Raw genomic sequence first — 105870 nt, 5'->3', positions numbered from 1 at the left:
GTACATCGTCCATTTAGACTCGTTTAACGAGGGGTAAGCTCATGTTGGCTCCCGTGCAACCAGTTAGTACATATTGAAGAGCCATTTCTGTTAGCACCAACAGGGCTGGTGCACTTCAGTGGTTTTGTGTGTGGATTCCGGCTCAACTACGGCCAAACAGAATTGATCTAACAGGCATCATAACTCAAGGGCATGTGGCTGTTTGAAGCTAGTAGTGATCGGTAGGGTGCTTTGTGGTTAGCCTCTACGGAACACCAGATTGGTCAAATATTTACGAGCCGTTAATGATAGGTGTAACGTTTTGACAAAATCACGACTGTCAATGACAGAAACGTTAGCATTATTTGACGTAAGAACTAAAAATACTGAAGAGCATTACACCAAACAGCTTTCCGACTGAGAGATTTGATATGACTGATGTTCCATGCTTTCACACAACCCACATCGTAATAGAGCCGTTTTTAAATGCTCTCGGGTCAATCCAGAAAATATGCCAGAAAACCCCATAACTTCCTGAAGTTTCCAATGCCAAGAAAATTTTTTGGAGTTTTCACGATTTTGTTGTTTTTTGTTAAGCCGCACGTAAGAGATATATGTATATATCCTGTAAAAGCTGCTATATTTGAACGTGAATTTCAACAATCTGTGCGTATTGAAATACGGTTATATTTAACAACAGGGCCTTGGGACCGGGTTGGTTCAGCTTGAGTAAGCACGGGTGTTACGAAAAGACGGATGCGGAGCTATGTGCGGTTGGTACTGTCTAAGCGTAGATATGAGATCATAACTGAGCGGAAACGCCCTTCGGCTCTGGACTTGATGCTTCAAAAGGACGCGCAAGTGTGCAGCAAAGAGGCGGCGTGACGAATCTCCGCTGTACAGGGTATGAACGCCGGCTTACTGACGCTCTATTTACCGAGGCTCCCTCTATTACTGGTATATAACGGTTGCCTGAAGGTGGAATGAACAAATAGCTAGTACTCTCTCGTGAGATCCGACCTACCTCACAAGTCCTAGTTAAGAGCTTATTACAACCCGAGGGTAATCATATGTATATAGCTTTGGTGTGGTGTTGCACAGCTATTTATATACAGATTTACAGAATCGGATTCTACTTGAAAGCTGATCGCAATTTGTCGTCTTTATGCAATGCTAAGAGAATATCAGCGCTTAACATTGTGAATGTGCACAATCGAAACGATGTCTAAGTTTAGAAACCTTCTCGGAGGTGGTTGTAGCAGGATTTTGGTGATTGTAGGACTGGTGTTATTAAGGGTACCTGAAGCACTGCTGGAGAATCAATGCGTGCTGTCAGATGGCCGATGTACATATAACGTCCAGTTATCTCTGGCAGGTGGCAAGTGTAATTCAGGACCAGAGCCACCTGTCGAATTTCTCACAGGCACGCAAAATGACAATTCCAAGAAAATGACGGACATGGAAAAAGATTTCCAGGACATCAAGGATGACCATGAAAGCCGCCTGAAACGCCTGGAAAACACTGTGCAGAAAGTGGTTTTGGGATCGCGGGATACGAGTTCCAAGAGCCCTGCAAAGGCTCCGTTTTTGCTGGGCAGCAAATACGCGGAAAGCAATATGGAGACGGAGGAACAACTGCTAACATCTTTGCACAAAGAATTCACGAACATTAGGGACAGACTGAGAATAAAATCGGATCTTTTGGTGGTGTCTGAGAAAAAGCTCAACGAAACTTTGAAAGCTCTGGAAATGTCTCAAAAGAGCTTCCTGGAAACAAGCAAAGACTTGCTGGAAGCCGAGGACAAGGTCGGCTCTTTGCAGGCTGAAAACTTCGTGCTGAAAACAAACCTGGATGAGAAAACGATTAAACTCGAACATACTAGTGAGATATTAAACGAGACGGACACAACTCTGAAAATTTTGCAAGAGAATTACAACGTTACTTCTATTTCAGAGAGCAAACTAAAAGAAGAATTGGCCAATCACAAAACAGCTCTAAACGAAACGACTGTCCTCTTGGACAAAACATTAACGGAATACACGACTCTCATGACAAAACACGCCAAAGCCGTGGATACGTTACATAGGCGGGAGCGAGAACTTATTGATTGTTACACAGGTGAGTCCAGGTGTTCTTACGCTAAATCTTGACAAATAGCTTACGTTGTTCGCAATCAAATAAAATATTCAGTTGATTTCGGGATGCTCGTGGCTAGAACAAAGAGTACTGACACGTCAAAGTGTCACGTTGAATAAATTATTCGTATGTTGCATTTGATAACTATTAATCGTACGACCACTTTCAAAAACCACAGTTACCAAATAAAGTATGGATGATTTATCATGGAAGCCCTCTTTTAACATTTAATTATCAAGTTCTAGACATAAAATCAGCCATAGATGGTGTGTATGGTTGTATTCGCCTTGAATGGAGATATACTAGTAGGTGTCTTGGTCACGATCTTTCTTAAAGTTGGTCCATGCACGGATACCGTGTCTAAATTGATAGTAATGTACTGTGAATAGTCAGTGAAAAGAGATCACTGTGTTGGTTGGCAAGAGTAGATTGTCACTTATGGGAAATTGTCAAAGAGCAGTTTTGAAATCGTGCCAGACTTTTGTAGAAAAAAAATAAGCGTATGCATTCAGTACACTAGCCGGATACAAAAATAACTGTATTAGAAACGTTTGTTTCGCTTATAAATCAGCAACACCGGTGTACGACACAATTATATGGCAAATGTGGAAAGGCATACTCTTATCGGAGAGACTAATGGTACGGGGCAAGCTATGCTCGGCGACCAAGTTGTGCTCGTTTACTTAAGTTAGTTTGTCATACTTCTGTTCAGATTCACAAGGATGTGCTTTCATATTCAGCATAATTCCGTTTGTGAAAAAAAAGTATGGTTTTTTTTTTATGAAATAAAGTTTAGGCAAACAACCCATCTTTCGGCCAAGTCAATATTCTGTCGCGTTTCCCTCCTCTTCAGTTTACAACAAGCACATCAATTTCCCTTCTTTCTCATAATCCTTCCATAGAGCGATACCTTTTTCCTTACCGATAAACCTTATACAGCGAGAAAAAAATCATCATCAACCATTATATTCATCATCCATTTTGAGTAATTCTGAATTTGTTTTTACCTAATTCTGCTTAAGCTATGGTGCTAAAGGGTGTGTAAATTGCTACTATTTATGCATTTATATGAACAGTTAGAATAAAACCCTAAACGGAGGTAAATTGACATGAGACCGTATTTCACTGGTTGCATGTGAGCATTAGCAAGCTGTCACACCGTCGTCGCTGCTCTGGTCTTACTCTCTATGCTGTACGTCTTCAATTATATTCATCTTTTCAGAGAGAATATCTTCTCTTCTTATAAGTACTATGCATGGTGGATGACATTTTTCTTTACCCTTATTCACTCCGATAGAACATATTCTCTTCCCATGTGCCATCGTGTTCGCGAAGGACTTCCTATGGAATGTACTTAAAATTACTGGGCATCTGCATCCTTGTTCTCGGGATATCTTCTCCATGCAGACCGTATACTTCCAGTGTATGCAGACTGCATATTCCGTGGTACCTTCTCTATACCAGACCGTGCATTCCGGGATAGTTTCTTCATGTCCAAGGTAACTTTTCCTGGAGTGTCTTCTCCATGCAGACCGTATACTTCCAGTGTATGCAGACTGCATATTCCGTGGTACCCTCTCTATACCAGACCGTGCATTCCGGGATAGTTTCTTCATGTCCAAGGTAACTTTTCCTGGAGTGTCTTCTCCATGCAGACCGTATACTTCCAGTGTATGCAGACTGCATATTCCGTGGTACCTTCTCTATACCAGACCGTGCATTCCGGGATAGTTTCTTCATGTCCAAGGTAACTTCTCCTGGAGTGTCTTCTCCATGCAGACCTTATATTCTGGAGCATCTCTGCACGTACGCTCGGGGTATATCTTTTCCATGTATAGCGTATATTCCGGAGTATCTTCTTCATGCAGACTGTTTTTTTTCCCGAGCTAGCATCCCCGTGTAGATCGCATATTCCAGGCTATCTTCTCCTTGAAGACCATATATTCAGTAGTATCGTCTACATTTCAGACATTGCATTCCGGAATATTTTTTTATGCCGATCATATATTTAGGGGTAACTTCTCTGTGCAGACCGGATATTTCAGGATATCTTCTACATGCAGACTCAGGATTCCCTGATTGTCTTCTCCACGCAGACTGTATATTCCGGGGTATCTTCTCAGTGTAGACTGTGTTTTGTATTCCAGAATACATTCTCTTCATGCAGACTTTATATTCCGTGACACCTTCTCCATATCAGACAGTGCTTCCAGTATATTGCGAGGTAACTTCTCCTGGAGTATCTTCTCCATGCAACCCTTACATTCCGGAACATTTTCTACATACAGACTCAGGGTATATCTTCTCCATGCAGACCTCATATTCCGGGGGTATCATCCCTGGTAGATCGTATATTCCAGATAATCTTCTCCATGAAGACTCCATCTCCTATATTCCATCATCTCATCTCCATACAGACTGTATATCCCGGGGTATCTTCTCCATTCAAGCCGTATATTCCGCAATATCTTCTACATGCAGACTCTGGATTTCAGGGTATCTTATTTGTAAAGACCGTATGTTCCGGCATATCTTCTCCATCCAGACCGTGTATTCCGTGGTATCTTCTCCATGCAGACTGTACATTCCGTGGTATCTTCTCCATGTAAGCCGTATATTCCATCATCTCATCTCCATACAAACTGTATATTACGGGGTATCTTCTCCATGCAGGCCGTATATCCCCAAATATCTTCTCCATGCAGACTCTGGATTCCAGGGTATCTTATTGGTGAAGACCGTATGTTCCGGGATATCTTCTCCGTGCAGACCGTATATTCCATCATCCCATCTCCATACAGACTGTATATTCCGGGGTATCTTCTCCATGTAGGCCGTATATTCCGGGGTATCTTCTCCGTGCAGACCGTATATTCCATCATCCCATCTCCATACAGACTGTATATTCCGGGGTATCTTCTCCATGTAGGCCGTATATTCCGTGGTATCTTCTCCGTGCAGACCGTATATTCCATCATCCCATCTCCATACAGACTGTATATTCCGGGGTATCTTCTCCATGTAGGCCGTATATTCCGTGGTATCTTCTCCGTGCAGATTGTATATTTCGAGGTAGTTTCTTCATGAAGGCAGTATATTCCGTGGTACTTGTATTTTCTCATTGCAGACTGTACATTCCAGGGTATCTACTCGGGATTATCTGGAAATTTCCAGGGTTTCTTCTCCAGACCGTAGGAATATTTTTGCCGGGTATATGCATGTACCTTCATTTGGGTATACATGTGTTTTTTCCACAGTGGGAATATATTCTCAGGGTCATATTTGTTGCGTTATATTCTCCAGTAAGGAGGTTTATTTGCCATGTATGTTAATGCTCCTGACTGCAGGGATATTTTTACAATAAACCCTGTCATCCTTCACATCTAACAGTCTGTTAAGCCCTGTAAAAGCTCTCATTTCTCAAGTCACTTTCAGTTGTCGTCTCAACAGCTGCGCTCTTTCCCACCAAGACGTTGTGATATGTATGCCCGTGTCACTTTCTCCTGTGTCTACCTAGCTAGCGTTTTACAGATTTACACCCGTGTACAAACCACTTAACTGTTCAAATATTTAACTTTGTTTCATGTATATATTATATTAACCTACATTGACCACTTCATGAAGTTTTCAGGGTAAAGCAAATAACTTTAGGAATTTGCATTATGTAAATGTTATGCAATGTGTTAAATGCATGAGATGTTTGAAATACTAGTATGTCGAGAAAAGTTCTGACAAGCAAGTATAATGATGTAGTAAATTGTAGGTGTGTCGACAAAAGGTCGTGTTATAGTCTGTAGCAGTATGAAGCAGTGTACTCACTTCCGATATTTGCATTCTATCGTCAGTCGCGAAAGCAACTTTTGTTGTGTGTTATTTAGTATCGACTGCAGTTTATAAGGTGCACTTTACTGGCAAACATTGTCTTGATAAGTATGTTAATTTTGTAACGATGTTTGAATCTTAGTTTAATCCGTTTCACATAATAATGCTATCGCTCTTTGTGGTGTTAAGTTTTGTCACAAAAGCTGTGCCAATGACATAATAAAAATACAATTGTATAGTTCATCTGTTCGCCAAGAAAAGACAAAATAAAGCCACATATGTACAACTGAATCATGCAGTCAGTTCATTGAACTTAATTGTGTAAAATCATGAGCGATGAGTGCACAAGCTCTCACAATCGTCGTAAAATTGAGGGAAAAAAGACTTTCGTCGAGACGACGTTCTGTGTATTCTAGAGACACCTGTACACTTCAAGTAATAATATCTCTGGGTGCATGCCTGCTATCATGTTACAGTTTTTTTTTCCTTTTCGCGATGACAATAAGTCCCGTGAACAGGGCTATGACTAATCTCTGTTGTCTTGGTTTTGCACCCAGTGTTTTTCACAGCATAAACTGCAGGTTGATTTTTCCTATTTGTCTGTTTCAGGGAAGGAATGTGAATCAAAGCTTCAAACAAATTTTTAAAGTTATAATTTTTTTCTGAAACGCTTTAGCTTCGTTTACACGCAAATCTCTAGAATTTCGCAACTTTTAGCAAGGGTGTTTTTTTATGTGTGTATACAGTGAGTAGGCGGATGTTAACGTCAGCATTGTCGGTACATGTGTAAATCACTGCTAAGTTTCACCATCTCTTTCAGGATGGTTGGAGACAGATATAATGACATCATTGTTACCGTACAAATAAATGACTCGTTTCTTCATCTCTTTTAACCGATGGGTATTTACAGATTGCCGTGTATATGCATATCAAAGTAATGCCTGCGAAGTCCTAAAACAAAGCCGGACAAAATGTTAATCGTAGAGCCTAGCGAGATATTCATACGGGTCTGTGTGCTAGATCATGGCTGTTCTTCAGCACGATACAAATATTTGGAAATGATGTGACATTCAACATTTAACAAAAGGTAGAAACTATCCTAGCAAATCTGAAATCGAACTTTCAACCTTATTAGAACAAGACAGGTAAAGGCCACAGGTGGGTTTATACAAGACCATATCCATTTTTAATACCTATATCGTTTAAAGGGTTTTAAGAGTGGCTGATACTTTTTGCATTAAATAAGACTGAAATGGCCTGAAATCAGAAAAGTCTCGACAGAAGGATTTCACAAAGTTAACAAAGGTGTTTGGATTATGAGAAATCAGTTAGGATTAACCATGAAATTTACCATTATACAACGCACATTTGACGAGGTATATCTAACTCATACGAATTTGTTCTATGCTTGTGCTCTCAGACTGGATCAATGACGAGATCAAAGCTCAAAGCCATTAGGAAGTACTCAAGCCAATTAAATGTCCAGTAATAAATTACTTACCCGACTAAATGAAACTGCAAATAGTGTTGTGGTAAAATGGTTAAGAGGGAACCATAAAATTGACGGGTTAAGGGGTACAGGTCGATTTATTGTACATTTGAAATGGCTGAACCTAGAATAACAAACTCACACTGTTATACATTGCAAGTTCCTTCATGTTAATGATGGACTCGTTTTAAACAATACACGCTATTGCCAAAGACATGCGATATATATGCATAAAAATACAATACCAGTTGGGGTGCAACAAGGTGGCTACATTTCCCCGTCGTTTTTCATTCTCTTTTTTATTTTTATCCTTTTTTTTCTTGTTAAAGTGGGTCATCCGCTGACGCGTGTCAAAATTAATCATTATTACAACAGATTTATGTTGCTCAGTCCAATATAGCTAAAGATTAATATTTACTTCTAATTAAATTTCATTTTTCTGCTGTCCTAAGCAAAAACCAATGGTATCTATTCCCCATTGCTAGGAGAAAACCTTTGTCTTGAATTTCTTCATGTTGCCATGTTTTACAGCTTGTCTCTATTTCTCAACTTTCACATGGCTTTGATCGATAAGCTGAACACTTGAAAATTTATATCACACCACTAAGTTTGAGAAAATCCATTTGATAGGTCCATCAGGCAGGTCTATTCATGAAATTATTCCCTATAGTTACTGTTTCGTGCTTTGGAAAGTTTTATCTTTCTCGGCGAATGGTAGTGTTAGAGTCGCTATTGTAAGCGATAGAGCTGAATAAACCTGACCTTTAACTTATTAAACATCAAATATCGGTTACACAGACAGTTCAGATAATTTTATTACCTTGATGACGTGTATTCTGCACAAAGGTCTGTAGTCAGGGACATTGAGCAAACAGTCTTTACCTTTTCACCTTTTCTAAGGATGTTAGACTTTCTTGGAGATATACGCATTTGTGATCCTTCTTCAACACCGTGAATACAGTTGATCAGACTACAGATCACCTTAAGATTATCAAAGAATATCCCAAAAAGAATATACATGTAAAAGACATGGTTGAGGCTTAAATTCCTATTTCATAGGAATTTAGTGAGAGAAAAAAAATAGACGACTTAGTTGAGACAGACTCCACTGTGAGCCTTATTGCATCTTACCCTGCACATTGACGCAAGCTAAAGAGGCTCGCCATGCAATAACTGTTGAAACCCGTTAACTTATTATGGTCAGTTGTTCTAAATAGTGAATAAGCTATACCATGTGTTTACTGTGTGACATATTTTCAACTATTTTTAATGACCCCCTAGGCTATAAGTTACAAAATTTTAAAAGCCTTGCATATTATTTGTACATACTTTCCACCGTATCGTCACGTGTAGCAATATCAGACAATTATATACAAATGAATTATTCGACGCATCAAATAAATTTTCATCTACCACAATGCTTTCCTTTCCATAGAACTCGATGTCGAATGAGCAGATTATAATATGTAAAATTCTGCGGATGGTTTGTATAATAAATGATGAGAAATCATAGAAAACATGCAAACTCCATTTGCGAGGCTTTGTAAAGTTTGTAAACCTGAGGCATGTAACGGCACTCTCTTGAAAAAATTTTTCAAACTTCGTGTCTCACTTACATTTTACATCTGTTCGCCATGTGTCTTAATTCATTCCTTATGCGATGGATATTGAAACACACTTAAAACAACAAACAAAATTTTATTCCAAAAACTGGAAAACGCCTGGAAAGTAAATCCCGTAAGGTTTTTTTCTTCCATGCAAAAACATAATGAAATATGATTATTAAATGGGAATGCCTTTCATTATTCCCACGCCATATTTGAAGTTAGCAAGGCGTTCCTCCAAATTAGTATCAGGTAACATTTTTTTGTACCAGACTTTATATAACCACGATAAGTGATTAAGCAGTGATGCTTAGCCCTGTTATTAACTGACCTGTGTGTCATCCGCCTGACGTGACGGAAATGGGGCGAATCATATTCGTACAGAATGCGTATTGCCTTATAAGACCATGTCACTTTGCATCTGCGTGGTGACATCTGCACTGATTACCTTTGTTGTACGTTTTGATATTTGGCATTACCTGGTCTCACCTGTCTTATTTCAGACCCCCCAAAATAATACACATTCTTCGTCATTTTTCACAAGACGCTTGCAACGTTTTACACCAACAATCATAGATGAGTCATATTACGCAGCAAGATTTATCAAGAACGCGTCAGAAGTCGACGTTTTTTCTTGACAAACTATTTTTGTTTCTTTTTATGTTCACCTGTTGACAAAGGACCACTCGTCTGTCGAATTTATAATTTTGTCATTTTAAACAGCACGCTGTTCTGCTCCTGTCTAGGACCTATTAGCACAAGTTAATAAGCCAGTTCATGTGTACATAACTTAATATGCTTATCCAACGACCGGGTGACACTTAAGACAGCTTGCATAATTTATCAGGGCTATTTTCTATAATTAAAAGAAACTTAAAAGGCCTCATGCGTTCTTGCGTTTTATAAGAATTCCCTAGTGTGTTACATGCCTGACACATATACGGAGTGGCAAAATGAATTAAAACCATGTCAGCAATGCCGTGTTATAATCACTAAAATAACGACGGTTATTTACTAAACTTATTTATGCGGTTCCCAGTGCTTGGACTGCATAAATATACAATAACAGATGTGTGTGGTAAATAGTGCCTGTCCAGGTGGTAAAATTGCATACTCTGTCTGGTAAACGGCGCCTGTAAGGATTGTACAATAAGTGGGCAAGCACCTCTCCAAGCTAACACACATTATCTGGTAAACAGCGCCTGTCTGAGTTGTAACATGAGTGGACATTCATCTCTGTGAGCTAACACACTCTGTGTGGTAAACAGCACCTGTCTGAGTGGTAAAATGAGCTCACAGACTGTCTAGTAAACAGACTGTATGAGTGGTAACATGAGTGGACAATCACCTTTCCAGGCTAACACACACTGTCTGGAAAACACCGCCTGTCTTAGTGGTAACATGAGTGGACAATCACCTTTCCAGGTTCACACACATTGTCTGGTAAACAGCGTCGGTCTGAGTGGTAACATGAGTGGACAATCACCTTTCTAGGTTCACACACATTGTCTGGTAAACAGCGTCGGTCTGAGTGATAACATGAGTGAACAATCACCTTTCTAGGTTAAAACACATTGTCTGGTAAACAGAGTCGGTCTGAGTGGTAACATGACTGGACAATCACCTTTCTAGGTTAAAACACATTGTCTGGTAAACAGCGTCAGTCTGAGTGGTAACATGTGTGGGCAATCACCTTTCTAGGCTAACACATACTGTCTGGTAAACAGCGCCTGTCTGAATGCTGACATGAGTGGCCAATCATCTCTCTGAGCTAAAACACACTGTCTGGTAAACAGCGCCTGTCTGAGTGGTAACACAAGCGGCCAATCATCTCTCAAAGCTAACGCACTCTGCCTGGTAAACAAACGGCTATACGCACTGCTTAGGTACCCGTCTGGGTGGCAACAAGAGTGGACAATCATCTCTCTGAGCTAACACACACCGTCAGGTAAAAAGCGCCTGTCTGAGTGCTGACATGAGTGGCAAATCATCTCTCTGAGCTAAAACTCACTGTCTGGTAAACAGCGCCTGTCTGAGTTGTAACATGAGTGGACATTCATCTCTGTGAGCTAACACACTCTGTGTGGTAAACAGCACCTGTCTGAGTGGTAAAATGAGCTCACAGACTGTCTAGTAAACAGACTGTATGAGTGGTAACATGAGTGGACAATCACCTTTCCAGGCTAACACACACTGTCTGGAAAACACCGCCTGTCTTAGTGGTAACATGAGTGGACAATCACCTTTCCAGGTTCACACACATTGTCTGGTAAACAGCGTCGGTCTGAGTGGTAACATGAGTGGACAATCACCTTTCTAGGTTCACACACATTGTCTGGTAAACAGCGTCGGTCTGAGTGATAACATGAGTGAACAATCACCTTTCTAGGTTAAAACACATTGTCTGGTAAACAGAGTCGGTCTGAGTGGTAACATGACTGGACAATCACCTTTCTAGGTTAAAACACATTGTCTGGTAAACAGCGTCAGTCTGAGTGGTAACATGTGTGGGCAATCACCTTTCTAGGCTAACACATACTGTCTGGTAAACAGCGCCTGTCTGAATGCTGACATGAGTGGCCAATCATCTCTCTGAGCTAAAACACACTGTCTGGTAAACAGCGCCTGTCTGAGTGGTAACACAAGCGGCCAATCATCTCTCAAAGCTAACGCACTCTGCCTGGTAAACAAACGGCTATACGCACTGCTTAGGTACCCGTCTGGGTGGCAACAAGAGTGGACAATCATCTCTCTGAGCTAACACACACCGTCAGGTAAAAAGCGCCTGTCTGAGTGCTGACATGAGTGGCAAATCATCTCTCTGAGCTAAAACTCACTGTCTGGTAAACAGCGCCTGTCTGAGTGGTAACACAAGTGGTCAATCATCTCTCTGAGCTAACACACAATGTCTGGTAAACAGCGCCTGTGTGAGTGGTAGCATGAGTAGCCAATGATCTCTCTGAGGTAACACACACTGTCTGGTAAACAGCGCCTGTCTGAGTGGTAGCATGAGTGGCCAATGATCTCTCTGAGCTAAAACTCACTGTCCGGTAAACAGCGCCTGTCTGAGTGGTAACACAAGTGGTCAATCATCTCTCTGTAGCCAATGATCTCTCTGAGCTAACACACAATGTCTGGTAAACAGCGCCTGTGTGAGTGGTAACATGAGTGACCAATGATCTCTCTGAGCTAAAACACACTGTCTGGTAAACAGCGCCTGTCTGAGTGGTAACACAAGTGGTCAATGATCTCTCTGAGCCAGCACACACTGTCTGGTAAACAGTGCCTGTGTGAGCGGTAACACAAGTGGACAATCATCTCTCTAAGCTAACACACTCCGCCTGGTAAAAATCACTCTGAGCGATCACAATTTTAGTTAACTACGGTTGTCTGAGTGCTAAGGTGAGAGTAACGTCATCGCTGTAAGCCATGTTATTAGATTTATAATGTTCTTGCTGACATTATGTCATTGTCTGTGAACCCAAACGACGCCCTGTTAGCTCAGGCGAGTCTAGAATAGCCTTCATAAAGCTGACAAAACTCGTTATAGATATAGGACTATTTTGCGGTGTTGTTATCTCAACAAGGTCAAGAGGTGTATGAAAAAAGACGACCTTATAACTGAACAGAAGTCGAGCGCTACCTCCACAGATAACATTCTCTGTTTTACTCAGTAATTATCTGGCTCTCTGTCGAAGAGGCAACCATCCTGAACATTCCACGTTGTTGTCTCATCACTCTTGGAATCTTCTTTGTCAATGCTTTCGGAGTTTTAGCAAGTAGGCTAATTTAGACAAAACTGTTAGCGCAGCTAACTGCGAATAGGGATACCGCCCCCCTCCTTTTCCGAAGTAAACCTCTCAGAGAAAAAAGTATGCAAATGAAGGCGGTTTTGATCAGCGATCTGAAGCAATGTTCCTCTTGCCTCCAGTGGACTGAGGTAACCTTGGAATTGCTCAGATCAGCCTAGCCCAAGCACCAGACGTTCCCTTCAAGGAATACCAGACCAAACTCCGTCTTTGGGCAAACTGAGTTGAACTCTATAGATCATATAACAAATAAAAAGCATACCTTAAACGCCACTTCAGCACTTGAAACAAGCCCACGAAGTTAAAGGGAAGTGGTAAGAGACGCCTCAGAATGTATCCTGCATGGTTGGTCGTATCTATACATATATTCGTATGTATGTTTTACGACGTACTTAACAGTTTTTCAGTCATATGACCACGACAAGTCATTAGGGGGTGTGTATATAGACCGTGACTTCTTGTGGCAGGGTCCATGCCGCCAAAGTGCTACCGCCATTGAAGTATCATGCCCAAGACACCAGGCATAACACCCCATCCAATCACATTATACCGATACTGGGCAAACCATTCCGTTTCATTGCTCAGTGCTGAGCTCTAAACAAGCAACAAGCACTATTTTTCAAGTCTTTGGTATGATCCGACCCGGGTTTGATCCTAGGTCTCCATACTTCGAAGTGGACGCTCTTCTACCCGAAGTAGACTGCATGGTTAACAAATTCCCTTTACTATCATGCAAACTTATAGCATATCCTGTATAATGAGCTACAAATCAAAGAAGCAATTTTTCCCAAGTATTTTTTTCTGATAGACTGCCATTTGATGCACTTTTTAAAATTGGGTTACAGCAAAAACGGCAACATTCTGTGGATTTGAGGACTTCAACATTTGTGGATTTACACAAGAGAACGCAACTGATTTCTTCAATTGGACCCGAGCTAAAGGAAGGACCCCGTCAAGTAACACCGGCCCTGAACAAGATCACACCTGTGAGGGGCCCAATGGTAAGGTCTATAAAATACTTGCACCCGTGGCGGGCCCAGTGGTAAAGTGTATATAACATACTTGGCACAAGCCTAAATGGTATGGTCTATACATGTGGCGGGCATATTGATAAGGTCTATAACATACTTGGGACGGACCCAATGGTGAGATGTATAACACCCTTGGGCGGGCTCAATGGGAAGGTCAGTAACATACATGTGAAGTCTGAGGGATAGTAGAAGGCGAGTGGTGAAGAAGTTTCTCTTTGGTATCATGGAAGCATTTCATAACTGTCTATCATAAGGCTAATTAGAACACTCTAAAGTTTGAACAGTGGGTTTGTTTTCATCATTAATCTATATTTTAACGTCATCTCCGGTCACCTGAGTATAGTTTCATCAAGACCAGTCAGGTACTTAGACATTTAGTCCACCCAAAAACCTTGCTACCGTCATATAGGATAAAATTTCTTGGTTATGGCATCACACACCAATCAAATCAGTTAGTCGATCGTTCTACAATACAGCAATATTGAATGTTTTCGTCTTCAGTGTATAACCTCGTATTGTTATTCAAGATTCAGTTGTTTCGTTAAACAATAAACTAATTTCATTGCAGGACACTTCATGTTCATTGAGGCTTCCTCCCGTGGCAAGGGGCAGAACGCCATCCTCTACTCCCCCAAATACCGCAGTCTGAGTGAGCAGTGTCTGGAGTTCCACTACCACATGTACGGCCGGAATGTGGGCACGCTGAACGTGTACACCCGGGTAAAGACGGTTTCATAACCAGCGCAGTACTAAGACTAAACCTCCGTGTAACAGACCAAAACCACTTATTCAATTGCCAGTGCTGTTCTTCGTTAAAATACGCGTAAAATCATCACACCCTCTTCATAACCGCACCGCTGAGTGAGCCAGGCTGTCTAAATGTTGTTGCATTCTAAAGCGTCAATTATTGTCTAAGTTCTTCTAAAATAAAGGGCACCTGAAATTCTCATCCTTTCATTTTGGCGGAATTAGTGTAAAAAAAAAATTAGAAAAGGTCCTAATACATAATCGCCGAGTGACCAAATACAAAAGCAATTAATGTCTTCCATGTTTTGGTAAATATATTCATCTGAATGTTCCTTTTGATGGGTTCCATGTCAATCATTGATCTGCACTTTTGAAGGTACCGGTACGGTTTGGTGCAAATTGTGTGCCACTGTCTTGTGAGTCTTCTACATTTATCGGTTAAAATCTAAATAGGTCAAAAAATTTCGAATGATTAAAAATGAATGATGATGGCTCATCGCCACAATGGCAATATTTCAGCCATATTAAGCCGACAATTTTCGACTAACCAGCAGTTTTTACACAGCAAGTTGTCCATCTTTCCAAAGTTATGACCAATGCAGTCTTTGATTGAAATAACAACACGCAACAGAAGTAGCTGATAAAGTTTTCTTCCACAATTGACACCAACAGTCTGTAAATGTCATTTTCTCTGTCCACAGGCATTCGGGAATGAGGTTGCATCAGTATGGCGGGCTTACGGTAACCAAGGGAATTTCTGGATTGTCTCCCGGCTGTACATCCCAGAAAATCTGGCTCGAGTTGGATATCAGGTATTAACGTCTTCACTCATGTAATAAGATATCATTAGACTGCAGTTTTCCTACCCTATTTCCTTTTAACTCCCTCAAATTATTTGATTTTAATGTGGTTTCATGTGTATGACAACATAGCATTTTGAGCAATTCTTAACGGGAGGCGTCTAAAAAATTGCAACTAACATCTTTGTATTCTTTTTATTTAATTCTGCTTAATCCTTGGTGTTAGCGGGAATGTAATTTGCTACTACTTAAGAGTTTCATGAACAATTACAATAAAACCGTGTCTGAGGTAAATTGACCATTGAATCCATATGTCGCCGGTTACTTGTGACCATTTGACAAGCATTACATTGTCGACGTTGCTCTGGTTTTACTCTCTGTGTTGTAAGTTTCTTCTACTGAATGTACATGGATACCAATCCATGCCTTTCAGTTATCTTTGTTCTCCATGTGAAACCTATGGAATCTCGGATGAACCTGTACACTTTTCCTTCATTCACGCATTACCACCTTGGGTATACGACCATCTAGCAGCGTGCAAATTATTCCCACTAATATCAGAACACGTTCTATTTTCAAGCGACAGATGTGAGTCTGCAAAATGCATTGTGTAACAGCAGTTTAGAACATTATTCAGCTAACGTTTTCACAAGTGGCTTTTTCTGTTTAGCATTTTAGACAAGTGATTCCTTATCTGATAAGCGCACTTGGTACCATCTAGTTATAAGGAAATTTAAAAGTGCTAGCCCTACGATAATTTCGCTTTATGAAATGACCATGCCATTGTCCTTTCCAGATTGGGTTTGAGGCCATCACAGAAACTGGTTTCCAAGGAGACATAGCCATCGATGACATCCGTGTGAACGACGGTCCTTGCCCCAGCGATTCTAACGCTCGCCCCGTGGTTGTGAACGTGCCCATCACACCTAACCCGGACACGGAAACCACGACCAAGGAGCAACTGACACGCGCGGAGCGTAAACGCCGTCGGCGTCTTCGTAAACTTCGACAAAGAATAGCGGACCATCTGAACACATCTTGATCTACTGGCTGATCATAGCAGGGTCGGTTATTGTGAACAAAGAAAATCCCTTAGCCTTTGACCAGAGAAGCATTGGACATTTATTACGTTGGAGCAGACCCAGTTTAATTCGGGTTAAAAAAAATATCATCCAAGAGCTTTGCTCCGTCAAACCCTCAAAACCTGGAAAAAACATTTTGTTTAAAGATCGTCAGACTTTCTTTAAATTGATCGACTGTGATGTAAATAAGAACACTGCCTTCTAGGGCATAGATTTGTTTGGTAAAACAAATTCACTTCTTGCTCTGTTTTTGAGCTACATGCATAAGAAAGAACTGTGGTTTAATGGTTTAGATCTGCGAACACATACACGGACATACATGAGAGAATGTTCTGTTCATTGTAACGGGCATTTTCTATCAAATAATCGAGAAATGTTAAATAACCAATCAGAATTGCTGTGTTAAATGCGTTAATTACAGTTACTTGATCACTTAAAAGCTGCTTGACAACGCCCTGCTTTGTATACAGGCGTGTTTACAACGAATTCCGTACAGATGCGAGTCAGAAGTTCCTTTGTATACCTTTGCCGAGTCAACAAGTAAAAAGAAGAAAAGTAATACCTTCACGACTTTAAAAAGAACATCTTTGCCAAGGTGCATTATTAACTTGGGAGAAAATATAATAACCTTAAAGTTGTCTGTCGAAAAGAAACAATGCTAACTATGTGGTAAGGTTAGGTATTTTCTCGAGGGTGATAAAGAGAACATTCGTCACTGTAGATTTCACAAGAGAAAGTAATTTGTATATAATGGGGTCATGATATAGCTAAGTGCACCGGAACCGTAAACTACATTTATTACGCTAGTTACGAATGTTTCGATTTGGAAAGGTTTCAATTAGAGTCATTACATAAAGATGGACTCCAAGATCAAGGCCGTCATGCCTGCGTGTTACTGAACACCGGCGTCTTTTTGTCAATTTCACCCAGCTTTCGGGATAGTAGATTAGGACATTTGCGGGGGTTTATACAGTGTGAGAAAGCTCTGACTTTTTAAATAATATCCACCTGGGGGGATGGCATTCTGTAGGAATGTAGTACGCTGCCAAAACTATAACCACACTCATTCCTCACTTATGAAGCCTGTTCTTGTTTGTCTGGTAACAAAGAAGTCACATCTCTTTTGAACCGAAACAAACTTTATGTACAGCTACCTCAAAGTGTACGTGTCAAGGGCTAGGTCTGTAAGACATCTAAGTATGTCTTTTGGAGAGTTGTTATTAATAACGGACTTGATGTTCTAAAGAAATATTTACCATCTTAAAGCGATACTTTTAATGCATGGGACACTGAAAAGAACCCGTTTTCTTCAGGGCAGGATTAGTAGAGCACCTTATAATGACCTTAAAACTCTTCATAAGTTACTTTGTTGAGTCAAGGTTAGGTATGTGCATTCATGATAAGGGCTGGGTATTAGGGGCAGACTGTAACCATAGGTTGTCCGTTATGTAACGATTCTTGTCTCTAACAGATAACTCTATGTGGTTGTATATCACATTTGATCACAGTGCTTGAACCGAATGTGCGTGGTAATACCCCTTTTATTTACCCTCTATATATAGGCGGACCTCTTGTAGGTCATATACATGTGCAGTGTATGTGGAGATATGTTAGTGTAAAATGTTCCTTAAATAAAACTATATAGTACCTCAGATGTTTGAAATGTTTGTTTGGTATCTATCTATCTATCTATCTATCTATCTATATATATATATATATATATATATATATATATATATATATATATATAATGTTTGTGTTCGTGTGCTTAGTATAATATCGAAACCTCCATATTGTTCATCTTACTGAAACATCTTTAATTTCCTTTGTTGGGTTTCCTCTACCTCTAAAATTGTCGATTGTCAACCGCAAGTCGTGCAAAATGTGTCACATGTAACATTTAAAGTCAATTCGTATGCAGGTATGTGTGAGGTTTCACGTCGTTTGTTCTTGTGTCAGAGGGAGTCCATGCCACCAAAGGGCTGCGGTCACAGAAGTATAATGCCATATTATACTGACAACGGTCTTTGGTATGATACCGCGTTTGATCCCAGGCCTCCAGACTTCAAGACAGACATTCTAACATTCTATCAGGCCACCGAAGCAGTCCTGACAACTCGTACTTTTCTCTCGAGTTATTGTGTATAAGAAAGTAGGATGGATTTTTTCCAGTCCATTGTAGTCTCATTTTGCGAGCAGCGCTTGAAAATCTACTTCTTAAACTATCCACTAAAAACATACATGTACACAAACACCATACCCTTATGTCTCACACAACCTAATATCTCTCATGTTTCGTCAGTAACCCACTAATTAGGGAGAAAGAAAGAAGGGTTACGTCCGGCGCACCATGTGCTTCGCTATATGGGCGTCTCATAGGAGTTCGTGGTCGGGCACACAAACACTCACGTAATACCGGAATTTTTCAGCAACAGTACACCCTCCGCTTGCTAACAGTAAAGTTTCTCTGTGCATGGCCCGTATATCAACACACCTTTGGATTCGAAATATACGATATATACAATTAAAAAGTACGAGATATTCAACATGAATGAGCAACAGTAATTAACACTTATTACCTTCAATTACAGAAAACGACTTATCAGAAAAGTTTTAGATATCATTCGACCGATCAAACATACATGTATATATGGAAAATGACCAGTTTTGACTGGAAGCTTCGTAACGCACTCCTAGCATATTCGAGTGCATGCATGCCATGCAGAGTCATGCAAAACGCATGCACGGTCCAATCCCATTTTTTGTCGATTCTCATCAAACATTATTAACTGTATTATATACTTGTTCATTCATGCTCATGCAACCTTATTTTCGGTTAAATATCAACACCAACTGGAACAGCACGCAGCCACTGTTGTTTTTTTGTAAGTGGTATTTATAAAGTTGTGTTGCTTCATTGGGGCCTCCACCCAGTCACAGTATACTGACACCGGTGTGGTCTTATTATATGCTGAACACTATAGACAAAAGTTAGAAAATTTACGCTGATTAAAAATTCTGTTCAGAAAGCTGTAAAAAATTCCGATGAGACTTTTTCTAAATATTCAGGAGCTTCAATAGAAATAATTAAAAGCCAAAGAAAAATCAAAGATGGCCGCTTTCGTCATAATGAATTTGAAGTGTAGGCCTACATATATACTCGCCTTGAACAGGCTCCTACCGAGGGATATGATAAATGCACAAACAGCTGAGAACTTGCAATTCTGGCAAGATGTCGCAAAAGCTTATGGCCCTGTCACTCACCTGACATCACACACAGCTTGTACCTCTGTGAAAACCTTTCCCACATGCAGGCAATTGTAAAGAACTTGTAGCTGTACAGATTTGAATAGCTGAAGACTTGCTGACATTGTTGGCGCCTTTAACAGGGAAGAGCTTCACGCGCTCTTTATATAAAATCAATGTGAACAAGTGATCAGTGTCCAGGATTGTGGTAAAAATGCACATCCGCATAAGTTATTTATTTGTTTGATTGATGGTTTACGCCGTAGCCTTACCCCAGAAAATGTCGTTTATGCAACGGAGGTCAGCATTATATGAGAGTTGAGCCGAGAGCTCACGATCATCACGCTGTGGACGGGATCCTGAGTCATTGTGCTACGCTTACACTCTAACAACTCGCCCACGGCGGCTCCCACATTCACATAATGGTGTGTATCCGCAGTACACAAATTGTGTCGTTTGTATACTGCGTTCAAAATGACATTTGTGTATCTGTGGTTCACAATTTTTGTACCTCTGATACAAATGTCACTGTGGATGTGCCAATTTGAACACAGTCGTTTTAAAGAACATTTTAATTTGTTAAAACGAACAAGTATTTACCTTGTAAATCAAAAAATGCATTTTTTTTCACAAAAGTTTGACTTAGCTTGCAGATAACAGGGGGAAATTGTGATGTATACATGTATACAATTAATTAAAGATTTCTATTTGCACTTCTAAATTTACTAATTTTATATACTCGAAATATACGACGATTAAACTTTTGTCTATAGCCTTGCTCTTTATATACACATGACGATATTCTCTTGAATTTGCACGGTAAAATCTGGCTCATTTTCTAGAGTTCCACTACAACGTACAATGTACAGTAGACAGCTATATATCAAGTATATGGCACGACTGTATTATAAATAGACCTACCCTATAGCCATGTTGGCCTACGCTTTACAGCTGCAGTAGACAGTTATATATTATATAGCACGACTGTATTATAAATAGGCTTACTCTATAGCCATGTCGGCCTACGCTTTACAGCTACAGTAGACAGCTATATATTATACAGCATTATATTATAAATAGGCATACTCTATGCGCGTAAAGGTCATTCACAAAAAAAATTTCTTAAAAAACGTTTAATGTTTAATTACACACGACAAGTTTGTCATTTGTTTATACATGTCTTACATGTTATAAGCGTTTGTACATGTACATAATGAACGCCTTATTAAGTAGGCCTAATTAGCAGTTCAAGCATTGATACATCACATTATGATATAATATAAAAAACAAGCTGGCAAAGTACAGACACCTGCTTTAATATACAAACTGTTTAGCCTGTCGACATTGAAGAATGTAATTATGGGTTTATCAGTGGTTTTTTAATTTTTTTCTTTTAATTTATATGCATTTATTTTTTTATTTAAGCATTTATAAGCTAATGCTTAACCTCCTTCAAAATACATATTATATTGCGGCACAGCAGAAACAGTATTTTGATAAAAAAAAATCAATCAAATAGAAACGTCTTAGAGAGAGTTTCCCCTGAAATCATCAGGATGTATGTGTAGGGTATAATTTTTTTTTAAATCAAAAAAATAAGAATAGGATATTCTTATTTTTGTTTTTATGTTTTCTTTTACCGGTACACAGTTATGACCTGCACATACTTCCTAATGATTTCAGGGGACACTACTCCCTAAGATGTTTCTATTTGATTGTCTCCCTTAGAGGAACTCTCCTGAATGGAAGAGCGCAGGCGCGGTCTCCCAGTACAACAGTTGGCGCATGCGAAGTATAAGAGTATGCAAGGTTGGACGATAAGTTGCAGGAACTTCAGTTAGTTAAGGCATATTTAGGAATTAATGTTGCTGCTCTCCTCATTTTGGAACACTCATCCTGCTGAATAAAACCTTGAAGGAGTAACTTACCAGCACATGTCACGATGAGCGGTGTAAGTATGCAATATAACACATCTAACAAAAGATCATAAATGTCGCTCCCGTTTTGACTGTCATCGATGACAATGAAGTCAGTGGCATCCCGAACTGACCGGGTGGGACAGTGTTTATTCATGTCGTTTGAATAGTTTTCATCAGTTATTGAATAACAAAGAGCAGCTGTTATAATCTGAAGTCTATGTTTTGCATATGATAACATTCTCAGTTTTGCTGGATAGCATTCAGAGCAAAGGTTGCATATGCCGGTACGTCTTTGACAGTTGTCGGCTCCTTTTACTGTTTCTAGTAACGTGGTTGCGAGAGTTACAAAGAGAAACGACCTCTAAGTTGTTAGTATTATGGCGAGGAAGCTTTACTGCAGTTCATGAAGACATTACTCATTAGTTCTTTTCATGTGCTAGACCCAGGTGGCTAATTCATCTCCTCTGTTTATATCTGGTTTGTGGAGTCTAATAGCCACAGCGGCAAAATATAGTGAAGCTAATTACACTGTTTATACCAAGAAAGTGCTTGTGATTGTCCTTTCTGTTTGTTTATTCCATTGGTGTTTTATGCCATACTGAAAAATATTTCAATTATATGACTGCGGCCAGAATAATGGCGAGAGGAAAGCGGGCAGAGCCCGAGGGAAACCCACGACAGGTTGAGGCTCCTGGGTTATTGCACCACGTTGGCATGCTACCCACCTCTGCCATGGAGCCCCCGGTTGGCCTTTCTTAAATGATCTCTGCAGTCCAAAATAGGTTTCAGCAGTGGCTTTTACCTCTCAGCTAACATGAACACGCAACACTCTCTCTATATATATATTCCACTTGGTAATGGCATACCAGGAACAGATTCACGACATGGCCATTTCTGAAGCAGTAACTATCACAGTTATGGGTCTTGACTAGCGTAATAAATTAGACCTTATATGCTAACGATACATGGTCTAACAGAGGCCCATTCCTAAAACTCTGGGTATTTTCCTATAGGCACATAGAACCTCAGTAGCTTTTCCTACGTGACATTTTCTCAGTCAGCCATCCCTGGCTGAAGGGATCACATTTTTGTTGGACCAAAATCAGCTTCTGTTCTGGGGCCCGTTTCTCAAAGCGCACATAGCGCTACGTCCTCGTAACTACCATGGCGACGTAATACCTACAGTACTGGTAGCAATGGAAGTGGATAATGTTGCGAAACAGACCCCTGCTCAACTTGTATATTTTTAGCCAAGCACATGCGCTTAAAGGTTAGCAATGGCCAGCATGGTTGCCTGCACTATGTTTTAGCTGGGTTGTGGAGTAGAAAATTGAAGCCCATTGTGGTCCAATAAAAGTGTGATCCCCTCGACTAAAGATTGCTGATTGAGAAAATGTCAGGAAGGAAAGGCTACAGATGTTCTAAAAGCAGATCGGAAAACACCCAGTGTTTTAGGAATGGGCCTCATGTTAGACCTTTGAGTGGAATATCAATGGGGTGTTGCATGTGCGGATGGGTTCAGAGGTAAGAACCACAGTTGACTCCTGTTTTGGACTGCAGACATTGTTTAGAAAGGCCTTATCAAAGGTTCCACCACTGTGGCTATGACGTGGTTATGCCAACCAAGCATCAAGAGAGGATTTGACTGTGTCAATAAGTTGTCGACAAGCTTGTTGAAGATCATTTGCCATTTATCTGTATGTGATTGTCTCATAAAATTTGTCAGTTTCTTGTGAAAGACCTGGGCCCAGTTTCAGGAAGTTCTGGTAATATTATGAGCTCACAACTACTATGACGAAATAATGCTTATAGTACTGGTTCAGTAGTAGTTCAGTCATGATAGTTAAGTGAACGTAAGGTTAAGAAAGCTTTGTGAAACAGTATTCTGCCTTATACAACATTGACTCAGTGTAAAAGCACTCAGTATATGCAGAGCTGGTGACCTGTTGAGCTTTATTCAGGAGTTGACAGACTTCATTTCCATCCTTGAGTTTTTATATTTAGCTTTAGGCCAGTGACACTTGATTCCTTGTTTCCTGTGCTGGCAGCAGACCAGTTTTCATTTCGAGTGTCCACCTTGGAATCGGGAAACCTAAGATCAAAGCTGGTTCATAGCAAAGACTTTGTTAAAGCTATTAAAATAAAATAATACTTGCTACTGCCTCGCATGCTCTCTGTCTCAGCACTGAAAGGTTACAGAAAGGAAACATGAATGGTTGGCCGGCCTCAGTATAATGTGACTGGGTGGGGTGTCATATCTGATGTCTTTGGCATGATACTTCAGTGGCAGCTGCACTTTAGCGACATGGACTTCTGCAATAAGAAGACACAGTATACGTAGCTACACTGTACTTGTATATACCCACAGTTATATGACTTACAAGTTGTATGACGTTTATACTCTTTACATTCATACATGTACATGCAAAATTTTCATTTTTATTATTTCGGCTGTCTTGTATGATGATCTCACCTTTTATTAATATGTCTGGCAAAAAAATGAATTAATGATTATAAATTAAGCCAACAAAGCCACCAGGCACTATGGGTTTAATAGTATGGTAGTTCTTGCCAGAATACTAAGATTATTGTTGAAGGTATTTTCTCAATACAAGCTGGAATTGTTGAAGGCTTAAGGCTCTGAATTTGCACAACTACAAGGAACACAAAGTTATTGGACATAACACAAAAACAGACTGATGTGCTTTCTATATGATACCCATGAGGATTTGGAAGAATTAAATAGTTCATGGTAATAAAAGTCTTAATACACGCATGTGTTATGTGGTATTTGTTTGCAATGTCTTACTTCTCTACAGTCTGCAGGTCGCCGGCGAAGTGGTCGTCGCCGCCATCGGAGCGCCAACATGGATGAGTCCTTAATGGTGGTGGATGTGGAGCAGGAATATCAAGGCAAGGCATGAATGATATAGCCCATGATTACACAATGTGATCCATTGAATGCTACAATTTGTACGAAATAGCATTCTGTCCTATTTTCATGTTACAAATAGGTATGTCACACAGTGTGAACTTGGCTAAACATCATCAGTATCATATGTCTCCAGAGATACATTTGAGTGGATTTGCAAAAAAATGTGCGAGTTCCCACAGCCAACTGAAGACAGGAAAATAAATATCTGTTTCTTTTAGCTGTCATAACTCTTTTCTCTGTGTTCTTGGAAAGTTTTAAGCTGAAATTAACTTTGCTACACAGGTCAGAACACGTGTATTGACCTAACTCAGGAAGATGAGGAAGTGGTTGATTTAACTCGACCTGGCATCAGTGACAGTCCTATTGTCGTAAGTATGTAAGCTCTTAGGCTTGTCTTGTTTAGGAGGAGGAAGCAAAAAGAGTTATCCTCAGGAAATCACTGATGACTTATTATTTATTACTCTGTGATAATAGAACTCAATAATTTGATACAAGTACTTATTTAAGTGTTATTCTAGATTTGTGCCTCTGTGCAACAAGGATTCCTGACTGAGGTTTATACTGAATCAGAATAACTTGAAAATCAAAGGTCTTCAGGAAATTAGTGTTAATAAGTGTGTTTTAGTGAGTCACACTTAAAAAAGGTAAATCTGTACTTCAGTTAATACAAGTTTTAAGTCTTAATAATGCAGTTTAAACAACTTGGCCCCGAGTACATTAAATAACTCTGGAGGTTTTCTCAAATTTTTTCATTTGTTATTGAAAAGAGATGTTGATGTGCAGTTTTTAGAAGACTGAATGTGGTGTGAAGTCTGAGCCCCTGATGCGGTGGTGTTCTGACTAGAGTAGCGTTAGATTATAATATTCCTTTCTTCTGGATTTTCTAGAGTCGTTAGGAGATTGTTTGGACATTCGCTAATGTATAAGAATGACAGGGTTATGGTGTTTTTTGCTTGCTTGCACTTTGTGGCCTCATACGGTTACTTTTAAGCTCTTTTCTTTTACTTAATTCATTCTAAGAAAGGTTTTTACATTTTACAACCCTTTTACGTTTTCTCCAAAGACTTCAGCCAAAATATTCATAAATGGTGAAAGGAAACCTTAAGTACTTTTATGATAAAGCTTTGACTTTAACTCATCAGCCAAAAGTTTAGTGAAATGAAGTAACCAGTTCGCTTGATCATCATTCTTTATTTCTGTTCTTTTTTTTCAGGTTCTTAGACCATTGACAGGTAAGTGTTTTGTAAATCCTAACCTCATAAGTCTTTGTATCATCAACAACACATCTGTCACAACCTCTGCACGTAGGTGTTAGTTATGTTGTAAAATAATGTTGTATTGTCAGCAATACAACCTCTGGTGTTGGGGGGGTGGGGGGGGGCTCTTGGTGGCTCAGATGGTTTAAACCCTTGCTCACAGAAACTGATGAGGTTGAAATTTCAAATCCAACTCATGTTTCTTTGACCATAGCTTTAAGTCAGAAGGTTGGCAAATGCAGTGATTTTATCCAGGCATAAACTTGGTCGCCATTGTACAAGTGAAAAGTGATTAGTATAGTGTTAAACATAAATCAGTGTAATATAGGTGTTTGAACTTTCTAGTCTGAAATAAAACATGGGGAAGTTAGCCATTCATGATTGTGCTAACATCCACGAACAACTAACCATGATAATAGTGATCCACTTGGTCTACAATAGCTTTCTGGAACTGGCCCATAGGTTGATGAGCTTGATAGAATGGACCTATGGCAATGCAACTTGTGTTGTGGGTTGGATTGGAAGTTGCACCTTGAGACATTGTAGAGTGTTGCCTCAAATATATCTACATGTGGCAATAAAGGACAGTCACACAGATGCCAAATCTGTAGCAAAACCTCTGTGGCCTCAGTAGATGAAGGCTTAAAGAATGCAAGAAGCTCACTAAAGCTTGTGATTTGCCTGGTATTGGCACTCCATAATGGCACGTTCTCTCTGAATCATGCCATTCCTAAATTGTTATGAGTGTTGTCCGTGTTATATTTGGGCAGTATGACGTATATAGTATGAATGGATGTAATATTAACATTATTCTATTACCACAGTGCCCGACTCGCCGACCCCCAGATACACAGGCACACAAGATCGTCGTCAGAACCTGAGATAGTAGAGCTACCAACACATTCTATTCATACCAGTCCAATAAGGTTTGTTCATCCTCCTCTTGCATAGAATGTGTTCCCAGGAGCTGTCTGAATGTGTTGTCGTTGTATGATGCAAAGTTTTCATGTGAGACTTTTTGGGAACTTTGCCCCAAACCATTGCTTTTATCACATTATTTCAACATTTGAAGGCTTCAAATTAAGTGCTGAATGGCTATTCCCAGAGTTAGCCGAACAGTTGCAACTGCTTCATGGAAACAGTACATAATGTTGAGTGAATTGACTTTCCAGTCTCAAACAGAACACTGATGAAGTTTTTTCTAACCATTTATGATTATGGTAACATCTATATACTGGCATGTCTTTAACACATGGTGCAATGGTAATAACAGTGGACTTAGTCTGGAGTAGGACCTATGGCAGTCTTCTGAAAAACATACATTGAATGATTTGCCAGATACAAAGATAGAAATATCAGTGCCTTTATCCTAGTACCTATGCTATGTGATATCGTCAGCCATGACCACTGTCTACTGCCAGTCTGGTGTCAGTTCAGTAAGTTGGTATGTGGGAAGTAAAACATATACATGCCGAGGAAATACTGATAATACCTCACCAAAAGATATGAAAGTGGCTGCAAATTGGACAAATTTGTGCAAAACATTCAAGGTTAGAAATGTCCTCCATGATCAGTGAGACTGAAAATGTATACGATAAGTTAGGCAGTGTAGTAATTGCACTTTGATGTAATCTAATGATACTTTAATTATTTTTCCCGTTTGAAAACTGACACTGCACTGCTGCACAGATCTATGTCTGTATGTCTATGTAGCAGACGTGAACAGTGCTTGAACTTAATGCCAGCCCTGGGCAAGTGAAAATATGTATGTGCAAGCAAATTATCACACGCGGTGGTGGTTTTATTTTTCATTTTAGGAGAGCAGGCATTCAGTCTAATGGGGATGTATTGTCACCTGCTGGCCGTAGACTAATGTGTCCAATATGTATGGATGGATATACACAGGTATGGTGCAATCTTTGCAACCAGGTCTTACCCTTCCTCTTGTATAGGTAAAATGTAATTGTATATGTAGCGTAAATCACATAGAGTTTAGCTAATGATTTTGAAAAGTGTATCGCATGATTTCTTATGTCTTGTTGTGATTCTTGGTAATTGGACACAGCTGGGAGGCAGTGGGGGGTCTGAGCAATATGTTCACAGGATTGTACATAACTGTGACAAGACTAATAAACACGCTCACACTTCACTGAACATGCAACTAGTAGCTCTAATAGAATCGCTGCACAGCTACTGCCAGAATGCACATCTCATGTACGGTGTGCCCGGTAAATCGTGCCAAAACGCTTCATTGAGCATTGAAATGTTAGCACTAGTACCATCTCTACATAATGCACACTAGAGTATGTTGTGCCAAAACAGGCAGATTGAGCTTAGACGGGGATCGGTAACAAATAGATTGACATTGATAAGCATGTGAGTCTTTCAAACCATCAACAAATAACAAATGTGTCTGGTCTAAAGTAAGTAGATACCCATATGCGTTTTAGAAGCTAATTCACAAATATAAATACAACACTTCTCTGCTCCGACTTACCACGATTAGGTTCAGCTTTACAGGTTTGCCCTTGTTGGAGTAAGAAAACCCATTTTCACGCAGTTTGCTTGAATCAGAACTTGTGATGACACCTTGTCAGTTAAGGCCTTGATGATGCAACAGCAGCATTCATTGTATGGAAATTTGGGACAAGGAGGTGCCAAACTACAACCTTTTGAGTATTCAGATAAACGGTGGAGTTGTATTGATATCATGGCTAATCACAGCCTTTCGCACATCTCTGGGTATAGTCATTGAAGTTTCAATGGTAGTATAGGAGACCCTAATGTAAATTAATGGATCTCTGTCTGCTAGTCTAGATTTGTCCGGAGAATTCATGAGTGTGACTATTCCAATGGGCGGGTCAGTGAAAATAAATGCATCTAAGTGGTCAGCATTGAAATCGGTTAGCTGTCAGTTACCTGTAGACTTGAGTTCTCACTCCAGTGCATGGCAGTCGGCTGTCACAACAATGCGAGAACGAGGTTAGAACACCTGGTATATCTAGTCTCGGAAACTATATCTAGTTTCGGAAACTGCCGAAATGTGTTTTCTGTGTTGAACTGAAGCTACCTGATTTAATAAGGTAAAATAGAATTCTTCTGAAATGGGAGGAGAGCTTCGATTGTAACAAAATAACGTGTGTGAGACGCGGCAAAGTCAACTGCTATTTTACGAGAGCTAGATGACTGATACTTTACATTCAGACCTATCGCTGAAATACCTTTGTATGCCGGTGTGTTAAATTGATTTACAGGGCTGTGAACAGACAACACCGTTTTTTTTTTTCAATGATTGACGAACCCAACCTTGAGAACAAGTCAATGGCTTGTTGTGCGCAAACAAAAAGGTTTTAATAAGGGTCTACAGGGTCTAGTGGATGTATAATCCCCCCACCCTCAGCCCATGCCCGGGGAGTTCACCCCATGTGGCGAAGGCCAGCAGCCAACCCCCAATGGGGAGCACAGCTGGTATACGGTAACCAGTAAATGCCAGCCTATTAAATATTTCAGACACAAGAGTGATGCTATTTTGACCTACATGTATATGTAAGAATATTTTACAAGATTTGGAAGTTTAGTGACAAAGCAACTAGTTGATAGAACCACAGGCTTTAAGGAGAGCCTGCACAACTTTCCAAAAACCCAATAAGCATTTCCACATTAACTGTAGGTAGGTTATGAGAAGCTGGATCTAAGGGGTCCACAGCTTTTGGCGCTTGATGTGCCTTATTAAATAATGTGATATGGAAGGAACGTGATATGGCTCGCAGTTTGGCTTTCAGAAAGTTGAGAATCTTTTAGAAGCACACATTATGATTTAAAAATGAATTAAAATAAGGGTCACAAATGCATATCATCATTGCTGCTACATGTATGTTTTTCCATTTTCTCTTCATTCCAGATAATGAATAGTAGACGGCAGTTGAACTCGACAACATGCGGTCATGTATTTTGTAATGTGTGTATTCGGACAGCGGTGCAGGCCCAGGGAAACTGTCCAACATGTAGGAAGAGAATCAGTATGAAAAATGTTCATCCCATCTTTGTATAGCCAGTACTGGCATATTTATTATTGCCATAAAAAAAGATTAAAATTGTCTTTTATGGAGTTACACAGCTACATAGAATTGGGTTGACATGTCTCCATTTTAATGCGGTAGATTAAGTATATGGTGCTGGGAAGTTTATTTATGGCACTGAAAGTGACATGGAGTATTGATAATATAGGTATTGTTTAACATTAAATTGTCTTCTACAGTATGGCTGTGGGATATAAAAAACAAACTGACACCTGTCTTTTCTTCATTTAATTAGAGTGCAATATATGACAGGGGTTGCTCATTACAGTGTTTAGCAGTTATGTGTGTGTGCAAGTGGGCAATATCTCAGACAAGGTTTGGTTAATTTTGGTACTTCTGTCACACCTTTTTAACTTACCTCTCTGATATTACCACCTTCATCCCATATTTGATATGTTGTTACATTGTATCTCTCATCTTGAGTGGCTTTTGCAGTCCTCTGTGTAATTAGTGTTACCCATCAATATGATTAGTTCTAATCTACTGATAGACGAAACCTACCAGAACACTGCGTAATAACTCTGTGATTAATTCTGTCATTCACAAGTCATGACAATTTTGAAAACACATCACATGTGCATGTATTATTCATTTTTTTTAAAACTCAACATTAAATTGGTTTGCATGTGACCAAGTGTAATTTGTAATGCCTTTGTGAATAGCTGCTAGAAAACTGAGCAGTCATGGCAGTGCTGTTTCCATTTTGTTCAACAATGAGAGGAAAGATTATCCCTAAGAATTCTTGTACATCTGCATACATATATATACATGCTAAATTGATAGTTGTATTGAAGTAAAGGTACTATTTTTTTTACCTTCTCTATGTGTTGTGAAATGAAATATATACCTACTGTATTTCTTAACAATATTTGTTCTGTCTAAGCTCATTGTTCTACAGTTGCACTGATTTCAGTGAGGGCGAGATTGATTGCCGAGAAATTTGTAGATAGAACACATTTTCATTTCAAAACCAGCTTTGTCGCTATTGTTTTGCAGTACTGAAAAGGCAACTGTACAAATATGTGTTCTGTTTTTACTCAGACAAATTTCAACACATAATTCAGGACAGAAGCTGCTGTAATTTTATGAGGTACTTTTGTTTATATGTAATATATTTTTTAGTTTATCAGTATCTAGTAAACTTGTTTCTCTGGCATCTTGGATGAAATGCTGCTAAGAAAACACTCATCTCTTTTGTTGTTTTTTTTTTTTGTTTTAGCTGTGTACAGTGTATACAGTGACAGTTTCGGAATGGACAGTTTATATGATCAGTTTAGTTCATGTGTATAACTGAGGGTTTGTCAATGTTGTAAGAAGGCTGTCATGATATCACATTTCATAATGCCGCCAAATTGTTCTGTGTTCTTTTACTTTTTACAAAACTGGAATTCCGTTTTTGTGTATGTTTGTGCTTTGACTATTTATCACAAGTGCTGACTTATGAACTGGATGATTTACAACTGGCTAGCTCTTTAATAATAACAATGCCAGAGTGAAATGGTAATGCGTGTTTGTTGATCTTTTATTCTGTACATAATTGATTTATGCTACATAAATATGTGGCATACATGGTGAGCTTGATTGGGAGTGAAAATCTGAAAATCTCCTGACACAAGTGACTTACTCGGTTCACTGGTTAACACTGGTTTCCTCTAACCTTGGAACAGACCATTGTCTTATGTGTATAAAGTTCTTCTTTGACTTCAGTAACACAAACTGAAGGGAATATGTTGCATCTTTTATCTGTATATATCTTTACCTTCAGTCCAAGGTATTGTTGAGTCTGTCAACATATATCAGAGTATGCCTATAGCTTATGTCACAGATGCATAAGAATAAGACTCAATAATTTTGACTACTGTCATTACCAAAATTCTATGATCGCATTCGCTTATATTTTCACTTATCGTACTAATGCTTCAAATCAAGCTCAGATTGGTAAATAAGTTGAATTTCTCATGTTTCACATACACTTGCTGTTTGTCACTGATACCCTGTGAGGGTCTAAAATTCTGTTCAAGCCTATAAAGCCTCAGATTTTTTTAATTTGATCAATCCAAACTTGCGTATTGTACGGTCAAGAATTTCGGTAATCTCAGTCAATTAGGTATTTGTTCGCTACTGAAGGATGAACTTGAGTCAACTTAATAACACTTAATTTGAATCGTCGTGCTGAATGATGTTCCACAGCACATCTCGAGTATATTTATTTATTTATTTGATTTGTGTTTTTTGCCATACTCAAGAGTATTTCACTTATAAAACGGCAACCAGCATTATGGTGGGAGGAAACCGGGCAGAGCCTGGCGGAAACCCACAACCATCTGCAGGCTGCTGGCAGTCCTTCACACATACGGCTGGATAGGAAGCCACCATGATCTGGACTTGAACTCACAGTGACCTCATTGGTGAGAGGCTCCTGGGTCATTATGATGCACAGGCGCGCTAAACAACTGAGCCACAGAAGCCCCCCCCCCCCCCCGTAAAATGATAATGATCTACATCACCCCCATGCACCGTACACTCTCAACCCCAAAGGCACATCTGTCAAATGCCTGGAAGCAGGACCTTTCCCAGCTCATCATAATGACGTCACATTAAAGACAGTATGACATTGCAATAGAAACTGAATGGTACATTGTAAAGGTGTAGACATTGCACAATAATCGTAACCGCATGGCTTGAGGCCCTGCTTCACACTAGCACCACCTCACAGGATTAAAAAAATATGCCGCCTCCCAAGAAGGGCATATGAAAGTCACACTGGGATTGACTGAAAACCTTACAGGTTATAGATAGCCAAAACGTGTGTGTGTGTGTATATATATATATATATATATATATATATATATATGTTCACCATTAACAGAAGCTGCTAAGGCGGGTCACATCTGATTCCTTAACTGTTTCCTTTTGGAACTCATTATTTAATTATCACTCTTACTTTTTTTGGCCAGAAAATGTAACATAAAAGTGAGGTAGGCCTACCCGGTAGCCTAATCATGAAGTCTAGTTGAAATTATGGGAAACTTGAAAAACGGAGTCATGTGACAAAACAAGTTGATGTGTCGTTGGCTTCTTGGCCGAGTTTCAGGTTTGAATCAACTTTGCTCGATTCTTGGATTTTACTGGAGATGTTCTCTCAAAGCTAACCAGTAAAATGATATCTCATAAATTCTTTTTCTGAACTGATTGTAGATGAAAAAATATAGGCTTATAGCCTAAAAATATTTAAAGCGGCATGTACCGGTCGATTTAATTGCATAAAACTGATTGCCGAAGATTTGTGAAAGTGGTTACGCCAATTTACGGTAACCGTCTTAATATATTAACGTGGGTTGATTGGTGATGATTAGAAGTTAGGCTTACCCAAATGAGAAATTCTTACAGGATACCGGTATATTCAATTATTGGGATATCGGTAATTTGTTTCACAACCTATTAAATCGGCATAATTGAAGGAGAAGAAACCATAAGAAAGATGCAAAGAAAGGTTGTGTAAAATGTATTTGTAAATACCATCTTCAAGATTTTCCTTTTTTTTAGAAAGACGAAATGGACAGTGAAAATGTTGGTATCGGTAGCAGATTATACGACAAGTATAACTGTTCTCGAAATGAGGATGTTTAGTTTATGTCTTCCTCCTGTTTATTTTTATTTTTTTATGGTATGCAAAACATCATGTTTGAAGAAAAATAAAGATGATACAGCTAGAATGTCTGACAGGAGGATCGCTCCATATGCCACGTGAAGTAGAGGGAGATAACCCATTCAGGCCACATAAAACATGATCGTTATGCACGCATTTGTAATTCCCGCCAAAATTCAGTTAGTAGACTTCAACCTAAAATTTATGCTTATATTTGTTTCGGAGAACCACTGTTATATAACATGAAAATAATAAAGTGCTTATTTCACATAAACCACGACAAAATGCATGTCAATTCAAGGTAGTTATGGATCTCAAAGATAAATATATCGAAAACCCACTTCATTGCCGGCTGGGAGTTGTGGCGTGCTCCTGTAATCTAGCTACTTGGAGGCCAGGGATGGTGGATGGTTTGAGGTCAGGATTCCTGCTTGTCGTTGATCTATGTCGATCGGGTGTCCGCGCTAAGCTGGGCATCAATATGGCTACATCGAGGGAGCTCAGTGTATCCAGGTTGTCTAAGGAGGAGGGTACCGGCCCAGGGCGGAGACGCAGCAGGCAAAACCTCCCGTGTGCAGCAGTAGTGGGATCGCACCCGTGAATAGGCAGCGGCAGGCTACCTGGTTAACACAATCAGACCCGTTCCTTCCCTTTTTTTCTTTTTTGCAGTGTTTTCAGGCTTCATTGTGTACCAACTTTAAACATTATCACAACACATTAAAAGACCCTTGTTTGAGCAGTGCCTTTTTTCTCCTTTTTCTCGACATATTTGAAGAAATATTTTGCTCAGAGAGTAGGAGCAAAACGAGGCTATAATGGGTCACGTGACACACACATCCGGTATCTCTTTTTACTAATGAAACTGTGTCGTGAGAAATCGTGTGAGTAATACGTGAGTAATTTTTGTACGTCAATGACGGTGACTTTACACACTGTCGTTGTGCTGAGCTGATGTACGCATCAAGACATTTCCTGTGGATTTGGTGAAGCTATAACAGACAGGGACAGTTGTGGTTGAAATGGGCCGGCGAAGTATCGCAACTGTCAAAGTTACGGACGTAGAAAAAAGACGTTCACCCAGCAAGCACTATGTAAGTAGGCTCATACATGCAGTTGCCGTTGTCGTGATGATGTTGGACTTGAATGTTGAATTAAATGGTAAATAAATGGGATCTGTCATTTTCATGAGATGTCGACATTCAGTAGATAAACCGACCCTATTCCCCAACCCTTTCGCATGTGAAAGAGCAACTTTCAGTGCAATTTGTGCACATTTTAAAGTCAATGTTGGCAACAGAACCACAGTGGTTGGATTGGTCATTTTCAGGGCTTCCCAAAATATGTAACAGAAAAATGCCTTCAGAATATCAGTGTGCTTGAATAAACACCTTGCAAACGTGCGAATACTACTACTGTTTTTCCTATCTGACATTTTCTCGATTGGCATTCTTTAGCTGAGGGGATTGCGTGTACATGTAGATGAATTTAGCTATTTGGTATACATGTACATAATAATATATACGATGTATTATTCCCATGTACATGTATATTTCATAATACATGCATATATTATTACTCTACGGTTTCAAATTACAATTCTGACTTGATTCATTGTCGCAAATTATGGCATCCGTAACTATGCAGTCAACACTATAGTGTACAGCTCTGTTGAAATCTGTATACAAGTCCTATAAATCTGAAATTTGGGAATTCCGTATTAAGTCTTAACGCCAAACTCACTATCATGAATACATGTGTACATATATGTACACATGTATTCATGATAGTGAGTTTGGCATTAAGACTTAATACAGAATTCCCAAATTTCAGATTTATAGGACCATATATATATATATAAATTGCAGATTGACTGAAAACATTAGATTGTGTGTTCTGACAGTGTGAAAATTCTTTTGAAAGTACATGTCATTCAAGTCCACATTAAGAGAACTACACTAAATGAGCTCAAATTTCACCTACAAGTGTGCATTTCTTTGAGGTAAATAAATATCACAAAATATTACTTTTTGGTACTGAAACTTTCAACTTTCCAGTAGAATATCATCCCATGTTCTAAACAAACCTCAAACACCTTTCTAAAATCAGTAGAACTCTCAGAATCAGGAAAAATAGGCAAGTTAGTGATGGACAAAGTTTATCGTAGGGTATACTGAATGCTTCAAAATGGGCTTGGTTACACGTGTGAAATAGGATCTACATGTACATACAAAAACATGAAGCTTTTTTTAGCTGGTGTATATCATTGGTAAAATATGTGTACATGTAAATGAGTTCAGGCTTACATATTGTACATGAAATAAATGCAAGATGTTACGTACACTTTATGTATTTCTCAGGTACATGACAAAGCCCTATAAATGGTTTGAATGAATGTCCTGTAGAAATTACTGTCTGCTTGACATGCCATTTTCTGAAAAGGAAGTTATGAATTTGTCCATGCGAAGCTGACCTGCGTGTAGACAGGAAAACACATTCTGTTTGTTAATTCTAGTTTAAAAGACCCACACAGTACTACCTCTAAGTTTCCAGAAACATTTAGCCGATTAGTTTCCACAAACTTCACGGCCATAGTATTTTACCTGTAAATTCTGCTTCACACAGAAAATATATAGTATATGCATCAGGTTCATACTTAAAACCACTGTGAGTATTGTGTGTACAAAAAAATATAGATTGATTGTGTATTGTTGTGTATGCTGAAGATCAAAATCTCTGTCACATCAGATGTGACATGCATTCTAGCAATTAAAATGGAGAAAAATACCTTACACTCATACTAACACTCTGGTAAATATACAGTGTATGTGTCGTGTCAGTTACATGCACATGTATACAGTTACTGTAAACAGGGCTCAGACTTCAGTGGCAATTAACCCAATTCCCAAAACATTCACGCACATTGACTTTATGAGAATCCATCTGGATTCTTGTAAAGAAAGAGTTAAAAAGTAGGGATTATTTTAGTGATCAGTAACATCTGTACCCTTCTGAAGAGTGGAGTATTTATATCTTGTACAGCTTACTTTTTATCACATATTTGTGTTGATATAAAAAAGGATTGAAGAACAACTTCAGTATACAGGAATCTAAAATTGTATTCCCGCAAGATAAACCTTTTATTTGGAAATCCATTGGAACTGTGGCAAAATTTAGTGAAAATATCTATGCCATGGGTAACTGAGCTAAAATTCACCATAAATATGTCACTTGGGAGTTCAGGTAGGCTGTCATTTTACTTTCCAAACAAACCTCAAAACAAAAAGATAAATGTAGCTTGTAGAATCTGGAAAAATGAGTTAGTGTTAACATGAGTTAATGTTTTGGGGTGAAATTTTAGGTCATTTACAGTAACTATATTGTGATGTTACTGCTGGAAAATTGTGGCAGTAGAAACATTGCATGTTATCATGTTTTTTAATTTAGACTTGTTGTGCAGAATATAGACGATGTAGCATGAGAAGTGGACATCTACTATATCATTTGTTTTTAGAACAGTTCTGATAGATCATATCAAAGTGACCTGTGTGTCATGCACCATAGCATGAGTGATTGTTAAACATTTTGTTTATTCTCCTGGTAAATTATACCTTCATGTTCACCCTGACAAAATTTAGAAATACTCACTGCACTTAGATTTATCGCACTACCTTTGTTGTCTGCTACAACACATCCGTCTCATCTACAGACAACTGATTTATTAGTGATATGGACAACCTATGAATGATAATGAATTAAGCCAGTGTCTCATCACATACGGACATTATAGCTATTGTACATGAACATGTAACCATCTAATAATTATGTACATTGATATATTTTATAATTGCAAAATCATTGTGATTCAATTGTTACAAACAAGTGGTACATGTAGCTTGCCATGCCAAACTTGAAAAGACAATTTATGCACTGCTTTCATTAAAGTTACATAATTGTTTATCAAAATTCTCTCAGATTTCCCATCACTCATTTGACTTCATTTGACCATTTGACTGGAGAGAACTTACATTTAAGTATGCTTTATTACATTGCTTTCCATTTGCAAGGAAAAGCCAATTCATTCACCGAATATCGAAAATATGTTTGATATATTTGGACAGTGAAAGGTGTAGCATGTTTTTTCATGGGTCTATTGGTGAGAATCGCTAGAGGCCCATTATAAAGGCTTGAAAAAATGTGAAGAAATTGCCAGAAGTAGTTTCACCCAAGTGTGACCTGTCAGTCCGCTCAACGAAATAGACCATGTGTTATGGTCAGATATTAGCTTCCTGTCATGATGTTTTCTTCATTGTTTTGTTGGGATTTCTATGTTATGATTATGCATTGAATAATAATTCTAATTATGGAGTTGTGCTTTCATTTATTATTGGTTTAGTTTCATATCACGAAAGGTTATCGAATGCACTTGCGCTATTTTGAGGATCGTGACGGTAAATGTCACATACCAGTCGGTACCTTGATTGCCTGCGGTTGCGTATGTAGTGAAAAGATTTACACCATGTAAGATAGCCTACATTCCTGTATTTCACAGCTCCGAAAGTTGTATAGTCTAGGGTGCCATTTACATGTAACTTGAAGAAGATGTAACAAGGGCTAAAAAAAAAAAAAAAAAAAAATGGTCATTTTGTTTACTATAACTAAAGTTCTGCTGCTGTACTACATTAAATCATCCTAATATAGCTCCCCACCAATGTATGGTTTTAATTATACACGATCGTTAGTTATTTGTGCTATGTTAAAGTGTCTTCAAGGGTTCAGTGCATTTATCTGTGATTTCATAGAGAAGCTAATGCAATGAAATACAATGATCACCAGAACAGCTAGTGTTTAGAAACACTTTAGATTTGTACTACATATAGCATTGCTTGACCCCTTTGGTTACTGCCCAGTAGTTGATTTACCTCATTGCGTGAATGCCAACAAACTTAGTATACAAAGTTATTCATGGTCCGTTTAAGTAGTTATCTGTTAAATTGTGGAATGAGCCATTAATTGCGTTTGTTATATGCGAGGGACATTTGGATATAACCCTGAAATGATTAAAAAAAAAAGGTTGAGAGATTGTGCATGTATTTTATGTGTCCTTGCCATATGTGTACAATTGAGATACAATTATATACTGTAAGGACCAAACCATGTATTACAATAGGTAGCCTTGATCTGTTGCCATATATGGTAGTGGTACAAGTAATAAAGATTTTCATGCTCACACTAACCCAACAGATAGAAATGGTAGGGACTTACATGTAGTTGCAAAAAAATGTATACAATCTTACAGTATATCATAATGTGAGGTTCTGACGCAATGCATTCTCCTTGAAGTCATGTCATAATGAGGTGGGGCTGGGTACTCCATTACAGATAGAATAACTGATAGGGCCTTTGTGGGTGGAAAAAACTAATGAATTGTACTAGAGGACAGTTGGTCATTAGTTACAAGAAAGAATAAAAATAGAAGACGAGCAATAGACCCATTTCACAGCCCTTGGGGTCTAGTTTAAATGTTAGAGTGTACATTTATAAATGTGGTGGTTATACATTTAAGTGTCTGACAGATTAGTTTCTGAAAGCTGCATTGTCATGATGTATCAAAACATAGATAAACGAATAAATTATAGAACCTTTCTGTGCATTGTAGTTTTATTACCTCTGCAAGCAATATTGGCAGTTTCCAATGTATTTGAGGTATTTATGCATGTTCTCACAAGTATTGATTGATATGTACATGTACTGAATTGTACAGTTTATTTGGGAAACATTATGAAGTCACTAATGTGTAGTGTTAAATAGTCATATAATGTATATAGTACATGTATACTATACACATCTGTATACTGGAGTTGCATTTCCCGCACATTTTTCTTGGTAATTTAAGTGGAGTAGGTATTAAAATGTGTAGTAATGGATCTCTGTTACATAGATAAGATAAGCCATAGGTCATGTGCAAATTGAATTTTCAGGCCTGTCAAAATATTAGAAAGGTTTGAAGTGTACATGGAAATCTTTCTGCTGATTTCTCATTCAGACTTGTGAGCATGAGTCAGCACAATTAAAATGTATGACCTCTGCATAGAACTATAAATTTACCATGGTATTCTTTAGAGTTGTGTACATGTATGTACTGTTGAAGTTTTTGCCTTCAAATGTACTGCACCCAGATTTCCATGAAATTTTTCTACACATTTTTTCATATGACCTAAACTTTCTCAGTTGTCTAGTCAGCTAGATCACGTTCAGTTCAACATGTTCTAAGTTCCCCTCTTCAGTTAGTTAGCATAATAGTGCTTTTTTACATGTATGTTTATTTATTTGATTGGTATTTTACGCTAGAATATTTCACTTATATGACGGTGGCCAGCATTATGGTGGGTGGAAACCGGGCAGAGCCCGGGGGAAACCCACGACCATCCACATGTTGTTGGCAGACATTCCCACGTATGGCCGGAGAGGAAACCAGCATGAGTACATCTACGTGTACCTGTACACTTACAATGTGGCCAAATTGCAGGTCATATTTCAGATACTAGTACCCTCATTTTTGTTCTACACATAAGTGGTTTGCTTACCGTCATGACTGGAAACAGTTATTTACTTCAGGAAAATAGAATTGCTTTTACTCTTGTCTTCCTGTGAAATGTTTTCCTGTAGTAATTTTACCTGTATCTAGGCTAAGGTATCTGTATCTAAGGTGAAATATTTATGGACTATCATATACATGTATGTGTGTCACAGACTAAGAGTTGCCTATAATGAAGTGAAGACAGCAATATTAACACATTTTGTATACAGTTTTATTTGCACCAAGTAGGTTGGCCTACATGTACTGTAGTCTAGACAGAATATTACATTGGTATTACTGTAATTCTTCAACTTTTTTCCATGTTTGCAAGGTGTTTAATCAAGCATATTCGGAAGGATTTATTCTGTGTAGACTGATAACATTGTACTTTTTGTGACGCCCTGAAACTGGCCAATCTAACCTATGTAATTTTGTCTCCAAAATCAGGTTAAGAATGTGCACTGAAAGTTGCTCTTCCATACATGTGAAAAGGTGGACTAATTAGGGTAGAAACATTGACTATGCAATAGCAGATGATTTCACGTACTTGTTAAACCATATCACTTGCATGTGTTTATCATAGATATACAAAAGTATTCAGGTTTGATATATTTTCTTAATGATTCTCTACTTATGCATTTGAGTTTATGCAGTATATATAAGTGGTCAATTAAGTTTCTTATATTTATTTTTTACAGGTGTATGTAATCTGTGTCACTTGGTCAGATGGCACAACAAGCACTATTTACAGACGCTACAGCAGGTTTTTCGACTTTCAGGTGAGGTGGTTTTTACATTCTGTTTAAGTAATTAAACTGGTTACAGGTACCTGCAGCATACGTGTACAAGTATCATTAAGTTGTGTCTGCTTGAGCACGTTCATTTAGCCTGTACCTGAATCTGTACGGGTGTCTGAATCTCTATATTGTTAATCTGTGTATGTGCATTGTTAGACTACACATGTATGCAGGGATTTGTACAAGTTGATTTTAGACCCCGGTATTCCGTGGTTAAATTTAGTGAAAAATTGAAAATTTGGGTTAAAAAAAAATCAATTCTGTGTTTTTCTGGTGCAAGTACTTGAAATTTTGGATATAAACTGAATTGCATAGCAATCAGTAGTCGATTTCAATCTCTGATCCTGATCCAGATTACAAGGATTAGTGACACCGCAGGAATCAAAGATCATTTTAGCCACTCTTGATAATACCTAGCTGGTTGACGTCCTTGAGCAATTTCGGCCATATTAGAAAATAAAACAGTTTTAAGATTTTTTGGGGGGTATATCCTTGATTAATTTCGCAACACTTAATTCCCGTGAACCCATCTTTGAAGTAAACCCACAAAAATAAATTCCAGGGAATAATAAATACTTTACAGTACATACCTGTGATAAAAATTAACCTTATCTTTTGTGTTAGTAGGCCTGTGTGTGTTTAGTTTTCATGTAATATTTGTTAATTCCTTCTCCTAATATTTATAACAACCAACAACTGAACATGCACGTTTCATATCTGTTTCCTGAGATACCTCTGAGCAGGATAAGCCTTTTCTCTATATTTTGGACATGTTTACTTTGGATATACTGTTTGTTAGTTCCTTTCTCTCCTTTAATAAAATAACCAACATCTGAACATGCGTCACCATGGTTTACAATTGTTTTATTATACAATGTATATCTCTGGTCAAGATAATATACTTGTAAAAGTATATGTATATACCAGTAATAAAATCATGATCGGTATGTCATATATACTTTCATGTTCACAAAATTACCAGTCGCTAAGGCATAATTAAATTCTGTACCGGAGTATAGTCGGTGTTTAAAATGTAATTAAACTCAATCTGGACTGAAAAAAAAAGCTGAATTTTGAGTGTCTGGTTGTAAAATTTGTACTTCTAAGAATCGCTGGTAGATATCAGAAATTTGTACATATATGGTAAGGCTGTCTGTGTGTGTATTGTTAAGCGGTATGCATATTTCTACATGCCATAATGCTGTATATACATATCATTATTTTGTGTGTGTATATGTATTGTTAAGCTGTAAGCGTATTTCTGCATGCCATAAGCTGTATATATGTATCATTAGGCTGTATGTGTATATGCATCTGTAAACATTGGCTGTGTCTGCACATTGTACATTTACATGTGTGCCCTAAACCAGCACGAAGAGGTTGAAGTTTTAATCAAGTAATTTTAGTGTCACCTTGATAATTTAATATAGTTCTGGAATTTATAGTAAACATCAGCAATTAGCATTACAACACACATATGTGTTTATAACAGTGTATTTATACACATGCTTACATAATTTATAAAACATGTACATATACATTATTGCACAAACACAGGTGTACATGTACTGTTTACTTTATCATTATACGTGGTTCTAGCACTGACTGTACTCTGGTTTTATTTCAGAATGAGCTGTTGGACAAGTTCCCAAATCAGGCAGGTAAAGGGGATCCAAACAAGAGAATCATACCCTTTTTACCTGGCAAGTATCTTCATGAGTTTAGATCAGTAACATGTACTTAGCACCTGTATTTTCACTGGAAATGGGACTGTGTAATTACATGTGGTGAATGATGTGGTAACAACAAGCCATGTGTATTGTGTACCAATGAAGGAGTCCAAGTTTGTTGTGCGTGATCACTGATGTGTGACTTTGTAAGTGTTTACAGATCACAGATCACACATGGGGTGCAGGTTCAAGCCGTGTGTTGGACAGGAAATTGGCTCTTCACTTTTTGTGAAGACTTGCTGTTAAACAACAAGCAGTAGATGACACTTATGTGACCATTTGTGCAATTTACTTCTTGTTAAAGACCACTTTTCCCTCTACCAGCTTGCTGTACAGTCAACCACTTTTTTTTGCCTTTAAGTCAGTAAGCAGTAAGTCAGTTAAGTGGTTGACTGTGCAGCAAACATTATTTGCCTCTTGCTGTATGACATGTCACACCTGAGACAGTTCACCTGCTGGTACTGCAGTTTCCTCCAACCATAAAAGATACTGCTGTCATATTTGTTGAAGAACTCTTGAGTATAGATTGTAAACATTGTACATGTACATCTGCATTAATACATGTACTTGACTGATGTCTGTTTGTAGGGAAAAAGTTTTTGGGGAGAAGTCACATTCGAGAAGTAGCAGAGAAACGCCTTAAACCTATTAATGAATACTGTGAGGTAAGCCCTACTTTTATATCAGTCTACTTTCACTTTGATTTTGATGAATTTCTTCCAACCTAAACTTACCAGAATTTACATTGTGTTTGAAAAATCTAAAAGTATAAATTACAAAATTCACAGCTAACATCACTTTCAGATATCCAACCAAACATGTCACTTACTTATATTAGGAGAACTGATAGTTTGAATTCAATGATAGTGTAACAGTTCTCAGTGTAATTAGATGTATCATCGAAGTGTTTATGCAGTTATCATGTGACTTGTTTTGTGGAAACGGTGACATGATCTCAACGTTGTTAACGGATAATATAAATGTTTCTCTTATGCCCAGAATAAACATTTCAGTTGCCAACTTGAGAGGAGATATTATGTTTGTAATCTTAAGTTGGTTTCTTGTGTATACATAATTCAGAGAACAAGTATGTATGGTTGTAATTTATTTATTTATTTGATTGATGTTTTATGTCGTACTCAAGAGTATGTCACTTATACCATGACGGCCAGCATTATGCTTGGCGTAAAACACTAATCAAATAAATAAATAAATAAATCAAAATATGCATGAACTGTAGTTGACCTTAATCCAGGAAGCAGTTCTTTGTGATATGATGACACCAATCACACTACATGTGTCATGTATGTGTACAGTTGCTTGTGCCTACCCTAAATGACTTGAAAAACTTGCCCATTTTTCCTGATTCTGATACTTCTTTTTATTTTAGAAAGGTGTTTTGAGGTTTGCTCTGAATATGCGATGATATTCTGCTCGAAAGTTTCAGGACCAGAAATAATATTTTATGACATTTATTTGCCTCTAAAAATACCCTTTTGTAGACTAAATTTTAGGTCATTTAGGGTAGTGCTTGTTACATTATTCACTATAGGGGATATTTATGGACATTATGAGCATGTGTATATACCTGTATGTATTATACGTTCTTAAAGTGTGAATGATTTCACACTTGTTACATTGACTTGACTTGTTACATTATTCACTATAGGGGATATTTATGGACATTATGAGCATGTGTATATACCTGTATGTATTATACGTTCTTAAAGTGTGAATGATTTCACACTTGTTACATTGACTTGACTTGTTACATTATTCACTATAGGGGATATTTATGGACATTATGAGCATGTGTATATACATGACAGTGCTCTTTCTGTTGACATGCTGTTCTGACTTTTCTCCACCAACTTCCTGTATAAATGTTTCACTAACAATGTATGGTGTGGATCAGTGACTTCCTTATGGGCATTTAAGTAGAGTACAGGGACATAAAGCTTGATTGTGTTGGTCTGATTGGTTGTTTTTCACATGCTATTAAGGTAGTGTGTATTCTTCTTGCTGTGTGTGGGCTTGCTCAGTGACCATGCTCTTGTATGACAAATCCAAGGCTCGAAGAAGCCACCTGCTTGATTCCATCCCCTGCTGGGTTGGCTGTAGATTTAATGTAATTCTTCAAACTTTTCGGTAATTTGCAAGGTGTTTATTCAAGCATATTCTGAAAGTATTATTCTGTGTAGACTGATAAAATTATACTTTGGTGAAGCCCTGAAATTGATCAACCCAACCAAAATTAAAAATGTGTATAAATTGCACTGAAAGTCGTTGTGCCATATGCAAAAATGTTGAGGAAGTAGGGTATATCTGTAGGTTTACCAGTTATATAAAGGCTAAAGTTATCCCAACACTGTGTCAGGCACATTCACATGTACCACTGTGATCATCATATGGTCCCTCATCATACATTGTATGCTGTCATGAAAATGACACCAGGCACATATTAAATTGTGACTGCTTTGTTAAACAGGCCTCGGAAGAGGTAAGGTGGTTGACCGGTACATGCACTCAGGCTCTAGGCTCTGCCCCATTTCCTGTGCTCATAAGCCTCACCACAGCATCTGCATGTACAAGTGAAATATTCTTGCTGCATAAAGCATCACTAAAATAAATCAGTAATTAACTTTACCCTGTTAGCACATATGTTTATATAACCCATATCATTTTGAAAGCTGTAGAAAGTGTACAATACACTGGAGGGATAGTATACCATATATGTTACTGTCTGACAGGTAAAAGAGTCTCCTCATGAAAACTACATTGTGATCACATAATATCCTGATTTAAACCCTACAACCTTGTCCTGTATTTTGTGTGTAGGTTTATTGCAGTGAAATAGTTTAGGGGAATTTATTCATACAACAAAACCTACATGTGTTTATGTATATGTAGGAACAGGATCTGTAAGCTACCTATTAGAGTTAATATCCTTTTGTTTGTCCAGATATGTAGTATCCTGTACAATCAGATTTGATTGTAGCATTGAAAAGTTCATCTAGTCATCATTAAATCCATATTCAAATAATAGTATTAGTACTAAATACCCATGACACATAAATGGCAGTGTCAGTAAACTCGGATGATATACTAATCGAGGATTTTCTATAAGTGTTTTTATTTCCCATTTATTTATGTCATTTTTTTATGTTTAAATGTAATGGGGAAAGTACATGTAGGGGTGGCGAATATCAGGGGCCAAAATTATCTGAAAAATCTCCAGAAGGACCGTGGTTCTTCAGTTAAATAAAGGAAATTGGTCATGAGCGAACTGTTTTATTATGTATACTAAAAGTATAATATCTAGTAGAAGCCACATTTTTACATGATTGTTGTACATAAATGTAGGTACATGTATGGTCGCTGATGACTGAATAATTATGATTATTGTTACATTTCTTAAACATTGCCAATACCACTTGTAACTTTCAGTTAGATTCTGGGCTAAATGTGTTCAAAGATTTATGTCTGTATGTTTCAATCTCGCTCATTTAAAACACTTTCCTTTCTTTCTCATCTGTTATGGCCAATTTAACCCCTGTCTGAAAGACAAATTGCCACTATAAAAAGAGAAAAACTTTGGGTACCAGAAAGTCATTGACTGTGGAGAGTTTCTGATGCTGACTTAATTTTTGCAGATCAACCTTAAAGTTAATCTGGGTTGATCAACATGTATGTAAAATGACCTTTTCTCCCATTGACATATATGTTTCTTTGAAAACTACTATGGTGTGGTCAAAGTGAAAAGTGTGGCCGTTTTTAGTTCTACATTAGCTCTGGAAATTTTAGTCTTGACGGTTTTTTGTATAGTTTGTGGCTTTTGATGATATACTTCCTGCCTTTACCTTAGGCACCTTGGTGAGATTGCTTTCAACTGCTGAATAACATGGCAACCTTTCACTCAATGCAAATTTTTTTTTTTTTTTTAGATGGGGTGGGATAGGCCTAATACTAACTGGCTAGACTGTTTTATTGAATTCAACTGTGAGGGGCAGCATCCTTTCGCATTGTTTAATTGTTTTGCTTGATGACCCTTATGTATTGCACAGGAAGTTTGTTTGTGCTGCAGATTACCATATGAGTGAACTTCCTCCGTTTGTGTGTAGTGCGGTTTCCTTAGTATGACTAATATAGATGTATATTACAACCGCTGCACATGACAGAACTTATGTCACAAATATTGTGCCGTTACTTATACATCTGCTACATAACAAATAGATCGTAAAACATTGAAGGAAGTTTTAGCTGTTCATTCAGTTTTCACAGTTATTATTTAAACTGAAGTAATGTATATAATTTTACCCTGCATGTGTGATATAGGAATAATTAATTTGTACTGATTTTGTCCTTCAGCTCACCATTTTCTGATGCCACTTTAGAAACCATAAATAACTGTAATTTTAAATTTTTTAAATTGTGTAATGGCAGTGACTGTCTTCCTGTTCTTTGAAATTTGTGTCAAGCTGTGAATAACGACTCATTGCTGTTGGTTTCAGAGCTTAATCAAGCTGCCCAGTGAAATAGCAGAGAGTGATGAAGTACTAGAGTTCTTTGAAGTAGAACCTGAGGACGTTGAGCCCATTAAAAAAAGGTAGGATTATTCAACATTTGGTTGACCAGACTCCTGTTTAATATCATGAATGTATTATTGTGGAACAGCTCACTGTATTATGGGTCGTAAGAAGTCATTTCATCGTCATGTTTTGTGCTTGCTGCTGTAAATCAGAATGACTGTTTTTAGGAGTTCTGTTCAGACAATGGTTGTATTGAAAATCTGCACTCAGCCACTAATGTGCACATGTATCTTAGCCTGTGATTATGTAACCCACTGACGACAATGTTGCTTTTGTTTCCTGTCTTCATTATACTCTGTGTGAACTGCAGGGTTTATCAAGCATATTAATTATGTTCATGTATGTACATTCATCTGCATTTATGCTGTCAAACTAAGGTAATGTAAATGGTAATGGTCTTTGAGTATGATGTCTCCTTTCATGCTGGGTATACAGTGTAATTATCTCCCTGTTATATGATCATAGAAGTGAAAACTACCTTCCATAAAAAAAAGTAGGTAATACAGTAGGATTTTCCTTCACAGAATCATAACCTGCAAGGAGGCTTATTTATCTTGTGTTTTCAGACATGTGAGCAAAAAACCCAAGGGGAACAAAATCTCTGGCCCCAAACTTTTGGAACAATATGTGGCTATAGCAGATTACAAACCTGAAGGAAAGGGAGAAATTGCACTGCGTCAAGGTGTCTCTGTGGAGGTGGCAGAGAAAACTGAAACAGGTGACACAGTTTGACTCCTAACTAAACCTCCTGGGCCTTTACTTTCCTGGAAGTGTCAATTAAGAGAATTATAAGGAGGGGCTGGGGGGTGGGGTTAATCCGTCACTGGTTTAAACTGTCTGCCAGACAAATGAGGCAGCACAGAGGTTCCCACAATGCAATATTCTCCGTGTATCACACATGTAAATAGTAGGATAGGTTGAAAGTCTAGTAAACGAAATAAAGTCTTCCTTTCTATTGATAATGTGTGATAAAGTATCGTAATTTCCTGGAGCTGAAGGTACATGGTAGGCCGTATAATTACAGCACAATACCTCCCATCATGTCGACAGCAAGGGGAGGTAACCCAGTCAAAAAAGTCAGCCTTTGGCCATTTTACAAATATAACATCTTGATGGTTGAAGGGAAACCCTGGATAAAATTGAACATTTGATTGTTCAATCAAAATCAGATACATGTCAGTAGACATTTGCCATTCAGTACACAATTATTGCCCTCAGCAATGTGTCTCGTTAAACATAATTTCTTGGCATTAACCCAACTATCTTTTATTTTATTTTGGCTAATTCCCGTGGGTTTCTGATTTATTCCCTCAGAAGCTCAAGAAAAACTTCTAGCCCTCTTTTAGCCCATATTTTAATGATTCCTAAAGTATTGCAGTGTATGTCCAAGTATTTGTAGGCCGCTGTGAGTTCAAGTTCAGCTCATCCTGGCTTCCCTCCGGCCGTACGTGGGAAGGTCTGCCAGCGACAGGCTCTGCCCGGTTTCCACCCACCATAATGCTGGGCGCCATCGTATAAGTGAAATATTCTTGGGTACGGCATAAAACACCAATTAAACAAATAAATAAATGTATTTGTAAATACTAAAAGATTGTTGATGTGATGATTGCAGGTTGGTGGTTTGTGACAGCAGAGGATGAGCATGGCTGGGTGCCCAGTACTTACCTGCAAAGGACAGACGGACAGGCTGACCAGGGCATAGAAACACCAGAGCCAGGGCAAGGTACATTTCTGCTGTAATCGTGTACATGGATGTGTTCAGAGCAATGTGTACCACCAATAGATCAGACTTCAGGGAAATTATAAATGTACACATCAGGTGCATATAACATTTTCTTCTATACTTCGTACAGTCATTGTAACAATTCGTTTGTTTACAGAGGAGGAGTACATATGCACGACTGCCTTTAAAGGTGACGGCCCAGATGAGATAAGCCTGGAGATAGGTGCCATTGTACTGATCATGGAGAAAAACCTTCAGGGCTGGTGGAAAGTCAGGTGAGTGAATAATGGCTGGGTCATTCAACACCAGGGTAACAGAAGCTATTTGTACACCTGTAATTTGCACAGGTTTACGTAGAGCCGAAAGACATCAGTGGTGAGATGAGGCTGATCCATTTATCTTGCTGATGCTCTGCATGATTCCTAATGGACAACTAGTTGTGGCAGTGTTTAACTTTAAAGGAAAAGGCTGGTAAAGTTTATAACCTGCCTTTGCATAGATAATTTTATGCACACAGTTGCATATGTAGTTTGAATTTAAATGACCATTTGGATTGTGGTTTCTATTTTAATTAGAGTGAACAGATTATTTTTTCCAGTCAAAATATTAATCAAAGTCTTTTGTGCTTGTTTGTAGTTCCCTCTTTGAGGATTTGATGTGAAATAGTCTCAGAATTTTATAGTACACATTAAGAGAAAGATGACATCATGTTTTCAGTTTTAATTAATTGCATTAGTTTCTTTAAGGTCTTAATAAAAATTTGACTAAGGCAGATGTATGTATTAACCCATGAAGAAAGAGAGTCAACAAGCATATATAGAACACCATAATGCTTTGCAGGCTTCTCTGTAGAATATGGTGACCTTTTTCACATCCACAATGCCACATCGTCTACTGCGAGCTGGACTTTCTCTCATTTATGTACATGTATGGAATGTAAAATAAAACATTAAAATTTAATTATTTGTAGATTTAAAACCTTGAATGCTGATTACTTCACTTCTCATAGAGTTTTATTTGTGTGGACTATTCCTTTTAATGGTACGAGAAAACAGATGAAAACTGTATCGATGGATGTTCTTAATTGTCAGGTTTAATCGTCAGGAAGGTTACGTACCTGCGACATACCTATCCAAGATAAATCCTGACAAGGCAAGAGGTGTCCAGCATGAGGGGAAGCACCTCTCTCAGGGTGTCCAGGTAGTCAGCTCTCTGTCTGAGGTCAGCGAGTACTTCAAACCCTCCACAAAGAAGGCATCCTTCAAACATCCCCCACCCAGGACCAACTCTCTGCCTGTATGTGTTACGAGTGAGGTTTACACAACCAGAATGGCATAATGATAATAGATGAGAAATGTTGTGATTTGGATTTGCTTAATTTTGTTTAATCCGTCATGATAGCTTACTGGAAGAAAATTTTAATGCTTCATGTATTTACTAAAGTACATTTTCTCAAACACATAAATATTTAGCTTGAAAAGAAGCTAAACACTGATTTCGCCAAGTTTCGCCAAGAACTGAAATTGAATCATGGAATTCGCAGTTCTTGTTGTTTCCTTTGAAAAAGCAGGTAATTATGTAACGAGTGAGAGAAATCTGCTGTGACTTTTTCATTTGTTGCTTAATTTTGCTGCTAACACCATAACAAAATCGTGCTCTGCATTCAGCTGTTAAATGAAATGTTGTGACTTCTTTCATTGGCATTTAAAAATCTGCTTTTTTATTCCCTTTTATGCAGAAAGGATCTGGCTTGATCACTCCGTCTGTAATCCGAGTGAAGGAGTATGTAACAATAGATGCATTCAGTGACACCATGGGAGACGGCATCAGTTTCTCTGCTGGAGAAAGTGTCAAGGTATTTTATTTTCCTTAATTAGCTTACAATTATTATGAAATTGACACCAATAATGATCAGTTTGTGTCACAAAAGATGCAAGCTTGAGAAAACTGTGTATATTATATTTGTACACCCCATACGGTAGTTTTCTCAGAACGTTTCAAAATATTGTCGCAGTGGTGTTTGAAAAGGTTGAGGAATTAGGTAATACTACTATATAAGTTATCTTGTAACTTAAGTTATTAGTTACAAGATAAGTTTTTATCTTGCACACATGTCCAATATATCCCAAGACATACATATATCCAGTATATCATGCATATGTAAGTGTAAGAATGGGTACAGCTTGTTATGTCCTCATGGGTGAGTTTCTGATTTATCATGTGTGTTTGTGTTAGCCCTGTGCTGTCAGCGTGTGTTATCAGGCGTGGGTGAGTTTCTGATTTATCATGTGTGTTTGTGTTAGCCCTGTGCTGTCAGCGTGTGTTATCAGGCGTGGGTGAGTTTCTGATTTATCATGTGTGTTTGTGTTAGCCCTGTACTGTCAGCGTGTGTTATCAGGCGTGGGTGAGTTTCTGATTTATCATGTGTGTTTGTGTTAGCCCTGTGCTGTCAGCGTGTGTTATCAGGCGTGGGTGAGTTTCTGATTTATCATGTGTGTTTGTGTTAGCCCTGTGCTGTCAGCGTGTGTTATCAGGCGTGGGTGAGTTTCTGATTTATCATGTGTGTTTGTGTTAGCCCTGTACTATCAGTGTGTGCTATTAGCCATGTGTGGGTTTCTGATTTATGAGGTGAGCTAGCTCTGTATTGTCAGTGTGTTTGATCAGCCAATTTATCAGGTGTGTTAGCTTTGTGCTATCAGTATGTGTTAGGTGTTGGTGGGTTTTTGATTTATCAGGGAGGTTAGCTCTGTACTGTCAATATGTGTTATCAGGTGAGGATGAGTTTCTGATTTATCAAGTGTGTTTGTGTTCAACCTCTACTATTCATTTGTGTTATCACGTGTGAGTGGGTTTCTGATTTACCGGGTGTGTTAATAGCCCCGTACTATCAGTGTGTGTTTCCAGGTGCGAGTGGGTTTCTAATTGCTAACTGTGTTATTAAGCCAGTCTACTACCTGTGTGTGTGTTACCAGATACATTAACTGTGTACTATCTGTTGGTGTGTCTAGGTACTGGAGAAGAGCCCTAGTGGATGGTGGTATGTCGAGATAGGAGAACAGGAGGGCTGGGCACCAGCAGCCTATATACAACAGTTACCAGATACACCAGCTGTAAGTCTCTGTGTTATTTAATTGATATTGTTGGAACATATGTTGTTGTGGTACATACCTGTACAAGAAGTATTTTTCTCTCTCCACAGTATGGCTGAAATATTGCCAGTTTGGTGTCAAACCAGAATCATTCATTCTAAATTTTGATAAAAAGTAGACGAAAATGTTCTGGTACATGAATAATGATGAATGCAGGATAAAGCAGAGATGATTTGGAACAAGTTTCCTCAGTAGATATCAGAGCTTGCTGCTCCAGATTTAGTTAAAAACATTTCCCTATTGTAAGGCATGTGCAACACCTAGCTTGAGTTAATATTTCATGAACCAAATTACAAAAGTTTCTCCATACCTTTAAATCAGACAAGTAGGTATAAGAATGGGAACATAGTAATACATTTTTGATACATTTGTTGAATTTTTGAGGCAATTTCTGAGGCGTCTAGAAAAAGCGTACTCTGTACATATGTACATTGTGTTGGTTTTACTCTGTCATCTAGAGACGTGTCAAAGCTGTCTGTCAGCTTTGCTTGTCTCTGTCCAAGTACTCTGGGTAATTAGTATAGTTCAGTAGGTCCTCATGACTTTTTCTGTTTACAGGTAAGTGAGGAAGGAACAGCGGTCATTGAGTCAGTGACCATGAAAAAGGATGAGTTTGATGAGGAATCAGACTCTGACTTCAGCCAAGAGGAGTCAGGGCCGCATCCAAGCAATGAGGCTGCTCTTCAGAGCTCCCTTGTTAGCAAGCTAGGGAATAAGACAAAAGGCAAGTCCAGGCCATCAGTGACTCCTCCCCCACCACCTACAAAACCAGGGTCACAGAAAGGGGCGCATGCTACCATAGCAAAACCGGGTGTGATGGGTGCGAAGGCGCCTGCGACGCCAGCCAAGCCCGAGACTCCACCAAAGCTCAATTCTACTGGATCCTCATCACATGGTCAAGCCAGTATAATGCGCCCCAAGCCTCCAGCGAATAAACCCTCTTCACAACGCTCATCTACTGAAGACGAATGGGATAATGTTCCCTCACCTACCCTTAAGGTGAATGACTTAGCAAATGCTCTCAAAGCTAAATTTGAACAATCTGGAAATGGTTCTGATAGGTTCAGAAAATCCAAACCTCCCCCACCTTCAAAACCCAATAATTTTAGAATCTCGAAAGCTGTTCCTCCTTCAGAATCTGGAGTTTTTACTCCGTCCAAGCCTGATCCACCCTGTAAACCTGACCCACCTGCTGTCACCCTCCAAAAACAACAGTATAGGGTCTCGTCTACATTTGTAGCTGAGAATACAGGGGAGATAAACCTGAGGCAGGGTGATCGTGTGTCTGTGGTACAGACCGATGACAGTGGGTGGTGGCTTGTGGAGTCAGAGGGTGTAGAAGGCTGGGCACCTGCCAGTTACCTGGACTCCGTAGACGATGTCTCACCTCTAACCAGCCCTAGTATGGATAAACATGCCTCCATTCAATCAAATTCTCTCATGGATGAAATCAGCAGTAAATTTGGTGCCAGGCTGAAACCTGTGCAAAAGTCATCACCGTCATCAGATAATTGTAGAAATGGAGGTGTGTCATCATCTCCTCTTCTTCCACCTGGCAAAAACCCCTCCCCTGGCTCGCTTCCAGCGCTGCCAGTCAAACCAAAATCGGGGGCAGCTTCTAAAGGGAGACTACCTCCAGTTCCTCCCCAAAAACCTTCATAATGTAATACTTCATTACACTATATTTTTATGCAGTGCTCTTAGTTATAGTGTTTTATAGTTTAAGAAAATTTAAATGTAATTTCTTAGACACAATCGTCTTTACATTGATATGCTGTCAGATTTTAATATTTATATATTAAATGAAAGGATCAGTAAGAAGTGATATTTTCTGAGCATTTTCAAAAATTATACATGTACTTATATACATTTTAATGTATTTATATTTTACCATGTCCAGTTTTTAAACAATGAGACCATCCAAATTAGACAGATATTTGAGTTTGCCATAATTTGTCTGAGAAATGGTATAAATATTTTCTTGTATCTGAATTATACTGGTCTCTCCCACATGTCATACATGGTGATGTACTATAGTATGGTTTAAGTATATCATATGTATGTCTTCTTTTTGTGCCAAGATTGTAAAGAAAATATGGCTATTTTCCATCATGGCCTATTAAATATTTTATCATGCATCAGTAATTTTTTTAATTCAAATTTAAAGGCCTAAGGCAGTGCACATATAAGATGAGGTGTTCTGGTGGACAGCTTCCCGTAAGTTGATCTGCACATCATGTGCACATCATAACTCTCTCTCCATATGAACCCAGTAGTAGGAAGCTTTGCCATCAGGTCACCGTTACCAGGGCAGTGGGTGATAACCTCCACTGCTTTATTACTGAACATACAGGATCTGGTCTCCTAAGTAGTGGAGTGTATAAAGGGTTCTGCAACTTTGCCTTTTTAACTCTGCACTGCTCCAGTTTTATCAGTACAATATCAAGGTACATGATTGTTTTAATTATATATTGCTTTTTACAGTGTTTACAAGTGATACTCAAATTCAGTGATTAAAGCACTGTTACTTGAGTCAAGTTGCCGCCTTTGTAATGAGGATACATGTTCTGCTGTTAGCTAACCCATTGCTGCTTTATTAGGGGTTAGACATGCACATGTACAAATACGTGTTAAAAACTGACTCTCAGCAACATATTTCTGATCCTTTGTGATCTACCTTATTTATTATAACCCTAAATAAAGCTGTCATAGTGTAAATAGTGCACTTTTAATATATATGTATTAATTCAAAAAGATGTCCAATGAAATGAAAGTATGCGTCTTTATTATTTTGCACATTTTTATGACTAGGTAATAAATATTTTATGTTGTTTCGCTCAGTTTGGTTCTATTTATAATTGTTTACATGTTCATAACTGTATGACTGTGGCAGAATACAGGTAAATGCTCTGTATTTTAGTAATTATATGTTCATACTATTATCTATCAGAATTCCTTAATCACTGAGGTACCATTTACTGTGGATATACTGGGCTTCTCTGAATCTAGAGCTTCATACATGTACATAAAGCTTTGCTATGGGTTTACGAAGGATCTGTACTGATGCTTGCGGCTTTAGTAGAAATACTTGGGATAGGATTTGCTTCATAGAGGTTCATGTAATAACAATACATGCACTGAGAATCAGTTAGTGCCTTAGTACTGTTGCACTTATTCATCTCTTGAGGTTTGAAGTATTCTGTTGTCTTATATTTAGTCTGTTGGATGATTCTCTGAAGTGGTCACTCATTCTTATGAAGTGAAGGTTTTATACATTTATACAGTGTCTGTATCAGTTTGTCCTCATTGTGTACATGTATCTACTGGATAGCCATTTACACTGTATTTACTTTGGTTTCACAAAAATTTGAAACAACATTGTATTAACATGACAATTGTCGCACTAATCTGGTCATTTTTTAAATCTAATCAATCAGTCATACACTTGCTTATCAAAAGAGTGTCACAAATTATGCATTTATAAAATATTAGGGGCATATCTTTTCAGTCGATAGTTTGTGTTGTGAAGAGTATGGCTGTAATAAAGCTAATGAAGTGCAACTTTACATACTGTACTAAAAAGAAAGGGCTGGTTCAATCTTTGAAACTTTTTGCTGTTTTAAACCAGTATCACTGCAAAAACATCATGTTTTTTTAAAGAATGTATGAGTATTTGCATCCCTTCAGATGTATTTGCATAAATTCTAAAATGGTCAAAATATACCGGAGAAATTCTTGAAACAACATAAGCAATAATCATTAATTTTTATCTTGTCTAAATATCTATGTTCAGTAAATGATCTAACATTTTACCCCAAAAAGTGCACTTTTCAAGGCAAATAGATGTGATGAAGTATTACCTTTAGTGTTGAAACTTACATTTTTACAGTAAGATTTGCAACCATATCTCAAGACTTCTTTTTATTCTTATTAATTGATCTCTCAAAATGAGACAAAAAGTTGAATGCAATTATGGGGGAAATTCTAGTTCAATTACATCAATTGGGGAGATAAGAAAATGCCAGGTGTTAGTTAATTGATTTGACAAGATGTTTTATTTAAGATGATCAATATGCTCTTTTAAAGGGGGTTTGATGATATAACAAATGTAACTAACTCTCTTGTGATGTTACTGATTTTTTTGGAATGCATGTTGCTTTGCTGTTTAACCACTTAATTCTGCATAATGGCTATCTTTTTTTTTTTTGCGAAAGGAGTTTTTTTTTCTCAAATATCTAATGCCAGTATCAAAAGTAGGACCAATTTTCATAAATTTTCTGTGATTTTTAAATTTCTCATGCATGTAATATCTCACATTTATCTAATACTGATGTTATTACATTCTGTTGCAGATAATTACTTCAGAGAAAATTAATTTTATGAAGGAAAGCCCGAAACTGTATTAATTTTTGAAGTATTCTCAGTTGATTTTTCAACAAATTGTACAGGGTGTCCCAGAAGTCGTGCACCATCCAGGTTGAGGTTGAATGGTTGAGCAGAGTGTTGCCCCATCTCTTCCAAACATAAAAACCATTTCAACTCTTTCTTGTACTGTTAGTTTATTAGCTATAATTAACTCTGAAAGAGAGAAAAAAAATTTAAAATCAGTATCAAATCTAAAACACAGAAAAAAATGAAAATCAGGATGGTGCACGACTTCTGGGACACCCTGTATATCTGAAATGCATCATGAAATGAAAGATTTCTGACTTATTTCAGCTTACTGATTTTATCCTGCAGCACTTGCAATATTTATATGTATTATAAAAATCACATGAAATATGACCTTATTTCTATACTCATGAAGATCTTTTTCACACTGTTTACGTCAATAATTAATATAACCTACATGTATGACACATATAACCTTATTTTCCACATTTTACAGTTCTGCAATGTGTGCTGTCACTTAATCCTAATTTTGAGCCTGTGTGTACTTGCTTGTATTGTGTTTCAGGTTAAATGAACAAGGAGGAGTAAATGTCTTTACATACGGTTAAATAATACCTTCCTGTTTATTATTGGTGTCTGATAATGAACCTTTGGCACAATTTGTATCATTTAAATATAGCGTATTTGCTTTGTTATCGTTTCAAAGGACACGTGATCGTGGTTGACCTACACTTACAGCCTGTGGGTTCCCTTGTCACACAGATGAAGAAATGCTGGCTTTCAGACAGATTTCTTCACTAAAACTTAGTGCATTCACTGAATGTGTGTTCACTGAAAATATGTACCAAAGCACTGCATAGATTTTCTACATGTTTGTATATAGCACTCCATATACCTGGGATAGAATATCACAACAAAATCTCATTGATTTTTATTTCGTCTGTCTTATCTGACATTTATCCGACATATTTTTTCAGATACACTAAGCATGTGATAAATATTTAACAAGATCTTTAATACTATATATATATATTTGTCGTTTAGGGTATATGTTTTTTGCAAATTTAGCTTCAACTGTAGTTGCACATAGACATAATTCTGAAGAGGGAGAAGTAAGTTTTGTAATGGTAAGATGTTTCCTAAACTTGAAAAGGAAGACAAGTGTAATTTCTTATTTGTCCAAGATTTTATTACTTTTACAATTATAACTTGGGGGGAAAAATGACAAATATCCCACAAGTAGACCTGGAATAGTTTTCTACATTTATTCTACATGGTGGGTAATATACATGCCCTCAAAATCAATTATGTATAATTATGCATGTTAATTTTTAAGGATATGTTAAAAAATATCGATTGGTCCATGTATTGGATAATCTTTTATATACTAATCTAAGCTACAGACACAGTACTTGGGCTATAAATCTTGTACAGGTCTCAGTTGTATTACTATAAACCAAGAATATTTATAAAGACCAGGTTTGTTTTTTTGAAAATAAACTTCTGTTAGTTACACATTTCACCATGTTTTTCGAATTTCATCAATGCAAGCTTAAGTATAGGGCTATATACATGAAACCTCTTGGAGCAAAACGGGTCGACTTGTACGTTGGCATTAGCGCCGGTGCTAGCGTGATTTTCAAGTCTGGCATGCCGGCTTCCTCTGCGTTCATACGTTGGAAGGTCTGACAGCACACAGGGCATTGGCTGTCGAATAAGTGAAGTATTCTTGAGTACACATAAATAAATATGATTTGAGGCAAAATGTTAGCGACACCAGGCTATAAACCTTGAGAGTTATTAAGAGTTACGTGGCGAAGTGCGATGTTTCAATCATGCTGGCTGAGTGCAGTTCAGTTACCCTGACGCGGTTGTCCGATTGGTATATTATGGATTATGAGTTACACGTTAATCAAACCAATAAAGACTCACTCACTCAATTAAAACATGTTCATACAGAGATCCTACCAATACACAAGTACCACCCTGCATGCACCCGAGCTAGACTCGTGTACATTGAGAACTTCCCAACCTGGTCTGTGGTACAATATTGATTTCTCTAACCACAAGAATAAGGCTAGTGTGAACTCCATATTTTCAATTTTATTTAACAAGATATTAAAGAATGACATTTACGCACAATAACATGCGGTATCTCTTATATCAAAAACTGGAGGAGCCTATACAAGCAGCGTAAATTATCAGTTTTAATCAGGACTAAGTAGGTAACATAAACCACATCATGTAACGATGAAATTTCACATTAAGAAGCCAGATTGGCGATTGGAGTTTCTTAAATGATACATGAAAGGTTTGTTTTTATTTATTAATATGCCAAGTTAGGATGTTTCCTAACATTTCAAAGTACAAGGAAGCTTTTTTAACTTTCTTCTTGTGCCATAGGATTTCTTATGGCCACGGCGGCCAGTCCGGAAATTATAAATAGCCTTCAGTAAGTTCATCAATGCATCATTTCCAAACATTACCGATCACTGATGAAAAATAGGCATAAAATAAAGGGGTTAACAGGTATAAAATGAAAAGAATATTTGTTTTATTTAAAAAAATGTTGGGCAAAACTTTCTTCATTTCCTTGTAAACTGTAATATTCTATTTAAAGTCCTGTACCAAAACCTCCTAAACAACAAACTTCAGTATTTATTTCTGGATTGTTGTTTATCACCATACTGAAGAATTTTCAGTTATTCCATTGATTATGAAGGGAGAAAACTGGGGGGTCCGGGGTAAACTGCAGACCTGTGACACGCTATGCAGACAAACTTCCCAACACGTGACGTAAAGGTACATTCAAAACATTTTGGTGGATGGTAAGTGCGTGGTCTTCAATGATTGCGAAAACGGATACGTGTGTCGTCCACCGCTTATTGCAACATACAAGTGCATACCTTTTCGTTCTCTGTTTGCAAGAAACGTACATATAATCCTCAAGATATACATGTATTTACATCACACATCCTCCGTCCTTGTGATTTTCATTCAATATTTTGTCCATTTACTAACCATTAAGATTAAGATCTTTTATTAATGGTTATCGACGACGCAAGTTTCTTCTGTTTTGAGGTTACGATCAGATATTTGACCTAAGCAAACATTTCATCATTATAATGCAACCTGAAAGACTATACAAAAATGTATAGGCTAAGACTGTGCATGGCATAGCTGGGGAACTAACAGCTTGCAAATGTCCACACCTAAAGCTGCCAAAATGCGACCTCTTGTCAACTTACCTCAGTTATAGGGGTTTGCTCTTAGCTGTTCATGGCTGCTTAAATAGAGGCAACCTTATGGGCACCAGAACACCATGCACATGGGGGTAAAATGAAGATAACAATGTTAATAATTTATTAGACGTCAAATTACTCAAAATGCTGTGTTGTCATCACATTTAATGAACAATGATATGCTTGAAAACATTTCACAAGGACTAGGCCTCGAGAACGTGTAGTCCACCAGCAGAAACCTATAGCAGTTCGAGCTTCATTCTAACTGTCCTCATAAATGGTAAGATAGGCTTCATGCATAGTAACTTGTTTATATACACGTAATCTATAATAGGTATACCAATACACGCATGCAGATGCTATGTGTTTAAGGCATAATTATCAGATCTATATTTTGTCTTTTCAATAGGTGCTGACAAGCATTTTCCCTCTGCGGATGGTCGTGGGTTTCCCCCGTACTCTGTCCGGTTTCCTCCCACCATAATACTGGCCGCCGTCGTATAAGTGAAATATTTTTGAGTACGGTGTAAAACACTAATCAAATAAATAAATAAATTTCCCTCTTACTTCCGGTTATCTTCTTGCGTACATTGAGATTTGTATTAACGTTTGCAATAACACATACCGGTACAAATGCTGATGTTTGTCCTTTCATTGTGGTTTTGATAAAAAATCAAAGACTAAATCCATATTCGTTAATCGAGTCAAATTTTCTCATATTTACCAAGAATAGCTTAACTTACTGCCTTTTACTGCCTATCAGATTCGAGCGTGTCCTTTGCATACAATTTTTAAAAGATTGTAAAGCAACATATACTGTATAGGTCTACATGTAATGCCACCCGCTTTATAAATTTTAGGAACTTTGTTACAGATTTTGAACGGTAACACGTACGTGAACAGACGATATTTTGTGAAATATAATTATTTGGGCTTTCTACAGTAATAGCAAATATTCGATCGGATTTGCGCTGATCGAATTTTTAGCCGAAAAATGGTAGGCCCTGTATATAACCATCGCCACTCGATAAGCTGTCATGTTAGCGAATATGTTAGCTTTGATCTGGTTGGACGTAGGCCTATGGGCTGTCCAACGTTCACTGAAGACAAGTTTTCTTCTTTAAGGTCTTCGTAAACGCATATACGTATATATCTATGTCACAAGTGAAAAATATCGTCACTAGTTTGTCAATGGTCGTCAATTGGTGCAGTCCAGATCTTTAATTAAGAGCCTTCCTAGGAAGACAAAGTACAGGATTGTAATTTAAGAAAAGTATATCATGATTAAAGGCAAAACCACGGAGAGCATTTAGCACCTATTTGATGGATGTAGACCTATATATGCAGGGCTGCTTAATCGCTTGTCTAATTAAATTAACTGATCCCGTCCGAATGGGGATTATTTTATGACAGTTGCCCCTTTCTCAAACGGTTTTGGCAAAAGAGCTGCATGAAACACAAAGCACAATCCTTAATCAAAATACCCGAAAAAAAATTTTAGCGTATATCTGAATTATGTTTTAAGTCCTGCGAAATAACGAATAAGTGGTGCTAGGGTCTACTAAAGCCCTTTAATTCCTATAAACTGTATATATGGTAGTGTTTCCCCTGGAGCTCTGCATGCCCGGTTTTCTCCCACCATATGGCTTGGCACTCAGCACTGAGAGGTTAGGGCAGGGAAACAGGACTGGTTGGCCCGGTGTCAGTATAATGTGACTGGGTGAGGGGTCATGTCTGGTGTCCTCGGCATGATACTTCAGTGGCGGCAGCACTTTAGCGGCATATGGACTCGCCCTGCCACAAGAAGACACGGTGTATGTGCACATACCTAATGCCTCCTCTGAAAAATTGTTAAGTACGACGTTAAATTGACCTAAAAACATTCATTCATTCCTCCCATTATATAATGTTGATAGGTGCGTACTACTTCCTCGACCTTTTCACATATATGGAAGAGCAACTTTCAGTTGCAATTTATGTAAAACTACATTGGTTGGATTGGCAATGTATGTCACAAAAAGCATAACTTTATGTATTTGTCAGTACAGGCTAATGCCTTCAGAATATGCTTAAATTAACACATTAAACACCTTGAAAACATGCCAAGGTTGAAGAATTACTGTAGTCCACTTTTTCGACCTTCTAAAATCCCCTTCAAGTTAGGAATTTTGCTTCAGCCGGTGTCCTTCCTGCAATTCTTCAAAGGCGATAAAGAAAGTTTGTGACACCTCTGCAAGTTCTGGGGGGAAAATCCCACGGAGCTGAACACTAACGGATGATTTACTTCCCAGAAATGATTTTCCAAAGAAGATAGCATAGACTGTTACCCGGCTCATCGAGAAATTGAGACACGAAGTAACTCAGAGAAGAAATGTGACGGAAACAAGAGTAGATCATTCTGGGCAGTGCCCCGGCATTGCCGACTAACTTATTCACTACAGACTGCCTGGTGTATCAGCTGATGACAGATTGAACTGCGGGACAGGCATACCTTGTTGGTGTCTTTCTTCTCATGACGTACAGTTTGTTGTAAACCACACAAAGTGTGTGGTCGGAACTTGACATTTAAAATCTTTAACAATCTGCCAGCATCGCTTAGATTTCATATATTCTCAATGGAGAATGATATCATTCATACGGCTGTAACATCCAATAACACAATTGTACTAAATGGCACAGAAGTTGGTTTGTGTCCATTGTCTGTGGATGCCCAAGACAAAGCTTTGACAGATCAGCTGACGGTAACTGCAGCACCGGGCTTTCTCCCCGAAAATGCAGTACTGGTGGAGACTAGTCGTGGGTAAGAACTTAAATGATATCCCCCAAAGCTGTCAGTTTGTAATTTTTGAGTATAGATTCACTTTACTCTTAATTTCAATGTGCGTGTCTCATTCAAGTCTTCATTGGCCCAGTATAAGCTGAATTGGTATGTTAGGGGTCTCACATGATCACTCAGACAAGATACAGTGGGGGCTCTTGCAAACTAACACCTAAAAGACATGGTTTTACTGTAGCTGGTAATGGCGCCATTTAGTCGACAGACCTAACTCTGCGAGATGTATATTCATTTGAGCAAATACTGTAAAATCACGTCTTGTATCTCGATGTGAGAAAAGGCTTTATCAAGTTCTGATCTAAGACTGAGGAGTTTACATTTAGATGTACAAAACATACTCCTTATGTTTAGTAGGTGGTGCAATTAGCACACACCTGCTAAAAAAACAAGATGAAAGGACTGTTGTATACTTGTAACACATTAACTATTAGAATGTCCAGTTTGTTGATATTTTTATCACCATAATATAACCAGCTGAGAAGTCCAATGTTTTTGACCGGAATAAATGATCTGGATAAAATTTATATTGCATGAATGTTGTAATGGTTTTTTTCTTTACAGATTACTATTGTCTGTACCTGATGGGGCTGGAGGCGTTACTTATGGCAGGATTACCACCCCTGTGGATCTTCAGCAAACCGGTATTATGTTATGTCCTTTATCCAAGACTGACAAATTTTAAAATATGATTATTGAGTATGGCATTAAACGCTAATCAAATAAAAAAATCAGTTAAAGTTAAGTTATATGATGCCTTAAAGAATCTGCATCCTGCTCCATTGTCAACTCTTGATAAAAACGTTTCATTGCTGTTTTTGCAGTCCTAGGTTAAGTCCACAATAATAGCTGCTGTTCATTTTTATCTTGCTAGTTCGTTATTTATTTCTCATGTTACATAACTTCAGGAAAGCAAATATATTCACACTATCTTTTTGATTTCATGTGATAAGGAAATGGCTTCTGTTTGCAGCCTCCCTCCTTGTAAACTGTACAGCTGACCAGTTAGTGGAGGCTCAGCATGCTGCTGACGTGTTTGGGGGTCAAGTGGCTGGTAATGGCCTGGCTGTGGGACACCAGCCACTGGATGGCACCACAGAGCTCAGACTTGCAGCCCGCAGCTCCCTGGTTTTCCACCTCAGCCACTCCCACAACCTGTATGAGCAATGTCTCATTGGAGGAAGAGCCTAAGGTAAACCGAAAATTTGAGAGAACAGTTTGACAGAATTACATACTTCTCTGTCAGATGTACAGTTTCTATGTTGGAACCTTACTGCATATGTGATTTGTCTACCCTTTACCTTATGGATTATCAGGTAAAGGTCAACTGTTAGAAAATTTTTTTTCCACTTTGTGGTATCTTAAGTCATTGAATGCTCTATGTTATGCATTGTTATATTGGCCCATATTTAAGGGAATACAGTGATATACCCCTCTGGCCCATAAAACAACATTGTTGCACCATATATGGGTATCACCTGTTTTGTCACTGTGAAACAGCATATGTAAAACTAGCAACAGCTGAAACTAAACCATGATTGTACAGTGAAATATAGTTATCATGGAGAGTTGGTAATGGAGGCATATGCTTCTCTGAAATTCTTCAGTATGTCTTGTTTGACTGTTTTATCAGAAACGCAAGGGAGGTTGGCCCAAAGGTAAAAAGAGGAAGAACACTTCAGAGTTGAATGCACCCCGGGCTCCTGTAACTGGGTAAGAAACTGTAACATGTGTGATGTTCTCCAAATACCCCGCCATACTATTATATAGCCTCGTTTTAGATTGGGTTAGAGACGCACAGTGACTGCAGCTTTCTCTGTCAGTCGGCCTACAAAAAACAGATACGCTGCCTTTTTGCATCTATGTCACCTGATACCTCTCATATTTGGATAGTTCATGTTTTTAGTGATTTCCAGTGTCAATATGTTGTGTTGGAATGAGTTGTTAAGTCTGGTGTCGTCAACATGTCTTTCTAGTGAAGCGGCACTATAAATGTCTCGGCACTAACTAACATGCTGCAAGGGGGCAGTTTTCAATGTCTGAGTGTCTGATTGTGGAGTTCTGTTGCCATTGTATATATAGTGTACCCTAATTCTTCAACCTTTTCAACCAACTCTGCAACCTATATTTTCAAACATTCTGAGAGAACTAGGTATAGGTGTTAGAGAAATAATTTGCATAGTTTTATGAAGTTTGCATCTTTAGTGACTCATGGAAGTCATTTTAGTGTGATTTTCGCAATATTTGTTTGTATGAATTCCACCAAAAATTTTAGAGGTTGAAATGGTTGAAGATTTACAGTACATGAAATGACATTATGCGAAGAGCATAAAACACCAGTAAATTTAGCTCGACCATTTATACGAGTGCTTCTGTAGCTGCAGATCCCTTGTTAAGTGTTAAAAGAATATAAAGCTAAATCAGTTTTTGATTGATTTAAGTATACATGTACATGTGAGCAGCTGTTTAATTAGGGGTCCACGCCGATAGCCCTGCAGGACGCCTGTTGTTTTTGTTAGGCCTATTATTATTATTATTCCACTGATTTTGTCGGAAAGATAGAGGCTAGAGTTTTGACCGATTGACTTGAAATTTTGCAGTAATAATCCCTGATGTCTGAAGTTGTGCGAACAGCAATGGAGGTTTCTCTAGGTCACATGGTTTGGTGGCCATATTTGATTTTATATGAAATCTTTTAAAAATCTTCTTCTGTAGAACCATTGAATTGATCGTTTTGAAATTTGATATGCAGATAGGCCGTTAGGAGCTATAATAAGTTTGAGAAAATCATTTACTTCCGATCAAAACTTTGGAAGCTCGCCATTGGTCGAAGTTTTGATGTCAAAAAAAGTTTCGAAATTTCAGTTTTTTAATATGTATTATAGAGTATCTTGAGCCACTGATTCTGAATCTGCTTTTAGTTTTTGCATACCTTTGTAACTTTTCGAGATATCATAAAAAAACTAAATTTAGTTACGTAATTTCAATGACCTGTAACTCGAGAACTATAAGAACTAGAAATGTGAAACTTGCACCAAATTGTAGCCCAAGACATGCTCTTTCTGGCATATGCCAACTGATTTGAGCTACGATCAATAGTTTTTGCGCTAGAGGTGTTTAAATGACAACATGTTTTTTTTTTTTCAAAAATAGATGTTAATCCTATCACATTAACATGGAGTTGGACGGCATCTGGCCTATAAGGTAGTATGTTCACTTGGTCATTTCTGCTGAACTGTCAAGAACTTCCCCAAGCCGTTTTCCGTTTAGATACAGTTAAGTTGTCCCCCATTCAACAGTATACAATGATATCCAGGACAACAAACGCCGTGGACCCCTGCCACAACTGCTTTGCAGTTCTAGCGTGCATAATGTTCTCCGTGTGTTTTATTTATGTTTGTGCATATTTATATGATTGAGGGCTTTTTTATTTCCTGTATTTCTTTCTTTCAGATATGTGCTGTATGCTATAGAGAGAAGACAGGAGATAAAGAAAACCAATCCAGATCTGCAGTTTTCTGAAGTCACCAAAGTATTAGGCAATGAATGGTCAACAATGCCACAGGACAAAAAACAAGTTAGTTCTTCTCATTGCTCGATTTGTGGAGTTGTGCCCATGGATTTTGGCCTTAATAGCTGTCTACTAGAAATTAAAATCTTACATGCAAGTATTAGGTGTTTTTGAGCAAATTCATTTATTTGATTGAGCTTTCACGTTGTAATTCAGAATATTTCACTTATATGATGGCAGCGAGCATTTTGTGGGAAACTGGACCAGGGCAAAACATGAGTCCATGGGAAACTCAGGACCATCTGCAGGTTGCTGGTCATTGTTCTGCTCTAGCACACTAACTGCCAGGCTATGAAGGTCCCCAGGAAAACAGGATGTGTGACCATTATTAGGCTGCCTTTGACAAGTTTTGTGCAAAAGTGAGTTAGTTTCTGCAAATTTGAATTGTTTGTTGAGAATCATTTGCTGCTTACCAAATCGAAGATGTTTCATATTGTGTGTTCGTATATTGATGACCTGTAGAAATACCTAACTGAGGCAGAGGCTGATAAGAAGAGGTACATAGATGAGCTCAATGCATTCCAGCAGTCCGTCACATATCAGAGTTTTCTTAAGAAGAGGAAGTTAAAAGGGATGTGTGGTAGGTAACATGTTGTCAAGTTAAACAGACAGTATGACTCCATCAGGAGGTCCTGCTGGCTAATTCGGGTAGAATGTTGTTTGCATGGGTTTAAGTCAGGAGGATTGCCGGGTACTTCGTTTGTATGTAGCAAAGGAATTCCCTGGCACTCCAAGTTTCCTCAACCAATTAACTTGTCAATACTTACTGTTCTCAGCCAATTAACCTGTCCGGGTTCAGTTTTGTCAACCATACTTATTGTTTTCAATCAATTAACCTGTCAATTTTCTCAACCAATTAACCTGTCCATTGTCAGTTTCATCAGCCAAATAATGTGTCCAGTATCAGTTTTCTCAACCATACTTATTGTTCTTAACCAACTAACCTGTCTATACTTGTTGTTCTCAACCAAGTAACCTGTCCAGTTTCAGTTATCTCAACTAATTAACCTGTCCAGTTTCAGTTTTCTCAACCAATTAACCTGACCATACTTAATGTTCTCAACCAATTAAACTGTCCAGTGTGACTTTTCTCAACCAGTAAACTTGTCCATACTTACTGTTTTCAACCAGTTAATCTGTCCATACTTACTGTTCTCAACCAATTGACCTATCCAGTGTCAGTTTTTTCCACCAATAATACTATCCATTCTTACTGTTCTCAAGCAATTAACCTATCCATTGTTAATTTTCTCCACCAGTTAAACTGTCCACACTTACTGTTCTCAACCAATTAACCTATTCAGTGTCAGTTTTCTCAGTCAGCTAACCTGTTTATACTTATTCTTCTCAATTAACCGCTCCAGTGTCAGTTGTCTCAAGCAATTAACCTGTCCATACTTACTGTTCTAATACAATTAACCTGTCCAATGTCAGTTTTCTCAACTAGTTATCCATTAACATGTAGGTATTCATGTTTTCATGCAGGATTAATTTAATCAAGGCATTTCCAAGGCATATGAATATTCAAGCAGAAGATTTAAGAAACTTTTAGAAATTAAATTTGGTGTGAAAATGCCTAGGATGTATTAATTATGATAGGATCATGTGTATTTCATACTTTTTGGATGGAGTTTCTACAACAGCTAATATTCATGAATTTATATACATCCATGTGGTTATCTCAATTGCTACAGCACTTGGACTGTGAATCTACATGCCTCAGAGGACTTTCTCTGGTGGCAATAAACAGTTGGCTTTACTTCAAAGACCATTTAGGTGGGCTCACGTAAAGTTCGTTGGAGTCCACTTCCTCTTCCACCAGTATTTCATCCATTACAGGTATTCACGTACTTGCTAATTCAGGTTTCCTCACCCTTAAAACTAACCACCATCGTGTAAGTGAAGTGTTTTCTTTGATTTAAACCATAATCAATGAAGTATATATAATACGCGCATATTATCTAAGGAACAATTAAAAAAGTGCTGTTTTAATATACTTATTTGCGTATGGATTCTGGTGCTCTTTGTTAGTAGATCCCAATGGACTGGAATCTGATGCTTATGCCACTTTGATTGATCTTGAGGTAAGTATCATGTTGTGGTAATTCTCCTTTGCAATTGTTGTAAATATTTACCAATTCTTCCGTCTTTTTAGGGTGTACAGTTAAAAGGAAACAGCTGGGAAAGTTTTGTTTTAGAAAACCATGTTGTGTGAGACATGATCATCAGGTTTTTTAGGTATCTGGTGCAAAATTCATGAGTTGAATAAATACAAATCCTGTATACATAACAACTGTCCATCTTTACTGAAATTATTGAGCATGTCGAAGCACCTTCACAAACAGGTCAAATAGGTACTATGTTTTGATGGTTGACAGGAGGACTACATGTCTGAGCTATACTGTAGGGTGTGTGACCAGTACTTCAGCTCCTTACATAACAAGAAAGAACACATGTTTGGGAGGCAGCATTTGCAGGCCATCACAGGTGAGTCAGCTTTCACACACAGCTCAGCAGCCAAATCTGTTTGATTGGTATTCACATTTACAGCAGGTGTGTAGCATATTCTTGTTAAGTTCACGTATAATGTTGTGTTGGAACAGAAACAGTTTCACAGGTACATAATATTGAAGTACATCCTTAGAGGAAAATTTATCTTACATTTTATTGCTTCACAATTTATTACCTACTGCCCATAATGCAGGTGGAGCTGGCTTCCTCTCCGGCCGTAAGTGGGAAGGTCTTGCAGCAACCTGCGGATGGTTGTGGGTTTCCCTGGGCACTGCCCTGTTTCCTCCCACCGTAATGCTGGCCGCCTTCGTACAAGTGAAATATTCTTTAGTACGTCGTAAAACACCAATCAAATAAATAAATGTTGCAGGTCGATGGAAATCTGTGTGTCTTATGTAGGAAAGGTTTGTCAGTAGGCCGTGTGTTTACTCTGGTTTGATCCATAAAACTGATTGCAGTCATGTCTGCTGAAAGTGAAAAATTCTTGAGAGTTATCATATAAATCAATCACTGATAAATACATGTAACTAAAATTTCACCTATGTTGACTCATTCAGGTGAATTGGAGAAAGAGCTTCAGCAACAGTCTGAGCAGCAACAACAACAGCAGGCCCAGCAGCAGCAACACAATTTGCAGGAGGCAGCTCTGGTGACAGATGACCTTCATCAGGACAGTTTGGGGTCTCTCTCAGACAGCAGTGATGGGGAAACCTTGAAGCTTTCTGGCCCAGTCGATATAGAGAGTTTTATACATGAGTTTCATCAGAAAAACAGAGGTATTTGCAACATCTTCTACTGTGTGAATTTATAGGTGAAAGTTACTGGTGGTTTGGGTTCTCTGTCACTGAGGGGGTTAGCCTGCCAGCATGGCGTGATGACCCAAGAGCCTCTCACCAATGCTGTTGCTGTGAGTTCAGGTCCAGCTCATGCAGGCTTCCTCTCAGGCCAGCAACCTGCAGATGGTTGTGGATTTCCCTTGGGTTCTGCCGGGTTTTCTCCCACCATAATGCTGGCCGCCATTGTATAAGTGAAATATTCTTGAGCACGGCATAAAACACCAATCAAATAAATAAATACTGGTGGTTCAATCTAACAACCTCAAAAAGTAAATATACCAAGAGTATGAGAGGGATGGAAATTTTCTAGTGATTTTAAGGCCAATCAAGATTTTCAAAGTATATAAACTTAGGCCCAGTTTAAGTTAATAGTTTTACTAATGTGGTTCATCTAATGGAAGAAGTTTCATTGTAATTTGTCTGTGTGGAGTGTTTATAATCCAGTAAGCTGGATTCTAGTATGTGTACTTACCAACTAGTATGTGTACTTACCAACTAGTATGTGTACTTATCAACTAGTATGTGTACTTACATGTGTACTTATCAACTAGTGTCAAATCAGTTTATCCATCGGAATATAAATTTCATTCCTTGCCAACCTGATGTAAAACCAGAACAGCAGTATTCTAACACCTTGCTCACAAAATGCATACAAACTTTGTGTTTTGAAAGACATTTATTTATTTATTTGATTACTGTTTGACGCCATACTTAAGAATATTTCACTTGTGTGTCATCAGTCAGGTGTGTGTTTGGAGGAAAGTGGACAAAGCTGGTGAACTTCACCAACTGGCAGTTGCTTTGCAGTAGCTTGTCCTCACTCACTTTCATATTTTGTTTTCACTGCAAGGTTGGATGTACTTTAATAATATGCAAACTAGATATTGAAGGTCCACTTCTCACAAACATCTATTCAACAGAGCGTGACCAAGAAATTCATCAACTGAAGAGAAGTTTGAAAATGTCTCAGGGAGATAATCTTGCAATGTGCAAACAGATTCAAGAATTGAGGGTGAGAGTTGGCTAAGTGTTTTTTTCTTGTAAATCATCAAGATGGTCAAATTACTTTCATGTTTTCTGATATCAAAATAAATTGAATTACCAGCTTCCTTCACATGTACTATGAGATATTGCTTCAAGATAGTTTTGTACATGTACATTTTATAAACAGAAATGTCTTTCGATATAGCCTGTCAGATAATTTTGATACTTTATTGTGTTAAAATTATGTGTACATATGTGTTGGTACTTTTACCTACACAAATGTAATGGGATGTTGCAATTTTGCCTACCTTTAGTTCTTATTTTCTTATGCTATGTATAAAAATGGGTTTAAGGAAACTGATATTTTGTGTACATATTTCTTTTTCAGGATTTAGAAACCAAACTGGATCAGGATGTAGGTAATGCCAAAGCATATGGTGCTTCCCTGACTGCTCAAATAGATGGCCTCAAGATGGTGCCCACACTATTCGGGGTTATCAATTTCTGACAATTACTGAACTGCTACGCTTTATCTCTCATCTCTAGGTATTTATATACTAGTATCCACCTCATTATGATGTTATGACACTTACTGGGGGTATTTATTGCTCTGAGTAACTGAAGAAATTATTGTCTTGCTTCATGATGCTTTTTTTTTTTTTCACTTGTTTCAAGAGAATTTCAGGGCTTTCAAAGTGCCAGTGCTGTTTTACATGCCAGCAAGGTGTCTTGTTTTCTGTTGTCGGCATTTTCATTGCAATCAGTGGATAATTCTAACCCAACAATCATTTGACATGGGTCAGTAGATCTGCCACGTGTGCTTTTCAGAGAAATATTTTTGTTTCATGGTGTAAATACATGTACTAAATTTGTACAAGATTCTGGTGAATGAGATTTTTTGTAAATAAACAGTGCATCAAAAGTAAGTTCCCCACAAAACAATACTTGAGATTTTAATACCAAGCTATTTGCCCAATCGTTGTGAAATTTTGCACACAGTATCTCAGTAATCAAGTCGTCACACTGTAGCAAAGATAACCCTGTAGATACAGATGTGTTCCAGTGAGCATGTGTGAACGCATTATCAGCTAGATTTTTAAAATTTTACAAACAGATTGAAAGATGATTTTGACTACCTGTACAATCAGAAAATGTAAAAATCTGGTATAACTACCGCACTTTCGTATCACACTGAGACAGCGAGCTTGCATTGTGTTAATGAGGTGTGTGATCCAGTTTTGAGGCGTGACTAACCACTCCTCCTGAAGCAGATGTCTAACATCGTCAACATCGGACACCCACGTGACATGGCGATGCACCACTTGTTTCAACTGGTCCCACAAATGTTCAGTGGGTTAGAGATCCGGGGAATTGGCCGGCTGTTCCATGTGCTCAATGCCATCATCTTCAAAGAAGTCATGTATTACTCTGGATGTGGGCGAGTATTGTCGTCCAGAAGAAGAAATCCATTGCCGTCTGGAATTATTTTTCTTAAATTTTCAAAATCCAACTGATAATGCATGTTCCTTGGATCACATCTGTATCTACAGGGTAATCCTTGCAACAGTGTGTTGACTTGATTACTGATGTACTGTGTGCAAAACGTCCCAACCATTGGGCAAATGTCTGGGTAAATCTCAAACACAGTTTAGGGGACAACTTACTTTGGATGCACTGTTTATTTATGTGAATGTATATTGTTTATGTTTACTACCTGTTATATTACCGTACTGATTTTGTTGCTGTAAAAAGGTTATTTGAGCATCTTCTGAATAGGAGCCGCTGCAGTGTGAAATTGGTTAATACTCTTACAATGTATTTATAGAGAGAACAAGTATGTTCTTGGCAGTGATGTTGATGTAAAAGTGACAAATTACAAACAAGTTCCTCCTCCAGTATTTGCATGTTATTCTGTGTAACTGAAGGCTGTACCATAGGGCTACTACGCATCTTGCATTTTCTTCTTATTAATTTTGTCCATTTGCTGGAATCAATCTGTTGACACCTTTTAACAACATCTTTGTATTCAAGTGGCCTACGTATATTCTGTTAACTGTACCTCCCCCATTGGTCTGTCAAACTGCTATTTTTTTGTATTCTGAGGTGCAAACAGTTGTCTCCCCTTAATGTGATTCCTAACAACTCCCAAGCATACGATTCAGGTAGATTTCAACCTGGAATACTACATGTGCGTGTATATCCCAGAATGTCTTTGAACATATTGGTTTTGAGTTGTGTAAACATGCAAGATTTTGTCAAAAGCTCAAGATTATTTTTATTTCTGTCCTGAATAATACTGTAATATTAGTCACTTTATAATAGAAGCCTCCAGGCCAAGTCTTATGAAAGTTGTACATATGAATGGCACTGTGTTTGTTACAAGTATCATTTCTTTACTAGGATTGTTAATATCCAGTTTTATGGATAGCCTGTGTATTTGATGTACATTTATGATTTTACATGTTGGTATATCTAACCATATTTTTTTTTTCACTTTCATATATTCAAATGAATACATACAACAATCATGTTTTGGCATACAATATTATGGCATGGAGATGCTTTTTGAATATCTTCTGCATATGAGCCAAATTTCTTTTCATTTTTGTGATACAGATTAAATGTGTATAATGTGTTCTGCAACTTAAAATTTGACCTAGGAGCTAAAATTGTGATCATCAAGTAGTGATAAGACAATTCCGATATCCTGCCTGATGTTTTAATATTCTGAATTAAAAAATCACCATTTTTGAAATGAACCACAGGTCTATGGCAGTAGGATGGTATCATTTTCTTGTAGACAAAGGAAAGGTTGAGGAGCTGAATTGTCTTACTTATCAGATGGTTTTTTATTACCTGTAGCTTTAGTGACTTCTTGTTTAGTTCAGTTCACAGAATTCAATTCTCAGTTCCTGTTATGCTTAATATCTGAAGCCTCTTATCGTGTTGTACATCTTCAGCTAGAAGATAAAGAATCCTGTTCAAAATTGTTCTCAAAATTACTGCTTCAGTGTTGTATTTGTTTTGGTGCTGATGGTCTATTGATTGAAAATGAGAAATGTCTGTGTTCTTGGAAAATAAATAAATGAATTCATACTTGCAAATAGCCTTAAATTGTTGATTTTAGAAGCAGCAATTAGCTATATTGCACATCCTGGTATTTAAGATGCATGTCTACACCATAGCAAGCCACACCACTTGTTGGCACTGGGATCCATTTTGGCTCAGTACTGATGACTTCACATGTTCAAATCCAGCTCCAGCTAGTTTAAATGCAGCCTTACATCAGGTGCTTTTGATGGACATAGCAGGCGCAGTGTGGGCTTTGCCCCTCATTCCCTACCCATAAACCCAGTTGTTGTCCTATATGGGAATGTTCATAAAGGATGCATGTAAACAACTCTAAAGTTAAGATTATTGTTTTAAGAGAAATGGACGTTTTTGGGGCACATTTCATTTTTCTAGACAGCCCCACTACCATTGCAGATTTTTTGTTAATGGCTAAATTTTTTTAGGAAATGCCGTCAATGAATTTTCAGCTCAGGACCAGTCTAGAGCTCTCATTCAAGCTCTTCCCCATTTCATGCATGTTCCAAGTATGGCGTACACCCAAAATATATGCCCTACCCTCTGCTCAAACCTGTAACTGGCTGCCGCAAGAGCTGATCTGTCTGTCAGCCTCTTCTGACAATATCACGGTTGACTGGTTAGTGAATAAGTATACATAGATGTATGATACAGGGCAGGACAACCTTGATTGTTCACATATAATACCACAATAATACACTCGAATGTTACTTCATATTTATTCATTTCTTTATGCAGTTGATGCAGATACATGTGTTTGATACAGTACACAATTAACATGAATGGCCAAGATGGCAAAAAAAATTGCACCCACACAAAACCTTCAGATACCTGAATGACAGATGTTGGACAGTTTGTACTTTGAAAAGTGGCAGTGATGGTGAGCGAGAGTCTTATGCCAGGACAATAACCATTATTAGATCCGATGGGCATGAAAGATAAGGTAGCTTGCGTAAACACAGTGCATTTCTCAGTTTTGAGAGATCTGATGAGTGGAACACGGCAGTTTGATGTGCCACAGAAATAACACAAAACCGAATTCACTAAGACGAATGATCCATTGGCCACAGGCTGGCTGTATAACACAACACACAACCCAACTCCTCTCATCCAGATCTGCTATACTATTAATGGAAGATGTGACAACTCTATGAAAGCTTGGAGGTACACCAACTCAGTAAATACAGGTACGTGTAACAGCAAAATCTTATTTTGTGTCCTGCACAAAAAAGCAATGCCAAATGATTTCTAGAGACGTTTTAATAGTTAGTTATAAATTATTCATGTTAAAATTCCCAAGCACACATAAAATTCCATGAAAACATATCAGAGGATATATGCATCAACAAGAGAAGAATCTGCCACACATGGCCCATATTACTACAGAGTTGCAGGCTACATCATCGTGACACTGTTTTCACATCATTCTGTGAAGGACATCATACTCTATGCTTCTTCTTAATAGATACACTGTGCAGTCTGACATCCTAGTCATGCTGCCTTAATACATCATGAGGGGGCCTCCTTGGCTCAGTTGGTTAGCGCGCTAGCGCAGCGTAATGACCCAGGAGCCTCTCGACAATGCGGTCGCTGTGAGTTCCTCCCCGGACGTAAATGGGAAGGTCTACAGCAACCTGCGGAAGGTCGTGCGTTTCCCCGCGAGCTCTGCCTGGTTTCCTCCCACCATAATGCTGGCCGCCGTCGTATAAGTGAAACATTCTTGAGTACGGCGTAAAACGCCAATCATATAAATAAATAAATTAAGACATCATGATCCTAATTCCAAACACCACACCCTTCAATGTCACAGCGTACTCACACCAGCCCTGTATCATTCTCTCTAAATTCTCAGCACTAAATAATTCAAATATTTAGTGTGATTTGAATGAGATTGTTTGTGGTGAATCTCTTAGCCCTGTGCCAAGATCACACCACACATTCTCAAAGTGACTGAGACTAAATGTTCACCGGAGGGCATGTGCCACACATTCCATGAAGGACTGTAGGCAATGGAGGACATGTGCCACACATTCCGTGAAGGACTGTAGGCAATGGAGGGCATGTGCCACACATTTTGTAAAGGACTGTAGGCAATGGAGCTCATGTGCCACATATTCTGTGAAGGACTGTAGGCAATGGAGCTCATGTGCCAATATCCTGTGAAGGACTGTAGGCAATGGAGCTCATGTGCCACACATTCTGTGAAGGACTGTAGGCAATGGAGCTCCTGTGCCACATATTCTGTGAAGAACTGTAGGCAATGGAGCTCCTGTGCCACATATTCTGTGAAGGACTGTAGGCAATGGAGCTCATGCAACACACAAGCCCATGTTTACTGCTATGAGTTTTTATCTTCACTGCCATTTTGTTTTGTTTTCCCAAAGTTTACACGAATTGAAGAATTCACACCTTCTCTGTTCCTTGCTATTTCAATGGCTAAAAACTCCGCCCTTGGTACTGAAAATAAAAAAAACAGAAACAAAACCATTACCTTATATGCAAATGAAGGGCATAATAAAAAGTAACATTTCAACAATAAACTCAACCTACTGGCGAGTAAAAATGTTAGAAATGAATTGGGAAAAGGTGCTCTGGATTTGCTTCAACCATCTGTGGTAATACATCTTCTCAGCAAAATAACTTTAAACTTTAAAAAAAAAAAAAACGCATAATGTGAAGTAATTAATTTTCTTGTGGAACTAATTATCGAGGATCTCATGGTCAATAATTTACCACCGTAAACAAATTCCCACATTGGACCATATATTACAGGTAGTACTATTATTAATGAAGTTAAATCTTTGCCTAGCTGGGAGGAGTTAAGATAAGACCAACATTGGACCATATATTACAGGTAGTACTATTATTAATGAAGTTAAATCTTTGCCTAGCTGGGAGGAGTTAAGATAAGAAGGTCTGGCGAGCCAGCAGGGAGGAAAAATTAAGCTTTAAATATATTTATACAATCTCCGCTAATAGTGCTTGGTCAGTATAAAACAAAGTGGGAGTTCATTTGTCTTTAGCTTCATCAGTCTTCGGTATGCCTTCAGTTATGCCTTATAATTCATTCTCACATGTAGCTGTTCCCCACCTGATGATACCCATTGAAGTAATGGTGAGTATGTTTTCATTACACATTCTTACCTAAAATAGTATTTTTCTCAGAGTAGTCTAAATTCGCATCCAGTCGAATTAGAGTTCCGAAGTTGAATTCTTCCACCTTTTCCTTGAACTCGTTGCAGAAGTTTCGCCATTTCTGAAAGCGATTCAAAGAGTTCAAAAATTGAGTAAAGCTACAAAGCTAAATGAAACCTGTCACACACCAGAGTACACCCTGTCACAAAATATGTCCACATGGCATCTACATTTACAGTACTGTATATGTTATATCTTGATCACAGCCACTGAAACTAGCTGCGGCTAGTTAATTCTTCATCTTGATGTTACCGATACTATGTCCTGTTGACAGGCAATGTTATTTGGTGCTTCAAAATATTTCATTCACATGACAACCATGGAACAAGATATTTTAAAATCGATGTTACACTGAAACAACATGCAGTCTGTCATACATACATTTAAGTACAAGTGAACAACTTTTCTCGAACGGTACCACTTACAGCTTTCTGCTCCTCTGTCTTTATTTCATCCTCCACTAGAACGTCAATCTTCAGGTCAGGAAACTGCCTGCGAAATGCCTCATACAGTTCATCATCTATCCTGGTCAACTTTAACAAGGAGGGATCCACCGATCTTAGAATCTGAAAATTGTATTTCGTCAGGCATGTAAGGGTTTACTCATCTCTTCAAGTTACTGTCTGCAATAAGTCATAAAACAATATTCCTGTTGAAGAAGGAATAACAATGTTTTAAATATACTGAAACGCATTAAAAATGAATCAGCAGTAAAAAGGCGAATTGACGCTAAACCAAACTTTATTTGGTGCTGGCTGTGTATTACAATCACACTCAGACAAGTCAGTTACGCATTAGTAATGACAAGTGTCACTGGAAAAAATCCCAATTTAAATGTAAAGAAAATGAAACACGCAAGACGTCCAAAGGCAATGTCAATACTAGGTAGGATCACTGCTGTTTACAATGAATGCCATACAATGCCTTCTCATAGACACTATCAATCTCTGGATAGCAGCTTGTGGTATCCCACGCCACTCACATTGTAGGACGAGTGCGAGATCTCGACATGCAATGCGCTGACCCAGATAGTCCCAAAAGAGGCCTACAGGCGATAGATCGTGAGATAAGGCAGGTCATGGGATAACAGCTACATTATGTGCTGTACGTGCTCTGATGTTGTCCTGTTGGGAAGTATGTAGCCAAGGATCTTGGCTGTCATCTTTTTCACGGTATTTCACAGTTGTGACTTACGCTCGCGTGGCGTGTCAACATTGTGACCTAATAAATAGGGTTGTTGCTCCCCGCACATGCATCGTTGACCTTTCACTACGTCCCTTATGTTTTGATAAGTTGACTGTCAGTTCTTACAGACAGAAAGCCATGTCACTGCAGAGGCGTGAATTTGCAATTGCTTGAAGGCTATGGAGCAGAATGATAGACCCCACAATTTGTGTGAAATGTCAAATTAAGTTTGCAGTAAAAAAGGGGCACTGTCTTTGGCAACTGTTTCATACTAAATTTCATGAAAAGATCAACCGCTGCTCCTCCCCTCGCTGACCCAGATTTCAAAAACATGGCTGCTCGCCGCGACCTGTTAAATACAAATCTATTTTCAACTACGCCTAAGATTTACAAGAGAATGGTGATGTCAAGGCAAGTAGAAATTGTGGTAGAATGTGCGTAAATATTTTAGCTTTCAGAATTACCCTGCCATTTGTGTATTCAGGACAAATCTAACACACATGCACTGGAATTGAACGTGAGAGTAGCTCTTTGTAAGCATTATAACGAAATCAGATCCCCATAACTCTCGGGCTAAGGGTTGCCAGCAGTCCCTGCATTTCAGTATATACATGTATAAGACACCCTACGACCGAGGTCTCAGGCTAGAAAGTATGCAGCTTTTGGTGTTGAAGGAACAGGGGACAACATGGCGTCTTAAAATGGCGCCCCTGCAGTAAACTACATTAACACGACCAGTGATTACATGGAGCAGCGTTCTGTGATGAAAAGTGATATTGCCTCAAACCAGCACACTTCCCTGCCCCCATCCATCAGTCTGCACAACACAATAATCAAGATAACGTTCACTAGAGCAATGCCAGACAAGTATACATCCGTCGGCGTTCCTGAGGTGAAATTCATTAGAGAAGAGAATACCCTGTCAGCGTCAAAGTAACCATTGTCTGTTCAGTCTTGTGGTGGTACTGTCGTGATGTCCAAACCTTTGTCTGTTCAGTCTTGAGGTGGTACTATCGTGATGTCCAAACCTTTGTCTGTTCAGTCTTGTGGTGGTACTGTCGTGATGTGCAAACCTTTGTCTGTTCAGTCTTGTGGTGGTACTGTCGTGATGTGCAAACCTTTGTCTGTTCAGTCATGTGGTGGTACTGTCGTGATGTCCAAACCTTTGTCTGTTCAGTCTTGTGGTGGTACTGTCGTGATGTCCAAACCTTTGTCTGTTCAGTCTTGTGGGTGTACTGTCATGATGTCCAAACCTTTCTCTGTTCAGTCTTGTGGTGGTACTATCATGATGCCCAAACCTTGCTGCTATGACCCTTGTAGTCAGGCCAACTTCAATCAAGGCAACAGCTTGTACCCATTCCTCAGGTGTGAATCGCGGCAATGCGTCCTCAGTGCGATTCCACTACTACAGTGATGTGCGGATAGTCTTTGAATGCCTTCCCTTTATACCCCGTTTCTGCACCCAAAAGTAATGCCTCTTTGAATTCTTCATGCTTTTCAGGTGTAAAAACATGTTTTCCAGTACTGCGTTCTGCTATGTTTTGGTGATAGCTCACACCAAGGCTATCAAACCTGACATCTTTGGAGCTTCCTTAACTTTTAACCATGCATATTTCCGTTGTTATTAACGAACTATCATGATATTTTCACGGATTCATGTTGGTGGGTTTTTTTTTAAATGGGTCTGTATATAAAACATTGACAGTTACCTCTAGAGCTTACAACGGAGTATACATGTAAATTTCATCACTACTTTGGTCGTGCATCCTCAAGTGTTGCAGACCAACCCAGGTATTTATCAGTACAATGATAGAGTGGCAGAAGACTGCCTGTCATCTACTCACATTGAAGTACGTCTCCGCATGGTCGTATGCTTTAATCGCCCAGCCCATTTCAATATCCGCCTGTAAATTGGAAGAAATTACAGCATGAGTGGATATCACTTTGAATCAGAGTGCATGGAGTAAACCAGTGGAATTGTTCGAGTGAACCATCAGACAGCCTGCATTGTGGCAGTGCCTACATGTCATTTTATGTCAGGCACATCTTAAGCAATTTAAAAATGGTATGGCATCGGTCGACTCTCCTAGCACAAAAGGCAAGGGTCCAGGGGAGGCCTAGACCCAGGAAGCTCTGCAATGCTAGATGGCTAGAGATGCCCGGAAATTGTTTTAGGGGTTTTTTATTCTTCATGTAGATCCATTGCAGTTTATGTACTTAACGCTATACAGATCACGTGTGTGCATTGACCTTCATTCAGGGTTCCCACTATTTCAAAAAAACAAAATTCCCTGCTATTTCCCTGACTTTTCCCTGATCAATCCAGGATACAATCTTCCCTCTAATTATCGGTAAATAAGGATTTCTTTTATGTTACAATGTACTTATGACTACACTTCATGAAATGACCACAGATTCCAGTGTTAAAAATTGACGGAATCCCTATTGGAGTGGGACGTAATTAGTGAGGATTAGGTCCCAGAATTAGGATTCCAATCACCCTGAATAAATCTTCTGATGATTGGGACCACTGTGTCACCACTTCCAGCATGGGATATCGTAAATACTGAAAATAACACTTCACTTTCAAAATGATGATTATTCTTATAAAAAACATAATAAGTAGCTCTAAGTTGTAGAGAATATAAAGAAACAAAAGAAAGCTATGTTACTATATTCATTATTTATTCAGTATTTTTAGTGTGCTCACAGGCAGGTAATGGCCTCCCTTCTCCCCTTATAACCATCCTCTCTTCACCAAATGCCTGCATGAACATAATCTGAGAAGTATCTGCTTTCAGCAAGAACATTATGTGAAAAATATCTGCTTTATTTTGACACAATATACAACTGAAAGTGTCTGGAAACCTCAATACTTAATTGTATATGAACTTTGATAAATTTAACATACATGTAAACGTGAGAAAAGAATCAAACTTTAGCTGTTGGGAGCACATGTGTGTATTTACACATTGATTTGTTGTCCACATGCACAATGTCACTTCACATGCACAAATCTTCACATTACACCTGATGTAGAGAAGCAGATAGGTTGCTAACAAAGTCCTTCTGTTGCTGAATGTCTCTCTCCAATTCCTTGGCTTTGTGTCTCAGAGCATTTGACTTTGCTAGGAGAGAGAAGTTGTTCTTCTGCTCTGCCTGCAAGGCTTGTTTGTCAGCATCACAGATTAGTGTTTCATGGGTTTGCTCCAACATCTTGAGTTTCTTTTCAGCATCATGCATCTTGCTTTCATCTGCTTGTCTCTTTTGCAGTTTGCGCTGCTTCTCATGCTCGTCCTTCTCTGCCTGCAGGTGAGCTATGTATCTGGAATTGCACGTGACTGCAAGATTGCAGTAACCCAGGAGTAACCTCAAAGTCGGAAACTTGAGTTTCCGCAAGGGCAAGGGTGTCATAAATCATTCTCTGCGCCACAACTGTCTGGGTCTTCAGATTTGGAGCCAGGAGGTCACTGTTAATAGAAAAACCTCGTTCTACAGCAGCTTGACGATGAGACAGTGTAAGAAGGAGTTTCATCAATTCCCACAGTTCCTTTAGTTCTGGCTTGTGGGGGAGGTCAATCACTGAATTGAAGAAGTCGTCAACTCGATCAGTGTGAACTGCAAAGTTTTCACATTCCAACTTGTGGTGTCTCTGGAGTAACCCAAGGAGTTCTTTATACTGACGTAGGATCTCGTCACATTCACGGTCTTGTCGCCATCTGTTGTCCACAAGTTTGGTTAGCACTATTTTGAACTTCTCTTCAGCAGACTGCTGGTGAGCAACCATCAGCCTAGGATCAAGAGCCTGGAGTGAACGCACGAAGGAATACTTCAGTGGGCATCTCTCCAAGATCTTGTGTGAAATAGCAAGGTACAGTTTCTGGCAAACCACAAGAAATTCCTTCTTGGTTAGGGAAGAAGCAGCATTAGATTTTAATGCTTCATCAAGATGCCTTTTTGCTGCAAAGCCTGGATCTACTTTGTCAGGGTTTAGGAGGTTTGACTGGTCATCAACATGAACAGATGCCAGTTTGTAGGATGTAGTGGCCTCTGTTAGAACTGATGGCTTGATGAACCTGCTCATGAGACTTCTCAAGATATCACACAGATCTTCTGTAATAAATGGTACCATTGGTTTGTCCGTCTGGTATTTCTTCAGGAATGGCTGAACAAGGTTGCCTGTGGAGATGAAAACTTCTAGCTTTGCCAGGATGAGTGGATCACTGACCACAGATTCCTGGAGATTAACAAAGGATGCAACCGTTGGTATTTGCCGCTTGGGCTTCTTGAGAGTTTCCTTCACATACGTCACCCGGTTAGGCCATATCTTTACAGCTCTTTCAGCTACACAAACATCTTCCACCCACCTTGTGCTGCAGAACTGGAGCCCAAATAGCTCGGTCTTCGTGATGTCTTTGAAGTCTGCTCGCCTAGAGGGAGAATCGGCAAAAAAGGTACCAAATGGTACCAAAAGTTTTTCCAAATTCCAGTCAGTTTTCTGGATGCCTGTAGTGAATGCCCCATGGATTACATGTAAACTACAACTGCCAAGCTGAAGAATCCCAGGGAGACCTGGATCTTCTTTCTTCCTGTCATCCAATAAGTCATTTAGAAACATGAAGTTCGCGTCTGGCCCATCTATGGATACTTGTAACAGCTTACTTGGATTTAGGATTGATGTGCCTTGTTTGAATGCAGACAGAAGATCTTTTGCTGTTGCATGCTCCAAAAACTGACTGTCTAGGTACTGAGAGACAACTTTACCATTATAGAAATAGCGGACTATGATATCCATCTGTCCCATCCTAATCACAGAGTTAAGTGATTCATCAAAGCTGACAACATAGCCTACTGCTGCTCTCACATTATTTAGTAGCTTGTCCATAAAGTATGGAGCAGTACCAAAGCAAATAAGGTATGCCAATTTTGTTGGCCCACATCTGAAGTTCTTAGCTATGCTACTGTCAGGAAACATTGCCTTAAACACATCCCCAATGTCTGCATTACTGTTGTAGGAGAAGCGAGACATAATTGTTTTCAGAGCCCATATGATCTCGGCTTTCTTGACAGCCCTAGAACTGATGTAAGAGGTTATCAGATTCCTTCCAGGAGTCTCAATATCCATTGTTGCTAAGTCATCATCCCTCGCTTCGCTTGGTTCAGATGACGTTGACGGTACTGTATCAGAGGGATTGTCGCCTGCGCAGAACAGTTTTATAGACGGCTGGGATGTTGCTCCAGATTTCAGGGAAAGAATTTGAACATGTTTTTTCCCTTCATGTGAGATGTGAGTGCTGTCTGCCCCATGCTGCTTAAATCAATTGTCTTCTTGCAGACTTCACAGATGGCCTTGCTACTATCTTGAGGTACTTCCTTTATCCAGTTTTTATACTCTTCCTTTTGCAACCAATCCTGACGGAATTTGCACGACATGAAGATTGACAGACTAGGGTTTTAGTTCGTCAGTATATCTACAGTATGTTTGGACAGGATCAGGCCAAAGCAAGGAGAGAGCGCATACAACACCACAGGATCCATAGCAAAAAGCAAAAGTTACAACAGAATAACAACACATATGTAGCAAGCAGCAAACAAGCTAATAGATAACGAATGAAATTCTAAATAAGTTCATCCTCTTTTTATTTCATCTTTGATTAAAACACATAAATGGAAGTTTATACTTTGGAACGGTCAGGATCGTGTCTCAATCGGCATTATACGCGAGCATGGTGGTTTCAGCAGGTTTTATAATGATCTACTGGGCATTTCACTAATAACTGATCATATTTTAAAGAATATCAGAAAATAGAAAATAAATTTACAACCTATATAAAAAATTTGCATCCACTCTTCTCAGCAATCTTGGTTTGACACAGAACCAATCAAAATGAATGGGGTCATTAGATATGCAAAACATGTAACTCTTCTGTTTTCAAACATATTGTGAGGACTCCTGAAATAAATGTGGATACCTATTTTAGTCAAAATGAAATAAGTTGGGAAATTGCATGTACTGTTTGAAAACAGAAGTGTGAAATCAGGGTGGACAGACATACATATGTAGCAAGAATGATGGGTGCATGGACAGACCTACATGTACTTGTAAATTAATATCCCTGGCCCTGCTTTCACAGAAGCATGGGTTATAATTAACATAATCAACCTACATGTAAGTCATTCTCCATGCATATTGGCATTAACGCTTTGTGACATGTAGTATTTTTAACTTACAATCTCCTTACACAATGATGTAGGCCTAGGCTACATCATATATGCAGCAGGAGACAGCAGCTGCAGCTCTGGAGGCAAGGGGCGCTACTCCCTTTTGGACTTTTAGTGTTAAAAGGTGTTGATAGGTTATAATATACCGAAAGTTCATGCAACACAGCCATCAAGCAAGAAAGAAATAAATGTAGAGAGGATCAAGTTTCCACACTAAAAAGCCACCATAACCAAGCATACAATACGGGACTGTGTGTGTGTATAATGGGGACTTCAGCATTACGCAACCTCAACACCTTCAGCAAACAAAATTCCCTGATTTTTCCCTGATTTTATTCATTTTTTTTTAAATCCCTGATTTTTCCATGACTGGAAAAACTGAAATATTTTTTCCAGGTTTTCCCTGATTTCCAGGTAGAGTGGGAACCCTGTCATTTTGTTAACGCCATTAAATTGGTCTGACTTTGCTTTTAATTTTTTTTTTTTTACTGATTTTTTTTACATTTTTTTGGGAAAAATGAAAAGTGGTACAGCTAGGCTGGCACTACTTCCAGTGTCACAGTATGTTGTTATATGCCATAAGCTGCTCTGAGTGACCTGGTCCCAGTTTCACGAAGGCTACTCAATGTTAACTAGCACATAGGTAAGTGTAAAGACTCTCTACAACATATGATGTCATGGTAGTTAACAGCTTACTTAGCATAATGCGCTTCAGAAAACTGGGAACTGGATGTCAGTTCGCAGCTGCAAGTCAAAGTTGTCTAGAATGTCAGAGTCCATAAATTTGGAATGTGTAATACCAACCAGATTTAGAAAGAACTTCACAGAATCTTTGAACTATAACACAGTTTGCCTAAAATGATAATACTCAAATGATGAACACGCTTACTCGATTGCCTGCCAACTCTGGGGGAAGCGTTCCTGCATCCATTATTCCATGGAGGTAAACACTAAACAGACAAGGAAAAAATCATAAATGCATGCTCAACCATCTGAATAATATCTCTGTATCAGATAAAAGCACAAGTGGTGAAATCAAGTCCATGATTATCATTTCATAATTTTAATAGTATATTATGTCATACTCAAGAAATTTCCCTTCCCCGTATAAGGCAAGGATTCAGCCCGCACCTTATGGGTCTTGAGTGTGAAATTTTGCACGTCAGGTGACAATCACATTAACTAACTGATTAATAGACTGGCGCATAACAGCTAATAATTATATTACAGTAGTTGTAAATGTGTAACTCTGATTCAAATGGTATCATTCCGCATCCCTAGAGTAGCACTGGTCAGTAGGGTGTGTCCTAGTGAGGAATGACTAGCTAATGTCAGTGTCCATCTATATGATATCAGTGCCATTCCATACCTCTAGTGCAGGATTGCATGGTTAGCAGAGTGTTGTGTACAGCAGAAAATGCAGAATGACAGGTGATATCAGTGTCATTCCATATCTCTAGTGCAGGATTGCATGGTTAGTAGAGTGTTGTGTACAGCAGAAAATGCAGAATGACAGGTGATATCAGTGTCAATCCATATGATATCAATGTCATTGTACACCTAAACCAACAGTGTGTCTACTATTATGCCATACGATATCAATGTCATTCGTTTTCCTATAGTAAGTAACGGAGCATTCAATAAATAAATATAGTGTGGTCATTCGTCATTCGGATTAGAGACACTCGGTAAGAAAACGAAGGCGAAATGCTCCACTCCAGTCACATTGAAAAGCTCATTCGTCTTTACTCATTCAACTGATGATGCTCACTCCTTTTGAATCTTAAACTTTTTTTCCACTCCAGAGATATTTTTCAAAATTCCTAAACCATAAGAGTAGCTCTTCAACGAAAACTGGGCCTCCTGTGGTACATATAGTGTAGGTACATGTAGTCATGAAACACGTCCGGCGGTGATTCTAGTTTGATTTTCATGTCCTTTCTTTACAGATTGTCATAACCAGCACTTAAAATACACAGACAGCTCCAATTATTTAACAGACTAACAGATGTAATCTATTACTGTCACTAGTGAAAAACACTTACCACAATCCAAACCCTCGTAAGCTGTATCAGTGTCAGTCACATTACCACGTGCATGTGGGTTACTAGAAAGGCATCATCTGCTCGAGGGTCAATAGAAAATGCGGACAAGGACAACGTACTGGATATGTATACTTACTTCCTTACAGCATTAGAATAATCCAGGTCAAAGTCTCATTCACCCATGTTAAATGTTATATCTCCCTCCCTGCACAAGTTCTGCCGGAGGGGTCAAACGGGGCAATATAATATGGGTTTATGGGAGAAAACAGTTTCCCAGATATGGTTCTGGTAAAGACTTCAGATAAAGAGAATGCATGCATGCAAAGTATTACAAGAAACAAAGGTCGAGACGGAGTTTTTGTATCTTCGGACGCCACATCTTGCCTCACCACCGTGACCCCAGGCACCTCTGCGTTGATCAAGAGTTCTATACAAATCACTCTCCACGCCAACTGTCCAGCTCATTTGTTGGACTTGTTTTAAAATAAGTATGACGTCACCCGAGGAAAAGCGTTCCTGTGTTGAAACCAGGCCCTTGATAAATTAAAAAAGCACTCTAATTGCATTTTCCTTGTAATAGAGTATGACTGATTTTACAGGCCAGGACTTTACGCAACAAACAGTGGCAGTGTACTGACACAGGTCTAACCAGTTCTTGATTAATATTCCGTGTTGATTGACAAATCCGAGAATTTAAAGTTAAATTAAAGTCTCAAATGTTTGGAAAGTCTCAAATCAATTTCGGAGAAAGTTTTAAATAACATAACATGTCACCCAACTTCACAACCGGAAATTCCGTTTTGTTTCTACACAGGCCTACGGCTTGTTCATTTCTAAGATAGTGAATTATTAGAAATATATAGATCTATACACTCATCATATAACATATAGAAGATGTCTTTGTAATGGCTGCGCTATAAGTGAGCACGAGACATTTGAACATTTCTAACCATATCAATAAGGCTTCCCTTGTCACTGAATCATAACTCGTTCGACATCCTTTCTTTGAGGTTTCAAATGAGCATTCAGTTTATTTCCATGTGGGACAAACATATGACTTAAATAACCATAATATCGCGCATGTAATGAAATTGGAGTTGAAATTAAATTGAAAAGTATTGAGAGGAGTCGTAAAGCTGGCTTCAGTCTTCTTCGTGTAGACGGTTATATGAGAAACTGCTGTCACGTAGACTGTCCTCGTCTAAGTACTTTGGAATACCATTCTCTGAAAGGATTGCCTAAAACAGAGAAACTATTGACGTCATGTAGGCAAGAATTGGGTATAAAACTGCGCTGTCACACATGTGGTAACCATGCAGTGCTATAGAAAGCTTACTTTTGGGCCTACATATTAAACAACTCTTTTAGTCAAATCGTCCGGAGGATTAAGCACATGCATGTTAAACGAAGACAGCTCAAAAGTAATCCTAACAGTAAACTAGATATGCAACTGAACTGAAACTACGTAGCTGCAGAGTCCAGGTAACTCTCATCCAGCAACATATGTGTTGCGAGAGTTACAGAATGAAACAGCCCCAAATGTGTCGGATTGACGGTACGGAACCTTTACAGCTGTTCACACGACCATTACATCTTCCCTAGTACAAATTTACGCCAACCGTATAGTCTTTGTTATTAAATACCCTGTTGTGAGATTCGGCAAACCAAACGGTCCTTTTTGTCAATTTGTGATCTTGTCACGGAATAGTTTTGGTTAGGCCAACTATAAGAACAGGTTAGTTATTTTGTAGGAACCTTCAGTTGACATCGATTTATCCTAGGGAATATTTACCGTCAGTACGACACATTTGTGGCCGTTTCACTCTGTAATAAGAGTTAACCCATTCCGCAACCAGACACTACAGTGACCTTGAAGGACCTCACACTGTCATATAACCATCTTTGTCCATACAGGCGAAATTTTTTTCAGCATTATTTAAGTAATCTTAAACAGGTAACTAACAGGTAATAAGAGATAATTCTAACACTGAAACCCGCGACTATAGATTGGGAAAAGCTGATCCTCACCCTATTTTTCGTTTTAGTTTTCTTTCGGAATGACAAATTTATAACTAGTCATAACCTGTCAAAGAAATATAAACTTTTCCATTTGGAAAGAAAAATGTCCTACTGTCCATCTATATATAAGGTCTGCTAGGTGTTATAAGTAGTATAGGCTTCTAATTAAAGGATCACATCTACTTTAATGAATCAACAAAGAAAGACATATATTCGTTGCTTACCGAGGTCTCGTCGGTTTGATGGGTTGGCCTCAGGAAGCAACAGAGCGGACTGTATACGACGTTCAGGATGGCCATTCCGCGCATCAACCTAGGACCCAGCAGGACAATATGATTACTTTACATGCAAAGGTGAAAGTGTTAAGTGCCAGTTAGTTTGTTTTTGTTTCCAAAGGCTCTTGTATATGACAAAGCTTATTGTCTTTCTCATGTTCACACTTGTCATACCTTTTTGCCGACCACAACAAAAAGGCCCATATTCAGCTGAACTACACCTCTGGGAGGTATCCTAGCATCAAACCAGGAAGCAGGTAAATTTCAGGTTGCGTTTTTGGTTGACCAAAGCATATGTAAACCTAGCATTCATTAATATTATTTTTGTCTTCTTGAATTAACCACTTTTATAATATTAGACAAGCTTTACATGGAAGCGATAAGATGATTAAGAACCTGCTTTATACTGATTGCCTATATTACGCGTAATTTTGTGAATATGAAAAAGGTAACATAATTAAAGTGTTACAAGTACATAGAAAGTGTTACAAGTATATAGAAAGTGTTACAATTATATAAAAAGTTGACAAATCATCACACGTAATCAGTGAAATCTGTCCTCTTGTCATTTTACTTCACTTAGTGAACTGCTCACGTCTGTATACCTGTACACAGCTATATAAGGACAACCTACTGCAAACACATTAGTTTTAGAGCCATCGATAGTATATACATACCATGGGAATCCAATCTTTTTGACCACCTGACCACCTATAGAGGGACCTGAAAAGGTTACGGTTAAGATGATGTATATCTTTATTTCATTTATGATGAAAAATAGACTGAAGAATTGTCTTCATGGCAGAGGTCGTCTTGTGGAACCTCGACAGAGCCCCGAAGGAAATTGCCGCTCATTATCGAGAACATTACAAACCTCCCGACGTAAAGCGCTCTTAGAGTCAACAAGAACAGAATCCAAACAAGGGGCAAAAATTCCAATTCTGCCTTATTAAAGCATACATCTTAAGACATTTATTAAGCAATGGTAACCTAATCTGCCCTGTTTAACATGTTTCAACCAGCGAAAACGTGTGAAGAATGCCAACATGCAGAAGCTGGGAAAAAACTCTTTCTGCATACTCGATAAGGGCTGTATATTCTCACAACTATTCAGTTATTTGTTCTTGTTAGCCTGTATGTGGTTTTGTAATTAACATGTGGTTTGTAGCTCAGTATATCCTACCAAGAGCGTATCCAAAGTACAAGTACGCCGAGTTAAGAAATAGCGTACACACCACGGTAAAATTACTTGTTTTATTAACATGTATGTAGTTTTGTAATTAAAACACGGACTGTGGTGTCAAAGTTCCTACCAAGAGCGTATCCCAAGCAGACGCCTAGCTGAGAAATCGCGTAGACACTTCCGTAGACTGACACATGACGTGTGTCAACCAATAGGGCCAGGTGGGGCATAATGGCGGCGTCAATGATACCTGCGAGTAAAATGCAATCAACATACTGGTACGAGCCGGTATAACAGTGCGGAGAATGCAACATTGTTTTTTTCTCAGTAAATTCACTTAGCCACATGTACATAAGATGAAGTTAATAATTCAACTTAAAATGTAGAGTAAACAGATAAATATACCGGTACGTTAATTGGTGCTTGTGAAATGTCTGAATATCGCTAATTGCTAAACCACTGTTGATAAGCTAGTTCAAGCTCTACAGCAGTTACGGGATTCGTTTCAATGATCATTTCTTACTTTACCATGTTGTCATGATATTGCAGTATTAGATTTATTCATTTATTTGACTGGTGTTTTATGCCGTATATTTCACTCATTTGACGGCGGCCAGCATTATAGTGGGAGGAAACCGAACAGAGCCCGGGGGAAACCCACGATCATCCGCGGGTTTGCCGAAGACCTTTCGCACGTTCTGCAGTATTAGAAGATTAAGGACTATATGCTGGGATAATCTATTAGACTAAAAAGTCATATTAGATATTGTAGAGAAGTAATGACTATGACGCATGCTTTTGTTTCCTTACCGAGTCCAAGACCAAGCCCGAAATGTGGCAGAATGAGATGAGTAAGGTTCAAGGCAAAAGGAATCTGTGAATTGGAAAACACAATACGCGGTAAGAAAACCTTAATAAGGATTTTATTTTTATTTGACATAAAACCATATGTCATTCAAATAAATGTGTCGTTATATAAGTAGGCCTACCTGAAATCATTTTGCTACACCCGAGGGTGCAGGTTTCCCAAATAGGGTACAGCTTTCCCGAATAGGGTGCGGCTTTCCTGAATATGGTGCAGCTTTAAGTCATGTGATATTATTCAGTGATATCATTCCAGAACCCCTTTGTTTTTGTTTGCAAAACGCGCAAATTGAAATAATAGTGCGTACTCAAACAAGCGTCTCAGTTGAGCATTACTAACACCTGGTCAGATACAAACTTGGTGATGTCATTCAACACGACATACATGCATACCATGCTGAGTTATATGAAGGAGATAATCAGATATTGGGAAAGATATATACTCACGCAAACCAAGCAAAATGCGATCATAATCAGACATGATATTGCACAAATCCATCTGGAAAACAAACAAAAATTTTTTTTGAAACACACTGTGAACAGGGAAATAAATGTCTTCCTATAAATGTTACGGCGTATACAAGAAAATGTTATTACATGTGCATGTATTTCTTTGTTATATTTATAGAATTAGAATTTTCCTTAAACTGGTGAAATGACGATTTATTCAAAACCACAACATCTAAACAACATCAAAGAGTATGGTATATGTAATGCATTCACATGTGTAAGACACTCAATGTATAATGATATGTAAAACGTCCAGTCCAGTTTGACTTTGTATTTCATGCATGTAATATAGGCCAAAAAGCACATACCGGCCTATTTTCTGGGCTATAACTCCAAACATGTTCGTCCCAATAAGATACCCAATGCTGTCTGGTAAGAATATCAAACCTGGAATGGCAAAGGAACCTTAATAACATTTGACAGGATCAGGTATCTTATACACTTGAAACTTTCAAAACCAGTGTTGCTATATGGGATCCCTTGCAATTATATGTATATATGTGTAAATGTCATCTTCAAATACTTATCATCTTTAATGCAAATAACTAATAACGCATCAACTGTGGTTGTGACAGTATGGGTATATATAGGCGTTCAAGATCCGTGCTGTTTTCACTTTCCCTATTAATTAAATTGAGTTCGAAACAATCTTCACATGAGTATTACTCGCCACCTTGTATTGTGTTCTTGTCTTTTGATGAATTACAACACGTGGCTTAGTAATGTTCACAAATCGGTAAGCTTACCCAGCTGCCATTTCTCTATGTTCATGGTATCCATCACCCAGATTGGAACCGTCGGCTCCAGTACAGCCATGGACATGGTGCTGAACATGATCGACCCTACAGGACACAAGCCAGAGCACTTATCAATCACAGTGTAAGTTAAGGGAGCTCAATATTACGGCAGAACATTCGTCCACGGGCTCAGCTATACAGTATATGACGCGTGTACAAAAGAACAAGAATTGTTAGTCTCCATCATGATACTGTCCCGTTGGATTCCACCAGTCCTCACTGTTCTCACGTGAGGCCCTGGTGACAGTGAATAAGCACAAGACGATGCTCGTATGGTCGTTTCGTTCGTTGAAGACAGTGTACAAATAAATAATGCTGCATCATGAACGTGTTACGGGAGAGAAATTTCTGTTAATACTGCAACGTAAATGTATTTAACGAGAGGTTGACCGAAAAATAAAACTAGAATGGTAAAAATATCAAACAACTGAAAGAACCAAAAAATATACAAGATAAAAATGACTTGCTTTAAGGGACAACATTCCTCATACGACACCATGATGTCGAACGCGCAAAAGTATGAATAAAATCAAAATCAAGACGTGAAGGTCACGGTTCAGTGAAATCAGTTTGATATTTGTCAACATTCCATTGGTACATCTATCTAGATCAGCAATTTGGATTTTCTACTGGTTTGACACCCGTATACTATTCGCAACTAGATGTGAAGATACATGAATTACAACAAGAATCAGTGGTGCCAGCATTTAGCCAAGCACTTCATTTGGACAAAAGCCAAATTCCTGTAAAATAAAATAACATGTATCCCTGTCTGTCTTAGTATGAGTGTCACGCGTCTTTTAAAAAGTATATGTGAAACCAAAAAATGACCAAGTGGGCACACACTTCCAGCTATGTTCCATGCTCTAAACCCAGTGATTCGGTACGTAGTGGCTATGAATTATTTCTGATCTTCAAAGCTGAAGATTTCTCTCTTTTTTCTTTAAAGTACTTGATCAGTAGAACCTTAGGTATTTACCTGCGGCAATTAAAATTAGTGGGTCTTTTAGAAGTTCCGGAAGTGAGTTTCCGTCTCTTGCCGTCTATAACAGGAAATGAAAAAGTATCATTACGTGATACGTTATTCATCCACATTATGTGTTTATCATGTACAAGTGATATGTTGAAAACGGTCAATAAACATATCTATAATGTTTCAGCAATAACACATGAAGGTTATAATTGTTAAATATGTTGACCTTAAACAAATATTTATGACAACTAACGAAGATTCGAAAGGCGAGTGAGTTTTAAACTGGCATATTGACCTTGTCATGGAAAGAGGGGCGTAGTACTGTGGCCAGCAAACCTGGAGGTAAAAGAGGAAATTGTACAGTTCAGGAGAATATGTATTACGAACACTAAAGCTTTCCTGGGAAAATATCGAACTGGAAATGCCATACACATAGCATTTTGATTCACCAGTTGATTGATTAGAGTTGAATGATGTTTATCGTTACACTCAAGAATTATTCACCAGCCTGGACAGGTAGGTAGAGCAAACCAGAACTCCTATAGCAATCCATCGGCTTTTGCCAGGTTCCTACAAAACTTCTGACTTAAATCACAGTCTTGCCAGCCGGAGCTGGATTTAGAGGAAAAGAACACACTAACATGTAACACATTCTAGATGAAAGACCATTACATATTTCCGGGAAAATAGTTTGATTTACTTTTTTAGAATAATTTTCGGCATTTAAGTCGGTTAGAAAAATTCTAAAAAACAAATCAAAGGATCTGATAAATTCTTTATTTTACTATTTTCTTTATCGTTAAGCTGCCTAATTATCAGTCGACGCTGCATGACAGAGTATTAATGATCTTCACAATGATGATCAGGCTTTTGTGGTAAAATGTTATTGTACTTATGACAGGATGTCCTTCGTAGTGATTACGTCACGCAACAGCGCGTACCTGCTTCAGTGGCTGTCAGCGCGGAGATGATTAGGAATGGGGCCGTCTTACCCACAAACGTGTACATGATACTTCCAAACGGGTAACCCACTGGGGAAACAGAAACATTCATCAAGCTTTACACAATAATGATTTGGCTGCTAAATGCGATGACAGACTAACATGTGTTTCATATATGTGATAATATACAATGACGAAAAGTTTGGAAGGAGGCACCCATTTATTCATACTCCTTTCTGTATACATGCATGTCCCTATGTTTAAAATGGAAAAGTACCAACTGGGCATTTGCTGTTCTTATTCAGTTGAACTCATAAACCTCGGAACTATCTCTTTACGCCAATTATGCAACATTCTCGCACAATAATTATGTCAGCCTAATGGTTTCCTTTTGGAAGTATTTTTTTCAAGGCTTGAATATTCATAGACATTTGCATGTGCATTTTATGTATCCTCTGATAGAATTCCAAACTGCCAAAGTTTCTCCCTGTTAACGAAATCTGGGCATAACAGATACTGACAATGTAGACATCACTGGTCAAATTCTGCTTTGTCGATTTTTCAGTGCTATTTTTTTCCCAAGGATTAGGCAATTTCTGATTTACCGTATTTTAAACATTACTTTATAAGTAAAATGACAACCCGTTTTAAAGCAAATCTCTTTGGTTACCTCACTGAAGTAAGACTATAACATTACATTATATAAAGGGCATTTTGACCGGTTCAAATGATCAGTTCGTCTTCTCACATCAACACCACTTTGAAAAAAGGCTTCCTTATTCCCATTTGTCCTACAAACTTACACAAAGTCCCGGCGGCCGTGCCTCCCATAGCAATCCCCATTGCTCGACTTCTTTCTACATCATCCGGGTATTTCTCAGCGATCATGCTCATTCCTAAAATAATCAATACATGTTTGTAGAACAAAGGTAATGGCGGTTAGCACATGTAAGACGTGTCCAATACTAGTACAGTAAACACGGCACACAGATTGCACTTAATATAACAAACTCTACTGGGTTCGTTACTAAGTAATATTTAAGTAATGGTATTCTGCCTTTGAGAAAATGTATTGAAATCTTGTGAAGCCTGTGATCTCGCAAATGTATTACAGAGAGAATCGTATTGATATCAACACTCTAAATGAAACCAACAAGTCAAAGGTGATCAGCTTTACGCAAGGAGGAAGTAGTGTCTGTGACAACCCACATCACCTCGCTAACCTGACATGAAACCGAAAAGATCTGGATATAAAAACGTTACATCATTCCGCAAGAACTAGTACAACTCATCTGTGTGAACCACTGATACCATACTCCTTACAGCGCATACGTCGCTCTCTACATTCATTTTACATTACTGCCGCCACTAGCAAATTTTGTACAGAAATCCTGAACAACGCCGAGGTCACTGGGATCGCGGTGATGAGAGGGAAAGGAGACAAGTTTATTGCTGAATCCTGATTAAATAGTTCCGCGCTAGGACACCAATGGTGAAGCTAAATCTAAACAAGCCTAGTAGTGGTGGAAGAGATGTAAAGCGAGCGACGGGAGCGTAAGGAGTATGCATTGAAAGAAGACCAAAAAAAAAACTAACGGTACTGTATTCCCACCTGATACCGCCATACAGGCTGAGCCAAAGCCTTGGATGGCACGCGCTATTAGCAGAGGTACGAACGTTTCTCCGACAGCGAAAACTAGATTTAGAGAGAGGAAATACATGGTTATAGATATGATCTAACTTTTTAACATCCCCACAGCAATGTGTGCGTAAAAAGCCATTGTACGTCTACCTGCGTTTCAATGCATCATAAATGCATGGTACTACATTGTACGTTCTTGACAGATAATAAGGTCTTAATATTATCTTATCAAAACTTGTTCATAGTTTTTTTTTTTTGATAAACACTCGAGGACTCATAAACTGTGCAAGTATAAATAAATAAAGTAACCGTAAATTATGCATGGGTGTTTCATACGAAAAAAATATGTATAGATGCTAAATAAACTTCATTTTTCTTTGGTCATCTGTGTGTGTTTCTACATAACAGTACATATGACAAAGAGTTGACCTAAAGTGTCTAAAAGACAAACACTATTGATTTATTTTTTTGATTGGTGTTTTACGTCGTACTCATGAATATTCCACTTATACGACGGCGGCCAGCATTTAGGTGGGGGGAAACCGGGCGGAGCCCAGTGGAAACCCAAGACCATCAGCAGGCTGCTGGCAGACCTTCCCACGTACGGCCTGAGAGGAAGCCAACAAACTAGGACTAGATAACCTATAAACGTATGAACTTACTTATGGACGACAATAAGATGATGAGGCACCCGGATAGCATTAGGATAGAGTAACCCACTCTGAAAACAAACCGTAAAAAAGACCAACCTTTTAAAGTAGAAGTGAGGCAAACGACGATGTAGCTACTGGACCTAATTCACAGAAGAAAGTTTTGACTTGTGTCAAAATTTGAAAGTTGATTTATATTGATTTTTTTTTGGACTTTTAATGTAAAAAAAGTTTAAATATGTAAAAAATCTTATGTTAGGACAAACCAATCCCAATTTGAACTATATTTAAAATGTAAACTTTGCATAATAATCAAGTTCAAATTTATGGAATCGGCCCCAGATGTTTTACGAAGGGATATTAGGGAACCGTGTCTTATACCCCTGAAATTATGATTTTGTTCTATTTTTATGTTGTATAATTATCATATACGTGTAAGTCAACAGATGAATATATGCACCTTTTAAAGTACTTTTATGTAATCTATGCGTCGAAACAGACATTCGCATACCATCCGTCAACCAATAAGGACGTTCCAGGTCAACAATCGAAATGCCAATTCCCAAAACGACGTAAAATACAAACCACCAAAGAACTTAGAAAGTATATGAAGAATGTGGGAAATTATTTAAGCACATTTGTCTTTTAACACAAAAGACTAGAGCATGGAGACCAAAATCATAGCAACGACTACAGTGTAATAGTTGGCAAACTGTTATACAAAATCAGTGAAATCCTGTTTGCCTCTCAATATTCAAGTAAATGCTTAGGTAGCACTAACTTATAGATAGCAGTAACTTATAAAAAGCAGTAACTTATAGATAGCAGAAATTTATACATCTCCTAAAGACATGGTGCTTTCAATTCCAGAATAATCAGCGTGAAGAATAAAATGGAACTTCGTGCAACAGTTTGCAATTGTACCTCGCGAGGACCTCCACGCCTTGTTGTTAAGTCATCATCTCTCACTGATCAGACGGATTAAGCAGTTATTAACTACATGTATATGTGTAATATAGAATCCCTTCTCTTGTTCATGTAATACTACATGAGTTATACAATTCTAGTTGAAGATTCTGTCCATTCATAAAACTCTCTAAACCACCTTATTATGTGTCGCCTAATGTAACGAGCCTATGAACTTCCACACCAGCGGATATAATAGAGTATGTTGAAGTTACTTCCTTTCTAACAGGATTTGCAGGGCGCGATTGAACATTGATCATTTATTACCCGATACGCTGTGTTCTTGGGGAAGCACGGGTCAGCCCCATTCATGCACTTCTAAGACTTTATAACCGACAAAAGGCTTCCTTTAATAGCTGTCTGGACACCACTGCGCGGAGACTGGCCGTTCTAATGCGACAGCAGCACTGAGCTGGAACTGACAGATAACACAGCTCTCCATCCCAAGGCTATTTCATTGTCAGTTCGCTTGCCGTGAAATTGAATTATTTGCGCATTCTGACCCCGCACAGGTGCTTTGCCGTCCACCTCTGCACCAATTTCACATGTGATTGACAAGCGAGCCACACATAATTTCTCTTCAACTATTTTTCAACGGCTACAAAACGTTTAGAGACTTTCGCCTGTCTGATAACTATTCAACAAACTTTGTCTACTCCGGAGCTAAAAGAAAAACACATATTTTTTCTGCAAAGTCAACTAAAGTTATTAACCGACTTGCCATAGCAACTGAACATCCACTTAACAGCGTTAAAGTTTTTAACAGAACCTTTAGCAATGATGATTAATTGTTTTCTTATTACATCTTTGAAATATCAAATGAAATGCAAATAATCTCTTTAGCAGCTGTGATATAATTAAAGAAAAATTAAAACTAAACAACAGAAAAGCAGATGAAGGAAAAAAGAAGAAAGGCAAAAATTATTAACCTTTAAATGTGATTTATATGGTGGAATAAGAGCAAGCTCATGTCTTAAACGAAACGGTAACCTTTGGAGAAACAGTAACGTTTGGAGAAACGGTAACCTTTGGAGCCGCACGATAATCTTTGTATAGAAATATAACTACTTCTTATCATTCTTGACGAAACCAAAATTCAATATTATGATAAGTATTTACCAAGATACGACCGTGTCCAAGGATATCTGATAAGTTAACTGGCGTTTAGCTATATATGATTTATCATGGTAGATTCAGTCCAGTTCGTGGTCACTTCTCTTAACCTGTAAATATGTTCATGATTATAGAGAAAATCTTGCGCAGTTTCCTTGAGAAATTTCAGAATCAGAAACAAAGAAATATAGAGAAGTTAATTCAAGTAGAAGGCACAAATAAGTGAAAAAGACAACCATATTCAAATGCAACACATAATATAGCACACATATACAAATTAGCATACATGTAAGGAGAATCTTTCTAACCTACTTTTGAGAGCCGTCAAGCTACATTTTTGGAATGGTTTGGCTCCAACACTACATGTAACTACATAAATCTAAAGCATAACGCAATTATGGAGTTTTCGACATTCGCATAGGAGGAGTACACTATAAAGTGGCGTTACACGTCGATAATCGCAAGATCCATTTCCAGAACAACCTAAAACACCAGTTCCTCAAGGAATATGTAAGAAATTATACACCGCCTTTAAATAAAGCTGGTATAGCATGTAAGAGGCAAGGAGTCATTAGTTTCCCATGATCACCACAGGGAAGTCGATATTCTCAACATCAAACCAAAGAACTTTGTCTGGTGACTATATATCTTGACGTGTATACATTCATTCCAACACACGTTACCATTGTAGACAGTTGGAAATATTATCATGTTTGATCAAAGTGAAGCTCAAAATAGGAAACCAACATGGCCACCGTCGCTTTACAAATGACCTATGCTTATAGCATTCTTCACAACCAATGTATGTTATTCACTTGTCTTTTCTAGATATCGTACACCTGGAACGTAAATCTTGGTTGGCGCCTGGGATACGAATATCTGTTTCGACGCATAGACTCAAGGCGCTTTCCTCGGATTTTCCCTCTAGGTATCTATGTGCATTTGACGACATCACAGAGTGAACTCGGTGACCGTCATAGAAGAAAGGATATAGAAATAAATGGCTGCAGCGTTGGGCAGGGGATTTTTTTCTTGAGAGCATTTGAAGAATGTCACTATCATCAGTACTAAGTTTATCATTTTTAGTTTTCATTTCATATTACGTCAAACGCTTCGTGGCAATGATAATTCAACAATATATCACTGTTGCTGCATTGCCAAAAGGGTTGTCTTATAATGTGGCTGGAGGAAAATAAGTCAGCTTCTTAAAATGATCCATGCATTATTTTGAACACAGCCATAAATAAATCCCTTAACCAAAGAAAGGCAAATCGCATATATAGAAGAATGGAGCACAAAGACCATAATTCTGAAATATATTTTATGTCGTTATAGTCTATCCATTGATAAAATTGTTTCTTAGATTTGTCTCTCTTACCTGTTAGACAACGGTCCAATGAAAGGGTTTGTTACAATCTGCACAAGCGCTCTGGAAGAGAATAACCATCCAACTTTGCTGTTTTCACTGATGATATCCAACGGAATAGACTTTGACAGTAACTCCTGTGTTAAAGTCAAGGTGCTGTTTTCATGAGGAAAAAGATGATGTTGACCACTAGTTCTATTTTTCAAACATATCAGTGTCCGGTTCATTGATTTTATAGTCTCTTTGACTTCTTTCTGGTCGATTCCAAAGAGATAATCCGGAATTATGGGAACTGAAAACAAGTACATACAAACTAAATTTAATAAATGTCGCCTTGTATTGATCAGAGTAAACACTTCTATTCACTAAAATTAATATATTCGTTGAAATTTGTTTTAAAAGGTTTTTATAACGATTTCTTGTGGTTCGAGTCCTGAACTGCAACTGCAGTTAAACAGTGTATTTCAAGATATATGTACATTTACATGGCTTACTCAACAATTTTTAGCCTGTATGAAGGCGGAGATGATCCTATATAAGGATGGAAGTGAAGTTACCGAAGTAAACCACCTCCATGCGCCAGATGCCAAACAAATCTTCTGACTTAAATCCACAGACGTACTACATATGATTTATGAACTTGTTGGTGAGGTGGCAATCGGCTAGGCCGCCAACACCGCTTCAGTTGGTTTGGCCAGGGAGTGCTTTTCACATCAAAATAGACAGATATGTACTTTAAACCATTACATTCTAGGGGTTTTTTTGTTACATGGTGTTCGGTTCTCTTAGAAGAATGTTAAGTGTTAATGCCCGTTGTGTGTATCAAAGCACTTTACAGTCTGTTAGGAATGTGGTATGTCTCATTTGTCATAACATGATGCATGTGTCTCCATGTTCCATCGGTTGATATCGTGAACTTACCAACGGTTGTCAGTAGAAGATTATCGATAAGCAGGGACAGGAAGACCAAAAAGAGAACAGTGTGTCTGGAATTTCGGACACGTCCAAGACACTCCTTAAATCCTTCCTTACTACACATATTACAGAACACTTCGAACACCATTTTCATCGGGTTGGATAACAAACACCAAGCTAGATGGAACACTGCAGACGCCTTTTATATTCTGGAAGAACAGGTAGCAGTGGATCATCCACGATGTAAGGACAGTTGCTTGAATTTCAGCAATAATGCTCTTCTTCAGCACTAGAAATACCGGCAAAAGCCCTGTGAATGTACAAGAAACGCAAAATTAAAAGCAAACTCATGTAACACTGCGCATGTATGTCAAAATTGCATGATGATCAAGGAAAATCTCTAATAGTTTTAGATACTTAGGACAACACTACACGACATTAAGATTATTCCATCTTTGTGTTCTAAAAGGGTCACACATATACCAACAAAAAGAAGCTGATATCTTCCACGTAAGACTACGCAAATGATGGTGTCATGACGTCAGGGAAAGAAGTTCATGAAATGTATCAACATTATAATTCTTAATATTTCTATATGTAAACCATAAGCTCGTTGCCGAACTGATATATTTACAACTGTTATTTCTGCGATGCCAGTCATTAATTTTCAATAATTATATGAGATGGGTACAAACATAAGCTTACAAAATATTAATTATTCTTCTTCAACAGCATTAATCTTATCTCATTACACTTGTTTACTAATTGGGTCTTTTTCGGTAGCAGGGCCAATAAGGGCGTGCCATCGACACTCGTCAAAATTACAGAAAACGCCAAGCTTTCTTGACAGACATACAATGAATAACAAATTACATATAAAGTTAGTTTCTTACATTCTTCCAACTTTGAACAGGGCAAACGAATAAAAAAAACGGAATATTTTGCTTTCCTTTTTTCGTGTTTTACTATGACAGCATGTTAGAGCCTGGGTAAAACTGTCGAAACGGTAGATATTTGAATCAATGCCCTAATCTTCGTTATCGTCTTTGGCTGTGATTGTACGTGTGCGTTTGTTTCTTGACTTCATTGTATTAATGCTTTTCAAACGATAAGCGCCTTGTACAGGGCGTATGAGAAGCACTTCTTCCATTTCCATCTTATCGGTATTTTTTTCGAAAACAAGCCATCCTTATGCTATGTTTTCTTATGCCAGTCATACCATTATATTGTCACTTTTACTTTATGCTTCATATCATTTCATTTTTCGATTAATCTATAGAATTGCGCGCAAACATTGCTATACATTTTTTACATATATTTTCAAGAGGACTGGCATTGTTATCCCAGTGCCATGCTTTTGACCGGTAGAATAGGTGGAGTGCATAACCGAAGCCGACATCCGTAAAATAGACGACATTTTTTATCCAACATTGCATCCACTTCTTGAAACATCCCTGGATGTGAACAAGTGTGAGTATTTGACCGACTTGGCATTGCGTTGTGATGGAATACGATATCATTCACAACAAGCAGTAGTTAAAGTACTTACCTTCCTTTGGGAAGCTTAATGGGCACGGGTATAAGTGTCTAGAAGAGGTAGGTACTTGGGAAGAGTCGGCACAGTGTCAGACTCTCCACCATGCGGAACCTCTCAGTAACAGTGACGACAGGTACAACCCGAGGCCCACTCTCAAACTCGTCATCTGCGAAATTACCACCTCGCACCGTCCTTCTGTCTACACAGTGCTGCGTACGGAATATGTCCTAACGTCTCTGTGGCCCCCAGCTAGTCAGCTTCCTTAAGGGGCCGGGCGCAAGCGGCGGAAAAATTGAAAATTTCCGCCTGATCGCCTTGGATAACTAGAAGGCTAGGTTGGGCTCGGGTAGATTAGAACTTAATAGCACAATGGAATTAAGTCACTTACTGGCAGAATCTTCCAAAGAGGCAGTGCTGGCAGTCATGGAAACCACAGAAAGAGATATTTTTTGCAGTTCTTCCCATTGCTGTATGCATTGATTGATGGACATATGACAGTTCATGAATTTATGGATGCTGATTCCTTGATGGCCGCTTAAAGGGCCGAAAGACCGCTGAGAAGATGCCCCTGTTTTAGCGAAACACTTCTACAGAAGCAATAAGGTAGTGCAATATTTGGCTAAGCGCTGACCAAAAAGAGATGATGTACATTTCATTGAAACCATGATGCTGGTAATATTTTAGATCATGTCCTCGTCTTTTCGCCAACACAGAGTAGTAGCACTTGAAATGAATGAATGGTTGGGTTCAACGAGTTGCATATTGGCAGTAACCAAACCATATCGTGGTGGTAGTAGTACTTAACCGCTATAACCATATAGCCATAACCATAACCAACCCTGTAGGTAAAGTGCACAGTTCGGCGACGTTTACAACAGCATTAACAGGGAGTACTCAGAAACTATAACGAGTGGTCAACATTTATAATATTCGGGCAGTCCTGCACAAAAGACGGAATATTCCTTACTGGAGAACGATCATCCCTGGGAACGTACATCAACACAAGACTGAGTATTTAAAATATAAATAATGATGAATCCTGACTACATCCATACATGAACACAAGAAAGGGTATTCAGAAACTAACAAACGATTATTCAGAGATTAAAAACGACAAATCAGATACGGAGACAACACACTGACAGCATTTAGACACCGACGCCACAAAGACTACTAAAAATCAATAAACCTGTTGGCACTGCTAATATTTTTGACACAAAAGGATTTTCAGAAACTAATCTGTGCCTAGAATCAGACATTTGTAAACCTGCCGCGAAGCAATAAGGGCGTACTAGAGCAATAATCGCAAGGCCAACTCCCAAAACGACGCATAACACAAACCACCGAAGAACTAAGAAAGTATATACGGGTATGTTCTAGGCGAATGAGTGAAATCAGAATTCAAATCGTGTATCATCCTAGTGAATAAATTATCGATGATAAAATATGTATCTCACTTGCGCCTTGACTGCAACTCTCCATACATTCAACGTGGCGATATAAGAAACTTAAAGTGAAGGCGATTGATGGAATAACCTTAACACACTCGTTTTTGTGGAAATAACTTGTGCCGTTGATTGTAATCACACAACACACAGGATCTAACAAATGCTAAAAGGCGAGATATGTTCACGCCATATGCAGGACTCATCGATATATTTCTGTCCAAATAAGGAAAATTTACTATGTCTAATTTCAATCAACTCTGTCAACCACGATATCAACCCATGATATCAACCCAGGAAAGTGTATTCAAAAAGTAAAGAACGATAGGCCCTGACAATATATAACCAAGAACAAAAAAAAAACAGTACTCAAAATTTAAAAACGATTAGGCAGGAACATTCGTGTACTAACACAAGAAACAGTATCCAGATGCTAGAGATCCATCAATCACCACAGCAAACAAACACCAACACCACAAGAGATACTGATTAACACACTCAGGTCAACTCACATAATTTAAAGGCACTCACACCACCATGAATATTAGGGAACTAATGACGGATCAACCTTCTTAAAATATAGTCTCGATCCTCCAATACAGATCATTCAACTAGGTCCATTCCAAAACAACGGTAGAAACCAGTTCTCAAGGAGTATGTAACAGATAATATATAAATAGTAAATAAAGCTGGTAAAGTTATGAACAGTCATCAGTGTTCAGCGATACAGGGAAGACAGTCGATATTCTAAGCTTAAATACTGGAGTAGTGACGTCTATTATACTGCGCTTAATGAAAACACCAACAGCCACAAGAGGATTCATGCACTCAATATCGGTAATTCCTGACAACGTCCCTGCACAGTGTGAAGAGTGATACACAACAGGCTACTAACACAAGGTCTGCACGAACGAAACCATGTTGCAAGTATTGCAAAGCACACAGGTATAACAAAATAAATTTTAAAAACATACCGAAAATTTGTTTTTCGCAGTGATTTGAGCCTTATGTTATGTTTTTTTTTATTTAGGGGTTTACGTCATTTCAAGTATACTCTTTTCCACGTCGATATCCTCATGTGGCAGATTTGTCTTGATGCCGTACATCACTGGAACGTCATGGAAGTCACCTTTTGCCATTTACCACTCTGTCTTCCCTGCTCTGGTTTTGTTCTTAATGCTGTAGTCTTTTTTATAATGTGACATCATTGCGTACTGTATATCGTGGGGCAGGTTTATGACCTATCTAAGGCAAATAAATGCACAGGAGAATTTTTGGAGACAATGATACTGTGCCTCCTATACTTTACTGCATCCGACATATCCGTGCACTCTCTAACACTCTCTTACCTAACACGATTATTCTGTTGGAAAGTTATTCTACCCCGTTGCTATTTACGGGCTGTGTGCAAATATACATATTAATTAGAGATGACCTTTCAAACGACATCGAGTGTGTTACGCAACACACCGGCCGGTATTTTAACCTCCCCGAGTAATACCATTTCATGTTGTTTATGTCTACAAATAAAAGAATTTGAGTTTGTTTGTTAGAGTTGCTTCCAGAATTGTATAATGGTTAACAATCTGAATTTCCTTCAGTGGTAAAAGTGTTATTTCACACAACTTATAGACATCTCCATAAGGTTGAAGAGAAACATTTATTTCAAGACGTTCCAATCTGAGCTCAGCCGTATTACAACTTAATACATGTACAGTAAATTTTTACATTTCTCCACAATACAGCAATAATACAACACGTAATACAACAGTAAGACACGACGTCATACATACGCAGCTTTGATGTATCTAGGTCAGCTGCTATGGCCTAAGCTTGCCGTTGACTGGTCTAAAATGCATGACCTCTGTGGAGGGAGTAAAACAGAACGGCAGTATGAAATATGCAGTTTTTACCACATTTTCTTCGGTTGTTTATGGGGGAGAATAGACCTTAACACCTTCGTCTTAGTGTTTGCTGTGTAACCCGATACCGCTGAACCTTGTTTCGTACCTCGTCAAATCCCTCGAATGCGTATTCTCGGGATTTAACTCGGTACGAAACAAGGTTCAGTGGTATCGGTTTACACAACAAACACCAAGAGGAAGGAGTTAAACCCTTAAACAAACGATGTGAAGAAAGCAGATTTCTAGTGATTAGGAATCAAAGATATCGAATCCCAGTGATTATGTTCACACATTCTGGCTACTCCAGGAGTAGCCGGAATGTGTCCTTACCCTTGATGCTGCTTTCGCTGATGTCTGCAAGTCATAGATTAGTCCATCGTGTGGGTAATAAAGGATCTGGTATGGCAAGGCGAGGAATCGGCCCCAGTGCGAGAAACTGTGCACCTCAAGTAGCGAAACTACCTAGAGCTGTGAGTGACAGCAACTGACCCACTCGTAAGGCCAGTTCTATTTTCTGC

At 38.4% G+C, this 105870-nt stretch overlaps 5 protein-coding genes across 7 annotated transcripts; 3 read left to right on the top strand and 2 right to left on the bottom strand.

Annotated features, from left to right (window-relative positions):
- The first annotated feature begins 747 nt into the window (after positions 1-747).
- LOC135467847 (uncharacterized) lies at positions 748-18152 on the top strand. Its single transcript, XM_064745740.1, has 5 exons — positions 748-2098; positions 13686-13841; positions 14440-14591; positions 15320-15430; positions 16215-18152. The coding sequence occupies exons 1-5, from the start codon at positions 1183-1185 to the stop codon at positions 16458-16460; spliced, it is 1581 nt and encodes a 526-aa protein (XP_064601810.1). The 5' UTR covers positions 748-1182; the 3' UTR covers positions 16461-18152.
- Positions 18153-34453: 16301 nt separating this feature from the next.
- Positions 34454-58056, top strand: LOC135467757 (SH3 and PX domain-containing protein 2A-like). Of its 2 annotated transcripts, XR_010444183.1 has the most exons (13): positions 34454-34675; positions 40860-40940; positions 42586-42661; positions 43277-43353; positions 47200-47294; positions 47844-47995; positions 48890-49000; positions 49158-49275; positions 50092-50296; positions 50739-50855; positions 52009-52110; positions 52708-54366; positions 57248-58056. XR_010444183.1 is itself a non-coding variant. In XM_064745594.1 (12 exons), the coding sequence occupies exons 1-12, from the start codon at positions 34604-34606 to the stop codon at positions 53809-53811; spliced, it is 2310 nt and encodes a 769-aa protein (XP_064601664.1). In that variant the 5' UTR covers positions 34454-34603; the 3' UTR covers positions 53812-58056. The 2 variants fall into 2 exon arrangements, 1 of the variants encoding a protein (XP_064601664.1); XM_064745594.1 differs by having other exon boundaries at positions 52708-58056.
- A 3931-nt stretch (positions 58057-61987) lies between these two features.
- On the top strand, positions 61988-73600 carry LOC135466789 (SWI/SNF-related matrix-associated actin-dependent regulator of chromatin subfamily E member 1-like). The gene is given in 12 exon segments (XM_064744474.1): positions 61988-62583; positions 63181-63260; positions 63590-63651; positions 63653-63808; positions 64250-64329; positions 66070-66193; positions 66650-66767; positions 68219-68271; positions 68566-68674; positions 69256-69474; positions 70455-70546; positions 70907-73600. Coding segments are annotated over 12 exon segments (1398 nt in total). The 5' UTR covers positions 61988-62398; the 3' UTR covers positions 71027-73600.
- A 717-nt stretch (positions 73601-74317) lies between these two features.
- LOC135468640 (protein PBDC1-like) lies at positions 74318-86926 on the bottom strand. Of its 2 annotated transcripts, none has more exons than XM_064747006.1 (6): positions 86642-86926; positions 85097-85157; positions 79830-79889; positions 77226-77366; positions 76750-76861; positions 74318-76062 (listed from the first exon to the last, which is right to left on the bottom strand). In XM_064747006.1, exons 2-6 carry the CDS (start codon positions 85136-85138, stop codon positions 75944-75946), a joined length of 474 nt encoding a protein of 157 aa, XP_064603076.1. In that variant the 5' UTR covers positions 85139-85157; positions 86642-86926; the 3' UTR covers positions 74318-75943. The 2 variants fall into 2 exon arrangements, with proteins under 2 accessions (XP_064603076.1, XP_064603075.1); XM_064747005.1 differs by lacking the exon at positions 86642-86926 and adding an exon at positions 86253-86515.
- Positions 86927-87265: 339 nt separating this feature from the next.
- LOC135468489 (synaptic vesicular amine transporter-like) lies at positions 87266-100812 on the bottom strand. The gene is made up of 16 exons (XM_064746772.1): positions 100473-100812; positions 99564-99843; positions 96119-96177; positions 95427-95510; positions 94618-94710; positions 93815-93904; positions 93169-93209; positions 92880-92943; positions 91850-91945; positions 91412-91490; positions 91041-91092; positions 90540-90603; positions 89860-89979; positions 89224-89269; positions 88496-88583; positions 87266-87490 (listed from the first exon to the last, which is right to left on the bottom strand). The coding sequence occupies exons 1-16, from the start codon at positions 100618-100620 to the stop codon at positions 87395-87397; spliced, it is 1500 nt and encodes a 499-aa protein (XP_064602842.1). The 5' UTR covers positions 100621-100812; the 3' UTR covers positions 87266-87394.
- Between the last annotated feature and the right edge of the window lie 5058 nt (positions 100813-105870).

Source organism: Liolophura sinensis, chromosome 6 (genome assembly GCF_032854445.1).
Source record: "Liolophura sinensis isolate JHLJ2023 chromosome 6, CUHK_Ljap_v2, whole genome shotgun sequence".
Classification (NCBI taxonomy): domain Eukaryota; kingdom Metazoa; phylum Mollusca; class Polyplacophora; order Chitonida; family Chitonidae; genus Liolophura; species Liolophura sinensis.
This window is presented reverse-complemented; position numbering and strand designations above follow the sequence as displayed.

Coding starts and splice junctions, on each gene's coding strand:
- LOC135467757 (XM_064745594.1), top strand. CDS start 34,604: ATGGGCCGGCGAAGTATCGCAACTGTCAAAGTTACGGACGTAGAAAAA. Junction 47,295..47,843: donor GTTGAGCCCATTAAAAAAAG/GTAGGATTATTC, acceptor TTGTGTTTTCAG/ACATGTGAGCAAAAAACCCA. Junction 52,111..52,707: donor AGTTACCAGATACACCAGCT/GTAAGTCTCTGT, acceptor TTCTGTTTACAG/GTAAGTGAGGAAGGAACAGC.
- LOC135467847 (XM_064745740.1), top strand. CDS start 1,183: ATGTGCACAATCGAAACGATGTCTAAGTTTAGAAACCTTCTCGGAGGT. Junction 2,099..13,685: donor ACTTATTGATTGTTACACAG/GTGAGTCCAGGT, acceptor ATTGGGTTACAG/CAAAAACGGCAACATTCTGT. Junction 14,592..15,319: donor CGCTGAACGTGTACACCCGG/GTAAAGACGGTT, acceptor CTCTGTCCACAG/GCATTCGGGAATGAGGTTGC.
- LOC135468640 (XM_064747006.1), bottom strand. CDS start 85,138: ATGGATGCAGGAACGCTTCCCCCAGAGTTGGCAGGCAATCGA. Junction 79,890..85,096: donor CAGAGTTGGCAGGCAATCGA/GTAAGCGTGTTC, acceptor TCCAATTTACAG/GCGGATATTGAAATGGGCTG. Junction 77,367..79,829: donor ATGCGGAGACGTACTTCAAT/GTGAGTAGATGA, acceptor TACAATTTTCAG/ATTCTAAGATCGGTGGATCC.
- LOC135468489 (XM_064746772.1), bottom strand. CDS start 100,620: ATGAAAATGGTGTTCGAAGTGTTCTGTAATATGTGTAGTAAGGAAGGA. Junction 93,210..93,814: donor GCTGACAGCCACTGAAGCAG/GTACGCGCTGTT, acceptor TTTTACCTCCAG/GTTTGCTGGCCACAGTACTA. Junction 91,946..92,879: donor ACTAATTTTAATTGCCGCAG/GTAAATACCTAA, acceptor TGTGTCCTGTAG/GGTCGATCATGTTCAGCACC.